Source organism: Leucopleurus acutus (genome assembly GCF_964270905.1).
Source record: "Leucopleurus acutus genome assembly, chromosome: 3".
Taxonomy (NCBI): domain Eukaryota; kingdom Metazoa; phylum Chordata; class Mammalia; order Artiodactyla; family Delphinidae; genus Leucopleurus; species Leucopleurus acutus.
In genome coordinates this window covers 117575891-117720069 of record NC_139145.1, presented here as the reverse complement: position 1 = coordinate 117720069, position 144179 = coordinate 117575891, and the positions used below count along the sequence as shown (strand labels likewise).

The window sequence follows — 144179 nt, the reverse complement described above, 5'->3', positions numbered from 1 at the left end:
CCCCTCTTCGTAGCGATAAAGCGTCAATGGCCCTCTCAGTCTGGGCCCTTTCCTGTCTTTTATCGCCGGGTCGTGTTAGTTAGGAGTTCAGCAAAGAAATGGTTCAGCACACACACGTTTGAAGCGCCCTTGTGCCACGAGAAGGGAAGGCGATTAGAAAACTAATCTCGAACGGCGATCACTATTTATGAAGCCCACTTTTGATCTCTGTACCAAGGGCTTGTCTTTCCACTGGGAGCTGAAATGCCTGTTTTTCTTTTTATTGGGTATTTGGAATAAAGTATATGAAGGAAGAGATTACCGATCCAGCTCCCTCGTTTTACAGGTTAGGAAACTGAGGCCCAGGGAGATGTGAATTGTCCAGCTAGAGGGCGCACAGCTACTTGCAGTGGCTCAGCCTTATAGCTGGAGTGGGGACCCACGACGGAGTTTTCTCTCCCCACTCCACCTCCCAGCTTTCTTTTAAATATTAGATGCAGAAATGGTTTAACAGGCAGAAGAGGCTCTGCCTGGCGCGCCCAGAGCCCAGAGACTGCCGAAACCAAGGCTCTGTCGGTCCTTTAATCCACTTTCCTTTACACGCGGTCCCTTCTGGTATTCGCGCTGAGAAATTTCGCTCCTTGCAAACAAAGAAAGACAGTGCCCTCTGAAGTCCTTTGTTAGCATTAACTCGTCAGCCTCACCACGAGCCTTTACAAATCTGCTTCGTATTTTAACGTATTATGCAGAGTCTCGGCTCGAGACTGCTTCACAAAGCCGGAGAGGCCAGATCAATTCCCGGTCAGACCCACGTGCAGGGGCCTGCCTGCTGCAAGGTAAAGACAGGGGGAGCGCCGCAAGCCGACCCGGTTCCTAAAGATGTGGATAAAATCAGCGAAGACCAGACGGATAGAAACACCGCAGACGTCAGAGATAGGTGCTGAAAAGCCGGGTGAGGGAAACGTGAAGCTATTGCACATATGTCTTTGAAAAAACATGCTTCTGTAGCCTTCGGCAAGGAGTGGGGGGGAAGGTGATCAGTGCAGCCCCCAAAGGCACCTCCTCCAAGCGCTTTGTCTGTCTGGGTTGTGGGTCAAAAACAAGCAGGTTGGTTCTGAAGACCAAATGTTAATGTCTTCCGCGGGGAGTGGGACTGGGGTGGGGTGGGGTGCTCTGTTTAAATTAAGAGATTAACATTTTTTTTCTCATTAAGAAGTATTTCCTTCTTACTTAAATTACCTAACAAATCTGCTGGGAACTGTACCTAGATGACCCTGCCTAGGAATAAAACATGTCCTCAGTTCAGCTGGTTGGCTGGGGATTTTGCCACAGAAAGCCACTGAGCTAGGAACAGGCCATTTATTTTGGTTGCATCTTTACCACCCGGAAACTGCAGTGTCCTTAACCGAGGGGCGGGGGTGGGGGGGGAGAACAAAGTTTACATGTCTTTGCAAATAGCTTTGCTAAGCAGGCAGGGCTAAGAGTGAACTCCTCTGGCCATTGTGTCATCATCCACCGATGCTAATTTCCTGTGTCTGTTCTACCTAACGTTGCCACCTTTCTACGCTTCAAGAAAAGAGAAGGAAAAAAAAGTTGTGGCCTGGAAAATCTTGAAAGTATTCAGCGACCACATACATTTGCTTCATCTGCCTTAGGGAGATAAGCAACATGGACGAAGGGAAAAGAAATTACTTCTTATATGGGTTATGAAAACTGGAAGACAAATGGCCTGCTGCAAACCGTACGCTGGTTTGCTTGAACCGATATATGAAAAGTTTTCAGGCCTATGGGCAGTGTCTAATGTTTATTCCACAGCTGAAAGTGATTTGCAAGTTAGCATATTACAATCACAGCAACTAAAACTGTTATTCCTCCGGCATCTCTCAGCCAAACCTAATTCTTATCACTTCACTTACAGGAAGAAAAGGTGAGCAAGTCTTGTATCTGTACAGGAAGAACTCTAGACAGACTTGTGATCAAAATGGATGATGATAGACGTTGTAGATATGAGTCATAAACATCTTGGGAAATACTACAGACATCCCTGTTGTACGATGGCCACCACCTCCCTCAAGATGTTAGGCCGGTCCCCTGGGCCCCTGGGAGCTGGTCTGCGCCTCTGCCTTGTGACACCAAACCAAGGTCTTGTTTTTAATGCTATTAAGAAGCTGTGCCCAAGGCTTTGGCCTTGTTATCTCCCTTAACGATGTTATTTTGTTAGGCTGAAAAATAAACAGCATGGGGTTAAATGTATTAGCTGCCTTCAAACGTAATTTATCTTCATTCCATCCTAATTTACACTCTGTCTGAATTAATGAGAATGATTTAATTAACACCGTGTGACCATAGTACCAGGGACAGGACAGCTCAGGGGATTAGACCAAACAGTGGCTAAGCAGCTGCCATCCTGCCTCCTGTGGTTCCCCGCACCCGAAGCCCCACCCGCATTTCAGACACATTCCCTGCCAGTCTTCCCAAAGTGTCCCTGTTTGTTCTTTGCTCCTCTTCCTGAATGTGTGACGAAGACGGCTCAGCTTTCCTTCCTCCTGTGACTTGCGAAATGGGCCTCAAGACTGCGGCCTGTCGTCAGTGTGGCCGAGAGCCTAACAGCCTGACAAAGACTTGTGCTCTTCCTCCCCTACTGTCAAGTTCGTGCTGCCAGTGGATACCCAGCCAGGGACGACACGCCTCACCTTCCACCCCGCCCCCCAGCCCGCCGTGGCGCACACGCGCGCATGCGTGCTTACATCTTGGGCGCAACACCTGTGGAAGGAAAGGGAGGAAAGCAGAATGGGCAGGGGAAGAAGTTGAGCTGGCGTGCGCCCTCAGTCAAGGCCTTGGTCGACCCCAGGTGGAGCTCAAGAGCGGAAATGACCCCGCGGAGTTGTCCTCAGGTAAGGCGAGAAGGCCAGGCTTTGGAGGGCTGCTGCATTACCAGTTGCTGAATGCAGGCTGCCCAGGAAGGGGGCCACGGCCACGGTCGTGTTCCTCAGAGGCAGTTCTGAGGAGGGCAGAGAGCTGTGTGCCTTCTGCTGCCAGCAGCCCCAGGGGCCAGGCCAGAAGTCCTTCATTCTCCAAGGAGATTCTGAGGTGCTCAGTGCAATGCCCGCTTTGACCCTTCACCCTAACACAGAGATACAAACCTAGGAAAATGAGGCCTCAGTCCCGCCAGCAATCCTCTTTCAAAAAGAGGGAGATTTTTTTTTTTTTTTACTCTGGCTGTTTATTAAAAAGACAAGGATAAGAAAAAAGTAAGGTAATCAATACAAGAAGTCATCAGCATTGTCTAAGTCAGTTATTTGTCTTCCTGGGGACAAACGGGTCTAAACTGGTAGTTGTCTAAATTTTGGTTTACCACCTGCTGCATTTATGTCTTTTTAACTGTATTTGTGTTAAGCACGTCATGATAAACTTTGAGAGTATTCTTAGAATTGAATCCAAATTGGCATGGTCATTTTTTTTTTTTTTTGCGGTATGCGGGCCTCTCACTGCTATGGCCTCTCCCGTTGCGGAGCACAGGCTCCGGACGTGTAGGCCCAGCGGCCATGGCTCATGGGCCCAGCCGCTCCGTGGCACGTGGGATCTTCCCGGACCGGGGCAGGAACCCGTGTCCCCTGCATCGGCAGGTGGACTCTCAACCACTGTGCCACCAGGGAAGCCCGGCATGGTCATATTTTAAAATTTTAGTTGCTTCCTAAATCCATTATATGTGCTACCACTTTATGTGTATTTTGTGAATTAAGTTGGATTATAGTGTGACTTTTTAATTTCCAATTCCAGCTGCTCATTGCTGATATATAGGAATACAGGGGACTTTTGTATAACGATGTTTAATGGAAAGTTTTCTGTGACAGTGTATTTGTGTCCTTTCAGTGCTGAGCACTGCCATCGGGCTGAGCTCCTTTATTCGGGGTTAGAGCTGGGGAATTCATTCTTCCTTTGAGACTCTGTCACTTTCCACACCCCCAAGTGACACTGCAAGTGGTAGATAGTTTATTGGCTGCTTACAGGACTGCAGAGGGGCACATTTGAGGCACTTTTCCTTGGTATTCCTCGCTAAGGTCCAGTCACTGGTAAATCAAACCATTTAGGATGCTTCTGCTATTTCTATTGCAGGGCCCTTCAAAACAATGATCTTCACAGCCTGTGGCTGGTTATATATTTTAGGGTCAGGTTTTTAAAACTGCATTTATTATTTTCTCTCTGATCACAAAAGCACTGCATGGTAGAAGTTTGGAAAAAAACAGAAAAGTAGAAGAAAAAGTTAACCATAAACCTACCACTTAGAGATAATGACACCTAGCATTTAAATTCTAGTCTTTCTGGGACTTCTCTGGTGGCGCAGTGGTTAAGAATCCGCCTGCCAACGCGGGGGACAAGGGTTTGATCCCTGGCCCGGGAAGATCCCACATGCCACAGAGCAACTAAGCCCGTGTACCACAACTACTGAGCCTGCACTCTAGAGCCCGTGAGCCACAACTACTGAGCCCACGTGCCACAACTACTGGAGCCCACGTGCCACAACTACTGAAGCCCGCGCACCTAGAGCCCATGCTTCACAACAAGAGAAGCCACCGCAATGAGAAGCCTGCGCACCACAACGAAGGGTAGCCCCTGCTCGCCACAACTAGAGAAAGACCGCACGCAGCAACAAAGACCCAATGCAGCCAATAAATAAATAAATAAATGTTCCTTTAAAAAACTAATAAATAAATAAATTCTAGTCTTTCTGTATCCACATAGTATTTTATTTTTAGCAGTTAAGTGGTTAAGGACAGAGACTCTAGAACCAAGCTGGAATTCCTGCTTTGACATTCACTAGCAAGGCTCCTTAATAAGCATATGTAAAGCGCGTAGAACAGAGCCCTGCTAGTGGTAAGTGCTATATAATGGCTCCTTTTATGATTGCGGTAGACTGTTTAAGGAGAATGATATTCCTGCAACCCCATAGCTATTTCCTAGGAACTCTCCTAAATAAAAGTGACTTGAATCATTATTAAAGTTGCTGTTTCCACAATCTGCCCAATAGCACTGGATTAAAGGACACTTCTGGTCTTGAATGAATTTACATAGTCTTTTTTTTTTTTTTTAAATATTTACTTATTTGTTTTTGGCTGTGTTGGGTCTTCGTTTCCGTGCGAGGGCTTTCTCTAGTTGCGGCGAGCGGGGGCCACTCTTCATCGCGGTGCGCGGGCCTCTCACTGTCGCAGCCTCTCCTGTTGCGGAGCACAGGCTCCAGACGCGCAGACTCAGTAGTTGTGGCTCACGGACCTAGTTGCTCCGTGGCATGTGGGATCCTCCCAGACCAGGGCTCGAACCCGTGTCCCCTGCCTTGGCAGGCAGACTCCCAACCACTGCGCCACCAGGGAAGCCCGAATTTATATACTCTTTTGGAGTGTTTATCTGAGGCTCTGCTTCTCTCAAACCGAGCTTGTGCAGTGAAAGCTCATATTCACGGGAATCACCTTTGCTTCCTTCCACCTCTCACAGACACTGTCTTCTTTTTGTCCTGGGACCATCGTTCTTCAGTTGATGCTGGAGAAACAATTCTTCTTTTTTTTTTTTTTTTGTGGTACGTGGGCCTCTCACTGCTGTGGCCTCTCCCGTTGCGGAGCACAGGCTCCGGACGCGCAGGCTGAGCGGCCATGACTCACGGGCCTAGCTGCTCCACGGCATGTGGGATCTTCCCGGACCGGGGCACGAATCCATGTCCCCTGCATCGGCAGGCGGACTCCCAACCACTGCGCCACCAGGGAAGCCCTGGAGAAACAATTCTTAATTCTCCATTACCTTAAAAACTAAGCTGCTGAAAGGGAAAAGTATTTAGGAAAGCACATTTTTAAAAAGCAGCTAGCTGTATTTGGAAGGCAGCAGGCCAAAACAGAGCATACGTGAAATACAGGTCCCTGCTTTTTCCTGCCCTGAAGAGCTGGTAGAGGGCACTGGGTAAAGCTTACTCATATCTGTCAGAATCATACCAGGTCTCTGCGGGGTGTGGCCTTTCACAGCCCAGGGGCATCTGAACCATTTTCCTTCTCTTTTCCATAATCTTTGAGTGCACCAAGCCCCTGGATCTAAACTCTTAATTTGTTCTCAGTAATTACATTGAAGAATTGACCGTTGTTCCGAGCGGTGAAAATGAAGGTTTTGTTTGGCCTATAGGCTTTGCTTGCAGGGCAAGATGCCAAGTCTGAGCATGTCTGGGCATGAAGAAGGGCCCAGAAGAAGGGACCTTTGTGGCCCAAGAGCTCGTACCTTTGAATGAATGAATATTCAGAGGATTTTATGGCACTCTGTGAGCACACACTTCACTCAGACAGGAGTCTGAAATCAGGAAGCTGCAAGTCAATGTGACGAGAATGAAGGAAGACTGAAAAAGGAGAGACATGCTGGTGAGGGTATTATCTTTATTTTTTAATTTTTATTATTTTTGCGGTACGCGGGCCTCTCACTGTTGTGGCCTCTCCCATTGCGGAGCACAGGCTCCGGACGCGCAGCCTCAGCGGCCGTGGTTCACGGGCCCAGCCGCTCCGTGGCAGGTGGGATCTTCCCGGACCGGGGCCCGAACCTGCGTCCCCTGCATCGGCAGGCGGACTCTCAACCACTGCGCCACCAGGGAAGCCCGAGGGTATTGTCTTTAAGTTCTCATAACTGTTCCTCCTTGTGATTTTGAAAATACAACCTGAGCAAGGATATGAAGTCACGTGCATTTTACGGTCTCAAGTTTCCCTTAGCCACGTAAGTCATTTTTGACAACAGTTGCTATAAAATCCCAAATAAAGTTGGAAGACTTGCTATTTCTTTATCTGAGGATATTTGGAAATATTGAACTATCAGGAGGAAATGATAACTTTAAAAAATTATGTATATTCACATAGTACTAAATCTATTTTCATACCCACAATTATCTGAGAAGTTGTGGTTCCATTCATTCATTCGTTATTCAATCTGTCATTCATCCAGCGAATATTTATTTACAGGCGTCGTATTAATACTGAAGGCTGGGGTATTCCCCAGTCCCATCAGGGTTTTTCCAGCCTTCCACTGTGATTTCACATCCTGTAGGCTTGGCTTGCCATCAGTGTTCTCATATTTGCATTTTGAATGTCTCCTCCCAACTCTGAAACCCCGGAAAGAAGTCATATAGGGAAACTTGAGAGGAATGAGGGGGAAAAGAAGAAAAGCACAGGCGGAAAAGGAGCTCAAGTTCTGTCACCCTTATTAGACCGTTAGTCTAGAAGAGAACCAGAAGAATGCAGAGTGCCTGGGTTGTGAAATGGTGGTCTCCAATTGCCATTTTCACCCAAGAATTATAAATAAAGCCATTATTGCCTCATTAAAACCTGGCCTGTTAAAAATGGTAACGTGGCTCAGAATGGCACCAGCCAGGAAAGGAAAAGGGAAACATCATAGGCAGGAGGTGAGAGTCAACATTGCACCTCCTTGCTTTTCACAAAGGCTTTTGTTTTCGAGAGGCTCCGAGTTTTGCCACAGTGTGAGGAAACATCCCAGGGGTTCCCAAAACTGTGCATCAATTTCTTCTGCACCTTTTCTGGGTCACTTGTGATGCCCCCAATGAGCAAAAGTGAGCAAGGTACACTCTGATTTTTCTGATGGTGGTGGGGCTCCAGGCAGATCCTTGATCAGTTTCATCTGCATGCCTTTTCTCTGTCTCACTTGTGTATTTTTAAAATGCCATATACAATGTTACCTAACTTAAACAAGTTAAAACTTTAAAAAGTGTCTCAATATTGTTTATATATATTTTCCTGCTACAGACAAAAGGTTGGGTTTTTTTCACCCCTTGCTGGTTACATAAGAAAGGAAATTATCATCCCGGACAAAGCCAGGAATGGGACACTAGTGCGGGACAAAGATGCAGGGCCACAGTGCACAATTTGAGTGAAGCAACAGTGCCCTCTCCTGGCTACAATGAAGAATCAGCCAAAATTCAAGACGATTAAGGCTTAGCGATTCTACTGTACAGCCTAGTGCCCATAGGTAACAATACTGTATTGTGTCCTTGAAATTTTGCCAGGGGGTTAGGTCTTACGTTAAGTGTTCGTATCACAAAATTATAATAATAAATAAAGAGGGCGGAAAAAAAAAGAGGGCGGGAGGAAACTTGGAAGTGATGGATATGTCCATGACCTAGATGGCAGTGATGGTTTCATGGATATATACTTACTCCCAAACTCATCAAGTTGTATATATTCAAAATGTACAGCTTTTTGTACGTTAATAATACCTCAATAAAGTGCTTTTTTAAGAAAACAAACAAACAAACACCAAGATATTGGAAAAGAGTGAACACAGTGTGGAGCCTTTGAGCAGCTGCATAGCCCTGAAGGTTATGACTCGAATGAGCACGGCCAAGTGTAATTTGGAGGCCAGTCTGTCTGCAACAATGTGATGCCACTCTTGTGCTCGACAGACTGGCAAACAGAGGGCACAGCTGGGCCATCTGTGTCCCCAGCACAGACTGGGCAATTCCCACTGTCCAGTCCAGTGCCATTGCCCCTTCTGCACACAATGCTAATATAAGTTGTCCTCAAGGCTACTGGACAGGGACCGTTTGTCCACGGGGATGGTCTTGGAGCTAATAAGAATGACGAGAATGCCTAGCATTTATTTTTGTCTTATCGTGTGCTAAACACTACACGTGCCTGTCTCATTTAATCCCTGCAGCAACCCAAAAAGACTGAAAGTCTCAGTGGGTGAAGCCAGAACCCAAGGTGGGTTTTATCTCACTAGAGTTGCGCTCCTAACCACTGACCTACCCTGTCTCCTCTACTTACCTGATTAGCTAGGGCCCCTGCTTTTCCAACCCCTGGAAGGCCAGGTTTGGACCCCTGGCACATATGCAGAGAATTTACAAGAGGAGGAGAAAAAGTGACTTGTTTGGTTTTCTTTGCTTCACGTTGACAGGTCTGATGAGGAGGTGACAAATGAGAAGCTGGAATCAACTGACTAAAATTACATGTTTTTTTAAAATTCATTTTTACCCTTTAACCATAGTTGATTAAACGTCTTACCAGATCATTCTTTCATTCTGGCACACTGTACCCACTAGAAATGGGTACATCAATTCACAAGCAAAATAATGTCCTAATCAAGTTGCTTTTAAAAATGTAGTTCAGGCATAGTTTCTTAACTATGGAACGAAGCACTATTTCCCCAGCTATGATTAAACACCGAATATTGAGGGTCACATCTCTGCTCACTTCAGTGTCTGCAGTCCAAATATCTAGGGAAGCTCTGTGTGTGTTCCTGGAAGGATTTGCAGAGAACATGCAATGGAAAATGAAGGAAGCACTGAACTTCTTGGCTATATCCAACAACTGTGAGATTATAGTTAAAAACCTAAGATATGGGGCTTCCCTGGTGGCGCAGTGGTTAAGAATCCGCCTGCCAATGCGGGGGACACGTGTTCGAGCCCTGGTCTCCCTGGAAGAACACGTGTTCGAGCCCTGGAAGATCCCACATGACGCAGAGCAACTAAACCTGTGCGCCACAACTACTGAGCCTGTGCTCTGGAGCCCACGTGCCACAACTACTGGAGCCCGCGCACCTAGAGCCTGAGCTCCGCAACAAGAGAAGCCACCGCAACGAGAAGCCCACGCACCACAACGAAGAATAGCTCCTGCTCGACGCAACTAGAGAAAGCCGCGCGCAGCAGCAAAGACCCAATGCAGCCAAAGATAAATAATTAATTAATTTTAAAAAAAAAACCTAAGATATACAGATTATGCTAAAGTTTGAAATCCTTAGATTGGACAGTGGTTTACAGATGGGAAGGATGTTGTCAGTGAGGAGACATGGATCCTCCTTGAGAATGTCACGGTGCTTTTCACTCCCTGAAGAAGCCAAACACAATAAACCTCAATTGTCTAGAAGCCAACTAGACATTAATAAAACTAGATGACTAATAAAACATCTAGAATGATTAATAAAACATTTTCCTGTGCTGAACTTTTAGACGAAAGATGCTAAACACAAGAAAATATGTCCCTGTTGGAGCTTTTTTTATTATTTATTTATTTTGGGTGGGGGGGAGCTTTTAAAATTTTCTTCTTATTTTTTTTTTTAGCCGCACCATGCAGCATGTGGGATCATGTGGGATCTTAGTTCCCCCCACCAGGGATCAAACCTGGGCCCTCTGTATTGGGAGCGTGGAGTCTTAACCACTGGACCACCAGGGAAGTCCCTGTTGGAGCTTTTTTTAAAAAGCAAGTAACATCTCCCCAAGAAACAAATCAGTAAGAAATATCTCAAATTGAGAAATAAAAATGAACAGTATGAAGGCAATATTGACAGATGTGGGAAACAGCTGAAGAACAGAAAACAGAAACCATCCCACATGGCCACCTCTGCAGAGCGGGCTGGAGCTTGTGGGGTGGGGACCGGAGACACTGCCGTTCCTGTTGTCCTTCTGTGCTGATTATGCATCCACTAGTTTGGTTAATGTTAGGAATTTTTTTTTTTTTTTTTTTGCGGTACGCGGGCCTCTCACTGTTGTGGCCTCTCCCGTTGCGGAGCACAGGCTCTGGACGCGCAGGCTCAGCGGCCATGGCTCACGGGCCCAGCCGCTCCGCGGCATGTGGGATCTTCCCGGACCGGGGCACGAACCCGTGTCCCCTGCATCGGCAGGCGGACTCTCAACCACTGCGCCACCAGGGAGGCCCAATGTTAGGAATTTTTTAAAGTCAACAACAAAAATTAAAATGTTATTTTAAAAAAATACCCATTTATTATCTCACAGTGGGTCAGAAGTGCCAGCACAGAATGGCTCAACTGTTTCCTCTGCTCAGAGCCTCCCATGGCTGAAGCTGTGGTTCAGCCAGCCTGAGCTCTTATCTAGAGGCTCTGAGGAAGATTCTCCTCCCAAACTCATTTCAGTTTGTTGACAGAACTCAGTTCCTTGAGGTTGTGGGACTGTGGTCTCTGTTTCTTTGACTCACAAACCCCTTCATCTTCAAGCCAATGATGGTACATCGAATCCTTCTCCTGCATCTATCTGTTTTCCTTTTCTGTCTGCCTTTTCTACTTTTAAGGACTCATGTAATTACATTGGGTCCACATGGATGATACAAGATAATCTACCTATCTCAAGGCCAGTTGATTAGTAACCTTGATTATATCCACAGTGTCCCTTTTGCTACATAATACAACATAACCACAGGCATGACAATGGAGGGCATAGACTGTGGGGGCCAAGCTACTATAGAAGCTTAAATATCGAGATAAAATCAACAGTTCTTGGAAATGGATGAAGAAACAATAATTATATTTTTCTTCCTTGAAGACAGATGCAAGTGGAGAGAAGTTATAGCCCAATATCAGGTAACAGGCTACTGTTCTTTGTCAGCTAGTATCATCAGATGCTTTGTAGGTCTGGCACGTAACTGTAAGTGATGGGAACTGGATCAGAGCAAGAGTGGCCTGAGCTGTAGTCTCAGCCCTGTGGGTTGTTAAATACAAGACAACAGGCCCAATATGGAATCACTTATGCTAAGCCCCACATCACCAAACTGAGTCTTAATTACAGTTTTGGCTCTCCCAGAAATGGAATTTTAAACCAGTCAATCAGGAATGGCCCGATCAGCACTAGTTAGGTCACCTGCCTGATAGCCCTGTCATCCCCTAAAGGTTGCTATAACCAACCTGCTTGTTGCCTACTATAACTTGCTTGTCCTGCTGCCTTCTGCCTGTAAGGCTCTTCCATTCTGTACAGCTCCTTAGAGCTCCTTTCTATCTGCTAACTTGGATGCTGCTCAATTCAAATAGATTTTCGCTCAACTAAACTCTTAAATGTTTAAATATGCCTCAGTTTATCCTTTAACAGCGTCCTTGGGCTTCCCTGGTGGTGCAGTGGTTGAGAGTCCGCCTGCCGATGCAGGGGACGCGGGTTCATGCCCCGGTCCGGGAGCATCCCACATGCCGCGGAGCGGCTGGGCCCGTGAGCCATGGCCGCTGAGCCTGCGCATCCGGAGCCTGTGCTCCGCAATGGGAGAGGCCACGACAGTGAGAGGCCCCTGTACCGCAAAAAAAAAAACAAAAAACAAAAAAAACAGCGTCCTTGAGCAAGTCATTCCATCTCTTGAGGCCCTGGTTTCTTAATTTGTAAAAGGAAGGAATTGAACCAGATAGTTTCTTCTAAAGAAATTCTTTTTTTTTTTTAACATCTTTATTGGGGTATAATTGTTTTACAATGGTGTGTTAGTTTCTGCTTTATAACAAAGTGAATCAGTTATACACATACATGTGTTCCCATATCTCTTCCCTCTTGCATCTTCCTCCCTCCAACCCTCCCTATCCCACCCCTCCAGGCGGTCACAAAGCACCGAGCTGATATCCCTGTGCTATGCGGCTGCTTCCCACCAGCTATCTATCTTTCGTTTGGTAGTGTATATATGTCCATGCCTCTCTCTCACTTTGTCACAGCTCACCCTTCCCCCTCCCCATATCCTCAAGTCCGTTCTCCAGTAGGTCTGTGTCTTTATTCCTGTCTTACCCCTAGGTTCTTCATGACATTTTTTTTTCTTAAATTCCATATATATGTGTTAGCATACGGTATTTGTCTTTTTCTTTCTGACTTACTTCACTCTGTATGACAGACTCTAGGTCTATCCACCTCATTACAAATAGCTCAATTTCGTCTCTTTTTATGGCTGAGTAATATTCCATTGTATATATGTGCCACATCTTCTTTATCCATTCATCCGATGATGGGCACTTAGGTTGTTTCCATCTCCAGGCTATTGTAAATAGAGCTGCAATGAACATTTTGGTACATGACTCTTTTTGAATTATGGTTTTCTCAGGGTATATGCCCAGTAGTGGGATTGCTGGGTCATATGGTAGTTCTATTTGTAGTTTTTTAAGGAACCTCCATACTGTTCTCCATAGTGGCTGTACCAATTCACATTCCCACCAGCAGTGCAGGAGGGTTCCCTTTTCTCCACACCCTCTCCAGCATTTATTGTTTCTAGATTTTTTGATGATGGCCATTCTGACTGGTGTGAGATGATATCTCATTGTAGTTTTGATTTGCATTTCTCTAATGATTAATGATGTTGAGCATCCTTTCATGTGTTTGTTGGCAGTCTGTATATCTTCTTTGGAGAAATGTCTATTTAGGTCTTCTGCCCATTTTTGGATTGGGTTGTTTGTTTTTTTGTTATTGAGCTGCATGAGCTGCTTGTAAATTTTGGAGATCAATCCTTTGTCAGTTGCTTCATTTGCAAATATTTTCTCCCATTCTGAGGGTTGTCTTTTGGTCTTGTTTATGGTTTCCTTTGCTGTGCAAAAGCTTTGAAGTTTCATTAGGTCCCATTTGTTTATTTTTGTTTTTAAGAAATGCTATTTTTAATAAAATATAGAGTCAAAATAGAAATGGCTTTCCTTTTTAAATGTCCTAATGTTTGGACCATTTAGAATGATTTTCATAGAGCAATGCAAGATTCTCAGGCATCAAATAATATGACCATTCACAGAGAACTGCAATTTTTAGAGTGTTTTGTGCTTTATAATCCTCAAATGTCCTTGGCAACTAGACATTATGGTTATTGAGGCCCATTTTCCTGATGAGAAACTGAGTCCGAGAGAATATATACCTAGCCCAGGATCACATAGTTGTGAAGTGGTGGTGTTACAGCCGGCACATGGGTTCTTTTGACCTCCGTTAGACTACCTTTGTCTTTTTTCCACCATGTGTCTAGCCCCTAGCCCAGCACACGGTAGTAAAGCAATAAACATTTGTGGCATGAACAAATGAATGGTTTAACAAATGAATGACTCTCCCAACTACCTCACAGAGAAATAACCGAAGTATGCTCATTGCTCTGTACTTGCTAAGTCAAGAAATCTAACAAAACTTTTAAAATAGATGTTCAACTTGGACTAAGCCCAGATGATTTGTCTGACATGATCTGGAAAACCCCATTTCCAGAATATTTTGCCTAATCAGAGTTTCACTGGATGCCTCAAGAAATAGGACCACATTCAGAGCCATGAATTAGAGGAAAGTTCCCCCAAACCTCCAAAGAAGAACCGTCATCAGCATGTGATGAATGGACCTTTGCAAACAACTTGGGTTTCCTTGGAAGCATGGACCATTCCAACTGTTAACTAACCAGCATCTCTGTGCTTTTCCTCTCGAGATAAGAAGTGTTAAATCACCCAAAGAGCAAGCCACCCAAAGGGGAGGTAATTTATTTCTGCTCCTTGGTGATTAATTGGTCTGTACTCCTTGGTGCAAGAAATGATAAGACTTAGGTAATGGAAAACCAGAGCGTATCTCCCGGTGGGAAAGCCTCACAGTAAGTCGTGGGTTGTTAATTCTAACATGCCAGCACAAATCCTCCTGGCCTGTGCTCTGGTAGGTAAGTCTATTCACCAGCTCTATGTAACAGTACCTTTATGTCAGACAAACTAGGAATTCCCTTAAAAGTCTAACCCTAATGTTTTTTGCTGGGTCTAATACTTAAGTCTGGAGTGAGGAGCCTACACAGAAATTAGTTTGAAGTCCACAGGTAATACAATACACATGGATCACCTATCAATAATAATTCACGTCCACTTACAGTCACACCATGGCTTACAGAGTGTTTTGAACGCTTAGTCATCCTGGGAGGTAGGTACTATCACTATCCCTGTTTTGTTAATGAGGAAACAGGGGTAACAATGTATTTTAATTTGCCCAAGAGCCCGCAATTAGTAAATGGCAAACCCCAGACCCCAGACTTTTTTACTCAGAACCTGTGTTCTTCCTAATCTGTGTGTCTACTGGTCAGCGAAGCCGCTCGTGCAACCAGCAGGCAGCTCGTGAATACAGAGTGGCTTCTTACCTTCCTGTGTTTTCTCAATCGGTGGATACAAAAATCACAGCACCTCTCATACTTGGGGACATTCTGCAAAATTTTTTACATTGAAAGGGGTCCTTATACTTGGGTGGTAATTATGACCCTTAGGACACAAACTTAGAAGTATGAGAAATATATTTTTCTCTTTCTAGAATAGAATTTGATTTTTATTATAAGTCCCTAATCTGCTGGTTTGGTGAAAACTTAATCTGAGTCATTTCAGGGATTCCCTCCCTCACCACCCACCCTCCCACTTTTCCCCTAGGGCTGTGTCCAAGTTCCAAAGTGCTCTATAAGAGCCAGAAGGTCAAGGATAGAGGCCCATCTGGTGCCCTCCACCATCTGCCCATGGTACCACTGCCAGAACAGCCAGCCCCCCTTTTGATCTTCATTAGGTGGCCACTGAGTCAGCCCAGCTTCCCTGACCCTGTGTCATCTTGCTGCCCTGTTCACACTGGAAACGCTGCCCTTTCAGCCCCAACACGCCACACAGCTCGCTTCCTCTGAGGTCATGTCACAGCCCCAGGCCTATCCCATCAGGAGTAAGGGAGAAATGCCTCCTTCTCAGGGAAGTACCCCCACCTACACCAGTGACGGTCTCTTTTTATGTCAATTATTTTTAATGCCCCCTTTGCCTTCCTAAAACAGAATTTGTAGACAATATAATCTATCAAATATAACGTCACAAAAACTCAATAAAATTCCTTAACTGTAATGTGGAGGAGAAACAAATGGAAAATTATAGTGAAATCATATACACTTAAATATGTAAGTGCCCTAGCATGACTACACTAAGAGACATCAAAAGAAGTCAGGCGGCCGAACACGTATGCAGAATCCTTGTGAATATGGGTCTCCAGAGGTAGCCTGACAATGGGCCTTATATTGGCCATTCAAGTACCGTGACTCACGTCAGCAACGTGATTTAACAAAATGATGATCAGCTCTTGCTAAAGTCCCAAACAGAACAAAGAGCTGTCTCTCAGTCTTCACAGTAGTCCCCCTCCTGAATAATCTGGTGGGTATTAAAACACTGCAAAGGTACTATGTGTTTATAAGTAAAGTAGGTAACATCCACTTCTGGCCAAAATGGAATCACAGGGACCAGATTTACCTTCCCACTTGAAACAGGTAAAACCAGACAAAGCATACAAAACAAGGGCCTTCAAGACCTCGGGTCATCAGGCAATGAAGGCCACAGGACCTCCAAGTACCTCCTCTGCCTTTGCTTGAGTGAACAGACACACATTTACAGTTTACTGAGTGAGGCTTCCACAGGAACTGTGGTGAGGTGGATGGTGGCGTCGATGTAGACCGTTTTGGCTAAAAGTGATAGCTTTAAACCCTGATAAAGTCCCTGGAATTCCATCATGATTGACTCATTTCTGTTAATGACTGATTTCTGTTCATCACAGTGGGATTGTGCACTGTGCTGGCCTGAGAGGCATGAGAAGACACAACGTTCATCACTTAAGCCAAAATCCACCCATCAGTGTTTATGGAGCCCCTGCTATGTGTCTGGTTCTGGGGGGGGTCGGAGGATACACCTCCAGGGAGCTCAGAGACTAGCCTAAGCGTTCTAAATCAGCCATAAGGCCACCTCGTGCCAAATACCTCAGTGTCCTATGCAACAAAAGATAAAGATGTCGCATATCCCGTGGACGCCTGCCTGGGCGGCTCCAGGGTGTAGGCGGCGAGCCCGCCCAGCTCTCTCCTGGTGAAGCGGCCTTTGCTCCCTGTGCCCCACTCAGACGCGTGCCTCTGGAGCCAGGTGTGGCCAGCCATGCTAGGGCCCAGTGTGAAGAGCCAACACATCTTTGGAATCTGGCCAACTTGAAACATCCGCGCCCAGGAATTAGCAGGTATCGTGCACCTTCTATTTAATCCTCACACCAGCGCTTCTCAAACTTTAATGTGTGTACAAATCACTCATGGATCTTGTTCAACGGCAGATTCTGATTCAGAAGGTCTGGGGTAGGTGCAGAGATTCTGCTTTTCTAACAAGCTCCCAGGTGATGCCCATGATGCTGGGCTGCAGGCCACACCTGAGTAGCGAGGCCTCACAAGATACAGCATCATGGAAGCCATCTGTAACCACAGAATCACGCAAAGACATTCCCGTGAGTTTTACAGACAGCTCTTCAATCCCCTGGGACTATGACTCCTTGGAGGTGAGGTTAGCCTTCATTCCTTAGTTAAGGGGATCCGACACATAAATAAATACATTACATAGAATGTAAGGAGAATGATGGACTCTCCGGGGAGGTGAGGGAAGGCTTCTGGGAGGAGGTGATTTCTGAGCTGGGTGTGTAAAGATAGGAGTTCAGCGGGTGGAGAGGAGGGACAGCCATGGAGGGGTGAGTGCCTGCAAGGCACGCACAGCCACACTGAAAGGTTAAACTGGAAAGACTCCATGGATCATGTATTTCAGAGACAGCACACTGACTTCTGTGTAGGGAACCAGCTAGAGAGGAAGCAGACCAGGGAGATAGCTCTGCCCAGTACAAGAGACAGCACAAGTCTGGACTAAGTAGAGAGAGCAGGGAAGCAGGAAGCGGGATCTTCATAACCTGTGGATGGGTGCCTGGTGCCTTTTACTGGGACAGTTGTGGATGTGGAAGGTAAGGGCACAGCTGTGCAGGTGCTGAGGCTGGGTGGGGTAGAATGTCCAGGAGATGGACACCAGCTATCTGACCTTGATCCCATGAGCACAGGAGCAGTGGTGGAGTCGGGGCACTAGTCCTCCCAGGGAGGGTGCAGGTGTGGTGAGGCGCTGGGAAAGCCACACGAAGTGGTTCTTTGGCTCAGGGTGACCTTTCCCATTTCAACAATACCGAGTATCTATTAACATGAGGATATAAAATGATATGTTTGCTTCTGCCGGGCACTAATAAGGGCTGTGATGGGAATATCAATGTTATTTTAAGAATGTTCTAACCAATATCCAGGTAAGCATGGTGATACTAACCCTTAAAGTGTTGAACCTTTTTTTAAAAATTTTTGGATAGAATTTTAGACTACTGACTGTTGATCTCTCAGCATCTATAAGAATCACCATTCATTATTGTGTGGCAAAGCCAGTTAGTTAGAACCAGTCGGCAATCAGTCTCTATGCTAATTCACACAATTAGGTGCTGCACTATTATTAAATGCAAATGACTTGCAGCAATGAAAAAAATCAGTTTATTTTTAAGGGAGTCAAATCCAATTTTCACAGCAAAGCCAGTCTTCTACCAATGATTATTCTTGCTACTTTATGTGTTATTTGTCAGAACTTCTACATAATAGGTTCCCCCCCCCGCAATGGATATGCATATCTTACTGGTGTTTATTTTTTTAAGTTATACTTTCAATATCTATTATGCAACTTGAGATATACAAGTTACAGTTTGGAAGAATTTATTTTGATTATTAGTAAAGAAAATTTATTCACAGGATTGCATACTCTGAAATATGAGAGAAGCAACGTTTTCTATGTCTTTCTTGACTTATGGAGGATAAAAAAGAGATTCCAGCAATTTGATAAAATTTACTGTACTCTGATACACACATTTTTCTCTCTTCTGACCAAATCAGTCTACTACTGACATTTATGCACAGCTAAGCTGACAGTGTACAGAATCATTCATTTTAATTATTTCTTAAATTTATTTCACATATATTTAGTGAGCACACAGTAGTATCCAAATTGGTAATTAAAGGAAAAGCGATCAGTTAAAATGATGACTGTCATTTGCATTATTTTTTACATGCACAGTAGCATTTAATTCTCAAGATTCTGGGTAGAAATTTTTAAAAATTATCTTCATTTATGGATAAGACTACTGGCACTCAGAAAGATCAGTTGACTCATCTGAGATAACATGGCCTCCCCCAATAAAGCCTTGCCTGAAACAAAAACAAAAACGAAACCCAACAAAAAACATGGCCTCAATAGCAAATTTGAGACTCCAACTGAAGTTACTTGTTGCGTGATGACAATTGCATAAATATTCTAAAGTGACACAGAGTGTTTTTTTCAATTGTTCAAGGAAAAAGACAATATTTAGAGTTGACTAGAAAAGGCTGTAGAACAGCTAGGTCATTGATCTCGTCATGGACACTATAAATAGAAATGAAACCTGAATAAAGCTGGGCCACGTTGGGGCTGGTCTTGGCACAGTGTCGTGTCCAAAAGAAACACGAATCCAGCTGCAAAAAAGCCTTGCAACGTAATGTAAGGAGTCTCTTGGAGAAGCAGCATGACACTGGGGAGTTTCCCTCATCTCGGTAGCTGCTCCCCCTAAAATGGCTCTTCCCCAAAAGACCAACCTCCATACCCCCTCTCTGCCGCTGTGCTGCCCCTTTGCCGGCCACCCTTACCTCTCATGCCTTCCGGAGTTCATTTCTTTCCATGGTCATTCCACAGCCTTTCTAATATAAATCAGTGTAACACTTCAGCTCCCTCTAAGGCTCTTCTGCAGTTACCTCTGGTCAAGATGATGACCATGGGACCAGAAGACAACACAGAACTCAGGCTGAGGATGGAGACACGGAGATGGCCGTGTGTGTGTGTGTGTGTGTGTGTGTGTGTGTGTGTGTGTTACGCGAACCTTTGTTGTCCCTGTCACACAAACTTACAGTTGACATCTTTCAGTGGTTCCCATCTCCTTTCTACAACCACGAGGCCCAGTTTATCTGGCTTCATCTCCGCTCCAGCCACACTGCTGCTTCATGTTCACACTGCTACTTCATAGTTCACCACCAGCCACTCCCCAGCCTCAGGACCTTTGCACTTTACTGTCCTGCCGAGAACACTTTTCCACAGATACCCACATGACCAGGTACCTCCCTTTACTCAAATCTCTGCTCAGATCTCTCCTGATCAGTGGGGCTGTCCATAGGCTCCTGATCAAAGATAACAAGCTCTTGTCTCTCCATCTCTTCGCCCTGCTTATTTTTCTTCAGCACACTTATCACCACTTCAGGGCGTATATTTATTTATTATTTGTATCTCCCACTAGAAAGCAAGCTCCGTGAGGGAAGGGACTTTGTTTTGTTCTCTGCCGAATCCTCAGCACCTAGAATGTTGCATGGAAATAGTAAATGCTCAATAAATATTTGTTAAATAAATATAGAATGTTGCATGGAAATAGTAAATGCTCAATAAATATTTGTTAAATGAATATAGAATGTTGCGTGGAAATAGTAAATGCTCAATAAATATTTGTTAAATGAATATAGAACGTTGCATGGAAATAGTAAATGCTCAATAAATATTTGTTAAATGAATAGATGGCAATTATTCATCAAGATCTTATGAGAAGGCTAATAAATCCTTCACTTAAGGAAGAATATATTTTCCTTCTGAAACTTGACACTAATTGTGTAGTCACAAGTTTCCTAACGAATCTCTGTGTTCTATTTGCCCCCTTTGGCTTCTTTAGTTCCTGACTCTGTGCCTCACGTGTTGTGTGGTGCCTTCCACCCCCAGCCTGCCCCTCTCACCTGTTGTATATAAGGTCCAAGTTTTCCTGTCCAGTTTCCAAGTCAAGCCGCTTGGTCTCGTTGAATCCCCGAAGGCTTCGTGCCCCCAGATCTCCAGTTCAGGTGTTCACAGACTCTGAACTAGTTAGAGCTGGTCATTTGCCTCCAGAAGCGTCAACTATCTTTGAGTCCCCAGGGCAATGGTGTCTTGAAACACAGTAGACTCAGGAGCCCTGGCTTCTCAGCATCTCTGATGTCTGTGAGCGAGCCGCGGGGAGTGGTAGCTGGGGGCTCTGGTATGTGTGGCCCCCAGCGTCATTAGGGCGTTTCTGGTGAGAAAGAAAATGGTTCAAAGCAACTGTGTGTGATCACCAGCACTGCTAACAAACTGCTGCTTCCAGGATGGCCCCATGCCTCTCTCACTTCACACTTTCCTGGAGACAGCACCATGATGTCAACGACCAGCAAGAAGCAAAGCATCCTGCTAGTAAAGAATTTGGCTTTGCCCAAAGAGAGGTCTGGCCCTTGCCCCCTGCTTCTGGAAGGCAGTCTGTGTCATTCCTGATAGAAGTGTCTTTGTTTAGGGCAGAGCCTGGACACAGCAGATCTTGTGGGGTGGGGGTGGGGCAGCCACACCCCATAGTTTTAGGGTGGGAGCTGGCCAGGCCGGAAAGACCAACCTTGTGACTTAGGATAGGAGCTTTAGGTCACACGGTATCAGTGGACCTGGAAGCTGGGATCAACTCATGGGCAGTTGGTCAGTCAACCATGCCTACAGAATAGGGCCTCCATGAAACCTCCAAACATCGAGGCTCAGGGGAGCTTCCCTGGTTGGTAATATTCCTTGTGTTTTGTTGCACATCGATGTCAGGGTGGTAATGTGTCCTAAAGACAGAAACTTTGCTCTCGGCACCCTCTCAGACTCTGCTTTCTGTGTCTCTTCCTTCAGCTAATTTTAATCTGTATCCTTTTCCTGTGGTGTTCCATAACTGTGAGTATAATAGCTTTCAGTGGAGTCTGTAAGTCCTTCCTTCTAGTGAATTACCAAAACTAAGGGTGGTTTGGGGAACCTCCTCCCACAAACTGCAGTTGGTGTCAAAAGTGAGGGCAGGGCTTCCCTGGTGGCGCAGTGGTTGAGAGTCCTCCTGCCAATGCAGGGGACACGGGTTTGTGCCCCGATCCGGGAGGATCCCACATGCCGCGGAGCGGCTAGGCCCGTGAGCCATGGCCGCTGAGCCTGCGCGTCCAGAGCCTGTGCTCCGCAGCGGGAGAGGCCACAACAGTGAGAGGCCCGCATACCGCAAAAAATAAAATAAAAAAAAAAAAGTGAGGACAGTCTTGAGGACTGTGCCTCCAAACCTTGCAGTTAGGCTAACTCTGGGTCCGTCTCCGTGCCATAAGGAGACTGACGCTTCTGCTGCAAGGTGTTTCAATTCAATACAACATGCATCCTCTCTTTTTCCATTTAGCTGTAACTTTTATATTTCTTTATATCATGTTTCAAAGCTTTCATAGAGGAAAGGGACTTCTAAAACAGGAGAGAAACATGTCTGGTCTTTTTTTTTTTTTTTTTGTGGTACGCGGGCCTCTCACTGTTGTGGTCCCCCCCATTGCGGAGCACAGGCTCCGGGCGCACAGGCTCAGCGGCCATGGCTCACGGGCCCAGCCGCTCCGCGGCACGTGGGATCTTCCCAGACCGGGGCACGAACCCGTGTCCCCTGCATCGGCAGGCGGACTCTCAACCACTGCGCCACCAGGGAAGCCCCATGTCTGGTCTTTATATAATATTCGCATCAGTAAGTCCCAAGATACTCTAAAAATATAAAATTTCAAAATGATTTCCCAGCACAGTATTACTTTTTCAGCATAATTCAATCACCTGCCTAAGGCCTCATAACACTCAGAGCAAAACTGAGAATGGAACGTGAAATGCCTGATTTCCCTCTGCCCAGCAGACCATGGTCAAGACCAGGGACACACTAACCTTAGAACACACTGGAAAGGACACGAGCCCCAGTGCAGAGCAGGTGAAGGGGCCGAGCCAGCAAGAGATGAGGGACAAATACAGAAATGCTGAAGTGGGAGCCGCAGGCAGTTCTGAACTCAAAGGGATCACAAGGTGATACATGAAGTTCCCACCAGCAGACGATAAGAAAGCAGAAGGAAAAAAGGAGGGGGTGAAGAAAGACCCAGAGACACTTAGTAGATGTGAACACAGAGAGAAAGTGGGGAGGAGATCATAGAACTGAGGAATAAGCCCAGCTCATCCCTGTTCTAGGAAAAAGCAAGGATTGCGCTCAATGCTTTCTCCCTTTATCTTTTCAGTCAGCCAACATGTAACACTAGGGGCTTTTAGCAGAACCTAGCATTGCCTTATTGTCAGCTGAACATGAGTGTTCTTCCTCAACCCAGGAAATTGCATTTTGATGAGAATAAATGGAATTCAAACCTTAAAATCCTGACCAATAGCTGGAATTTAGCACCATACCTCAGAAGTCAAAGAAGGCGCTTGCCTTAGAAATCACGTGCTTTTCCACCCTGAGGGTGAAGGGCAGAGGGGAATAACCCTCTCTACACCCCGTCTATAACTGATGGAGTGGAGAAGAAGGGGAAGAGCCCAAAGGCGGAGAGGCAGTTGCCACATTACCTGAACAAGAAGCAAAGGGAGAAGGAGGCTCTGACCTTCGTCGAGGAACAAAGGGTCACTTAGGAAAGAAGCAAGAGGATAGGGCATGTGTGGTACAGAGACCCTCAGCCTGACAGAGCCCACTATCAGGTCCGACTGCAACCCCAAACACGAATGTTATGCCACTCAGTGTGCCCAGCTGTAAGTAATGAATGCTGATTGGTCTAAGCCAATCATAGCAACCCTCTTCCTCTTACCAAGTGCTGGTTGCCCAGCCTCCCTCTTCAGCTAGGGTAGCTGTGTGACTCAGTTGGTGCCAATAAAATACAAAAGGAAGCCTGCTATGAAGTTTCTGGGAAATGTTTTGCTTTTTTGTTAAAACAAATCAATATGGCTGGTTGGATATGCAATATGGAAGCTGCAGCGGCCAACATGCAGCCGCAACGGACGGGACAGGAGAGTCACAGAGACTCCAGCCCTGACGACGTTAAGCCACTGAATTGAGCCAGCAGCTGCCCACCTGCGGACGTCATGGGAGGTAAGAAAAACCAGAACTTGTTTGCTTAAGCTACCCTCGCTTGCGTCTGCTCTTCCCAGCAGCCGCTGAGTGCAGCCTCGATACACAAGTCTTATTCCAAGAAAACATCTTTCAATCTTGATAGCCTTTATAACTGGTAAAACCACAGTTTAGGGCTTCCCTGGTGGCACAGTGGTTGAGAGTGTGCCTGCCGATGCAGGGGACACGGGTTCGTGCCTCGGTCCCGGAGGATCCCACATGCCGCGGAGCGGCTGGGCCCGTGAGCCATGGCCGCTGAGTCTGCGCGTCCCGAGCCTGTGCTCCGCAACGGGAGAGGCCACAACAGTGAGAGGCCCACGTACCGGAAAAAAACCCCACCACAGTTTAGATGATCATAGGCGAAATCCTGCAAAAGAAATAAAAGGAAAAAAGAAATTTGTCTTGGAGCTCATGGAATCCACCAAAGAGGCCTCTGATTCTCAGGGCTTCACACACTCCAGTTTGAGAACTGAACTAGGCCAGAGACGCCATTACAGCGAGGGTAAGAAAGACAGGGCATTGACTGGAAGAAAAGGGTCAGCTCAGGAAAGTGAGAACATGGGTACTGGAACATGGGCCGGCCCAGCATCCCTCCGGCAGAAGGAAGATGACAGTAAGAAATCCCTTTTGTCTCGGCCTCTACCCTTCAGGCCAAACAGCAGTGGACTGAACCGCCAGGAGCCAGGGAGCCTTGTCTGTTGGTGTTGACTGGAGGTCGAGGCGCAATCAGCCCGCCTCTGGCTCCCAGCACAACAAGCCCAGAGCTGGAGCAGAGGCCAATTGCGTTTGTACTGAGCATTCATTAGATCCCCAGAGCATTCTGGAAACTGAACATAAATTGAAGTTTACAGCCCTTGACCCCCAAGAGTTATCCTCTGAAGGAGCATGAGAATAAGAGAAAACCAACAGGGAGACAGAGCGGTGGAAAAGAAAAGCCAGAAAAGGAGCAGATGCGGTACGCGGGCCTCTCAGTGTTGTGGCCCCTCCCGTTGCGGAGCACAGGCTCCGGACGCGCAGGCTCAGTGGCCATGGCTCACGGGCCCAGCCGCTCCGCGGCATGTGGGATCTTCCCGGACCGGGGCACGAACCCGTGTCCCCTGCATCGGCAGGTGGGCTCGCAACCAGGGAAGCCCAAGAAGGCTTTTCTTTTTGAGTTCTGACTATATTTTGAAACTGACATATTTTAAAACTGAGTTCTACTTAAAGGAAATTCAATACATAAAAAAATGTTGAAATAAGATCATTCACATTGTGGATGGAGAGTTCATTTTACATACTGCAGAGGTTGTTCATAAAATGCACTCTCATAATACCTTTACTGCAAGATCTGAATTCAGCAGAATTCTTCAGTATCGTGTCCATGTACAATCATAACATCTTACCTGTGTGTAAAGCACTTCATACTTTACAGAACGTGTCCACAACTTGTTTGCCCTCATGACAATTCCATTTAAAACTTATGATAACCCTATGATTATGAAAGGAACATATTTTTCCTTTCATAATTATGTTTTAGTTCAAAGAGGACATATTCATTTTAAAAGTGGGTTTACTTTTAGCTGAGTATAAAACTTATATGTGTTCATTGCACGAAATTGGAAAATACAGAAAAGTAGAAGGGGAAAAATTTACCATACCCCAAAGAAAACCTCCATGATTTTAAACTTTTCTTTCTTTTTAAATAATTTTTTAATTAAAATTTTTTTTTTTTTTTTTTTTTTGGTGTAGAACATTTATTTATTTATTCCATGAAACACTTAAAGTTTAGGTCAGTGGGAAATAATTTTAATCAAAGAATTGTACATTTTCTTCCCACATATCTTGCTTTGTATTAGGAAATGACATTGTGACCCATTTCACTACAATATTACAAAATATTTACAAGAAAGCATTAAAAATAACTCAAACATGAAAGGCAAGATGGGGTGAAATAAACTGGTTTTTTAGAAATCTCTACTCCAGTGCCCACAGCACACGAGAATCAAAACAAATAAGTAACAAAGATCCCCTTGATGACAAGTTTCCAAGGAACTGGAGTAGGGGAAGAAGTGGGAGGAAAATGGTGGTATGAAAGGGGATGGATGTTAGCAGCACTGCTTCAATAACCAATCTATTTTGAATGAAATACCCTCTTTTATATGCAGTAAATTCTGAACAAGGCTAAACTTTAGGATATTCCTTGAACTGAAATTAAAAATACCCTGACAGTGAAAGTGGCTCTTTCACCTAAGTTGAATAAGGGCCTCTCTCTCCATGAACCACTGATGTGAACAGAAGCCTGTTCTAGCATCAAAAGCTGTCACAGCAGCCCTTCCATCTCTTTCATGAATGCTTCATAAACATCATCCTTAGTTTGTACTGAGACGGGAACAGATGGACCGGATTTGGGGGCTGCTTTGGCAAGAGGCACAGCAGAATCATCCTCTGACTTTCTCTGGGGAGTAGCAGTAGCCCCTTTATTCTCCCGACGTACCCTCAGTGCGGTGGGCACAAATCGAGTAATCTCTGCCTTGGGATTAGTGATCTGTGGCTTGGCACTGATGGTTGCTGTGGCTTTCTTCTCAATGGTGGCTGCGCTTGTATCATCCGCCTTGGGTCGCTGAATCAAGTTGGGTGGAGCACTTAAAACCCCCGGGTTCGGCAAAGGAGCTGGTGGGAAAAGCCCAGGTGGGGCAGGTCCAAGTGGAGGCACCAAAGGTGGGCGCATCATGCCAGGACGAGGTGGAGGGATACCTGGAGGTGCAGGGGGAGGTAGCCTGGGTGGGGGTCCCCGAGGAGGAGGGCCAGGAGGCAGACCTGGAGGTGGACCAGGGGGAGGGCCAGGGGGTCGACCTGGTGGTGGTCCTGGAGGTAAAAGTCGGGGTAAAGGCCCTCGGAGCCCTGGCATTCCAGGAGGTCTCAGGAATGGAGGAGCTCCTGGAGGTGGTCCAGGAGGAAGGCCTGTAGGAGGTCCAGGTGGCCGTAAAGGTGGAGCAGGTGGTGGTCCAAGAGGAGGTGGTCCTGGCATGGGAGGTGCTTGTATCTGAGAAGGAGGAACAGACTGTGGAGGAGCCTGCTGCTGTGAAGCAGCAGCAGATGTGCCATCAGACAGAGATTCCTCCTTATGCTGTTTCTGTGACTGCTTTTCTGCTTCAGAATCATCAGAATCTTCATCATCGTCTTCTGAAAATTCCTCTACTTCTCGTCCCTCCTCAGGGATTTCCTGACCTGCCATTCGAAGCATCATGGCTTGAAGAGGAGTCAGCTCCTTCATCTTCTTCTTCTTCTTCCTCCTTGATTTCCCAGGCATATCTGCAAATCGCACACTCAGACCTGACTTCTTTTCTTCATTGTTTTCTCTCTCATTATCATCACGGTGCACAAATTCATCCCCTTCACTTTCTCCATCTGATCTGTCAGTGTCACTGTCATCAGTACTGTCGTCATGCTTATCCTGATCCATGTCTTCAGGATAGCCGTCATCTTCACTGGTGCTGGAAACATCATCATCATGACCCCGTTGACCAAGTTCGGGACTATATAACATGTCTTCATCTCGCCTACAAGGGGGAAGATCTAGGGCAAAGCCCACTTTATGGCCATACATTTGCAACACTTGAGGAGGAGGTGGACCAGGGGGAGGACCAGGAGGCTTCCTGCCAGGGGGCAAACGTGGAACACCATGTCCAAGAAGAGGAAGTATAGAAACTGCCCGAGTTGGAGGTCCATAGGCTGAAGTCTTCTTAAGGATGGAGGGCGGCTGGGCGCCAGGAAGTGGAATGTCCTGGATCAGGATGTTGGAAGGAGCATGCGGCATATCTGGCAAAGGAATGCTCTCCACCTCCACATGCTGCGCATTCTTGACAGCATCAAAATATTGGCTAAGTTGAGCCCTCTTCTGTTCATATTCTACTTCTAGCTTTCTCAATTCTTTGTAAATATCTGGATTCTCTTTCTCATAGAGTCGTAAAATACGTTCAAAGGTTTCACGTAGCTTTTTACGCTTGTCTTTCAGCACTTTCTCATTTAACTGTGGCTGTTGCACTGGGTTAAACTCCATTTCATCCAATTTTTCCATGTCCCGGATAATTTGTTTGGGATCCTTCATCTTTAAAACTGCAGCTCGTACCATCATGCGCTGTTTTTTGTTCTTCTTTAATTCTCTCTTCCGAGCTTCTTTCCTGGCTTGGTCTGTGGGGTTCATAAATTTTCCACTCTTGGTGGATGATGTAGATCTCCGTCCCATGTTGCCAATTTGTGTGGTTTACTTGCTTGTTTAAAAAACAAAACAAAAACAAAACCTAAAAACACTTCTGCTGGGCTCCTGGGGCTATGAGAAGCGGGGAGGGGACGATTCTCGGCCTCTTTGACTTCGTAGGGCCCTTCACCTCTGCTTCTCAATCAGCCCACCAGCCCCCGCCATCTTGAAACCTCGCGCCCCTCCCTAAAATATTATTGACAGATAACATCATATTAGTTTCAGGTGTACAACATAATGATTCAGTACTTGTATGTATTGCAAAATGATCGCCACACTAAGTCTAGTTAAACTCCATCGCCATACATTGTTACAATTTTTTTCCTTGTGATACAAACTTTTAAGGTCTACTCTCTTAGCAACTTTCAAATATACAATACAGTATTGTAAACCACTGTTACCATGCTGCACATTATATCCCCATAAGTTTTTCTTTTAGTCTTTGTGCTGTGTGTGGTATTTTTCCATAGGCATGATAATATTGATTAGACCATTTTATTTTCTGCTTTTCTTTCACCTAACATTATAACATGAACATTTTCTCAGGATATTGTTACTCTTACTAAGTATCATTTTTTAATGATTGCACACTATAATTTACTTACGTATTTCTGATAGTGAAATACTTTACTAAAATAAATACTTGCTTTGTTTTGAATTACCCTATCAGTGTCATTTAAGCAAAAATCTAAATGAATTATGTCATTATAAGATCTTCCAAGCTAATCGTTCTCCCTACTATTGAGATTTTTCTGGTTTCACTCGCTCTCCAACGAACATCATTATGTGCAAATCTTTTTTTTTTTTTTGTGGTAAGCAGGCCTCTCACTGTTGTGGCCTCTCCCGTTGCAGAGCACAGGCTCCGGACGCGCAGGCTCAGCGGCCATGGCTCACGGGCCTAGCCGCTCCGCGGCATGTGGGACCCTCCCGGACCAGGGCACGAACCCGTATCCCCTGCATCGGCAGGCGGACTCTCAACCACTGCGCCACCAGGGAAGCGCTGTGCAAATCTTTTTATATACTTAGATGAATTTCTTTTAGGCTAAATTACTAGAAATGGAACTACTGGTCCCAAAGGAAAAAAATGTCTTAAGGTGCTTGATTGTAAAAATTGCTTCCCAAAAGTACAATAGCCATCTATACGCCAAAGTTTCCATTTAACCACACCCTCACAGCACTAAGCAGGTGTTTAAAAAAAAATTTCTTTATCAGTAAAAAATCATATCTCATTATTATATTAATTTACCTCATCTTTGATTACCACTGAAGTTGGTACATCTTTCCAGAAATTTATTAACTAGCTCTATTTTCTCTTTTGTGAAGGATTTGGTCCTAGGTCAGAAACGGGGAAAAAAATGCTAGCAGAAGTTAAACCATTCCCCCAAGACTACACAGTTATTAAAATGATTAAGTGAGGGATCCAGTTCAAGCATTTAGAGGCCTACTTAAGTAATTGCCCCTCCCACCACCACCAGGGTTTTTTTTTAATACCTCAAACCTAGTTGCAAATATTAGCAAGATAAGTACATTTTAAAGCACACACTTCGGGACTTCCCTGGTGGCGCAGTGGTTAAGAATCTGCCTGTCAGTGCAGGGGACACGGGTTCGAGCCCTGGTCCGGGAAGATCCCACATGCCGCGGAGCAACTACACCCATGCGCCACAACTACTGAGCCTATGCTCTAGAGCCCGTGAGCCACAACTACTGAGCCCACGTGCCGCAACTACTGAAGCCCGCGCGCCTAGAGCCCGTGCTCCGCAACAGGAGAAGCCACTGCAATGAGAAGCCCGTGCACCGCAACGAAGAGTAGCCCCCGCTGGCCACAACTAGAGAAAAGCCCACGCGCAGCAACGAAGACCTAACGCAGCCAAAAATAAATAAATATATATTTAAAAATTAGTTCCTTTAAAGCACACACTTCAAGCTTGTAGCATCTCTGCAGGTTTATCATTGAGTAAACCGAAGCCCACAGACTCACGTGGGCATCTGTTGCAGACCTAGAGTCGGCTCTTCAACTGGAAAGAGGACCTGTTTCTAGTTGTGTGCTGTGTGACTTCTCTTAGGCTTAAGGCTTTAGGTGCTTACACAACAGAGATGTATATATTATGGTGAAATGTAATGGGCAAGCTAGGAGCAAACTGAGAAGAATTCATTTCTAAACAAAACTCTTAGGAGTCAAGGATTTCAGAGTCAGGCAGAGTTGTGGTTTGCCATCAGTGAAAATAGGTAAATCCTATTTTCAGGCAGAGCGATTGCCTAAGGGAAAAATTAAATATTGGTGAATTATCTGTGAGAGTAAATACATTTAAGAAAGACCCAGATAGAGAAATAACACAACTTCTGCTTTTAATTTTTAAAAAATGGATTGTTTTTAAATGGAATATTGAATCAGTGGTGCTGATACAATCCGTTAACCACTTAGAAAAGAATAAATTATTCCCTACTTCATGTAATATGCCCATTAGTTCTGGATAGATTGGTGTTACATATGAAAATGAAGCCATTAAAGAACTAGAAAAGCACAAATTTAAGAAACGCCTAAATCTAGGTTCTGATTTCAAGGTGGGAAAGCTTAAAAGCCAAGGAAGCCTCCAGAAAGGAAGAGACAGAGGAAAGAAGTTTCAAACTTCTAAACAAGGGAGAGGAAGGGAAGAAGACTTGGCAAAACAAATAAAAATTTTCCAGCTCACCATCCAAGTTAAAAGGCAAATATCAAACTAGGGAAACAGTAGCAACTTAAACAGCAATCACAGGGTTAATATCTTTACTATGGAACTGTTACTAATGGGAGGACCCAGAGAGCATGGAAAGTAGAACACCCTTATTCTCATAGTGGGCGTGTATGACATACATCATTACACCCTTTCTGAAGAACACTTGGGACAGTATGTCTCAAATAAAGTCTTAAAAATAAAAGCTCATACCCTTTGATCCAGCAATTCTACTTCTAGGAAAGAATCAGAGATCTGTGAAAAGATTTTTATATAAAGATATTTATCATAGACTTTTTTTTAAATTGAAGTTGAGTTGATTTACAATGCTGTGGCAATCTCTGCTGTACAGCAAAGTGACTCAGTTACACACACTTTCTTTTTTCATATTCTTTTCCATGATGGCTTATCACAGGATACTGAATATAGTTCCCTGTGCTGTACATTAGGACCTTGTTTATCCATTTTACATGTAATAGTTTGCATCTACCAACCCCAGACTCCCAGTCCATCCCTCTCCCTCCCCCTGCTCCTCCTTGGCAACCACAATATCATAGACTGTTTATAGTAGTGAACATTTCTAAAAATTCTAAATGTCCCCAAGTAAACTAGTTCAATAAGAATGGTCTGGGCTTCCCTGGTGGCACAGTGGTTGAGAGTCTGCCTGCCGATGCAGGGGACACAGGTTCGTGCCCCAGTCCGGGAGGATCCCACATGCCATGGAGCGGCTGGGCCCCTGAGCCATGGCCGCTGGGCCTGTGCTCCGCAATGGGAGAGGCCACAGTGGTGAGAGGCCCGCGTACCACAAAAAAAAAAAAAAAAAAAAAGAATGGTCTTTCCATCAAGATTCATATTTTAAAAGAACATTTAATACAAGGAAAAATGTTTGTGGTATTTGAAGTGACAAAACTATATAGAGCATCATTGTAATTTTATAAAATGAAAAATACTACCTATACACACTGTGGTGATAACTGGATACGGTTACAGATGATTTTTTAGTTTTCTTCTTGTACTTTTTAAAAATTTTAATTTTTTTAAATTGAGGTGTAGTTGATTTACAATGTTGTGTTAGTTTCAGGTGTGCAGCAAAATGTCTTGTCGTACTTTTCTGTGTTTTCCAAACCGTCTAAAATAAGTCTGTGTGTGTGTTTCTGTCTGTGTGTGTCTTTGGTGGTGTGGTGTACAGTAGATCTTTGGAATAGTAGCCCGGTGGACAGTGCTCTAAATATCTTCGTTTCCCTCCCCCCATACACACACACATGTTAAAAACATCTTGTTGGAACCCCACAAAGGCCTATAAAATGGAGACTACACAGGTGGGTTACCAGATAAGCTTTCTTAATGAGAAACTGGAAAGAAGTGAACAGCAAGTTTGATGAAATCATTTTTTTCATAAAGCTGTAAATATTCCAGAATACAGATAAGAACATAAACGACGGCAAGATCAAAGACCCTCTGGAACAAATCCACTAGGAGAGAAGGTAAACTTTATAGACTGAATTCTTCTTCTTAAGCCAGTTCCCCGTGAGTGTCCAGTTTAATGACGGTTTAAATGATATCTGCAATTTTCTTAGCGATTGGCTTACTTTTCAAGTTTGTAAACCAACACATCAACAATTCCCAATCAATGGGATAGCATTTCTCCAGGGAGCTATGAAAATATACCTTGCATTTAAAGGTAATAAAAAGCATGACTAAACATGCCTCTGTTCTTCATAACACAAAAGTACCACATCTGGTCATTAAAAAAAAAAAACATGCATTATACAGAGTTGCAAGGATGCCAGATACTTATTACAGAGAACTGTTTTATCCATTTAGCCCAATTTTCCAGATGTTTTATTACTTGGACACAGGACAATTGTTGAAACTGGTTATTGAAGCCCATTTATTTCAAGGGGTTCGTCTGCAAGCCATAGGAAGTGTTTGAGGGACAAATAATTTATGACAGGCCACAAGGCAATGCTTGAGGAGGACTGCTGTCTCACTGGGTCACAAATAATCACAACAAAGGACAAACTACCCTATTTTGTTAACAACCAGCTTCATTTGCAAAATTTGCCTCTTAGGCCAGCACTTAGTTGTCATTTCACATGCAAATGTGATGCACATAATTGGAGCAATTTCCATAATAGTAGGTCAAGTTGGCTGTGACAGTTTAGCTGTGATTGGAGGCCTGGTTCTCATTGTCTACCAGCAACAAAATACTCACTTGGACCAGTTGGAAGTCTTGTCCTCATAAAGACAACAGGATCAGGTTCCACTGGAGCAGGTGTGGCTTCCCCCAGCCCTTCAGCAGCGGGGTGTCCCTACTCCCGCCTCCCCCATCCCTCCCCAACACCCCACACAATCAGAACCTGCAGAGTACTAGCCTTGGGACATCCGTGGAGCTGGTCCTGGCAGCCACAGTCATTGCAGCTAATTAGAAGGCATCTCACTGTGGTCAATTCTCTCCACATGTCTATCAGCGTAGGGATTTGAGCAGGGAGCAAAATCTTTTTTAGCTTTGCATCTCTGAAATCACAGCCAGACACAGTCACTCTGTGTCTTTGCTTCACATACAGATGTAGGAGACCTCAGGGCATCTTGTAGGTATGTTTTCAGGCTAAAAGGGCCGTGTTGCAAATTACCCTAAGCCAAAGCATTCACGAGCAAGTAAGTATTGGGCAATTTATTTGTTGTTGTTTTTGGTATTATTGTAAATGCTGGTCACCTCTGGCATTCGAGAGAGTGGAGACTGTACGTCTTCTCCTTGACAATTTTGCTGCCAGGTTGTTTATTGCAATGAAATGGAATCTGAGACCAAATTCTGCTAAGTATGTCAGTGTTTATTAACAAGCAGGTATAAAAATGATCATATAGTGCTCTCTTGTGAGTGGGGGAAATGTCCCCTCTCTCTTCAGGCATTCCAACTAGCTCTTTCCTTGAGAAGATTCACTCCAAGGAGGAACATATTTTTTAGAGCAGGATTAGCCAACTTACTGGTTGGGTCAGGGGATGTGGTCACAGTGTGGGACTCGAGGGACATTGTTCCAGCTAATGATTAAGAACTCTCCAGACAATAGGGGCTTCTTAGACAATGGGTGAATTTCCAGGATGTCCGGCCCCCTTCCGAGAAGGAGGGAGATAACAAAATGTAAAAAAGGTGTCTGTCAAAGACCAATCAGGCAGCTGGGGAGAAGGAGGGAGATAACAAAATGTAAAAAAGGTGTCTGTCAAAGACCAATCAGGCAGCTGGGGACAAGTTCCCTCTCTGGTCCGAGCCTAAGCCGGGACCAATCAGCAGGAGAACACAACCAAATCTATAATTTACATACGGGGAAGTGGGAACCTATAAAACTGACATATTCGCGCCCAAAAGGGTTCCTTCTTGGACCTCCTACATGAGGACCAAGGAACCCCGGTGCACCGGCCTTCAATAAACCTCTTGCGTTTTGCATCGGCTTCCGACTCTTGTTGTTTCCTGGGCGAGTCGAAACTCCTAGGAGACCGCGCAGGTCTAACAACAGGGATGAGGAAAAGCGCAGAGTCACGCAAACGTCTGCGGGTCAAGTACTGCTCCAAAGGCTTGGGCTGGGCTGGCCAGATCCTCATGTTACCCAGTCCAAGCTCACTCTGCTTGCCGCGTGACAGGCCAATAAATCGGGAGACAAGGTGTTGAGGCAAAAAATACGACTTTATTTGGCTTTAAGCCAGCAGACTGAGACGATGGCATACTAATGTCTCCAAAAGAACCATCTTATGGGGTCTGGATGCCAGTTTCTTTTCTAGAACAGAGAGGGGGAGGAGGTGAGGAAGTAAAGTGAAAAGGCCATTTATCTTGCAAAACATCTCACAGGGCCTGCATCAGGGAGGGGATGTGTTAATTTCTTCTTTTCTGCCCATTCACAGGTGGGCAGGGTTCCCTGAGGCAGGCCATTATGTATGATTACAATAACAAAAGCAACAAAAGCAAAGGTTAAAGTCAAAGAAACAGATGCAACGTGGAGTCAAATTGGCTCTTCCCTGTTACTCACACTTGCTCAGGTGAGGGCAGTAGGGCCCAGGACAGTCTTTCTAGCCAGCCACAGATCTCAACTCTGCGTTTCAATGGGGAATCATTCCAGTCATTACTTCCACTAGTTAACCAACCCTCTACTGCTAGATTTCAAAAGCAACATTCAAATCCATAATTCTGGAGTGTATCTTCTTGATTAGGGTGCTTTAGATGCCCACTAATCATCCCCGAAGTGCGGATTCCTGATTAGGGGGCTTCAAATGCTAACTGGCCCCTCATGCATCACACTGTTTACAGGGGATAATATTAAACTGAATGATCTCAGGTTATATGACATCCACAATCCATAAGGAGTGGGTTGGGAAGGGACGAAGCCTCCCAGAGAATGGACAACTTGTTCTGTTGCTCCACAAAGGGACGGAGCCTGGCTCTTTGATATTCAGCCATAAAATGCCTTGATTGTGATCTATTAGGAGGCTGGACCCAGCCCAGGCAGGGTTACCTGATGGAGATAGGGAACAGGTGCAGGGGTGGGGGAAGGGAAATCCCAAGAGCTGTAGCAGTGTGCCTCATCCAGCAGCTTGTCTTTTTGGTTTGTTTGTTTTTTGTTGTTGTTTTTGTTTTGTTTTTACTTCTTACGTGGTGTATCTTTTTTTTTTAAATTGGGGTATTGCTGTTTTACAATGTTGTGTTAGTTTCTACTGTACAGCTAAGTGGAGTTCCCTGTGCTATACAGCAGGTTCTCATTAGTTATCTATTTGATACATATTAGTGTATATATGTTAATCCCAATCTCCCAGTTCATCCCACTCCCCCTTCCTCCCTTGGTGTCCATACATTTGTTCTCTACATCTGTGTCTCTATTTCTGCATTGCAAACCGGTTCAGCTCTACCATTTCTCTAGATTCCACAAATATGCATTAATATACGATATTTGTTTTTCTGTTTCTGACTCATTTCACTCTGTATAACGGTCTCTAGGTCCATCCACGTCTCTACAAATGACCCAATTTCATTCCTTTTAATGGCTGAGTAATATTCCATTGTATATATGTATCACATCTTCTTTATCCATTCATCTGCTGATGGGCATTTAGGTTGCTTCCACACCCTAGCTATTGTAAATAGTGCTGCAATGAACATTGGGGTGCATGTGTCTTTTTGAATTATGGCTTTCTCTGGGTATATGCCCAGTAGTGGGATTGCTGGGTCATAGGGTAGTTCTATTTTTAGTTTTTTAAGGAACCTCCATACTGTTCTCCATAGTGGCTGTATCAGTTTACATTCCCACCAACAGTGCAAGAGGATTCCCTTTTCTCCACACCCTCTCCAGCATTTATTGTTTGTAGATTTTCTGATGATGCCCATTCTAACCAGTGTGAGGGATACCTCATTGTAGTTTTGATTTGCATTTCTCTAATAATTAGTGATGTTGAGCAGCTTTTCATGTGCTTCTTGGCCATCTGTATGTCTTCTTTGGAGAAATGTCTATTTAGGTCTTATGGCCATTTTTGGATTGGGTTGTTTGTTTTCTTGATATTGAGCTGCATGGGCTGTTTGTATATTTTGGAGATTAATCCTTTGTCCATTGATTCGTTTGCAAATATTTTCTCGCATTCTGAGGGTTGTCTTTTCGTCTTGTTTATGGTTTCCTTTGCTGTGCAAAAGCTTTTAAGTTTCATTAGGTACCATTTGTTATTTTGGTTTTATTTCCATTTCTCTAGGAGGTGGGTCAAAAAAGATCTTGCTGCGATTTATGTCCAAGAGTGTTCTTCCTATGTTTTCCTCTAAGAGTTTTATAGTGTCCGGTCTTACATTTAGGTCTTTAATCCATTTTTGTTTTTTTTTAAACATCCGTGCCCATGAGCTTTTTTTTTTTAATTAATTAATTTATGTTTATTTTTGGCTGTATTGAGTCTTCATTGCTGCGTGCAGGCTTTTCTCTGGTTGTGTCGAGCGGGGGCTACTCTTCGTTGTGGTGCACGGGCTTCTCATTGTGGTGGCTTCTATTGTCGCAGAGCACAGGCTCTAGGCGCGCGGGCTTCAGTAATTGTTGCTCGCGGGCTCTAGAGTATAGGCTCAGTAGTTGTGGCACATGGGCTCAGTAGTTGTGGCTTGTGGGCTCTAGAGTATAGGCTCAGTAGTTGTGGCACATGGGCTTAGTTGCTCCGCAGCATGTGGGATCTTCCTGGACCAGGGCTTGAACCTGTGTCCCCTGCATTGGCAGGTGGATTCTTAACCATTGTGCCACCAGGGAAGCCCAAGAAGGGCTTTTAAAATGATAGCTTCTCTGAGCCTCCAGGAGCCTCCTGCTGTGAGAAATACTGAAATGAAGCAGGACCCTATGAGGCCTTCCCGGGACAGACACTTCCCCCTCATATCCTCTGCTGTAGCTCCTCTCTGAATTACTTAGATAATAGTATCTGATGCACATTTCCTGAGTTGTTTTACAGATACAAAACCTCCCACCAAATGGAAGATGTTAACTATTTAATGACCGTGAGCACATAGCCCCTAGACCTACTGGAGCCTGAGGATTCATAATGTTAACCCCTGTGACATTGCCCTGTTACCTCACCATCATCCAATCAAAGAACTGTGCAAGAGTTGATAACATACCCTGAGACCCTCCCTCAGCTTGCCTTTAAAAATGCTTTGCTGAGGGCTTCCCTGGTGGCGCAGTGGTTGAGAGTCCGCCTGCTGATGCAGGGAACACGGGTTCGGGCCCTGGTCCGGGAAGATCCCACATGCCGCGGAGCGGCTAGGCCCGTGAGCCATGGCTGCTGAGTCTGTGCGTCCGGAGCCTGTGCTCTGCAATGGGAGAGGCCACAACAGTGAGAGGCCCGCGTACCGCATAAAATAAATAAAATAATAAAATAAAAATGCTTTGCTGAAACCCTTTGGGGAGCTCAGGTTTTTTGAGCACTAGCTGTCCTGGACTTTTTGCTTGGTGCCCTGCAATAAATGCTGCACTTTCCTTCACCACAGTCCAGTGTCAGTAGATTGGCTTTACTGTGGGAGGGCGAGTGAACCCACATTTGGTTTGGTACCAATACTATAACATGTATGAATCTTAAAAAAATTATGCTGAGTAAAAAAACAGGACCAAAGAAGAGAACATACTGTATGGTTCTATTTCTTTAAAATTTTAGAGAACACAAACTAATTTTTGTTTACAAAAGCAGATCAGCAGTTGTGTGGACAGGAGGTGAGGTGGGAGTGGGGTGAGGGTAGAGAGGGCAGGGGCAGGGGGCAGGGACTGCAGAAGGCAGGAAGAAACTTTCGGGGGTGATGGATATGTCCATTATCTTGATTGGGGCGGTGGCTCCACTGTGACATACCTAAAACTTACCAAACTGTACACTTTGAATATATGCAGTCTATTGGATGTCAGTTATACACAAGAAAGTTGTAGAAGAAAAAAAAAGAAAAAGAATCGCCCTCATCTTCTACCTGCTGATTCTTAATGAATAGATCTGGGCCTGAACTCCAGCATCAGTGTTTTTCCTAAGCTCCTAGGCGAGCCTGAGGCATAGTGAGGTTCAGGACCGCTGGATATCTGAGCCGCTTCCTGGTTCTCAGATTCTGTCTCTTTGGAAAGGGAGAACTCCTTGGTGGATACTAGGAAAGTATTTGCCCGTGTGGAGTCTGGCACCTTGGTAAAACCAGCAAGGAACCCCTCCTTTGCTGTTGGTTACTCCTGCCTCTCTTCTCATGCTGGGACTCGGGGCTGATGAGGTCTATGTGGTTTGTTCTCCTGGAGGTCCCTGTCTGAGTTCCTTCTGCTGTCCTAACGTATGTGACGCTTATTCTCAGGCCGTATACTCTACCCCAACCCACTCTGGTCCCATGACACGATGAAGTGTCAAAAGGGGTCACCATGTGTCCCCTCATCCCCATGTCTGTGCAGGCCATTTCAGGTACATGCCCCCTTGCTCAGATGGGGCAGTTCTCCAGGGGAGCCCATGGTTCCTTCTTCTAACCAGCACATTTGCAACAAAAGGAAGCAGTTCCTGTTTAGCGCTCTTCTGAAGGCTTCTAGCTGAATTTTCTGGTCTTCCACACACCACACCACACTTCCCAGAGCATTTCCATGCGCGCCAGCTGCCTGCAAGTCCTAGTGAGAAGTGAAGCCTCACTCAGTGTCAGCTTCACATTTCGTGTGTGGTTCTCTTGCAATCTCTCAGCCTCCGAAGCTGCAGACCAGACTGGATGACTCTGGCAGGGAACAAACCAAATGCTAGTCCGTAACTCCCAAGAACTTGGCTCTTCCCTAGAAAACAAACTCCTCAGCTCTCTCTAGACCTCTTCCTGTGGAGAGCAGGGCAGGTTAACATTCAGGTGTGGCGGCAGTGCCCTCCTAGTAAACCCTGCCCCGGGTAGCTAGTGCCATCTCTTCTCACGTAAGAGATGTTCTCTGACAGGCCCTGGTTCATCTCCACACATCAAATCAAGTCCTTCGGTCATTACATTTCTCATTTCCCCCCAGTTCAGATTCCTCCATCATAGCATCTCACATTCCATGACAAATTGGGGGTGGTGGGAGGAGGGTAAGAAGGAGGCATAGGTGGGCTTCCCTGGTGGCGCAGTGGTTGAGAGTCCGCCTGCCGATGCAGGGGACACGGGTTTGCGCCCCTGTCCGGGAAGATCCCAGATGCCGCGGAGCAGCTGGGCCCGTGAGCCATGGCCGCTGAGCCTGCGCGTCCGGAGCCTGTGCTCCGCAACGGGAGGGGCCGCGACAGTGAGAGTCCCGCGTACCGCAAAAAAAAAAAAAAAAAAAAAAAAAGTAGGGGTAGGAGATTAATTTTATTCTAGGGACAATGGGAAACAAGCCATTGACATGTATTGAGTAAAGAAGTGACATGACTTAGTTTACCTTTTACAAGGAAGACTTCGGCCGCTAGCTGTGTTTCCACACTGGTTGAGGTAAGGGTGAGGTCAGTGGTATAAGCAGCAGGTGGAAAGATCTTTCCAGGCCAATATCTAAAGGTCTGCCTCATTCTTTTTTAATTTCTGGGGGGAAACTAGGGGTCAGGAGGGATTATATTAACACCAGCGACAAAGGAATGAAAGGTCTAGGAACATGCCTAACGAGAAATAAGAAAGCCCAGGTAAAGTAGACTATGGGACTTTGGCGACAAGCATAAAACAACTTTATAAATTCAGAGATTATGTCTAAGTGGGAAGATTCAGTATTGCACATTCTCTCACGGAATATCTTCGGCCTAACTTTTTTTTTAACTATTTATTTATTTATTTGGCTGCACCAGGTCTTAAGTTGCGGCGTGCGCGATCTTAGTTGCCGGGTGTGCGATCTAGTTCCCCTACCAGAGATATAACCGGGCCCCCTGCATTGGGAGCAGGGAGTCTTAACCACTGGACCACCAGGGAAGTCCCTATCTTCTGCCTAACTTTTAACCTCCCATCTGTTCAAAACTCTGTCCTGAGGGGTTCTGATGGGAGGCTTTAATAATTAAAGGTTTATTGCAGTTATAGAAAAGTCCAGACTGAGGGGCAAATAAGCACCCGGTTATCTGGTGTTAGGGGTGGGGGAAGTTAGGTGTTCGTGGCGTGCGTCGTGCAGTTTCTCTAAGTCCAGAGGCCGGGAGGAGACCGCGAGCGCTGCAGGCACGAAGCCAGCGTCCCGCTCGCCGCCTGGAAGAGTCCGGGGTTGGGCTGGGCGGGGAGGGCAGCTGGGGCGGGGCGGGGCGGTGGTCGCTCTGGAGGCGGAGCCGGGGCGGAACACACAGTCAGCTGACTCTGACTCACGCGCGCGCGCGCGCCGCGCTGCCTGCTTCCCAGCCGGGGAAGAGAAGTCCGGTACCGGGGCAGCAGCTCGGGCATACCTGGCCGACCGCGGAAGAGAGCAGCTGAGCAGCCATGGAACGTCGCGGGGTGGGGTGGCCGAGGCTCCCCAGGCTGCTGGAGCTGCTGGCAGCGCTGGCGGTGCAGGCAGTGCGCGCCTCCGCCATCGCCGCCGCCTCGCCGGACCTGAGTCTTTGGCCCATGCCTCTTTCCGTGCAGACCACCCCTCGCGTGCTGCACCTCTCTCCCGACAACTTCTTCTTCGGCCACAGCTCCACTTCCAAGGCCGGCCCCTCCTGCTCACTGCTGCAGGAAGCGTTTCGGCGGTGAGTGCTCCCGACGGGCGGCCGGGCGGGAAGGGGACCCGCAGACCCCGGGCCGGGGCGGGACAGACCACCCTGGGACGCAGTGCAGGAGCGGGGGGGGGGGGCGAGAGGAGGAACACCTGAGCGCTTCTTACCACCTGCACAGCCATCCAGCCGCGCTGGCGCTCTAATCTCCATTCGACAGGGGAGGAAACAGTCTCCGAGTCGGCCAGTGACCCCACCAGTCACAGGTCTAGAAGATGGCAGAGCCGGCTCGAACCAACACGAACTGAAACCCAAGCTCTTCCCCTTCCCCTCCTGTCTCCTGAGGAGCTTCCTGGGTGCTCTGGAACCCTGCTTTGAGTGCGGGATACTGAGTGGACGGAGTACGTTGCTCAGGGTCAGTGGCCGTGTTCGCCTCGGAGAGGAGAATGGGGTAGACGAAGAGGAGGGAGGGAAACGGCAGTTTATTTGAAGGGAGTTCAGAGAGGAAGATGAGTGCTTAAAGCTTGGGGACCAGGGGTTCCCCAAAGTTGCTTGTCATTTATAGGCCATCTCTCCCCCTCCCCAAATCTGGCTACAATTCAGATGGCAGAAAGTCCGTAGGTTGGAGCACCGCCCAAACCTCCCCTTCCCTTCCCAAATCTCTATTCCATGCAAAATGCTGGATATTTTCACCTAACTACTTTGATATGGTCGCTGCGCTGCAGTATCTCCTTCTCCTTTTGTTTCCCAGAAACACTTATGTGCTTAACTCTCCCAGCATCTTGTTTAGATCTTTATCATCTCACATTTCCACAGCCCTCATGTCTGTAAACCCGTTGGCCACAGGGTGAATTGTGTAGTGAGGAGGGAGCCCACGGTGCTAGCTTTTGGGGTTTTTTTTGCCTTTTTAAATTGATGTAAAGTTGATTTACAGTGTAGTGTCACAACGCTAGCTTTGCTAACTACACCATGTACAAGACAGATTGCACTTGGGGAGATGTTTCAGTAAGGCTCACTCTGCGACCTGTGTGGGCAGGACTGTCCTGAAGGTGTTCAGTGCCCCGAAGGATTGTAATTTGGTGCTGACAGTACTACCCCTTTTCTCCCTCAGATTTTGGCCGCCTCTGTTCCTAGAGGTCATTATAGTTGAATTGTGCCTGCAGGACACCAAGCGGCTGGTGGAAAGATGCAAAACTAGTTTAATAACACCTGCTGGCCCCAGGTAGGCCTGGAGCTTAGGCGGAAGAGGCTCAAGAAGTTGATGGCAGAGATGTTTTCTTCTCCTTCGGTTGTGTACAATTAAAGGGCGATCGTTACCCTCAGTTTAGATGCAGACTCCAATGAGCCTTTGATGTGGAATCTGCTAACAGGTCAGAATGGCTAGAGCCTGGATGAAGAAGTAAAATCAGGGTGGTTGGTTGCCTTGGGGTATCGAGAAGGAAAAAGTACCCGCAGGCCATGTAATGGAAGATCATGCCTAGGAAATCTTTTAAGAACAAACACACCATATTTGCTTCGGGACTCAGTTCATAAAATTGGATTTTCCTTCTGTGCCATCGTGCTAGTAAAGTAAGGACTCGGTAATAAGCTGAAGTGATAGGAGTATGGCAAGAAAGCGTGGAAGACTTAAGTTAACCACGGTTAGATAACCAGAACTTGAATCAGCTGTGAGACGGTTTAAAAACAAATCTTGGCATCTCAAGGCAGTGCGGGTACTTACCTGAGGATTGCCTAACTAATTCATGCCATGTGTGTGAAGCAGCTATTAATTATACCCTGCATGGTTAGGAAGCAGGTTATAAAACATTAGGCCTGTATGGGGATATATGTATACGTGTAGCTGATTCACTTTGTTATAAAGCAGAAACTAACACACCATTGTAAAGCAATTATACCCCAATAAAGATGTTAAAAAAAAAAACATTAGCCCTAATGGCTAAGACTTGAAAGCATTCAGGTGAGCATTCTAGGAACTCAGGAGGGGCAGTATCTCCTTCAGGGTAAAAGCATGATGGGGTTGTTCCAGAAGCTCTAGGCCGTGGGGAACACACAAGTTTGTTCAGATTCTCTGTCTCCTGTCTCCTGAAGAGCCCAGTTTCTATCTCAAACCCTGCTTTGAAACACTGTGCATTTTGCAGGCAGAGTTCTGTCTGTTTGGTACGTGGCTGCTTCCTCAGCTTCTAGAACAAGATATATCACATGCTAGTTACTCTTTTTTTGTTGTTGTTACTCATTTTTTTTTAATGAACAAATAGCTTTGCTCCCTCAGTTCCTGAAAAGCTAAATTAACCCACAGACCTTGCACACCGCTGCGCCAGAACCCTTTGAGTTTTCTGTTAGAGTTTTAATATGCAGAGCCAAGATTTTCCTTATGTGGGACAAGCCAGCACCTAACTCAGATCTCAAAGCCGCTGGCAGCTGTAATTTCCCTTAAAAATTGTTTTTAAAAATTGTGGTAAAATATAAGATCCCTGTCTTAACCATTTCTAAGTATACAGTTTAGTGATCTTGATTTCCTTTTCAATCTGTCAAGGTTTTCCTACGAAAAAGGTCCTCAGCACCTTCATCTGTTCCACTGTCTCACTGGTTAACTTCCATACACTCACTTCCAAGTTCATCAGAACTCTCCCAGCTCTCCTTACGTCCCTGGAAAAACACAAGATGGTCTTACATATAAGTAGCATATACAACCTTCTGGCTTATCAAAATCTATTAAATATCATAGGCTTTGAGGCCTGTGTGATCTTGTATCTTCTAGCACCTTCAAATGTTTATTTAATATCCTCTTTCCTCTGCCATTCGGGTACCAGCAGAAGGTAAATTTTCAAGGCCCTAGTGAGAATTCTGTGGTGTTTGTGTATTAGCTAGGATACTTTTGTTGGAAGGTAACAGGAACCCTGACTCAGTCTGGCTTGAGCAAAAAGAAAACCTATTATCTCATGCATTATGGAAATATAAAAGCAGGCAGGATTTCAGGGCTGGTTGGCTAAGTGGCTCAACAGTATGATTAGGAAATCCGTATTCCTTCCACCTCTGCTCTGCCGTCTTTGGTGTGGCTGCAGCTGGTCTAAGTATCACGTACAGAGAAGTTTTCTTCTTGGGGCTCACTTAGGAGAGGAAGCATCCTCCCCACGTCCTCCCACCCCTGCCCCATCACTGGTCAGAATTGACTTGCACACCCAGGATTATTAGTTTGGTTATTGGTCCTTAATGGGGACTTCATAGGAGTCACTTGGGATTGTGGCAGGGGGACTTTTAAAATCTTTGTGCCTGGATCATGCGCTCGGAGATTCTGATTCTGAAGGTCTGGACATCAGTACTTGTTTGCAAAAGGCCCTCCATGTGATTCTAATGTGCAGCTTGGGGTGAGAGCCTCTAGTTGGACTGATATGGGGTAGCAGGGGTTTGCGGAGTCAACGACAGTGTCTGCTACCACATATGTATTTAAAACTTGGCTACAGTGCTTTAAAATTTTGTTTGAATTTCTCTCTCACACAGATATTACGACTATATTTTTGGTTTCTACAAGCGGCATCATGGCTCTGCTGATCTTCGTGTTGGAGTGGAGTTGCAGCAACTTCAAGTCTCGGTTGTCCTGGACCCAGAGTGTGACACTTTCCCCAAGATCTCTTCGGATGAGTCCTGTGAGTACCTATGTCATGTGAACGTATTGTAAACAAAGCTGCTTGTCACAGGCTCGAGTGCCAGAAGCTGGCTCCATGCCGTGAACTATTGTGAGCTCTTGACCAGTGAGTTTATAATTCCTATTTTTAAAATTACCATTAGGGGACTTCCCTGGCGGTCCAGTGGTTAAGACTGTGCCTCCACTGCAGGGGGCACGGGTTGGATCCCTGGTCGGCCGAACTAAGATCCCACATGCTGTGAGGTGTGGCGCAAAAAAAAAAGAAAATTACCATTAAAGTCTGATGGCAAAACGAATACATAGTTGTTGTAGGAAATCTTTAAGTACAGTAAGTGAAGAGGAGGAAATAACTTACTCATAACCCCAGCACTCAGAGTTAACCACTGTTATTTCAGATTTTTTTTGCAGTGATACATTTAAATATTTTACATAGATATAAATAGAAACATGGTAAACAATGGCATGAAAAAGGGGTAGTTCTGTACCTGTGGTTTTTCTGTTCTGCATAACAATCCATTACAAACATGTATTTCACTAAATATTTTTCTATGACAGCATTTTTAGCCTCTGAATAATGTTCTACCAACTGTACGGATGTGTCAAAACTTACCTGGCTTATCCCTGATTTTTGGGCATCTATGTAGTTTACTTTGAAGACAAGTCTGTGCTGATAGGCATGCTCTCTTTTTTTTTTTTTGGCTGTGCTGCACGGCATGCGGGATCTTAGTTCCCCGACCAGGAGCCGAACCTCTGCCCCCTGTAGTGGCAGCACGGAGTCTTAACCACTGGACCGCCAGGGCAGTCCTGGCATGATCTCTATTTATAATTTAACTTGACACAAAGATAATGCAGAACTGGGAGGGGTGAAGTGTTGCATTTTCTTTTATATTTATGTTGTATTATATATGTTTCATCTTCATTTATATTGATTGACAATGTAATCAACATTTAGCTACATGATTCTTCTTGTTTGCCTAAAACATTATTCTCTAAGGCTTTTCCTAAATTGTTCTAGAAGGAATAAACAAATGGGCAGCCCTTTTCCATAGAGTGTACTGACTGGGAATAATGTGGAATTGTATCAAGGAATCAAAGAGCAATCAATGGGTGATATAAGATTAGTGCAGAAAGAGCAGACTGGTGAGTCAGGTGTAAAAACAGAAAGGAAAATGCATATCTTAGAGAAAAGAGTGACTCCTTTGTTCTCAGACTGCCTCACAGACAATTAAGTACATCGCTTCATCCTCTCAATAGAGATGAGATTTCTTAATACATCTCTGAAAAATAACTTAATTTCTCTTCAATTCTGTAGCTGTTCTTAGAAGAGAAACAGGATGATTTGCCAACATCAGCCATGGGATTTTACTTGACAGTCAGCACTCGGACACTTTATTAATTAGGTTTTGCAATCTGAATTGAGAAATGGTCATTAAATTACCAAGGAATCTTTGCTGACAGGCAATACAATGACATATTGTAAATTCCAAAAAATGGAACATATCGAGGCTGGGGAGTTATAGCCTATCTTCCATTCAGCTTTTCAAACCCTCTTTTTTCTGAAAGGGAAGCTTCTGGAGACAAGCTGCCTGTGAAATTTTCTGGTTAAAGGATAAACTAGTTTCAAACTAGTTGATGATGATGATGATAAAAGTAACACACACAAATGGAAATAACAAGATATCAACCGTTGTCCAAGAGTATGAGGAAATTTGGAGAAAGTGACAAGTGTTACAGCATCATCAATTAAAATAAAAATATGTATACCCTCAGAACCAGAAATAGACTAATTTCTACCTTAGAGAAATAATTACATACATCAAGAATGTTCCATGCAGTTTGCCTGCAATGATGAAGATCTATAAGCAAAACTAAATGTTCATCACTAGAAGAATGGCTAAATATATCTTGTCAGTTGACACTAGAGAATACTATACCACAATTAAGAATAAAGAACTGGAGTTACGAAGAACAGATGTGGAGAACTTGCGAAGATAAATTGCTGAGTTGGACAAAGAAATTTAAATAATGTGTACAGGAGGATACCATTTATAAACCAACATACAAAAGAAGGCACACATAAAGCAGTACTGTATTTTCTTGTTACATGTATGTGTATGAAAATGCCTAAGAAAAGGCCTGATACTTCCTCTGAGGAAAATAGGGGGAGTTGAGTGGGCACCTCAAAGGGGATTTTAGCCTTATCTATAACATTTTATTATTATTATTTTTTTGCGGTACGCGGGTCTCTCACTGTTGTGGCCTCTCCTGTTGCGGAGCACAGGCTCTGGACGCGCACGCTCAGCGGCCGTGGCTCACGGGCCCAGCCTCTCCGTGGCATGTGGGATCTTCCCGGACCGGGGCACGAACCCGCGTCCCCTGCATCGGCAGGTGGACTCTCAACCACTGCGCCACCAGGGAAGCCCACATTTTATTATTTTAAAAAGAGGAACCCATTACTGTTATTTGTATGTACATCCTTCAAAACCACAGTGTGGTGCAAAAAGTACAGAAAGGGATAACTGAAAAAAAAGATGTCTCCTATCCCCTGTCAGGGAGATAATCACTGTTAACACTAAGAATTTGGCTTTGAAATAAAAATTGAAATTCTATAGCTTATTTGTCCATATATTTAGAAACCAAAGTCTCCTTCTAACTGCTCTATATCTGCGGTTTTTGCGTTGAGTTGAATCAGAATCCTTTTAAATATCAGCCTGTCCTCAGCTATTGGAAAATAATTGGCTTGAGGTACATGCCACATGTTAATGTTTTTAGATAACTCTTTAGGCTGACTAATTCCAGGCTATCTCAAAACTGTAATGTGGCAAAAACTGGCTTTTAAACAGTGACCGGTGGAACGGTAAGCTCTATCTAGGTAGCTAACTAAGAATTGGGTATAGAGGGGGAGAATTGTGGTTAGATTGTGGTCATAATAGCTATAGCATTCTTAGCCTGGCCTTTAGCTAACTCATGACTCTGTTCTTCTGATGGCAAAGGCTACCTTGTCAGAAGACTGTTACCTGATTACTGGCTGTTGATAGAACGGTTTTCCCTACCTGTAGCCAATTATCGTGGGGCAGCCTGGGGTGGTCAGGGTGGTGGAGGAGGAGGATGCAGCCCAAATACGCTATTAAATCATTAACCTGCAGCCCTTGAGTGTCTCTACCGTGGCAAAGTCTGCATCTGTCACACCCCTTTAGCTTTCGATCTCTCTGTGCTTTCTGGTGCTTTCCTTTATCTGTGGATGATTCCATCCCAAACCTCTCCAAAGACTAAGATGACTATTGGGGTAACCTCAGGCAGAGTATGATTTCGAGGACTGAGAGATTAGTGCCCCCTTTGCCCAGAAGCAGCCAACTGGAGCCCCATTTTAGATGGATGTGAACTTTTTATTGAGTGGGACAAAGCTGAATTAAGCTATAATGAGTTAAGAAGTGAGTCTTGGGGCTTCCCTGGTGGCACAGTGGTTAAGAATCCGCCTGCCAATGCAGGGGACGCGGGTTTGAGCCCTGGTCCAGGAAGATACCACATGCCTCAGAGCAACTAAGCCCGTGCGTCACAACTACTGAGCCTGCGCTCTAGAGCCCGTGAGCCACAACTACTGAGCCCGCATGCCACAACTACTGAAGCCCGTGCGCCTAGAGCCCGTGCTCCACAACAAGAGAAGCCACCACAATGAGAAGCCCGTGCACCACAGCGGAAGAGTAGCCCCCGCTCCCCGTAACTAGAGAAAGTCTGCACGCAGCAACGAAGACCCAAAGCAGCCAAAAATAAATAAATTAAAAAAATAAATATTTGAAAAAAAAAAGAATTGAGTCTTAAGATTTAGGATAATGTTGGGGAAGGTAGGTACAGGGCAAGTAGGGGAGCACAGGGAGGGAAGGGACAGAGTAGAGAAGACTCTCTGGCCTTAGAGGGAATGGAAGATTGAGTGATACTGGAGGCTTCACCAAGGAATTATGGGCACTGAGGAGTTTGCACTTTTGACTTAAATTCTTAGCTTAAGTAGGACCCTACTCTGTAGTGGGGTAGTTGGAGAGAATAACTCTCCTGCAGGGGAAAATGAGGAATCATGGAGGTGACACCCAAGTTCCTGACTTGAGCAAATCAGCTGGTCGGAGTGTGGTGCGCGATGAGCCCAGAGCCCGACAGGTGAAAGAGGGAAGAGTGCAGAGTGGGGCATGTGGAGTTAAAGGAACCTATAGGACTTCTAAGTGAGGATGTACAGGAGGCAGTTGGAGAAACAGGTCTGGAGCTCAGGAGAAAAGAATGATCCAGAAATAACCAATTATATGTTTAGGGAAATGTGTGTTATTGAGGGATTAAAGACAAACATTGTTTTCTTCCAGTTTTGAGATATAATCGACAGCACTGTTTAAGGTGTACAGCGTCATGATTTGACTTATATCATGAAATGATTATCACAGTAAGTTTAGTGAGCGTCCGTCACCTCATACAGATACAAAGTTAAAGAAAGAAAAAAATTGTTTTCCTTGTGATGAGAACTCTTAGGATTTACTTTCTTAACAGCTGTCATATACTGCATCCAGCCCTGTTTACTATATTCATCGTGTTGTGCATTACAGCCCTAGTACTTATTTATCTTATAACGGAGTTTGTACCTTTTGACCGCCTTCATCCAATTCCCTCTCCCACTACCACCCGCCTCTGGTAACCACAAACCTCATCTCTTTTTCTATGAGTTTGTTTGCTTTTGAAGTATAATTGACTTACAACACCATGTTAGCTCCTGTTACACAACATGGTGATTCGATATTTCTACACATTTCGAAATGATCACCATGGTAAGTCTAGTTACCATCTGTCACCATACAAGAAACATTTTGTTTTTTTTTCCAATACAGATACTTTACTTGTGAAAGGACCAGTGGCCTCGCTCACTGCCAACAGAGTTTGGGGAGTATTACGAGGTAAGTTCTATGTCATTGTTATTTTCTAGTAAGGAAATGTTTTCAGTTGCCACTTTGGGAAATGAAACACAGCAAAACTTTGCTTCCTTGGGCCCTTTATAGAATGATTTGTTGGGTATTTCCAAAACAATGCCATTAAATATATACCACTTAAAGCATGGGAGGAAGATCATTTGACTTTTTAAAAATGCTTGAAGGTTATTACATTCATAATGCTATAATTCATTGATGTTCTTGGGACTATAATTTTTTTTTTTTTTTTTTGCGGTACACGGGCCTCTCACCGCTGTGGCCTCTCCCGTTGAGGAGCACAGGCTCCAGACGCGCAGGCTCAGCGGCCATGGCTCACGGGCCCAGCCGCTCCGCTGCATGTGGGATCTTCCCGGACCGGGGCACGAACCCGTGTCCCCTGCATCAGCAGGCGGACTCTCAACCACTGCGCCACCAGGGAAGCCCTATAATTTTTTTTTAAATTTATTTATTTTATTCATTTATTTTTGGCTGTGTTGGGTCTTCGTTGCTACACGTGGGCTTTCTCTAGTTGCGGTGAGTGGGGACTATTCATTGCGGTACGTGGGCTTCTCATTGTGGTGGCTTCTCTTGTTGCGGAGCACGGGCTCTAGGTGTGCGGGCTTCAGTGGTTGTGGCACACAGGCTCAGTAGTTGTGGCTCGTGGGCTCTAGAGTGCAGGCTCTGTAGTTGTGGCGCACGGGCTTAGTTGCTCCACGGCATGTGGGATCTTCCCGGACCAGGGCTGGTAGGCGGATTCTTAACCACTGTGCCACCAGGGAAGCCCCAGGACTATAATGTTTATAGAGTTATAAACGGCTCTGACCTCCTCTGATTCAGGAATTTTGTTTCATCATTTCTTGCTGCCTTCAGTAGCAAGCATTTCCCTTCTGCATTTGTTTATACATTCAAACAAAAATATACTCACGTATTTTTTTCTGAACCAACCTATTAGTGCAGAAGCATGAAAACAAAGAGAATAATCATTTCCCCAGTAAAACATGTCCAACTGTCCATGTGGTGGTGATGTTTTCAGCTTGATACGGTAAGATGCTAGTGATGTAGATGCAGCGTAAATGCATGTGCCATCGCATGTGAGAGTCCTTCAGCTCAACTCGGTTCTTCTCCACCGTCTCCTCATGGGAGTTGTACTTGATCTCATCACCAGCTTTCATCTGAATGCACTGGGGAATGGGACGATTCTGCTTCTGTTTCTTGGCCAGGAATCATTTGATCCTAGGAGTGTTGTGAGAAGACAAGGTCAGGAACACGGTCAACCATACACACCATGATGGCTGAGAAAAGAAGAGAACCCTTCCCCCATTTTAAATTCCTGTGGATTTAGAAATATAACAAAGTTTGCAGGAATAGCATGAAAAGATAAAAATATACTCTAGAGTGATTGGAGGTAGTGGGCAGAGAGGAACCTTAAAAGCTTTTCCAGTGACTTTCAGTCTGAACTTCAAAGTTCGGGCATGGGACGTTTATTTTTGCTGTTCAAAAGCTGCTATTACCTCTTCTTTCAAGTAGATAAGATTTTGTTGTACTGGCTTCCAAATTAGTATAGTTTTGAGAAAGGAGAGTAATTTTCTTTAATGTGAGCAAGCCAACCAAAGTTATTAAAAATAAAGAAGAAAAAACAAATAAAGAAGGCTTTGGATTCGACTCAGGTGAGTGTTATCTAGAATAAAATGATCAATGTTACTGCTATATGTTTTGTAGTCATAATAATAATGGTATGATTATAATCATTGTTACTGCTATATGTATTATAGTCATAATAATCGTATGATTATGATCTTATTTCAAAATATGACATGAAAATAGCTATAGATGTTTACCGCAAATGTAACTGCAAACATTATCATGTAGATCATTTATATATAATGTTATGTGATTTTAAGCTTTTGTCGGTCTGATGTACCTGTCTTGTCGGGGGCCTGTTAGGGAAAACGGCTTTATTGATGTTTGCCCTGATCCACATCAAAATAATAGAACTTTTGAGAGCATTTTGTGAATCTAGTCCAGGAAGGCCTAATTTTCTGCTTACTGTCAGACTTTGAAAGTAACAAACGTGCTCTAAATGATAATTGAGTGTATTGCCACTTAACAGAAAATTCCAAAGTTATTCCTCCTGGTATGGGCCTGTATTGGGGGTGGGAGGGAGGCGTAGCAAAAATGACTTTGAACTTTTTATTCTTTCCTATTTCCTATTTTTTTTTGAGGTATAATTGACATAACATTATATTAATTTCAGGTATACAGCACAATGACTTGATATTTGTATATAATGCAAAATTATCACCACAGTAAGTTCACATCGTCACCACACATAGTTAGAAAAATACTGTTTTTCTTACGATGAGAACTTCTAAGATTTTACTCTTTTTAGCAACTTGCAAATAGGCAACACAGTATTTATTAACTATAGTCACCATGCTGTACCTTACATCCCTAGGATTTATTTATAAACGAAGATTGTACCTTTTGACCCCCATCACCCATTTTGCCTACCCCCTACCCCTGTCTCTAGTAACCACAAAGCTATTCTTTATATTTATGAGCTTGGTTTTTGTGTGTGTTTGTTTAAGATTCCACATCTAAGTGAGATCATTCAGTGTTTGTCTTTCTCTGACTTATTTCATTTAGCATAATGCCCTCAAGTTCCATCCATGTTGCCCCAAATAGCAGGATTTCCTTCTTTCTATGGCTGAATAATATTCCGTTGTGTGTATATATATATATGTATATATATATATATATATACCACATCTTTATCCATACATCCATTGATGGACAGGTTGTTTCCATATCTCGGCTATGGTAATGCGGCAATGAACATAGAGGTACATATATTTGGGGGGTTAGAGTTTTGTTTTCTTTGGATAAATACCCAGAAGTAGAATTGCTGGATCATGTGGTAGTTCTAGTTTTAGTTTTTTGAGGAACCTCCATACTGTTTTCTGTAGTGGCTGCACCAATTTACATTCCCGTGAACAGTGCATGAGGGATCCTTTTACTCCACGTCCTCAGCAACCCTTGTTATTTCTTGTGTTTTTGAGAACAGTCATTCTAGCAGGTGTGAGGTGATATGTTACTGTGGTTTTTTGTTTTTGTTTTTGTTTTTGTTTTTGCGGTACGCGGGCCTCTCACTGTCGCGGCCCCTTCCGTTGCGGAGCACAGGCTCCGGATGCGCAGGCTCAGCAGCCATGGCTCACGGGCCCAGCCGCTCCGCGGCATGTGGGATCTTCCCAGACCGGGGCACGAACCCGTGTCCCCTGCATCGGCAGGCGGACTCTGAACCACTGCGCCACCAGGGAAGCCCTACTGTGGCTTTGATTTGCATTTCCCTGGTGGTTAGTGGTGTGGAACACCTTTTCATATATCTGTTGGCTATTTGTAGGTCTTCCTTGAAAAAATATCTGTTCACATCTTCTACCCATTTTTTAATTGGATTGTTTGTTTTGCTATTGAGTTGTATGAGTTCTTTATATATGAACCCCTTAACAGATATATGATTTGCAAGTATCTTCATCCTTTGGTAGATTGCCTTTTCATTTTTCTTGGAGGGGGGAGATAAAGGGCTGTCATTCATTCATTCATTCTGCACTGGGTCTTAGTTGCAGCATGTGGGATCCTCTTTTTGGCATGCGGGATCCTTAGTTGCAGCATGCAAACTCTTAGTTGCAGCATGCATGTGGGATCTAGTGCCCCGACCAGGGATCAAACCTGGGCCCCCTGCATTGGGAGCGTGGAGTGTTACCCACTGGACTACCAGGGAAGTCCCAGATTGCCTTTTCATTTTGTTGATGATTTCCTTTGCTGTGCAGAAGCTTTTTACTTTGGTGTAGTCCCACTTGTTTATTTTTGCTTTTGTTTCCTTTTGGTGTCACATCCAAAAAATTAAATCTTTTTTTTTTTTTTTTTTTTTGCGGTCCGCGGGCCTCTCATTGTTGTGGCCTCTCCCGTTGCGGAGCACAGGCTCTGGACGCGCAGGCTCAGCGGCCATGGCTCACGGCCCCAGCCGCTCCGTGGCATGTGGGATCTTCCCGGACCGGGGCACAAACCCGTGTCCCCTGCATCGGCAGGCGGACTCTCAACCACTGCACCACCAGGGAAGCCCAAATCTTTTTTAAATGTTTGGTAGAATTCACCAGTGAAGCCTTCTGGTCCTAGACTTTTGTTTGTTGGGATATTTTTGATTACTGATACAATCTCCTAGTAATTGGTTTGCTCAGATTTTCTGTTTCTTCATAATTCAGTCTTGGTAAGTTTTCTCTCTCAGAATATATTCATTTCTTCTAAGCTGTCAGATTTGTTGGCATATAGTTTGTCGTAGTAGTCTCCTGTGATCTTTCGTATTTCTGTGGTATGTTGTCACATCTTCTCTTTCATTTGACTTTGAACTGCAGGCAAACCTTGGAGATATTGTGGGTTTGGTTCCAGACCACTGCAGTAAAGTGTCTATCTCAATAAAGGGAGTCACACAAATTTTTTGGTTTCCCAGTGGATATCAAGGTTATGTTTACACTATACTGTAGTCTTTTAAGTGTGCAATAGTATTATATGTAAAAAAAACAAGGTACATACCTTAATTTAAAAATACTTTATTGCTAAAAAATATTGATCATCATCTGACAATGCAGAGTTGCCACAAACCTTTGATTTGTAAAAAATGCAGTATCTGTGAAGTGCAGTAAAATGAGGTATCCCTGTATTCTTTTTTTTTTAATTTATGTATATATTTTTAAATTTATGGCTGCATCGGATCTTAGTTGTGGCACGCGGGATCTTCGTTGCGGCATGCGGGATCTTTCGTTGCGGCTCATGGGTTTCTCTCTAGTTGTGGCGTGTAGGTTTTCTCTCTCTAGTTGAGGCACGCAGGCTCAGTAGTTGTGGCACACGGGCTTAGTTGCCCCGCAGCATGTGGGATCTTAGTTCCATGACCAGGCATTGAACCCGCATCCCCTGCATTGGTCCAGTGGGTTCTTTACCACTGGACCACCGTGCAAGTCCCTATGCCTGTATTCTTAGGTTAAAATTTTCCTTGGCAATATAGTTGTCAGCTAGAATGATGAATTTTGGTAAAGTCAAGGCCAGATAGAGGAGTTGGCCTGTAATATAGAGAGCAATCCACTTGAGTAAAAAATGGTCAGGAGATAGTCTTTGCAGGTATAAATAAAACACTGTAAGTTGGGCCTTTATCTATAGTTTCATGGTGTTTTCTGAGCCTCTTTGCCCTCTGTTAAGTTTAGGTACTTCTAAAGTGCCTATACTATTTTACGATAAAAGTTCTTTCTTACAGTGCTATAAATTTATTAAGGAACTGGCATTTTGTTTTATTAAATCACTATTTTGTGTTTATTCAGACAAAACCAAGGGTATGGGTACAATGAAGTAAAGCATTTTTATTAGATGGCACAGGGATTTTTTTAAATTGAACTTTGATTTTAGAAAATATGTTACAGGGTATATGTATAACATATTTAATTTTATTTGCCTTTTCTGCTTATGGTTCTATGTACGGATAATACATCTTTTATTGTCTCTTTTATAAATTAATGCAATAAATTATAAATTTTACTTTCCCTAGGTTTAGAGACCTTTAGCCAGTTAATTTATCAAGATTTTTATGGGACTGTAAGTATGATTATTTTATGTTCCTAACATTATTGGGTAGATATAATACTATAGGAAAAATACAAACTTTTTGGCTATTTATTACTTCTTGAATGTTTTTTCTCCCCTAGTGTGTATCTTATCTGGTAAATGTATATTTCACACTTTTTGTTGGTTTTAAATTAATCTTTTATCCAATACTTGCATAGATAGGTATAATTTATTTATTACATAAATAAAATGAGTACAGATTTTATCTAAGACAAAATAAATAAAAATTTTCTTTTGTCTTTTAGTTCACTGTCAATGAATCCAACATTGTAGATTCTCCAAGGTTTCCTCATAGAGGAATTTTAATTGATACATCCAGACACTTTCTGTCCATTAAGAGTATTTTTAAAACTCTGGTAGGTAATTATTTTATTTTAATCCACTGTCTATTCTGAAGATGTGTCCTTTAATGTTGTTACTTTACGTTGGTTACATATGCTGTTGTGCAGGTTGGAACAGGGGATTCATTTTCCATATACTAAGTATAAGCACTGGGCTTTCTTCCCTCCCTCCCCTGGGAAGTATATTTCCTCTACGGAGAAGTGGAGGCTCCCTTAGGGAATCACTCTCTTGTTTTCATTGGGGTGGGAGAGGGGCTTAACCAGTATTCAGTCAGCATTGTTAAGAGAAAGACTCAGTTTTAATAGTGCCCACTGGCCCTCTGTGAATCATTTGCCAAATCATGGGTCTAGACTTCTGGTTAGGAATATATGGTCATTGTACCTCTAGTTGTTTTTAATTTTGTGATCTCCACTTGCTTTTTTTAAAGTGGCCTAGAAAGGAATCTGAGAGCAGCTTCATACCTAAGGAAGTGTTGCAAAGGAATATGGAACTTCAGGTGGTGGGAGCTTGGGGGCAAGGTAGACATTAACTATTTTCTCTTTTCATTGGTTCATCCCCACCATCACTGCCAGTTTGTAGGGATCGGGAGGTTTTCTGGCCATGTTTTTCTGCACCTTCACCTGATCATTTATGAACACACTATGTTATAAAAAAAATTATTTTTATGTTTACATTAAAACCCTGAATTTCTTTCTCCAAAAGACATTATTGTAATTTTTATGAAAGAAATATATGCTTAGTGTAAAGAGTTTGAATATAGATATGCATAAAATAAGTAGCGATCCCATAATTTCATTTACCAAAGATTGACATAAATTTTTATGTCCCATTTATCTCATTTTAAACTTAAAAAATGAATACCTTAACGTATAATATGACTTCTTTTTTTTACGGAAATATAGTTGACATACAACATTATGTTAGTTTCAGGTGTACTAAATCATGATTTGACATTAGCATACATTATGAAACGATCATCATAAGTCTAGTATCCATCTCTCCCCATACAGAGTTATTACAATATTATTACATCCCCTTGACTTATTTATTGTATAGCTGGAGGTTTGTTCCTCTTAATCCCCTTCACCCATTTTCCCCCACCCCCTTACCCTCCTCCCTCTTGCCAACCACTGTATTTATGAATCTACTTTTGTTTCATTTTGTTTTGTTTTTTAGATTTCACATATAAGTGAGATCATTGATATTTGTCTTTCTCTGTCTGATGTATTTCACTTAACATAATATCCTCTAGATTTATCCATGTTGTCACAAAGGCAAGATTTCATTTTTTTATGGCTGAGTCGTCTCTGTGTGTTTTGATTGGAGAATTTAGTCCAATTACATTTTTTTTAAGAGCCAATCATCTTTTAAATTTTTAAAAAATATTTATTTGTTTGGTTGCACCGGTCTTAGTTGCAGCAGGTGGGCTCCTTTAGTTGCATCTCGCAGGCTCCTTAGTTGCGGCGCGGGACTTCTTAGTTGTGGCATGAGAACTCTTATTTGTGGCACGCATGTGGGAATCTAGTTCCCTGACCAGGGATTGAACCCGGGCCCCCTGCATTGGGAACTCAGAGTCCTAACCACTGTGCCACCAGGGAAGCCCCAGTCCAATTACATTTAAAGTAATTATTGATGGATATGTACTTACTGCCATTTTGTTAATTGTTTTGGGATTGTTTTCATAGTTCTTTTTTGTTCCTTTCATCATCTTTTGCTCTGTTCCCTTGCCATGTGATGACTGTCTTTAGCGTTACGTTCGGATTCCTTTCTTTGTGTGTGTACCTATTAATAGGTTTTTGGTTTGTAGTTAACTGTGTGTGTGTGTGTATCTATATATATAGAGAGATACACATATACATACATATATATGTATAGTTTTATATACATGATTAGGTTATATATACATGATTATTGTAAGTTGACGATCTCTTAAGTTCAAACATTCTAACAACCCTACATCTTTACTCCACCTCTCACATTTAATGTTTTTGACATCATATTTTACATCTTTTTGTTTTCTGTATCCCTATGCTACTTATTGTGGACATAGATGATTTTTATTACTTTTGTTTTTTAACCTTCCTACTAGCTTTTTAGATGATTGACCTACTACTACCTTTACTGTATGTTTGCCTTCAGCAATGATATTTTTCCTTCTGTAATTTTCATATTTCTAGTGGTGGTCTTTTTTTTTTTTAACATCTTTATTGCGGTATAATTGCTTTACAATGATGTGTTAATTTCTGCTTTTTAACAAAGTGAATCAGTTACACATATACGTATGTTCCCATATCTCTTCCCTCTTGCGTCTCCCTCCCTCCCACCCTCCCTATCCCACCCCTCCAGGCGGTTACAAAGCACCGAGCCAATATCCCTGTGCCATGCGATATCCCTGTGCCATGCGGCTGCTTCCCACTAGCTATCTACCTTACGTTTGTTAGTGTGTATATGTCCATGCCTCTCTCGCGCTTTGTCACAGCTCACCCTTCCCCCTCCCCATATCCTCAAGTCCGTTCTCCAGTAGGTCTGTGTCTTTATTCCTGTCTTACCCCTAGGTTCTTCATGACATTTTTTTTTCCTTAAATTCCATATATATGTGTTAGCATACGGTATTTGTCTTTCTCTTTCTGACTTACTTCACTCTGTATGACAGACTCTAGGTCTATCCACCTCATTACAAATAGCTCAATTTCGTTTCTTTTTATGGCTGAGTAATATTCCATTGTATATATGTACCACATCTTCTTCATCCATTCATCCGATGATGGGCACTTAGGTTGTTTCATCTCCGGGCTATTGTAAATAGTGCTGCAATGAACATTTTGGTACATGACTCTTTCTGAATTTTGGTTTTTCTCAGGGTATATGCCCAGTAGTGGGATTGCTGGGTCATATGGTAGTTCTATTTGTAGTTTTTTAAGGAACCTCCATACTGTTCTCCATAGTGGCTGAACCAATTCACATTCCCACCAGCAGTGCAAGAGTGTTCCCTTTTCTCCACCCCCTCTCCAGCATTTATTGTTTCTAGATTTTTTGGTGATGGCCATTCTGACTGGTGTGAGACGATATCTCATTGTAGTTTTGATTTGCATTTCTCTAATGATTAATGATGTTGAGCATTCTTTCATGTGTTTGTTGGCAGTCTCTATATCTTCTTTGGAGAAATGTCTATTTAGGTCTTCTGCCCACTTTTGGATTGGGTTTGTTTTTTTGTTACTGAGCTGCATGAGCTGCTTGTAAATTTTGGAGATTAATCCTTTGTCAGTTGCTTCATTTGCAAATATTTTCTCCCATTCTGAGGGTTGTCTTTTGGTCTTTTTTCTGGTTTCCTTTGCTGTGCAAAAGCTTTGAAGTTTCATTAGGTCCCATTTGTTTATTTTTGTTTTTATTTCCATTACTCTAGGAGGTGGGTCAGAAAGGATATTGCTGTGATTTATGTCATAGAGTGTTCTGCCTATGTTTTCCTCTAAGAGTTTGAAAGTGTCTGGCCTTACATTTAGGTCTTTAATCCATTTTGAGTTTATTTTTGTGTATGGTGTTAGGGAGTGATCAAATCTCATACTTTTACATGTACCTGTCCAGTTTTCCCAGCACCACTTATTGAAGAGGCTGTCCTTTCTCCACTATACATTCCTGCCTCCTTTATCAAAGATAAGATGTCCATATGTGCATGGGTTTATCTCTGGGCTTTCTATCCTGTTCCATTGATCTATCTTTCTGTTTTTGTGCCAGTACCATACTGTCTTGATTACTGTAGCTTTGTAGTATAGTCTGAAGTCAGGGAGCCTGATTCCTCCAGCTCCTTTTTTCGTTCTCAAGATTGCTTTGGCTATTCGGGGTCTTGTGTTTCCATACAAATTGTGAAATTTTTTGTTCTAGTTCTGTGAAAAATGCCAGTGGTAGTTTGATAGGGATTACATTGAATCTATAGATTGCTTTGGGTAGTAGAGTCATTTTCACAGTGTTGATTCTTGCAATCCAAGAACATGGTATATCTCTCCATCTATTTGTATCATCTTTAATTTCTTTCATCAGTGTCTTATAATTTTCTGCATACAGGTCTTTTGTCTCCTTAGGTAGGTTTATTCCTAGATATTTTATTCTTTTTGTTGCAGTGGTAAATGGGAGTGTTTTCTTGATTTCACTTCCAGATTTTTCATCATTAGTGTATAGGAATGCCGGAGATTTCTGTGCATTAATTTTCTATCCTGCTACTTTACCAAATTCATTGATTAGGTCTAGTAGTTTTCTGGTAGCATCTTTAGGATTCTCTATAGTATCATGTCATCTGCAAACAGTGACAGCTTTACTTCATCTTTTCCAATTTGGATTCCTTTTATTTCCTTTTCTTCTCTGATTGCTGTGGCTAAGACTTCCAAAACTATATTGAATAAGAGTGGTGAGAGTGGGCAACCTTGTCTTGTTCCTGATCTTAGTGGAAATGCTTTCAGTTTTTCACCATTGAGGATGATGTTTGCTGTGGGCTTGTCATATATGGCCTTTATTATGTTGAGGAAATTTCCCTCTATGCCTACTTTCTGCAGGGTTTTTATCATAAATGGGTGTTGAATTTTGTCAAAAGCTTTCTCTGCATCTATTGAGATGATCATATGGTTTTTCTCCTTCAATTTGTTAATATGGTTTATCACATTTGCGTATATTGAAGAATCCTTGCATTCCCGGAATAAACCACACTTGATCATGGTGTATGATCCTTTTAATGTGCTGTTGGATTCTGTTTGCTAGTATTTTGTTGAGGATTTTTGCATCTATGTTCATCAGTGATATTGGCCTGTAGTTTTCTTTCATTGTGACATCCTTGTCTGGTTTTGGTATCAAGGTGATGGTGGCCTCTTAGAAGGAATTTGGGAGTGTTCCTCCCTCTGCTATATTTTGGAAGAGTTTGAGAAGGATAGGTGTTAGCTCTTCTCTAAATGTTTGATAGAATTCGCCTGTGAAGCCATCTGGTCCTGGGCTTTTGTTTGTTGGAAGTTTTTAATCACAGTTTCAATTTCAGTGCTTGTGATTGGTCTGTTCATATTTTCTATTTCTTCCTGATTCAGTCTTGGCAGGTTGTGCATTTCTAAGAATTTGTCCATATCTTCCAGATTGTCCATTTTATTGGCATAGAGTTGCTTGTAGTAATCTCTCATGATCTTTTGTATTTCTGCAGTGTCAGTTGTTACTTCTCCTTTTTCATTTCTAATTCTATTGATTTGAGTCTTCTCCCTTTTTTTCCTGATGAGTCTGGCTAGTGGTTTATCTATTTAGTTTATCTTCTCAAAGAACCAGCTTTTAGTTTTATTGATCTGTGCTATTGTTTCCTTCATTTCTTTTTCATTTATTTCTGATCTTATTTTTATGTTTTCTTTCCTTCTGCTAACTTTGGGGTTTTTTTGTTCTTCTTTCTCTAATTGCTTGAGGTGCAAGGTTAGGTTGTTTATTCGGGATGTTTCCTGCTTCTTAAGGTGGGCTTGTATTGCTATAAACTTCCCCCTTAGAACTGCTTTTGCTGCATCCCATAGGTTTTGGGTCGTCGTGTCTCCATTGTCATTTGTTTCTAGGTATTTTTTTATTTTCTCTTTGATTTCTTCAGTGATCACTTCATTATTAAGTAGTGTATTGTTTAGCCTCCATGTGTTTATATTTTTTACAGATCTTCTCCTGTAATTGATATCTAGTCTCATGGTGTTGTGGTCGGAAAAGATACTTGATACAATTTCAATTTTCTTAAATTTACCAAGGCTTGATACGTGACACAAGATATGATCTATCCTGGAGAATGTTCCATGAGCACTTGAGAAAAATGTGTATTCTGTTGTTTTTGGATGGAGTGTCCTATAAATATCAATTAAGTCCATCTCGTTTAATGTATCATTTAAAGCTTGTGTTTCCTTATTTATTTTCATTTTGGATGATCTGTCCATGGGTGAAAGTGGGGTGTTAAAGTCCCCTACTATGAATGTGTTACTGTTGATTTCCCCTTTTATGGCTGTTAGTATTTGCCTTATGTATTGAGGTGCTCCTATGTTGGGTGCATAAATATTTATAATTGTTATATCTTCTTCTTGGATTGATCCCTTGATCATTATGTAGTGTCCTTCTTTGTCTCTTCTAATAGTCCTTATTTTAAAGTCTATTTTGTCTGATATGAGAATTGCTACTCCAGCTTTCTTTTGGTTTCCATTTGCATGGAATATCTTTTTCCATCCCCTCACTTTCAGTCTGTATGTGTCTCTAGGTCTGAAGTGGGTCTCTTGTAGACAGCATATATAAGGGTCTTGTTTTTGTATCCATTCAGCCAATCTGTGTCTTTTGGTGGGAGCATTTAGTCCATTTACATTTAAGGTAATTATCGATATGTATGTTCCTATTCCCATTTTCTAAATTGTTTTGGGTTCATTAGTATAGGTCTTTTCCTTCTCTTGTGTTTCTTGTCTAGAGAAGTTCCTTTAGCAGTTGTTGTAAAGGTGGTTTGGTTGTGCTGAACTCTCTCAGCTTTTGTTTGTCTGTAAAGGTTTTAATTTCTCCATCAAATCTGAATGAGATCCTTGCTGGATAGAGTAGTCTTGGTTGCAGGTTTTTCTCCTTCATCACTTTCAGTATGTCCTGCCACTCCCTTCTGGCTTGTAGGGTTTCTGCTGAAAGATCAGCTGTTAACCTTATGGGGATTCCCTTGTGTGTTATTTGTTGTTTTTCCCTTGCTGCTTTTAATATGCTTTCTTTGTATTTAATTTTTACAGTTTGATTAATATGTGTCTTGGCGTATTTCTCCTTGTATTTATTCTGTATGGGACTCTGTGCTTCCTGGACTTGATTAACTATTTCCTTTCCCATATTAGGGAAGTTTTCAACTATAATCTCTTCAAATATTTTCTCAGTCCCTTTCTTTTTCTCTTCTTCTGGAACCCCTATAATTCGAATGTTGGTGCGTTTAATGTTGTCCCAGAGGTCTCTGAGACTGTCCTCAGTTCTTTTCATTCTTTTTTCTTTATTCTGCTCTGCAGTAGTTATTTCCACTATTTTATCTTCCAGGTCACTTATCTGTTCTTCTGCCTCAGTTATTCTGCTATTGATCCCATCTAGAGTACTTTTAATTTCATTTATTGTGTTGTTCATCGTTGCTTGTTTCATCTTTATTTCTTCTAGGTCCTTGTTAACTGTTTCTTGCATTTTGTCCATTCTATTTTCAAGATTTTGGATCATCTTTACTATCATTATTCTGAATTCTTTTTCAGGTAGACTGCCTATTTCCTCTTCATTTGTTAGGTCTGGTGCATTTTTATCTTGCTCCTTTATCTGCTGTGTGTTTTTCTGTCTTCTCATTTTGCTTATCTTACTGTGTTTGGGGTCTCCGTTTTGCAGGCTGCAGGTTCGTAGTTCCCACTGTTTTTGATGTCTGTCTCCAGTGGCTAACGTTGGTTCAGTGGGTTGTGTAGGTTTCCTGGTGGAGGGGACTAGTGCCTGTGTTGTGGTGGATGAGGCTGGATCTTGTCTCTAGTGGGCAGGTTCACGTCTGGTGGTGTGTTTTGGGGTGTCTGTGGCCTTATTATGATTTTAGGCAGCCTCTCTGCTAATGGGTGGGGTTGTGTTCCTGTTTTGCTATTTGTTGGGCATAGGTTGTCCAGCACTGTGGCTTGCTGGTCGTTGACTGAAGCTGGGTGCTGGTGTTAAGATGGAGATCGCTGGGAGATTTTCGCCATTTGATATTATGTGGAGCTGGGAGGTCTCTTGTGGACCAGTGTCCTGAAGTTGGCTCTCCTACCTCAGAGGCAGAGCCCTGACTCCTGGCTGGAGCACCAAGAGCCTTTCATCCACACGGCTCAGAATAAAAGGGAGAAAAAGTAGAATTAGTAGAAGTATGAAGAGAGAAAGAAAGAAAGGAGGGAAGGAAGGAAGGCAGGAGGGAAGGAAGGAAGAAAGAAAGAAAAGAAAGAAGCAAAGAAGGCAAGAAGGAAAGGAGGGAGGAAGGAAGGAGGGAAGGAAGGAAAATAGAAAGAAAGAAGATACAGTAAAATAAAATAAAGTGTAATAAAGTTATTGAATTAAAAAATAATTATTTAGAAAAAAAAGGGACGGATAGAACCTTAGGACAAATGTTGGAAGCAAAGCTATACAGACAAAATCTTACACAGAAGCGTACACATACACCCTCACAAAAAGAGGTAAAGGGGAAAAAATCATAAATCTTGCTGTCAGAGACCACCTCCTCAATTTGGGATGATTCGTTGTCTAAAGGAAGGAAGGAAGGAAAGAAAGAAAGAAAGAAAAGAAGGTAAAGTATAATAAAGTTATTAAAATTATAATTAATTATTAAGAAAAAAATTTAAAAAAAAACCATGGATGGATAGAACCCTAGGACAAATGGTGGAAGCAAAACTGTACAGAGAAGATCTCACACAGAGGCATACACATACACACTCACAAAAAGAGGAAAAGTGGAAAATATCATAGATCTTGCTCTCAAAGTCCACCTCCTCAATTTGGGATGATTCGTTGTCTATACAGGTATTCCACAGATGCAGGGTACAACAAGTTGATTCCGGAGCTTTAATCCGCTGCTCCTGAGGCTGCTGGGAGAGATTTCCCTTTCTCTTCTTTGTTCTCACAGCTCCCAGGGGCTCAGCTTTGGATTTGGCCCTGCCTCTGTGTGTAGGTCGCTGGAGGGCGTCTGTTCTTTGCTCAGACAGGACGGGGTTAAAGGAGCCGCTGATTCGGGGGCTCTGGCGCACTCAGGCTGGGGGGGAGGGAGGGGCACTGCGTGCAGGGCAGGCCTGCAGCGGCAGAGGCCGGCGTGACGTTGCTCCAGCCTGAGGCCTGCCATGCATTCTCCCGGGGAAGTTGTCCCTGAATCCCGGGAACCTGGCAGTGGCGGGCTGCACAAGCTCCGCGGAAGAGGGGTGTGGAGGGTGACCTGTGCTCGCACACAGGCCCCTTGGTGGCAGCAGCAGCAGCCTTAGTGTCTCCTGCCCGTCCCTGGGGTCCATACTTTTTAGCCACGGCTCACTAGTTGTGGTCTTTTCTGCTTAGAAAAGTCTTTTTAACATTTCTTGTAAAGTTGGTTTCGTGGTGCTGAACTCTTTTAGTTTTCACTTGTCTGTAGAACTCTATCTCTCCTTCAGCTTTGAATGATAGTCTTGCTGGGTAGAATATTCTTGGTTGTAAGTTTTTTACCTTTCATCACTGAATATGTCATGCCACTCCTTCTGGCCTGCACAGCTTCTCCTGAAAAGGCAGCTGACAGTCTTATGGGAGTTCCCTGGGAAGTAACTAGCTGCTTTTCTCTGGCTGCTTTTCAGATTCTCTGTCCTTAATTTTTGCCATTTTAATTGCAGTGTATTTCAGTGTGGTTGTCTTTGGGTGACCCTGTTTGAGATTCTCTGTCTTCCTGGACTGTATGTCTGGTGTTTTTTTCCAGATTAGGGAAGTTTTCAGCTATTATTTCTGAAATACATTCTCTGCCCCTGTCTCTCTTCTCCTTCTGGGACCCCTATAGTGTGTATGTTGTTATCCTTGATGTTGTCCCAGAGGTCTCTTACACTATCCTCATTTAAAAATTTTTTCTGTTCAACTTGGCCGATTTCCACTACTCTGTCTTCTAGTTTGCTGATCTGTTCCTCTCTATCTACAAATCTATTCTTGATTCCATGTAGTGTATTTTAAATTTCATTTACTATGTTCTGCAGCTTTTTGGTTCATCTTTATTTTTCCAACTGCCTATTAAAATTCTGTGTTCATTCATTCTTAGGTGCAGCGAGCATCTTTATGATCATTACCTTGAACTCTTTTTTGGGTAGATTGCTTCTCTCTACTTCGTTTAGTTCCTTTTCTGGAGTTTTGTCTTGTTCCTTTGTTTAGAACATATTCCTCTGTATCCACATTTTGCCTAATTCTCTGTTTATTTCTGTGTATTAGGTAGGTCAGCTACATTTCTCAATATTGCAGAAGTGGCCTTATGTAGGAGATGTCCTATGGGGCCCAGCAGTGCACTCCTCTGTGGTCACCAGAGCCACCTCTAGGGGTGTCCCCTATGTGGGCTGCGTGGGCCCTTCTGTTGGGGTACAGCTGACTACTATGAGTCCACTGGTGGGTAGGGCTGGCCCCTGGACCAGCTGGCTGTCAGGCCCTGCCTCCTATGGTGGCTGCTGCCCTGTGGGTGGGCAGAGCTGGGTCTTGGGGCAGCTGGCTATGGGGACCACGGTTCCTGGGACTGGTGCTGGCCTGTTGGTGGGCAAGTAAGCCCCTGGCTGATAGTCTAGAGGGAGGACTCCAAGATAGCACTTGACAGCACCACTGTCCTCGTGGTACAACAAGCTCCCTGAAGTGGTTCTCTCCAGTGTCTTTGTTCCCAGGGGGGAGTCCCAGTTGTCTCCTGCCTCTCTGAGAGGCTAGATCAGCAAGTGGGTCTGACCCAGGCTCCTTACAAATTACTGCCTCTGACTTGGGACTCAGAGCCTGTAAGGTTTTAAATGTGTTTTGTTTTGTTTTTTAATTGGAGGATAAATGTTTTACAGTGTTGTGTTAGCTTCTGCTGTGCAACGAAGCAAATCAGCCACATGTATACCCATATCCCCTCCCTCTTGGATCTCCCTCCTGCCCTCCCCATCCCACCCATCTAGGATATCACAGAGCACCGAGCTGAGCCCTCTATGCTATACAGCAGGTTCCCACTAGCTATGTTTTACACATGGTAGTGTATTTATGTCAAACCTAATCTCCCAATTTGTCACACCGTCCCTTTCCCCTCCCTATGTCCACGTCTGTTCTCTATGTCTACGACTCTATTCCTGCCCTACAAATAGGTTCATTTGTACCATTTTTTCTAGATTCCATATATATGTGTTAATATATGATATTTGGTTTTCTCTTTCTGGCTTACTTCACTCTGTATCACAGACTCTAGGTCCATTCACGTCTCTACAAATGACCCAATTTCGTTACTTTTTATGGCTGAGTAATATTCCATTGTATATATGTACCACATCTTCTTTATCCATTCATCTGTTGTTGGACATTTAGGTTGTTTACATGTCCTGGCTATTGTAAATAGTGCTGCAGTGAACATTGGGGTACATGTGTCCTTTTGAATTATGGTTTTCTCAGGGTATATGCCCAGTAGTGGGATTGCTGGGTGGTATGGTAGTTCTAGTTTTAGTTTTTTAAGGAACCTCCATACTGTTCTCTATAGTGGCTATATCAATTTACATTCCCACCAGTGTGCAAAAGGGTTCCCTTTTCTCCACACCCTCTCCAGCATTTGATGGTGGCCATTCTGACTGGTGTGAGGTGATACCTCATTGTAGTTTTGATTTGCATTTCTCTAATAATTAGTGATGTTGAGCATCTTTTCATGTGCCTCTTGGCCATCTGTATGTCTTCTTTGGAGAAATGTCTATTTAGGTCTTCCGCCCATTTTTTAGTTTTTGCGGTATGCGGGCCTCTTACTGTTGTGGCCTCTCCTGTTGTGGAGCACAGGCTTCGGACGCGCAGGCTCAGCGGCCATGGCTCACGGGCCTAGCCGCTCTGTGGCATGTGGGATCTTCCCGGACCGGGGCACGAACCCGTGTCCCCTGCATCTGCAGGCGGACTCCCAATCATTGCGCCACCTGGGAAGCCCCGCCCATTTTTAAATTGGGTTGTTTTTTTGCTGTTGAGCTCCATGAGCTGTTTGTATATTTTGGAGATTAATCCTTTGTCAGTTGCTTTATTTGCAAATATTTTCTCCCATTCTGAGGGTTGTCTTTTCGGTTGTTTATGGTTTCCTTTGCTGTGCAAAAGCTTTTAAGTTTCATTAGGTACCATTTGTTTATTTTTGTTTTTACTTTCATTACTTTAGGAGGTGGGTCAAAAAAGATCTTGCTATGATTTATGTCAAAGAGTGTTTTCCTATGTTTTCCTCTAAGAGTTTTATAGTGTCTGGTCTTACATTTAGGTCTTTAATGCATTTTGAGTTTATTTTTGTGTATGGTGTTAGGTAGCGTTCTAATTTCATTCTTTTACATGTATCTATCCAGTTTTCCCAGCACCACTTATTCAAGAGGCTGTCTTTTCTCCATCATATGTTCTTGCCTCCTTTGTCATAAATAAGGTGGCCATATGTCTGTGGGTTTATCTCTGGGCTTTCTATCTTGTTCCATTAATCTATATGTCTCATTTTGTGCCAGTACCGCACTGTCTTGATTACTGTAGCTTTGTAGTATACTTTGAAATCGGGGCGCCTGATTCCTCCAGCTCCACTTTTCTTTCTCAAGATTGCTCTGGCTGTTTGGTGTCTTTTGTGTTTCCATACAAATTGTAAAATTTTGTTCTAGTTCTTTGAAGAATGCCATTGGTAGTTTGATAGGGATTGAATTGAATCTGCAGATTTCTTTGGGTAGTATAGTCATTTTCACAATATTGATTATTCCAGTCCAAGAACATGGTATGTTTCTCTATCTGTTTATGTCATCTTTGATTTCTTTCATCAGTGTTTTATCATTTTCTGAGTATAAGTCTTTTGCCTCCTTAGGTAGGTTTATTCCTAGGTATTTTGTTCTTTTTGTCATGATAGTAAATGGGATTGTTTCCTTAATTTCTTTTTCTGATTTTTTTGTTGTTAGTGTATAGGAATGTAAGAGATTTCTGTGCATTAATTTTGTATCCTGCAACCTTACCAAAATCATTGATTAGTTCTAGTAGTTTTCTGGTGGCATCTTTAGGATTTTCTATGTGTAGTATCATGTCATCTGCAAACAGTGAGAGTTTTACTTCTTTTCCAATTTGTATCCCTTTTATTTCTTTTTCTTCTCTGATTGCCATGGCTAGGACCTCCAAAACTACATTGAATAAGAGTGGCGAGAGTGGACATCCTTGTCTTGTTCCTGATCATAGTGGAAATGCTTTCAGTTTTTCACCATTAAGAAAGGTGTTTGCTGTGGGTTTGTCAAATATGGCTTTTATTATGTTGAGGTAGGTTGCCTCTATGCCCATTTTATGGAGAGTTTTTATCATAAATGGGTGTTAAATTTTGTCAAAAGCTTTTTCTGCATTTATTAAGATGATCATGTGGTTTTTATTCTTTAATTTACTAATATGGTGTATCACATGGATTGGTTTGTGTATATTGAAGAATCCTTGCATTCCTGGGATAAATCCCACTTGATCATGGTGTATACTTTTAATGTGTTGTTGGATTCTGTTTGCTAGTATTTTGTTGAGGATTTTTGCATCTATGTTCATCAGTGATGTTGATCGGTAATTTTTTTTTATATCTTTGTCTGGTTTTGGTATCAGGGTGATGGTGGCCTCGTAGAATGAATTTGGGAGTGTTCTTCCCTCTGCAGTTTTTTCAAGAGTTTGAGAAGGATAGGTGTTAGCTCTTCTGTAAATGTTTGATAGAATTCACCTGTGAATCCATCTGGTCCTGGACTTTGTTGGAAGATTTTTAATTATAGTTTCAATTTCATTACTTGTGATTGGTCTGTTTATATTTTCTAATTCTTCCTGGTTTAGTCTTTGGAAAATTGTACCTTTCCAAGAATTTGTCCATTTCTTCGTGGTTGTCCATTTTATTAGCATATAGTTGTTTGTAGTAATCTCTTATAATCCTTTGTATTTCTCTGGTGTCAGTTGTGATTTCTCCTTTTTCATTTCTAGTTTTATTGATTTGCATCCTCTCCTTTTTTTTCTTGATGAGCCTGGCTAAATGTTTATCAATTTTGTTTTTCTTCTCAAAGAACCAACTTTTAGTTTTATTTTTCTGTGCTATTGTTTTCTTTGTTTCTATTTCACTTATTTCTATTCTGATCTTTATGATTTCTCTCCTTCTACTGACTTTGGGTTTTCTTTGTTCTTTCTCTAGTTGCTTTAGGTGTAAGTTTAGATTGTTTATTTGGGATTTGTTTGTTTCTTGAGGTGAGATTGAATTGCTATAAACTTCCCTCTTAAAACTGCTTTTGCTGTGTCCCATAGGTTTTTGGGTTGTCGTGTTTTCATTGTCATTTGTTTCTATGTAATTTTTAATTTCTCCTTTGATTTCTTCAGTGATCTCTTGGTTATTTAGTAGTGCACTGTTTAGCCTCCTTATGTTTGTGTTTTTTACAGTTTTTTTCCTGTAATTGATTTCCAGTTTCATAGCATTGTGGTCAGAAAAGATGCTTGATATGATTTCAGTTTTCTTAAATTTCCTGAGGCTTGATTTGTGACCCAAGGTGTGATCTATCCTGGAGAATGTTCCCTGTGCACTTGAGAAGAAAGTGTATTCTGCCACTTTCAGGTGGAATGTCCTATAAATATTAATTAAATCTGTCTGGTCTATTGTGTCATTTAAACCTTGTGCTTCCTTATATATTTTGTTTGGACGATTTGTCCATTGGTGTAAGTGGGGTGTTAAAATTCACTACTCTTATTGTGTTACTGTCTCTTTCCCCTTGTATGCTTGTTAGCATTTGCCTTATGTATTGAGGTGCTCCTATGTTGGGTGCATAAATATTTATAATTGTTATATCTTCTTCTTGGATTGATCCCTTGATCATTATGTAGTGTCCTTCTTTGTCTCTTCTAATAGTCCTTATTTTAAAGTCTATTTTGTCTGATATGAGAATTGCTACTCCAGCTTTCTTTTGGTTTCCATTTGCATGGAATATCTTTTTCCATCCCCTCACTTTCAGTCTGTATGTGTCTCTAGGTCTGAAGTGGGTCTCTTGTAGACAGCATATATAAGGGTCTTGTTTTTGTATCCATTCAGCCAATCTGTGTCTTTTGGTGGGAGCATTTAGTCCATTTACATTTAAGGTAATTATCGATATGTATGTTCCTATTCCCATTTTCTAAATTGTTTTGGGTTCATTAGTATAGGTCTTTTCCTTCTCTTGTGTTTCTTGTCTAGAGAAGTTCCTTTAGCAGTTGTTGTAAAGGTGGTTTGGTTGTGCTGAACTCTCTCAGCTTTTGTTTGTCTGTAAAGGTTTTAATTTCTCCATCAAATCTGAATGAGATCCTTGCTGGATAGAGTAGTCTTGGTTGCAGGTTTTTCTCCTTCATCACTTTCAGTATGTCCTGCCACTCCCTTCTGGCTTGTAGGGTTTCTGCTGAAAGATCAGCTGTTAACCTTATGGGGATTCCCTTGTGTGTTATTTGTTGTTTTTCCCTTGCTGCTTTTAATATGCTTTCTTTGTATTTAATTTTTACAGTTTGATTAATATGTGTCTTGGCGTATTTCTCCTTGTATTTATTCTGTATGGGACTCTGTGCTTCCTGGACTTGATTAACTATTTCCTTTCCCATATTAGGGAAGTTTTCAACTATAATCTCTTCAAATATTTTCTCAGTCCCTTTCTTTTTCTCTTCTTCTGGAACCCCTATAATTCGAATGTTGGTGCGTTTAATGTTGTCCCAGAGGTCTCTGAGACTGTCCTCAGTTCTTTTCATTCTTTTTTCTTTATTCTGCTCTGCAGTAGTTATTTCCACTATTTTATCTTCCAGGTCACTTATCTGTTCTTCTGCCTCAGTTATTCTGCTATTGATCCCATCTAGAGTACTTTTAATTTCATTTATTGTGTTGTTCATCGTTGCTTGTTTCATCTTTATTTCTTCTAGGTCCTTGTTAACTGTTTCTTGCATTTTGTCCATTCTATTTTCAAGATTTTGGATCATCTTTACTATCATTATTCTGAATTCTTTTTCAGGTAGACTGCCTATTTCCTCTTCATTTGTTAGGTCTGGTGCATTTTTATCTTGCTCCTTTATCTGCTGTGTGTTTTTCTGTCTTCTCATTTTGCTTATCTTACTGTGTTTGGGGTCTCCGTTTTGCAGGCTGCAGGTTCGTAGTTCCCACTGTTTTTGATGTCTGTCTCCAGTGGCTAACGTTGGTTCAGTGGGTTGTGTAGGTTTCCTGGTGGAGGGGACTAGTGCCTGTGTTGTGGTGGATGAGGCTGGATCTTGTCTCTAGTGGGCAGGTTCACGTCTGGTGGTGTGTTTTGGGGTGTCTGTGGCCTTATTATGATTTTAGGCAGCCTCTCTGCTAATGGGTGGGGTTGTGTTCCTGTTTTGCTATTTGTTGGGCATAGGTTGTCCAGCACTGTGGCTTGCTGGTCGTTGACTGAAGCTGGGTGCTGGTGTTAAGATGGAGATCGCTGGGAGATTTTCGCCATTTGATATTATGTGGAGCTGGGAGGTCTCTTGTGGACCAGTGTCCTGAAGTTGGCTCTCCTACCTCAGAGGCAGAGCCCTGACTCCTGGCTGGAGCACCAAGAGCCTTTCATCCACACGGCTCAGAATAAAAGGGAGAAAAAGTAGAATTAGTAGAAGTATGAAGAGAGAAAGAAAGAAAGGAGGGAAGGAAGGAAGGCAGGAGGGAAGGAAGGAAGAAAGAAAGAAAAGAAAGAAGCAAAGAAGGCAAGAAGGAAAGGAGGGAGGAAGGAAGGAGGGAAGGAAGGAAAATAGAAAGAAAGAAGATACAGTAAAATAAAATAAAGTGTAATAAAGTTATTGAATTAAAAAATAATTATTTAGAAAAAAAAGGGACGGATAGAACCTTAGGACAAATGTTGGAAGCAAAGCTATACAGACAAAATCTTACACAGAAGCGTACACATACACCCTCACAAAAAGAGGTAAAGGGGAAAAAATCATAAATCTTGCTGTCAGAGACCACCTCCTCAATTTGGGATGATTCGTTGTCTAAAGGAAGGAAGGAAGGAAAGAAAGAAAGAAAGAAAAGAAGGTAAAGTATAATAAAGTTATTAAAATTATAATTAATTATTAAGAAAAAAATTTAAAAAAAAACCATGGATGGATAGAACCCTAGGACAAATGGTGGAAGCAAAACTGTACAGAGAAGATCTCACACAGAGGCATACACATACACACTCACAAAAAGAGGAAAAGTGGAAAATATCATAGATCTTGCTCTCAAAGTCCACCTCCTCAATTTGGGATGATTCGTTGTCTATACAGGTATTCCACAGATGCAGGGTACAACAAGTTGATTCCGGAGCTTTAATCCGCTGCTCCTGAGGCTGCTGGGAGAGATTTCCCTTTCTCTTCTTTGTTCTCACAGCTCCCAGGGGCTCAGCTTTGGATTTGGCCCTGCCTCTGTGTGTAGGTCGCTGGAGGGCGTCTGTTCTTTGCTCAGACAGGACGGGGTTAAAGGAGCCGCTGATTCGGGGGCTCTGGCGCACTCAGGCTGGGGGGGAGGGAGGGGCACTGCGTGCAGGGCAGGCCTGCAGCGGCAGAGGCCGGCGTGACGTTGCTCCAGCCTGAGGCCTGCCATGCATTCTCCCGGGGAAGTTGTCCCTGAATCCCGGGAACCTGGCAGTGGCGGGCTGCACAAGCTCCGCGGAAGAGGGGTGTGGAGGGTGACCTGTGCTCGCACACAGGCCCCTTGGTGGCAGCAGCAGCAGCCTTAGTGTCTCCTGCCCGTCCTTGGGGTCCATACTTTTTAGCCACGGCTCACTAGTTGTGGTCTTTTCTGCTTAGAAAAGTCTTTTTAACATTTCTTGTAAAGTTGGTTTCGTGGTGCTGAACTCTTTTAGTTTTCACTTGTCTGTAGAACTCTATCTCTCCTTCAGCTTTGAATGATAGTCTTGCTGGGTAGAATATTCTTGGTTGTAAGTTTTTTACCTTTCATCACTGAATATGTCATGCCACTCCTTCTGGCCTGCACAGCTTCTCCTGAAAAGGCAGCTGACAGTCTTATGGGAGTTCCCTGGGAAGTAACTAGCTGCTTTTCTCTGGCTGCTTTTCAGATTCTCTGTCCTTAATTTTTGCCATTTTAATTGCAGTGTATTTCAGTGTGGTTGTCTTTGGGTGACCCTGTTTGAGATTCTCTGTCTTCCTGGACTGTATGTCTGGTGTTTTTTTCCAGATTAGGGAAGTTTTCAGCTATTATTTCTGAAATACATTCTCTGCCCCTGTCTCTCTTCTCCTTCTGGGACCCCTATAGTGTGTATGTTGTTATCCTTGATGTTGTCCCAGAGGTCTCTTACACTATCCTCATTTAAAAATTTTTTCTGTTCAACTTGGCCGATTTCCACTACTCTGTCTTCTAGTTTGCTGATCTGTTCCTCTCTATCTACAAATCTATTCTTGATTCCATGTAGTGTATTTTAAATTTCATTTACTATGTTCTGCAGCTTTTTGGTTCATCTTTATTTTTCCAACTGCCTATTAAAATTCTGTGTTCATTCATTCTTAGGTGCAGCGAGCATCTTTATGATCATTACCTTGAACTCTTTTTTGGGTAGATTGCTTCTCTCTACTTCGTTTAGTTCCTTTTCTGGAGTTTTGTCTTGTTCCTTTGTTTAGAACATATTCCTCTGTATCCACATTTTGCCTAATTCTCTGTTTATTTCTGTGTATTAGGTAGGTCAGCTACATTTCTCAATATTGCAGAAGTGGCCTTATGTAGGAGATGTCCTATGGGGCCCAGCAGTGCACTCCTCTGTGGTCACCAGAGCCACCTCTAGGGGTGTCCCCTATGTGGGCTGCGTGGGCCCTTCTGTTGGGGTACAGCTGACTACTATGAGTCCACTGGTGGGTAGGGCTGGCCCCTGGACCAGCTGGCTGTCAGGCCCTGCCTCCTATGGTGGCTGCTGCCCTGTGGGTGGGCAGAGCTGGGTCTTGGGGCAGCTGGCTATGGGGACCACGGTTCCTGGGACTGGTGCTGGCCTGTTGGTGGGCAAGTAAGCCCCTGGCTGATAGTCTAGAGGGAGGACTCCAAGATAGCACTTGACAGCACCACTGTCCTCGTGGTACAACAAGCTCCCTGAAGTGGTTCTCTCCAGTGTCTTTGTTCCCAGGGGGGAGTCCCAGTTGTCTCCTGCCTCTCTGAGAGGCTAGATCAGCAAGTGGGTCTGACCCAGGCTCCTTACAAATTACTGCCTCTGACTTGGGACTCAGAGCCTGTAAGGTTTTAAATGTGTTTTGTTTTGTTTTTTAATTGGAGGATAAATGTTTTACAGTGTTGTGTTAGCTTCTGCTGTGCAACGAAGCAAATCAGCCACATGTATACCCATATCCCCTCCCTCTTGGATCTCCCTCCTGCCCTCCCCATCCCACCCATCTAGGATATCACAGAGCACCGAGCTGAGCCCTCTATGCTATACAGCAGGTTCCCACTAGCTATGTTTTACACATGGTAGTGTATTTATGTCAAACCTAATCTCCCAATTTGTCACACCGTCCCTTTCCCCTCCCTATGTCCACGTCTGTTCTCTATGTCTACGACTCTATTCCTGCCCTACAAATAGGTTCATTTGTACCATTTTTTCTAGATTCCATATATATGTGTTAATATATGATATTTGGTTTTCTCTTTCTGGCTTACTTCACTCTGTATCACAGACTCTAGGTCCATTCACGTCTCTACAAATGACCCAATTTCGTTACTTTTTATGGCTGAGTAATATTCCATTGTATATATGTACCACATCTTCTTTATCCATTCATCTGTTGTTGGACATTTAGGTTGTTTACATGTCCTGGCTATTGTAAATAGTGCTGCAGTGAACATTGGGGTACATGTGTCCTTTTGAATTATGGTTTTCTCAGGGTATATGCCCAGTAGTGGGATTGCTGGGTGGTATGGTAGTTCTAGTTTTAGTTTTTTAAGGAACCTCCATACTGTTCTCTATAGTGGCTATATCAATTTACATTCCCACCAGTGTGCAAAAGGGTTCCCTTTTCTCCACACCCTCTCCAGCATTTGATGGTGGCCATTCTGACTGGTGTGAGGTGATACCTCATTGTAGTTTTGATTTGCATTTCTCTAATAATTAGTGATGTTGAGCATCTTTTCATGTGCCTCTTGGCCATCTGTATGTCTTCTTTGGAGAAATGTCTATTTAGGTCTTCCGCCCATTTTTTAGTTTTTGCGGTATGCGGGCCTCTTACTGTTGTGGCCTCTCCTGTTGTGGAGCACAGGCTTCGGACGCGCAGGCTCAGCGGCCATGGCTCACGGGCCTAGCCGCTCTGTGGCATGTGGGATCTTCCCGGACCGGGGCACGAACCCGTGTCCCCTGCATCTGCAGGCGGACTCCCAATCATTGCGCCACCTGGGAAGCCCCGCCCATTTTTAAATTGGGTTGTTTTTTTGCTGTTGAGCTCCATGAGCTGTTTGTATATTTTGGAGATTAATCCTTTGTCAGTTGCTTTATTTGCAAATATTTTCTCCCATTCTGAGGGTTGTCTTTTCGGTTGTTTATGGTTTCCTTTGCTGTGCAAAAGCTTTTAAGTTTCATTAGGTACCATTTGTTTATTTTTGTTTTTACTTTCATTACTTTAGGAGGTGGGTCAAAAAAGATCTTGCTATGATTTATGTCAAAGAGTGTTTTCCTATGTTTTCCTCTAAGAGTTTTATAGTGTCTGGTCTTACATTTAGGTCTTTAATGCATTTTGAGTTTATTTTTGTGTATGGTGTTAGGTAGCGTTCTAATTTCATTCTTTTACATGTATCTATCCAGTTTTCCCAGCACCACTTATTCAAGGGGCTGTCTTTTCTCCATCATATGTTCTTGCCTCCTTTGTCATAAATAAGGTGGCCATATGTCTGTGGGTTTATCTCTGGGCTTTCTATCTTGTTCCATTAATCTATATGTCTCATTTTGTGCCAGTACCGCACTGTCTTGATTACTGTAGCTTTGTAGTATACTTTGAAATCGGGGCGCCTGATTCCTCCAGCTCCACTTTTCTTTCTCAAGATTGCTCTGGCTGTTTGGTGTCTTTTGTGTTTCCATACAAATTGTAAAATTTTGTTCTAGTTCTTTGAAGAATGCCATTGGTAGTTTGATAGGGATTGAATTGAATCTGCAGATTTCTTTGGGTAGTATAGTCATTTTCACAATATTGATTATTCCAGTCCAAGAACATGGTATGTTTCTCTATCTGTTTATGTCATCTTTGATTTCTTTCATCAGTGTTTTATCATTTTCTGAGTATAAGTCTTTTGCCTCCTTAGGTAGGTTTATTCCTAGGTATTTTGTTCTTTTTGTCATGATAGTAAATGGGATTGTTTCCTTAATTTCTTTTTCTGATTTTTTTGTTGTTAGTGTATAGGAATGTAAGAGATTTCTGTGCATTAATTTTGTATCCTGCAACCTTACCAAAATCATTGATTAGTTCTAGTAGTTTTCTGGTGGCATCTTTAGGATTTTCTATGTGTAGTATCATGTCATCTGCAAACAGTGAGAGTTTTACTTCTTTTCCAATTTGTATCCCTTTTATTTCTTTTTCTTCTCTGATTGCCATGGCTAGGACCTCCAAAACTACATTGAATAAGAGTGGCGAGAGTGGACATCCTTGTCTTGTTCCTGATCATAGTGGAAATGCTTTCAGTTTTTCACCATTAAGAAAGGTGTTTGCTGTGGGTTTGTCAAATATGGCTTTTATTATGTTGAGGTAGGTTGCCTCTATGCCCATTTTATGGAGAGTTTTTATCATAAATGGGTGTTAAATTTTGTCAAAAGCTTTTTCTGCATTTATTAAGATGATCATGTGGTTTTTATTCTTTAATTTACTAATATGGTGTATCACATGGATTGGTTTGTGTATATTGAAGAATCCTTGCATTCCTGGGATAAATCCCACTTGATCATGGTGTATACTTTTAATGTGTTGTTGGATTCTGTTTGCTAGTATTTTGTTGAGGATTTTTGCATCTATGTTCATCAGTGATGTTGATCGGTAATTTTTTTTTATATCTTTGTCTGGTTTTGGTATCAGGGTGATGGTGGCCTCGTAGAATGAATTTGGGAGTGTTCTTCCCTCTGCAGTTTTTTCAAGAGTTTGAGAAGGATAGGTGTTAGCTCTTCTGTAAATGTTTGATAGAATTCACCTGTGAATCCATCTGGTCCTGGACTTTGTTGGAAGATTTTTAATTATAGTTTCAATTTCATTACTTGTGATTGGTCTGTTTATATTTTCTAATTCTTCCTGGTTTAGTCTTTGGAAAATTGTACCTTTCCAAGAATTTGTCCATTTCTTCGTGGTTGTCCATTTTATTAGCATATAGTTGTTTGTAGTAATCTCTTATAATCCTTTGTATTTCTCTGGTGTCAGTTGTGATTTCTCCTTTTTCATTTCTAGTTTTATTGATTTGCATCCTCTCCTTTTTTTTCTTGATGAGCCTGGCTAAATGTTTATCAATTTTGTTTTTCTTCTCAAAGAACCAACTTTTAGTTTTATTTTTCTGTGCTATTGTTTTCTTTGTTTCTATTTCACTTATTTCTATTCTGATCTTTATGATTTCTCTCCTTCTACTGACTTTGGGTTTTCTTTGTTCTTTCTCTAGTTGCTTTAGGTGTAAGTTTAGATTGTTTATTTGGGATTTGTTTGTTTCTTGAGGTGAGATTGAATTGCTATAAACTTCCCTCTTAAAACTGCTTTTGCTGTGTCCCATAGGTTTTTGGGTTGTCGTGTTTTCATTGTCATTTGTTTCTATGTAATTTTTAATTTCTCCTTTGATTTCTTCAGTGATCTCTTGGTTATTTAGTAGTGCACTGTTTAGCCTCCTTATGTTTGTGTTTTTTACAGTTTTTTTCCTGTAATTGATTTCCAGTTTCATAGCATTGTGGTCAGAAAAGATGCTTGATATGATTTCAGTTTTCTTAAATTTCCTGAGGCTTGATTTGTGACCCAAGGTGTGATCTATCCTGGAGAATGTTCCCTGTGCACTTGAGAAGAAAGTGTATTCTGCCACTTTCAGGTGGAATGTCCTATAAATATTAATTAAATCTGTCTGGTCTATTGTGTCATTTAAACCTTGTGCTTCCTTATATATTTTGTTTGGACGATTTGTCCATTGGTGTAAGTGGGGTGTTAAAATTCACTACTCTTATTGTGTTACTGTCTCTTTCCCCTTGTATGCTTGTTAGCATTTGCCTTATGTATTGAGGTGCTCCTATGTTGGGTGCATAAATATTTATAATTGTTATATCTTCTTCTTGGATTGATCCCTTGATCATTATGTAGTGTCCTTCTTTGTCTCTTCTAATAGTCCTTATTTTAAAGTCTATTTTGTCTGATATGAGAATTGCTACTCCAGCTTTCTTTTGGTTTCCATTTGCATGGAATATCTTTTTCCATCCCCTCACTTTCAGTCTGTATGTGTCTCTAGGTCTGAAGTGGGTCTCTTGTAGACAGCATATATAAGGGTCTTGTTTTTGTATCCATTCAGCCAATCTGTGTCTTTTGGTGGGAGCATTTAGTCCATTTACATTTAAGGTAATTATCGATATGTATGTTCCTATTCCCATTTTCTAAATTGTTTTGGGTTCATTAGTATAGGTCTTTTCCTTCTCTTGTGTTTCTTGTCTAGAGAAGTTCCTTTAGCAGTTGTTGTAAAGGTGGTTTGGTTGTGCTGAACTCTCTCAGCTTTTGTTTGTCTGTAAAGGTTTTAATTTCTCCATCAAATCTGAATGAGATCCTTGCTGGATAGAGTAGTCTTGGTTGCAGGTTTTTCTCCTTCATCACTTTCAGTATGTCCTGCCACTCCCTTCTGGCTTGTAGGGTTTCTGCTGAAAGATCAGCTGTTAACCTTATGGGGATTCCCTTGTGTGTTATTTGTTGTTTTTCCCTTGCTGCTTTTAATATGCTTTCTTTGTATTTAATTTTTACAGTTTGATTAATATGTGTCTTGGCGTATTTCTCCTTGTATTTATTCTGTATGGGACTCTGTGCTTCCTGGACTTGATTAACTATTTCCTTTCCCATATTAGGGAAGTTTTCAACTATAATCTCTTCAAATATTTTCTCAGTCCCTTTCTTTTTCTCTTCTTCTGGAACCCCTATAATTCGAATGTTGGTGCGTTTAATGTTGTCCCAGAGGTCTCTGAGACTGTCCTCAGTTCTTTTCATTCTTTTTTCTTTATTCTGCTCTGCAGTAGTTATTTCCACTATTTTATCTTCCAGGTCACTTATCTGTTCTTCTGCCTCAGTTATTCTGCTATTGATCCCATCTAGAGTACTTTTAATTTCATTTATTGTGTTGTTCATCGTTGCTTGTTTCATCTTTATTTCTTCTAGGTCCTTGTTAACTGTTTCTTGCATTTTGTCCATTCTATTTTCAAGATTTTGGATCATCTTTACTATCATTATTCTGAATTCTTTTTCAGGTAGACTGCCTATTTCCTCTTCATTTGTTAGGTCTGGTGCATTTTTATCTTGCTCCTTTATCTGCTGTGTGTTTTTCTGTCTTCTCATTTTGCTTATCTTACTGTGTTTGGGGTCTCCGTTTTGCAGGCTGCAGGTTCGTAGTTCCCACTGTTTTTGATGTCTGTCTCCAGTGGCTAACGTTGGTTCAGTGGGTTGTGTAGGTTTCCTGGTGGAGGGGACTAGTGCCTGTGTTGTGGTGGATGAGGCTGGATCTTGTCTCTAGTGGGCAGGTTCACGTCTGGTGGTGTGTTTTGGGGTGTCTGTGGCCTTATTATGATTTTAGGCAGCCTCTCTGCTAATGGGTGGGGTTGTGTTCCTGTTTTGCTATTTGTTGGGCATAGGTTGTCCAGCACTGTGGCTTGCTGGTCGTTGACTGAAGCTGGGTGCTGGTGTTAAGATGGAGATCGCTGGGAGATTTTCGCCATTTGATATTATGTGGAGCTGGGAGGTCTCTTGTGGACCAGTGTCCTGAAGTTGGCTCTCCTACCTCAGAGGCAGAGCCCTGACTCCTGGCTGGAGCACCAAGAGCCTTTCATCCACACGGCTCAGAATAAAAGGGAGAAAAAGTAGAATTAGTAGAAGTATGAAGAGAGAAAGAAAGAAAGGAGGGAAGGAAGGAAGGCAGGAGGGAAGGAAGGAAGAAAGAAAGAAAAGAAAGAAGCAAAGAAGGCAAGAAGGAAAGGAGGGAGGAAGGAAGGAGGGAAGGAAGGAAAATAGAAAGAAAGAAGATACAGTAAAATAAAATAAAGTGTAATAAAGTTATTGAATTAAAAAATAATTATTTAGAAAAAAAAGGGACGGATAGAACCTTAGGACAAATGTTGGAAGCAAAGCTATACAGACAAAATCTTACACAGAAGCGTACACATACACCCTCACAAAAAGAGGTAAAGGGGAAAAATCATAAATCTTGCTGTCAGAGACCACCTCCTCAATTTGGGATGATTCGTTGTCTAAAGGAAGGAAGGAAGGAAAGAAAGAAAGAAAGAAAAGAAGGTAAAGTATAATAAAGTTATTAAAATTATAATTAATTATTAAGAAAAAAATTTAAAAAAAAACCATGGATGGATAGAACCCTAGGACAAATGGTGGAAGCAAAACTGTACAGAGAAGATCTCACACAGAGGCATACACATACACACTCACAAAAAGAGGAAAAGTGGAAAATATCATAGATCTTGCTCTCAAAGTCCACCTCCTCAATTTGGGATGATTCGTTGTCTATTCAGGTATTCCACAGATGCAGGGTACAACAAGTTGATTCTGGAGCTTTAATCCGCTGCTCCTGAGGCTGCTGGGAGAGATTTCCCTTTCTCTTCTTTGTTCTCACAGCTCCCAGGGGCTCAGCTTTGGATTTGGCCCTGCCTCTGCGTGTAGGTCGCTGGAGGGCGTCTGTTCTTTGCTCAGACAGGACGGGGTTAAAGGAGCCGCTGATTCGGGGGCTCTGGCGCACTCAGGCTGGGGGGGAGGGAGGGGCACTGCGTGCAGGGCAGGCCTGCAGCGGCAGAGGCCGGCGTGACGTTGCTCCAGCCTGAGGCCTGCCATGCATTCTCCCGGGGAAGTTGTCCCTGAATCCCGGGAACCTGGCAGTGGCGGGCTGCACAAGCTCCGCGGAAGAGGGGTGTGGAGGGTGACCTGTGCTCGCACACAGGCCCCTTGGTGGCAGCAGCAGCAGCCTTAGTGTCTCCTGCCCGTCCTTGGGGTCCATACTTTTTAGCCACGGCTCACTAGTTGTGGTCTTTTCTGCTTAGAAAAGTCTTTTTAACATTTCTTGTAAAGTTGGTTTCGTGGTGCTGAACTCTTTTAGTTTTCACTTGTCTGTAGAACTCTATCTCTCCTTCAGCTTTGAATGATAGTCTTGCTGGGTAGAATATTCTTGGTTGTAAGTTTTTTACCTTTCATCACTGAATATGTCATGCCACTCCTTCTGGCCTGCACAGCTTCTCCTGAAAAGGCAGCTGACAGTCTTATGGGAGTTCCCTGGGAAGTAACTAGCTGCTTTTCTCTGGCTGCTTTTCAGATTCTCTGTCCTTAATTTTTGCCATTTTAATTGCAGTGTATTTCAGTGTGGTTGTCTTTGGGTGACCCTGTTTGAGATTCTCTGTCTTCCTGGACTGTATGTCTGGTGTTTTTTTCCAGATTAGGGAAGTTTTCAGCTATTATTTCTGAAATACATTCTCTGCCCCTGTCTCTCTTCTCCTTCTGGGACCCCTATAGTGTGTATGTTGTTATCCTTGATGTTGTCCCAGAGGTCTCTTACACTATCCTCATTTAAAAATTTTTTCTGTTCAACTTGGCCGATTTCCACTACTCTGTCTTCTAGTTTGCTGATCTGTTCCTCTCTATCTACAAATCTATTCTTGATTCCATGTAGTGTATTTTAAATTTCATTTACTATGTTCTGCAGCTTTTTGGTTCATCTTTATTTTTCCAACTGCCTATTAAAATTCTGTGTTCATTCATTCTTAGGTGCAGCGAGCATCTTTATGATCATTACCTTGAACTCTTTTTTGGGTAGATTGCTTCTCTCTACTTCGTTTAGTTCCTTTTCTGGAGTTTTGTCTTGTTCCTTTGTTTAGAACATATTCCTCTGTATCCACATTTTGCCTAATTCTCTGTTTATTTCTGTGTATTAGGTAGGTCAGCTACATTTCTCAATATTGCAGAAGTGGCCTTATGTAGGAGATGTCCTATGGGGCCCAGCAGTGCACTCCTCTGTGGTCACCAGAGCCACCTCTAGGGGTGTCCCCTATGTGGGCTGCGTGGGCCCTTCTGTTGGGGTACAGCTGACTACTATGAGTCCACTGGTGGGTAGGGCTGGCCCCTGGACCAGCTGGCTGTCAGGCCCTGCCTCCTATGGTGGCTGCTGCCCTGTGGGTGGGCAGAGCTGGGTCTTGGGGCAGCTGGCTATGGGGACCACGGTTCCTGGGACTGGTGCTGGCCTGTTGGTGGGCAAGTAAGCCCCTGGCTGATAGTCTAGAGGGAGGACTCCAAGATAGCACTTGACAGCACCACTGTCCTCGTGGTACAACAAGCTCCCTGAAGTGGTTCTCTCCAGTGTCTTTGTTCCCAGGGGGGAGTCCCAGTTGTCTCCTGCCTCTCTGAGAGGCTAGATCAGCAAGTGGGTCTGACCCAGGCTCCTTACAAATTACTGCCTCTGACTTGGGACTCAGAGCCTGTAAGGTTTTAAATGTGTTTTGTTTTGTTTTTTAATTGGAGGATAAATGTTTTACAGTGTTGTGTTAGCTTCTGCTGTGCAACGAAGCAAATCAGCCACATGTATACCCATATCCCCTCCCTCTTGGATCTCCCTCCTGCCCTCCCCATCCCACCCATCTAGGATATCACAGAGCACCGAGCTGAGCCCTCTATGCTATACAGCAGGTTCCCACTAGCTATGTTTTACACATGGTAGTGTATTTATGTCAAACCTAATCTCCCAATTTGTCACACCGTCCCTTTCCCCTCCCTATGTCCACGTCTGTTCTCTATGTCTACGACTCTATTCCTGCCCTACAAATAGGTTCATTTGTACCATTTTTTCTAGATTCCATATATATGTGTTAATATATGATATTTGGTTTTCTCTTTCTGGCTTACTTCACTCTGTATCACAGACTCTAGGTCCATTCACGTCTCTACAAATGACCCAATTTCGTTACTTTTTATGGCTGAGTAATATTCCATTGTATATATGTACCACATCTTCTTTATCCATTCATCTGTTGTTGGACATTTAGGTTGTTTACATGTCCTGGCTATTGTAAAATAGTGCTGCAGTGAACATTGGGGTACATGTGTCCTTTTGAATTATGGTTTTTCTCAGGGTATATGCCCAGTAGTGGGATTGCTGGGGGTATGGTAGTTCTAGTTTTAGTTTTTTAAGGAACCTCCATACTGTTCTCTATAGTGGCTATATCAATTTACATTCCCACCAGTGTGCAAAAGGGTTCCCTTTTCTCCACACCCTCTCCAGCATTTGATGGTGGCCATTCTGACTGGTGTGAGGTGATACCTCATTGTAGTTTTGATTTGCATTTCTCTAATAATTAGTGATGTTGAGCATCTTTTCATGTGCCTCTTGGCCATCTGTATGTCTTCTTTGGAGAAATGTCTATTTAGGTCTTCCGCCCATTTTTTAGTTTTTGCGGTATGCGGGCCTCTTACTGTTGTGGCCTCTCCTGTTGTGGAGCACAGGCTTCGGACGCGCAGGCTCAGCGGCCATGGCTCACGGGCCTAGCCGCTCTGTGGCATGTGGGATCTTCCCGGACCGGGGCACGAACCCGTGTCCCCTGCATCTGCAGGCGGACTCCCAATCATTGCGCCACCTGGGAAGCCCCGCCCATTTTTAAATTGGGTTGTTTTTTTGCTGTTGAGCTCCATGAGCTGTTTGTATATTTTGGAGATTAATCCTTTGTCAGTTGCTTTATTTGCAAATATTTTCTCCCATTCTGAGGGTTGTCTTTTCGGTTGTTTATGGTTTCCTTTGCTGTGCAAAAGCTTTTAAGTTTCATTAGGTACCATTTGTTTATTTTTGTTTTTACTTTCATTACTTTAGGAGGTGGGTCAAAAAAGATCTTGCTATGATTTATGTCAAAGAGTGTTTTCCTATGTTTTCCTCTAAGAGTTTTATAGTGTCTGGTCTTACATTTAGGTCTTTAATGCATTTTGAGTTTATTTTTGTGTATGGTGTTAGGTAGCGTTCTAATTTCATTCTTTTACATGTATCTATCCAGTTTTCCCAGCACCACTTATTCAAGGGGCTGTCTTTTCTCCATCATATGTTCTTGCCTCCTTTGTCATAAATAAGGTGGCCATATGTCTGTGGGTTTATCTCTGGGCTTTCTATCTTGTTCCATTAATCTATATGTCTCATTTTGTGCCAGTACCGCACTGTCTTGATTACTGTAGCTTTGTAGTATACTTTGAAATCGGGGCGCCTGATTCCTCCAGCTCCACTTTTCTTTCTCAAGATTGCTCTGGCTGTTTGGTGTCTTTTGTGTTTCCATACAAATTGTAAAATTTTGTTCTAGTTCTTTGAAGAATGCCATTGGTAGTTTGATAGGGATTGAATTGAATCTGCAGATTTCTTTGGGTAGTATAGTCATTTTCACAATATTGATTATTCCAGTCCAAGAACATGGTATGTTTCTCTATCTGTTTATGTCATCTTTGATTTCTTTCATCAGTGTTTTATCATTTTCTGAGTATAAGTCTTTTGCCTCCTTAGGTAGGTTTATTCCTAGGTATTTTGTTCTTTTTGTCATGATAGTAAATGGGATTGTTTCCTTAATTTCTTTTTCTGATTTTTTTGTTGTTAGTGTATAGGAATGTAAGAGATTTCTGTGCATTAATTTTGTATCCTGCAACCTTACCAAAATCATTGATTAGTTCTAGTAGTTTTCTGGTGGCATCTTTAGGATTTTCTATGTGTAGTATCATGTCATCTGCAAACAGTGAGAGTTTTACTTCTTTTCCAATTTGTATCCCTTTTATTTCTTTTTCTTCTCTGATTGCCATGGCTAGGACCTCCAAAACTACATTGAATAAGAGTGGCGAGAGTGGACATCCTTGTCTTGTTCCTGATCATAGTGGAAATGCTTTCAGTTTTTCACCATTAAGAAAGGTGTTTGCTGTGGGTTTGTCAAATATGGCTTTTATTATGTTGAGGTAGGTTGCCTCTATGCCCATTTTATGGAGAGTTTTTATCATAAATGGGTGTTAAATTTTGTCAAAAGCTTTTTCTGCATTTATTAAGATGATCATGTGGTTTTTATTCTTTAATTTACTAATATGGTGTATCACATGGATTGGTTTGTGTATATTGAAGAATCCTTGCATTCCTGGGATAAATCCCACTTGATCATGGTGTATACTTTTAATGTGTTGTTGGATTCTGTTTGCTAGTATTTTGTTGAGGATTTTTGCATCTATGTTCATCAGTGATGTTGATCGGTAATTTTTTTTTATATCTTTGTCTGGTTTTGGTATCAGGGTGATGGTGGCCTCGTAGAATGAATTTGGGAGTGTTCTTCCCTCTGCAGTTTTTTCAAGAGTTTGAGAAGGATAGGTGTTAGCTCTTCTGTAAATGTTTGATAGAATTCACCTGTGAATCCATCTGGTCCTGGACTTTGTTGGAAGATTTTTAATTATAGTTTCAATTTCATTACTTGTGATTGGTCTGTTTATATTTTCTAATTCTTCCTGGTTTAGTCTTTGGAAAATTGTACCTTTCCAAGAATTTGTCCATTTCTTCGTGGTTGTCCATTTTATTAGCATATAGTTGTTTGTAGTAATCTCTTATAAGCCTTTGTATTTCTCTGGTGTCAGTTGTGATTTCTCCTTTTTCATTTCTAGTTTTATTGATTTGCATCCTCTCCTTTTTTTTCTTGATGAGCCTGGCTAAATGTTTATCAATTTTGTTTTTCTTCTCAAAGAACCAACTTTTAGTTTTATTTTTCTGTGCTATTGTTTTCTTTGTTTCTATTTCACTTATTTCTATTCTGATCTTTATGATTTCTCTCCTTCTACTGACTTTGGGTTTTCTTTGTTCTTTCTCTAGTTGCTTTAGGTGTAAGTTTAGATTGTTTATTTGGGATTTGTTTGTTTCTTGAGGTGAGATTGAATTGCTATAAACTTCCCTCTTAAAACTGCTTTTGCTGTGTCCCATAGGTTTTTGGGTTGTCGTGTTTTCATTGTCATTTGTTTCTATGTAATTTTTAATTTCTCCTTTGATTTCTTCAGTGATCTCTTGGTTATTTAGTAGTGCACTGTTTAGCCTCCTTATGTTTGTGTTTTTTACAGTTTTTTTCCTGTAATTGATTTCCAGTTTCATAGCATTGTGGTCAGAAAAGATGCTTGATATGATTTCAGTTTTCTTAAATTTCCTGAGGCTTGATTTGTGACCCAAGGTGTGATCTATCCTGGAGAATGTTCCCTGTGCACTTGAGAAGAAAGTGTATTCTGCCACTTTCAGGTGGAATGTCCTATAAATATTAATTAAATCTGTCTGGTCTATTGTGTCATTTAAACCTTGTGCTTCCTTATATATTTTGTTTGGACGATTTGTCCATTGGTGTAAGTGGGGTGTTAAAATTCACTACTCTTATTGTGTTACTGTCTCTTTCCCCTTGTATGCTTGTTAGCATTTGCCTTATGTATTGAGGTGCTCCTATGTTGGGTGCATAAATATTTATAATTGTTATGTCTTCTTCTTGGATTGATCCCTTGATCATTATGTAGTATCCTTTCTTATCTCTTGTAACAGTCTTTATTTTAAAGTCTGTTTTATCTGATAAGATTATTACTACTCCAGCTGTCTTGATTTCCATTTGCATGGAATATCTTTTTTCCATCCCTTCAGTTTCAACCTGTATGTGTCCCTAGGTCTGAAGTGGGTCTCTTGTAGACAGCATATATATGGGTCTTGTTTTTGTATCCATTCAGCCAATCTGTGTCTTTTGGTTGGAGCATTTAATCCATTTACATTCAAGGTTATTATTGATATGTATGTTCCTATTACCATTTTCTTAATTGTTTTGGGTTTGTTTTCTGGGTCTTTTTCTTCTCTCGTGTTTTTTGCCTAGAGAAGTTCCTTTAGCATTTGCTGTAAAGCTGGTTTGGTGGTGCTGAATTCTCTTAGTTTTTGCTTGTTTGTAAAGCTTTTGATTTCTCTGTCAAATTTGAATGAGATCCTTGCTGGGTAGAGTAATCTTGGCTGTAGGTTTTTGTCTTTCATCACTTTAAGTATATCCTGCCACTCCGTTCTGGCCTGCAGAGTTTCTCCTGAAAAATCAGCTGATAACTTTGTGGGGATTCCTTTGTATGTTATATTTTCCTTTTCCCTTGCTGCTTTTAATACTTCTTTGAATTTAATTTTTGTTTGTTTGATTACGTGTGTCTTGGTGTGTTTTTCCTAGGGTTTATCCTGTATGGGACTCTCTGTGCTTCCTGGACTTGGGTGATTATTTCCTTTCCCATGTTGGGAAAGTTTTCCACTATAATCTCTTAGGATATTTTCTCAGACCCTTTCTTTTTCTCTTCTTCTTCTGGGACCCCTGTAAATCTAATGTTGGTGTGTTCAGTGTTGTCCCAGAACTCTCTGAGATTGTCTTCAGTTCTTTTCATTCCTTTTTCTTTATTCTGCTCCTTGGCAGTTATTTCCACCATTATGTCTTCTAGTTCACTTATTCGTTCTTTTGCCTCAGTTATTTTGTTATTGATGCCTTCTAGTGTATTTTTCATTTCAGTTATTGTGTTGTTCATCTCTGTTTATTTGTTTAGTTCTTCTAGATCTTTGTGAAACATTTCTTGTAGTTTCTCAATCCATGCCTTCATTCTGTTTCCGAGATTCTGGATCATCTTTACTATCATTACTCTGAATTCTTTTTCAGGTCGGTTGCCTATTTCCTCTTCATTTATTTGGTCTTGTAGGTTTCTACCTTGCTCCTTCATCTGTGACATATTTTTTTGTCATCTCATTTTTTTTTTCCTGGGGTGGGATTGTGTTCCTATGTTACTGGTTGTTTAGCCTGAGGTTTCCAGCACTGGAGTTTGTAGGCTATTGGGTAGAGCTGAGTCCTGGTGCCAAGGTGAGGACCTCTGAGAGACCTCACTCCAGTGAGTTATTCTCTGGGGTCTGAGGTCCTCTGTTGGTCCAGTGGTTCAGACTTGGAGCTCCCGCCACAGGAGCTCAGGCACGACCCCCAGCTTGTGAACCAAGATCCTGCAAGCCATGCAGGGTGGCAAAAAAAAAAAAGGAGCTGAAGAATAACAGAGTAAAAAAGAAAATAAGATTAGAAAACTAAGAGATACGTTAGAAAAAAATAAACATATAAAAATATGGGTGAAACAACAACTGGAAAGTAAAAAAGCAAAAAAAGGGGAGGGAACAAAAAGCTGGAAAAGGCCTTGGCTGTGGGAGGCAGGGTTTAGTTGGTGGGCAGGGCCTATGCTTAGGACCCACTGGGCTGAAAAGGCCTTTCGGGGGTGAAGCTTAGGTTCTATGCAGCAGGAGGGGCCCAGGGGTGCCTCTGGCCTTGAGGGCGGTGGACCAGGTCTGGGACTCCAGCAGGCTCCCTGGGCCCAAGTGGGCAGGGGAAATGCCCGCTGGGCCTCCCCTGATCCTCTGGTCCTGGGGGTTCCCCCCGCCACCATCGGCCTCCTCTTCCCCGCTCCTCCCTCCCTCCCACACCCCTAGGACCTGCGAGGCCCAAGGAGGCCCTGGAGAACAGAGGACCAGGCCCAGGAGCCCAGCAGGCTTCCCAGGGCCTGAGTGGGTGGGGGAAACGCCTTCCGCATCTCCCCTGATCCTCCGATTCCAGAGGGCCCCTTCCCGCCTCTGTCCTACACCCCTAGGAACCTCGCGGCCTGGAGGGGGCCTCAGAGAGTGGAGGCCCTGGCCCGGGAGCCCAGCAGGCTTACCCAGACCTGATTGGGCAGGGAAACACTAGGCACGCTCCCCACTGATCCTCCAAGACCCTGAGGGTCCCTCCAGGTGTGGGAACCCCTGCCCTCTCCCATCCACCCCTCAGGGGTGCCTGTCCTGTCCGGCCTCCACTTCTCCTCCCCCCTCACTCCCCCACATGTCCTACCCGGTTGCTCGGGGGTTCCTCCCATCTCCTTGGGTATCGAGGTCCCCCACCAACATCTGCCAGGTGCCCTAGTTGTGGGGAGATGCGAACTCCTCGTCCTCCCACACTGGAGGAGCAATCTACATACGCTTTTTAAGAGCACAATCTGTTTCCTACAGCCTGCCAGCTCATCCGTATGCAAGCCCTGCTGTCCTTCAAAGCCAGATGTTTTGGGGGCTCGTTTTCCTGGTGTTGGACCCCAGGCTACAGAGCCTGATGTGGGCTCAGATTCCTCACCCCTTGGGGAGAACCTCTGCAACTGTGATATCCTCCCATTTGTGGGTCACGTAGTCTGGGGTGTGGGTCTCTCCTTGTGGTTTCTTCTTTATACTGTTAGTTGTGGAAAAATCTTTTCTGCTAGTTTTCAGGTGGTCATTCTCATCAATAATTGCTCTGTTAGTAGTTGTAATTTTGGTGTGTCTGTGGCAGGAGGTGAGCAGGAGGGTCTTCCTGCTCTGCCATCTTGGCCACATCATAAGGAGAAGGGAGGCTATAAGTTTTGATTCTCTGATAGGGCAAATCTCTCCCCTTATCATTTTTCATCTTCTTCATATAGTCTTTTATATTTTATATGCATATTGTTTATTCCTCCAGAGTGTACATAAAATCAATGTCAATTTCGCCCCAAATTTGAGAATTTTAATTAGAACTGTACTGTGTTTGTACTGAATTTCTTTCATCTGTAAGGAAGGGTTGGCACTCAAATCTCAGAATTGTGGGAATTACAAGTCCCATTTTTCCTCTGTTGCATTCCCAAACACAGTAGTAGTGGTAGCCAAGAGCTATTTTCCATTCTTGGCTAACCCCTAAATACTTACTGGAAATTTAGAAGCTCGCTCCCTTCCCATAGGGCAAAGTTATTATAGCTTATTGTTTAGAATAAATAAGAATTCTGTATAGGCTTTTTGAAAAGCAACATGCCATGTAAAGAACATAAGGAATTTATATTTCTTCCCATCAACACATATTTCTTCACCCTTGTTGAAAAAATTTTAAAAGGAAACAGACACATTGGAAATAATCCTGGATGCAGACAAGTAAATTGGATTGTGTAATGTATCTGTGGTAATTTTTTTTTCCTTCTCTCCCCACTGGGTTTGTTCTCTTTATCTGTGAATCTGCTTCCATTTTTGTTATTCACTAGTTGTATTTTTTAGATTCCACATATAAGTGATACCATACATATCTGTCTGACTTACTTTACTTAGCATAATGCCCTCCAAGTCCATCCATCTTGTTGCAGACAGCAGAATTTTTTTTTTATTGCTGAATAGTATTCCATTGTATATATATACACCACATCTTTGTCCATTCATCTGTTGATGGATACGTAGCTTGCTTCCACATCTTGGCAATTGTAAATAATGCCGCTACGAATATTGGGGTGCATGTATCTTTTCAAATTAGTGTTTTTTTCAGGTATGTATACCCAGGAGTGAGTGGGGATTGCTGGGTCATATGGTAGCTTTATTTTTAGTTTTTTGAGAAACCTCCAAACTGTTTTCCACAGTGGCTACACCAATTTATATTCCCACTAACAGTGTACAAGGGTTCCCTTTTCTCCACACCCTCACCAACATTTGTTGTGTTCTTTTTGATGATAGCCATTCTGACAGCGTGAGCTGATAATCTCATTGTGGTTTTAAGGTATATACATTTTTAACATGTTTGCTTGCAGGATGCCATGGCTTTTAATAAGTTTAATGTGCTCCACTGGCACATAGTAGATGACCCGTCCTTCCCTTATCAGAGCATCACTTTTCCTGGATTAAGCAAAAAAGTGAGTTTTTCATGTTATTGTTGTTGGTATACAAAAAAAAATTTTGGGTATACTTTCATTCGAAGTTTGCAGCTTAAATGTTTCTTCTTATGGATAGAATTTAAGTATAAAAGTTAGATATTTGGGGGACTTCCCTGGCGGTCCAGTGGTTAAGACTCCATGCTTCCACTGCAGGGGGTGTGGGTTAGATCCCTGGTCAGTGAGGCCAAAAAAAAAAAAAAGATATTTGTGGTTTTAAATGTTTTTAATAGGCTTCTGCTGAGCATTTTAGATCTACAAAACTGTTGTGGTTTTGTAATTGTTATGTTATTGTAAATGTAAACAATCTCTAGGGGCTATACAAATAAAAATGTAAAAACCTTAATGAATGTAGCAGACCTGAAGCATTCGTGATTAACATAAGGTTAAGTAATTATATTTACCAAGTAGTCCAACTGTATATTTGTTTCAAACAGAATTGTTTTGAATTCTATAAATGACAACTTCTTTTCTCTCCGAAAAACTATATGAAACAGAATCTTGCAGATAACGGCTCCTTCTTGGAAAATAGTGGTGGTCTTAGGAGTGTTCAGATTCACTGTATTACAGACCAGGGAAGCTGGGAGTGAGCCTCGATACCATCTAGTTGAATCCCCCTCTAGTACAAGGCCAGTCACTGACAGCCAAGAGAAGCTGTATGTCTCATCCAAAGTTGTAGTTAGGAAGAGGCAGAGCCAAGACCCTAAATTTTGTCCTCTGGCCACAATTCCAGAACTTTCTCCAAGGCTTTGATGTAGTTTAGGTTGAAATCCTAGCAGCACTCCTGTTGTTGTTTGCTTTTAACATGGAAAACTTCAAACATATACAGAAGTAGAATTTAATGAATTCCCATTTCCTTATCAGTTAGCCTCAGTAATCAAGTAATGGCCAGTCTTGTATCACCTATACCCCCCTCCATTATTTTGAAGGTAATCCCAGACATCATATCTTATTGGTTAAAAAGGCCTGTTTAAAAAGTTATAGTTCGTTATCACAGCTAAGAAAATAGCAGTAATCCAGATAGCCAGTCATTATTCATGTTTCCCCAAGTGCCTTTTTCAAGAAAAATTTATTTGCATTTGGATGCAAATAAGGTCCATACATTGTGGTCAGTTAATATGTCTGTTCTCTTTTTTTTTTTTTTTGCGGTACGCGGGCCTCTCACTGCCGTGGCCTCTCCCGTTGCGGAGCACAGGCTCTGGACGTGCAGGCTCAGCGTCCACGGCTCACGGGGCTTAGCCGCTCTGTGGCATGTGGGATCCTCCCAGACCGGGGCACGAACCTGCGTCCCCTGCATCGGCAGGCGGACTCTCAACCACTGCGCCACCAGGGAAGCCCTGTCTGTTCTCTTTTATATATAGCTGCCCATCCCTGCCCATCTCTTTTTTTTTCTTATAATTTATTATTTTCATTGAGGAAACTAAGCTCAGTTTGTCCTATAGTTTCCCACAGTCTGGGTTTTGCTGGTTGCATTCCCAGTGTCAATATGTTCTTCTGTCTCCTGTATTTACTGTAAACTGGTAGTTAGATCTAGTCTTGATTCAGTACAAATTTGATGTTGAGGGTGGGGGTAGGGCAAGACTACTTTTTAGAAGTTGAGCATTTATTTATATTTATATATTTATACCTTGAGAAATGTGCCATGGTAACACCTTTAATGGACCTTTTTGTTTAGTTACCACCAATATTGAGTTCTAATTTTTCAAGGACCTATAGTAGGACCAAGGGTAATCTTTAAAAACAAAAAACAGGTCACTTATCAGAGCATCTCGGGGAATTTTTAAAGCTGACAGTAATTAAAGTTACTTTGAAAGACAACAGCTATGCTTTGTAATAATGTGTGAATTTTGATTCTAAAACTGACAAGGGCAGTGTATTCAGAATTTTCACTTCAAACATTTCTGTTTTGTCATACAGTTACATGAGGTTGAAACAGCCTGACGGTAGACACTGCTGAAACGAGGTGCTGGTAGAGAGAGACAGTCCTATCAGTAAATCTGGAATTAACCCAAAGTGTGCTGAGAGCTTATTAAGATACAGTAAACAAATAATTTAAATGAGTCATCCAACATCACATAAGACTATTTTATACTTTGTAATAATTGAATAATCTGCCAGCAGATACTGAAGTACAAACAGAGCTGTAAACAGTTCATACATTTTAAGAAATATGGCTTTTACAGGGAAGCTATTCTTCATCTCATGTTTATACTCCAAACGATGTCCGTATGGTGATTGAATATGCCCGATTACGAGGGATTCGGATCTTGCCAGAATTTGATAGCCCTGGACATACGCAGTCTTGGGGAGAAGGTAAGGAGCGTGTTTTATGAGTTGCAGAAAATGAACATTTGAGGTCCTGCATCTCATGACTTGGTGTTTGCTCATTTTGTTCTTGTGATTTGCACAAAGGTTGTGCAAACTATTGATAGTTGTAATTCAGTAACTATTATGTGTCTGTTGTGAGCAAGTCACTATCTAGGCATTGCCTAAAGTATAAACACAAGGGATAAAGGAAAACAAGAAATGATTATAACAAGTAGAATGCATAAGTGAATTAAACATTACATGAATGAAGTAACACTTAAAATGCTTTTGAGAGATCAAAGAATATATTCATGTTTCTGGTAGAGGGAATAACAGGAAAGGCAATTTAGCTGGAGTACAGTGCAGCAGAGAGTAGTTGTACTGTCGGGTGCTTAAGAACTGGCTCTGGAGCTAGATTGCCTGGATTTGAATCCTGCTTCTGGCGTTTATAAACTGAGTGACCTTGGGCAAGTCAGAACATCTCATCCTCAGTTTTCCTATCTCTAAAATGGGAGTATTAGCAGTAGCTATCATGTAATTTTTTTTTTTTGAAGATTACAGAATGAATGTAAAGCACATAGCACCACACCTAGCATTTATAATTGTGCAATAAGTTTATTAGAATAGACATGGAGTACAGTGGGAAATGAGTCTGAAAAAGTAGTGTAGAGGGCTTGGGTGAGGAATGTGGGATTCATCAGGACACATGGAAGCCAGTGAAAGTTACAGAGTAGAAGAGTGACATGATGGGAGCCACACTAAAGGGAATCCTATGTGAAAGTGACAGATTTGGAAGGGGGAGGAGATTGAAGGTCCTAGACCAGAATGGTGATAGCAGGGATGGAAAATAATATACAGAACTGAGAGACATTCTGGAAATACAACGCATAGAACTTGGGTAACTGACTGACTCCAGGAGGAGAGGGACAAGAGACTTATTAGGAGGATGGTGACTCGCTTACCAGAATGTGAAAATCAGGAGAAGCTACAGAAGGAGCTTGGGGAAGACTATTTGGTTTTTGTTAGATTATATTTGAAGTGAAGCTAGGATACCTAATTGTGTCCAGCAGGGACTTTGAAATATGGTTTGAAGCTCGAGACAAAAGGATTGGGGCAAGGTTTAGATTTGGGAGTCGTTAATATTTGAGATAATATTTGAAATGGGTAAAATCTCAGAGGCTGATGGAAAGGGAAACAGAAGAGGTGTACAGGGACAGTATTCAGGAAACAGTTCTTATTTGGAAGAAATTATAATAACTCTTAGTAAACACATTTATCCTTTTCTGTATAAAATCTCTTTTGGCTTCAACAAAATAATATAATCACGTGCAAAGCCGTGTCTTTGTGACTGAAATACTTCTTTAGAAAAGATTCTCTGTGTTTCCTTCCAGGCCAGAAAGACCTCCTGACTCCATGTTATAATGGAAAAGATCCATCTGGGGCTTTTGGACCTATAAACCCTATTTGGAATACAACTTACAGCTTCCTGTCTAAATTTTTCAAAGAAATTAGTACCGTGTTTCCGGATGAATTCATTCATTTGGGAGGAGATGAAGTAGATTTTGATTGTTGGTATGAAAATTCGTTAAAACCCACCTATTTCTAAAAACTTGTATCTGAAGTAGGTGTAGAGGTCTCCACACGAAAAGGGAAGATTTGGGGTAACATCTCTGTACGGTTTTAACTTGGCAACACAACTCGTGAGATGGTGGATTTCTGCAGAATGTCCATATGGGTGGTATGACAAAGTAAAAAGCTTTTAGGAAGGAGAATTAAGATGCAGAAGGAAATGGGAATTAAAAAAAAAGACTAAAGAGTGAACAAGAATAGCTTTAGTGAAAGAGGGTAATGATTAAGTGGGAGAGATTTTTCAAGTAAAAGTCCTCTTTGCAAATAGCCTCAGATGGAGGAGAGAGGCGGGAGGTTAGGGAAAACCATTTTTCTAGGAAACCGGCTTCTAGAAAAAAATTATTTGCACTGGAAAGCTAAGATAACTTATAATTAAGTTTTTAGGTTTATTTTACTCTACAGAATTTAATAGTTTTACATGTGTATAAGATGTTAGGGATATATGCTGCTTTAAAAAGATTGGGCAGGGACTTCCCTGGCAGTCCAGGGGTTAAGACTCTGCGCTTCCAGTGAAAGGTGCGTGGGTTCAATCCCTGGTCGGGGAACTAAGATTCCATGTGCCATGCGGCCAAAAAAAAAAAAAGAAAAAGATTGGGCATATTGAACTTTTAATGAAATTTTGATCACTTTTTGCTTAAGGGCATCCAATCCAGAAATCCAGGACTTCATGAGGGACAAAGGCTTTGGCAGAAATTTTAAGAAACTAGAAACTTTCTATATGCAAGCGTAAGTTACTTTAAAGCCTACTTCTGTTTTTATTTCATCAATGCCTTTTGTAAAAGCTTAAGCTGTTATTTAGTACTACTTTATTTTTCATTTTCTCTCCACTCCTTGCCAAAGTATACACGTTATATTCTTTGTTACACAAAATATAGATGAAAAATCATAAAGGAGGGAGCAATAGCCACTATTTTCTTTAAATCAATAACATGGTGACTCTGATCCTTTTGCATTAACTGTTGAAACACAGGATAACAGTCATCTGTTCTAAGAACTCAGCTCAGCGCCCTGGCTGCCCTGCAAAGTCTTCGTCACCATCCATCCCGTGGAATTCAGTCCCTTTTGTCAACGCCGGAGCATTTCTTTTACTTTATATCTGTGCTGTCTCGTGTGGTAGCCACAGCCACATGTGGCTGTTTGTATTTAAATTAGAATTGAAGAAAATTAAAAATTCAGTTCCTCAGTCACATTAGCCACATTTCAGGTGTTCAACAGCTAGATGAGGCTAGTGGCTACCATGCTGGAAAGTGCATATATAGAACATTTCCATCACTGCATCAAGTTCCAGCAGACAGTGCTGCTCTATGCTAGGGAGCAGTAAACTTGTTCTCTGAAGGGCCAGACAGTAAATATAAGAGATTTCGTCGGGCACATGTGGTTGCATACTTTTTTTGTGTGTGCATACTCTTTTTTAAACAATGCTTTACAAGTGTAAAAACCATTCTCAGCTCAAGAGCCATACAAAAATAGGCTGCAGGCTATAGCTTGCCAACTCCTGCATTGAGCAAGCCCAGATTCTAGCCTTTTCCTGTTCAGCTTTTTGTGTGATACAGGCTAATTTTTTTATCCTGCAGAGCACCTGCCATTGTCTGAACATCAGGAAATATTTGTGAATTGATTGTCAACACTGTTGGAAGTTATTTAGGTGATGTCACAGGCTAGTTTCTTTTACTCTAAGATACCCATTAAATTACAAAGGTTGCTGTTTATACACTTCCCTAGGAGTTGTCCCATCTTCCTTTCTTTGGGGTATGCTTAGCTCATTCATTCTGCAATTGACTGTTGAACCCCTCTGCTGTGTCAGGTTCTGAGCCACGTGCTAGAAAGAAGGAACCACATGGGTCGCCACCCAGCTTTAGCTAGTTCTGCTGTAAAGCTGTGCTATACTGAGAGGCACCTCTCAGTGTTGGGAGTTCTTGGGATAAAAATGTGCATTCTTTACACATATTGGTAAGCTTGTGATCTGAAATAACTGTAATTTTTTTCAATGGTAGGGTTTTGGATATGATTTCAGCCATAAACAAGAGCTCCATAGTCTGGCAAGAAGTTTTTGATGATGCAAGCAAGGTGAGAAGTATTAAGACTGCATTTGGTTTTGATAATATGAGAGACTTAATACTTCCTTGGATGGAAGGAACCCTAATGAAGCTTCCCTGTAATGCTGGGGAAACGAGTTTACCTTTCCATTTGAGCTGTAACACTGAGACCAATGATAATGGTATTGATCTGATTTCTTCCATTTACTTCATTCTTCAGCGCCGCCACCTCCTCGTCTCCCCCATCTCCCCTCCTCCCCCGCCATCTCATTTTTAATCACAAATTGAAGTACTCTGAAGACCCTTCCTTTATTCAGAAGGGCAGAACAGATAAATAAGTCTTTACTGCTGTTAAGAGAGTTTTGTTTTAAGTAAAATTGTCAATGTACACTTTTTATTTAAAATGGCGTTTCTCTCTGACATACTCAGAATTCTTTATTTTCCTTTGGGGGCAACTGAGAATTTGCAAGTCCAGATACTAGTATTATCTTTCCAGAAGGGTTGGTGGCATCCTCAGAGTTCCAAAGTAAGTACAATAGTGTGGTAGAAATGGGATGAAAACCTTTAATTCATTGCACCTATATGGTATCATATGTAGACAAAGGTTAAATATCCAACCTTAAGGTTGATGAAACTTCTAAGTCCCTACAACAAATAGCATTTGCTATTAATTCTAAGGAGAAAGAGGGAGAAAGAAAATGCTGTTTTCAAGGATCTTAAAAGTTATTTTCTTCGCTACAGTGCCTTGGACTTTTAATTTCATCTACTGTAGTTGCGAGACCTAATAATACATATTGTGATTTGTGACTTTAATAGCTCACGCCAGGCACAGTAATTCAGGTGTGGAAAGTGGAGGACTATACTCAGGAACAAAGTAAAGTTACAGAAGCTGGCTTCCCTGTGATCCTTTCTGCTCCTTGGTACTTAGACTGGATCAGTTATGGACAAGACTGGAAAAAATACTATGCCGTGGACCCTCTTAGTTTTGAGGGTAAGTGAAGCAACCATCGTTACTTGATTTGTTAGGTTTTTTTCCCTACCCTCCCTCCAGGGAATCCTTACCTAGGTAGCATCTACCAACTATCCTCCCTTTTATGTTTGACCCTTGATTTTGTTTGTGTGTACTTAGACAGATCAACTACAATATGAAAGAAACCACATTCTTCCCTAAATGAAAGAACTTCAAAGTAGATTCCCTTAGATTTTGCTCTCCATTTTCACTGATAAGACTTGTTATCACTATGCATTTAAAGATGCCCGACTGCATTAACCTTGTATCTCCTACTCTGAGCTGCCTCTCCAATGCAAGACACCTAAGCAGGGATCCCGTCCTGTTCAGTGGCTTCCAGGTTCTGAGGAGGAGGCATCCTTGGGGGTGGGCATGTCTGAGTGGTGGGGCTCCAGACTCTCAAACCCCCTTCATTAAGAACAGTTCTACTTTGTCCATTTTTGTACACCAGACTTTAATATAAAATTTCCTTTGAGGAATAGTATTTTGCTGTTTAAAAGAGTTTCAAAACTGTAGGTCTATTAGGAATTGACATAACTGTTTCTCTAAAAATCTCTAAAAAGCATTTTCTGAGAATCAAAAAGTCATAATTACTATAGATAGTCTCTTTAATAATAAAATGGTATCTTTACTACCAGACTGCCTAACTACTACATTAGTTAACATATGCTAACAAATACTGTGTGAACCATGGGGTCAGCCGTGGCAATAAAGTTGGCCACCTTTTTTTGTGCCACAGCCATGAACATCTCCCAAGGTCCTGATTAACAGGAGAGAAATGTTGCCCTAAGATAACAATAGAAATCAGCATTGCCTCTGTATATAGGCCTCAAGTTGCAACTACCTAACTTACATCAATGATTTTAATCTAGGTTCTCAGGAACAGAAAAAACTTGTCATTGGTGGAGAAGCTTGTCTATGGGGAGAGTATGTGGATGCAACTAACCTTACTCCAAGATTATGGTATGGAATTTAAGTGATAACATTTGAATTAAGGTGCCTGAGTTTTCCTTCTGTACCCAAGTTGGAAACCACTAGGAACTTCCCCAAGCATGTGGTTTGCTTATTTAAGAAAATAGAAAAGTACATTGGGGCACATGTGGTTTAAATTTTAGGCCTCGGGCAAGTGCTGTTGGTGAGAGACTCTGGAGTCACAAAGACGTCAGAGGCCTAGAGGATGCCTACAGGAGACTAACAGTTCACCGCTGCAGAATGCTCAGGTAAGACAGATTTATTTTTCAAAAATGTATGTCACCTAAGAGGCTGTGATTTAATTAGGAGGAATTAGGAAGAATTGGGAACTATTTCCAGTACCTATAAGGAGAAGATATGCTTGGACTTTAAACTGTTTTATAGATATATTAAATTTTGCTGTAACTTAGAACTCCATTATGAATCTCTTTTTTCAATAATTAGTGGTATGGTTTAATGATTCTGATTTGAGCTGTTAAGTTCCTTAAGATGGAGATGAGTTATATCAATCTAAAACACATCTTTTGTTTGTACTTTACCTGTCGTACAGACGAGGAATAGCTGCAGAACCTGTCTTTACTGGATATTGTGACGAGGACAGAATGTAAAAATGAACTGAAACAAAAGAAAAATAGGGGAAAATGCCCACAGTCATCTGTACCACGATCAGCTTGATTTTAAAAATCATGTTTTTGAATAAAATCTTTTTATTGATTGAACCTCCATCTTATTTATACGTTATACATAGAAGACTGACATCTTTCCTGTGAGCGCAGCTTAAAACCAGCCAACCAAAAACCTCGTGATATCTATCACTCAGTATATTCCAAAAGACTGAATCTTGACTACCGACAGTAATAGATACACAATACAATTCAGGTGCATTAACCTTCAACATCAAAGCACGTTTCTCATTCTGTAAAATAGAATGGGCAGCACCAAGTGCCACTGTTTCACGTTCTACCTTTTCAGTTGTTCTTACGGAAAATGAAGTAGGTAGGTACTCCTGAGTTTCTCTCCAAGGACTTAGGACGAGCCACTTCTCTGGCTGAGCAGTGTACTTTGGTCTTGAGGATTCATGGCTTGATAATTAGACAGCTCTAAGGCAAAGGTAGCTGAGCCTGATGTTAAGGTTCGAAGCACAGTTGAATAACCCTAATTAAAATAATTTTAAGTCAGTTATCTCTGCAAAGTTAAGCCTCAAGTCTCTTCCTGCAGAACCTTTGACCATTATCAGGAAAAATTTGGTAAGTATTGTGGATGACAGAAAACCAGTAGTGTGGGTATGCTTCAGAAGTATTCCTTGGTCCCAAATGGTACAAAAGACTCTGCTGGCACTCAGGTGCCTGTTCTAGTAGGAGAGGCTGGTGGGGAGGAGAATGAAACTTGCCTCAAAGCCGGCAACAGAAGTAAGATAAGTGCTTGGGATGGAAAAATGGTCATTTAGGCTGGTGACACATTTTGGTACAGCACAGTAGACGAATGGAAAGGGATTACCCCCCCCCCCCCCCATGCTGCCATAATCCCCTGGATTTCTCCAGCAATTTACGTAAAGTATGTACATTTAGTCACAAAGTACCTACCATAATTTCTGCTAAGGGAACAAATCCAATAACAACTTTGTTGTCCTGACGAGTCTGGATTTCCTGAATGTTCCCTCTTCTTCGTGCTAGATCTGCTAGGACAGGACTGAGGTAATCTCTAGTCACTGTAACCTCAAGATTCATCAGGGGCTCCAAAATTTGCTTATCAGCTTTCTTCAGAGCCTAAAGAAATTAAAGAATATTAACTCCTCTTCCTTAAACTGCAGAGCAAATTTCTGTTACGAAGGGAAGACTCATAAAAATTTAAATACTGTTCATAATCTTAGCCTAGAGCCTCTAGCAGAGACATAAGCCTGCTTTAACACTCTATAAGAAGTCCAAAATTTCAATATTTGCTTGTACATGCATGACAGTAGCATGTCTGAGACCTCTTGTATGGTGTGTTGCAAGGGAATGCTTGGCAAAATCTCATTATGTAGAGTACCTGTGAACATATGCCCAGAGACAGAGGGAAACAAAATGGTTTTCCCCCTTCAGAGACTTATTTCTTCATATTTAAACCTCTTCTTTTGTTTTTGATACCTATAGTTATAGTCCATGCTACAAGTCAGGGCAAGCAGGAGGGAAATAAAGGAGAGAGCTAAAAACACAGTAAGTTAGTAGAAACACATTCTCTTCTATTTGAAACAGACTGAAATCTAAAATTCTGAACAGATAACAAAGGCCAAGAAGAATAAGCACATGGAAAGGAAAGAGCACGGAAACTATAAAAAGCTAAAACAGCATAGGGCAAATAGGAAGTGGACGAAAGCAGAGGTATAAAGACTTACTGGGGTCCTAGTCAGACGCTGTCTTTAGAGCATCATTCCATCAGGCCAATTGCTAAACGGATTTTGGAGGGCGTTTGCGAGCACCATAACTACTGATGGGTTTGATTTTAAAAGCTAACTCACTTACTTCTCCAGCCTGCCAGAGTTAAAAAATAACAATTTCCTATAAATTCTAAGCCTTTGTTTGGTTGTCAGGTGGGATGAGCAGTGTACTTTGGTCTTTATTACAACTTCCTCAGTTGTAATAAACTTAGACTTAGCAGCGGAAACCAGATAGAAGAGCCAGGGCTCTGGAATGTACCCCTCACCTTTATTTGGCTATGGCTGATCATCTCTCTGCTCACCTGCCACCACTCACTTACGACCAGGCAGTATCTTCGCCTATATTGTCAAGTAATGCTCTTCTGTCCCCGATACCTCACCACCTCCTCCCTCCCCCCCACCCCTGCCTCCTACTTTCACGATCATGAAAAATAGCCAGCAGTATATTCTCTTTATCACAGAAATTTCAAAAAACATAGCACACATATAGAATAAAAACATAGTCTCAGTTCTTCACAGATTAAGCCTTTAAAATCACTATCAACCGAAACAGCTCAACTATAGAAAAAGTAATAGTCCTTGAATGAAAACATTACTAAAAAATGATGACAGCCAACAGCAAACAACTAAATATATCCTCTGTATTTTTGCAATTCTTACCAAAAGCTTTGTGCCACTTCACGCAACACGTCTTTTAGAACAACATAATGGAGTGGGAAAAGGTTAAAAATTAAAGAGAAAAAAATGCTACAACTAAGGAAAGGACTGAGTTCTATGTAACTGAACAGGAAGTACTGTGCTTGTGGGTCTGTCCTTAGTCCTCTTTTCTTTTCACAGCCTTTTCCTTGGCAACACTGCCTAGTTACAGAGCATCAAGAACAGCTTCTACATAGCTTCCTCAAAAATTCTAAACTTTATCCAAGCCATGGTCTGAGTGCTCCAGCCTTGTACTCCACTGGTCTGCTCTGGGATAGTGTCTAAATATCTTATAGCAACCCAATATGCCCCAAATGGAACTCATCATTTTCTTTTCCAAACACTCCTGTCTGCTTTTTCCTCTTTCTGTTGATGGCATCACTACTCTTCAGTTCACCAGGACATGCATCTTTGATTTCCCTTTTTCTACAAGCTGTAAGATTTCCACTCCTGTTGCTGGTATCCTGGTTCAGACCTAGTCCATTCCCTGTCCTAGACTCTTTTCCCTACTCCAGTCCCTTCTGTATTCTAATGATTATACTGCTCTCTTCAAAAACTTTAAGTTATTCACCACTGTTCTCAAAACAAATCTCAAACTTCTAGATGTAGTTTTTAAAGGTTTCTCTAAAGCCTGGCCCTGCCGCCTTTAATCTCCCCTTGTCTGGAATGCTGCCCACTGTGCCCAAATCTTCCAAAACATCACAGCTCAACAATCAATGAAACCATGTACAAGCCCCTGTTGTGTTTTGAAATAAAATGCTGACTCAAGAGTTAATGATTGGGAAATGTGAAGATGCAGAAACAAAGAACAGCTGTTGGGCTAGGGAACTGGGAACAATTTAGACTGTAATGCTGCCGCATGGCAGAATCACCGAACTCCCAGTTCCCTGAAAGATATAAAGGCCTGACACACATTCCTAAGTTGTTTGTACAGGAAGCAGACCCCTGCCAGAGGAAAACTGCTGACCACAAGCACATAGACCCTAGACTGGTTGAAACCAGAAGGCTGACTGATGATGCTTGAAACTTCACCTCGATGCCAACCAATCCCAGAATTGGCCACGAGCTGATCACACCCCTGCTCCTTGAACACTATAAAACTCCTCATAACCCCTCCAGGGTGGATCACACAGTCTTGAGGGCGTTAGCCCTCTGTGGCCCCCTTTGCCTGGCAAAGCAATAAAAGCTACTCTCTTCTACTTCACCCAAAACCCTGTCTCCGCGTTTCTGTTCGGCACCGGTGAAGAGGCTGAGTTTCGGCAACATAAACTTTCCAAGAACCCTGCCCCAATTCCCCACGTCTCAGCTTTCATGGATCTCAGTCCATTCTATCTAATATTCTGGCTATTTGGCTATTTATTTCCCTTCTAAATCATAAGCTCCTTTAGGTCAAGAAAAATGTATGCATCCTATTTGTGCCCCTCTCAGTGCCTGGTGCACTATAAGCACACCACCAGTGGCTCAATAAATATATGAAGCGTCATTAACTTCTCATAGCAGAGAGAAGGAGCTTCCCCACTAGATGAAGTTTAACAAGGGCCACAGTATTTCCATTAGTAGTATTTAAAGTAATGAATTAAAACAAAAGGTTAAGTGTAAGCCCCATAAAGTTAATTCTTGTTCTCTACTATGATCTTAATAAAAAGGCTAACCAAGGCATATTAGATTTTGAAGGACTGGCCCATATACTGGGGCTTGGGGTTAATTTAGAAACGTATCATCTTTCAGGTTACCATTATTTCAAAACTAAAACCAATGTCAGGAAAAACTAAGAATTACTGGAAGGTAAATGTTCTCAACAATTTAATCATGACCACTTTACAGGTAATATTTCTAACTATATGCTTAGGCAAACAATATTTAAACAATTTTATTTTTGAAAGTGTAGTGTTTTTTCTTTTTAATCAAAAACTTTTTGTTTTCAAAAACTTTTTAAGAAGTATGAATTTGAACTTATCTGAAGGAGCCATTAAAGTTTAGCCTTCCTAAGTCAGGGGCTTAGGGTATTTAACTTTATAATTATGGATTCAAATAAGACTATAGAAAATCAGGTCTCAACCACAGTCCAAAACATTAGAAAATGATCATAAAGGCAAGCGTTTTAATGCAAAATCAGTCACCAACAAAACTATAGTATTTCCATACTGAGAAGAATGCATGGAATCAGCATTCAGCACACTAAGGCCCTTGGGGGTTAATCCAGCTCTGGTAGATTACTGGGGCAAGGCACTCAAGGACATATCCCCAGGTAAACACAGAAGACCAGACTGCTTTATGCTCTGAGAAGGAAAAATGCTTATTTGATCTGTTATTCAACAGGACTTATCTGATTTCAATGATCCTTGATTAATCTTATTAGAACAAACATGAACTCCAGCACTGGAACCAATATTAGACCTTCAATGTCCTTTAGATTATAATCCATTTTGGGCCAAGCTGACCCCAGATATGTCTTTTACTCAAACCTACCAAGCTTGCCTCTTATGGCTGTGTATCTGGGATGGGGAAAGCAGAGCCACCACTTAAAAAAACTTGCCTCTTTGCCAAAATCAGAGGATATTTAATAACTATCTGTGTCAAACAGTAATTTCTTAGATCCTCTTTTGAATAAAACCCTGATGATTAAGAAATCAAAGATTCTCCATGGTAAAAACTCTTGACTATAAGGCTCAGGATACAAAGACACAAGGTCAGGCACTGCGAGCACAGCTGTCTGTGGACTAGTGGTTTACTACTGTCCAGAGAGTCACCTTAAATTAGCAAAAAGGATTAGGACACTTCTATACCTTTTGTAGGCATCTTGAGACACAGGCAGAAATCATAGCTGTGGAGGTACCGGGATGAATTGCCAATGAATGTAAAGTAATTGCTACATCTTGAACTGGGGATCCAAGCAATGGTCCTAGGTAAGGGGGAAAAGATTTTATTAGGACTCAGTATTACAGTGAGGGGTAAATGAAATGAATAAAGAGATAGGCAGAGAACTTCTAGTTTCCAGTTCTGCATGTAAAGGAGCTTTGAAGTCATCACTTTGTTGTAAATAATAAGTAAAAAGCAACAATTCTTATTGAATTGGTAAGAGATGGGAGGACAAAGGGCAAACCACTGTCCCCAAGACTGGAGAGACAGGTGAGTGCGGGCAGTCACACCTGATCTGTAATTGATGAACTGCTTGAGGCTCGGTGTGGCCAAGTCAGAGTTAAAAACTCCAGGGGGGCCCAGTCTTGGGGATGGAGAGGGGCATAATTTTGTGAGCTCAAGCAGGTTCTCACAGTAAATATCAGAGATTCAGGGGGAGGGGAAAAGAATCCATTCTGAAATACTCCAAGGCACTCTATTCTTAACAAGGCCTGCCCTCACGGGAAACTAGTTAATTAGAGCAAAACCTGCAGGGATATTATCAGAGACTAACTGACTTGAGGGAAGTACCCAATTCCAGTCTACTCTAGCCATCCTGTCCCACCTAAGGGGGGTGAAAAAAACTGAGAAACACTTGTGCAGCTCCGAGTCCAAAGGCACAGGCTGACTAGAAGACAGACCTAATCTTGGGACTACAGATGCTTCCCCTCCCCTTTACCTCACCACCACATTACTAAAGGCCGGTTTATAGCAGTCCCTTACCCAGTACATCACTTCTGGCTATCAAGAAAAAATTATGGGATGAATTGGGAGATTGGGATTGACATATATGCACTAATATGTATAAAACAGATAACTAATAAGAACCTGCTATATAAAACATAAATAAAAGAAAAAAAGAAAAACTTATAAGGCATATTGAAAGGCAAAAAGCACAATTTGAATTCGAATACAGAGAGCAAGCATCAGAACCAGATGTGGCAGGGACACTGAACGATGAGGCTAAGAATATAAACAACTATGACTAATATGCCAAGGGCTTAAATAGGTAAAGTAAAGGGCATGCAAGAACAGGTGGGCATGACAGCAGAGAGACAGAAGTCCTAAGAAAGAACCAAAAAGAAATGCTTCAGATGAAAAACACTGTAACAGAAAGGAAGAAGCCCACTGATGGTCTTAGATGGGACACAGCTGAGGAAACAGTCTGAGTTAGAAAATATATCAGTAGAAACCTCCAAAACTGAAAAGCAAAGTGAACAAAAGACTGAAAAAAAAAAAAACCAATATCCAAGGCTGTGGGACAACTATAAAGGTATGACATATGCGTGATGGGAAGAGATAGGGAGAAAACACCATCAAAGTTAGAAGAGAAGAATGAAACAATTTCTAATATCAGGAGGGATTAAATCGTTGAGTGTGATACTAATGCGTACTCTGATTGGAGTACCTTACCTTGGAGGCACGCACTGTGAAGGCCATTTTCAATGGCCTCTCGTGAGGCCTGAGAAAGGTCTTGGGCAACACTTGCTGCATACTCGATGACTGGCAGAAGAGATGATGTTTCCAGTGATTTTGCTTCCAGTTCTACAGTCACAAGATGCCGTCTGTCTCCTAAAGTTCTATCTAAGGTATCTGTAAACAAATCGAATGTAGTACCTCAGAGATTTGTTCCAGAAAGATGTCAAGGTACCACAACTGGCAAAATTACAGTCAGCAAGTTCAAGGTCTCATGGAAGGTAAAGCGGAAGAAAATATCAACAATGACACTAAATACAGTATAAAAATGTCAGAGTAAACAGTTCTACCAAGAAAGCATCTGCTGGGACTTTCCTGGTTGTCCAGTGGTTAAGAATCCACCTTCCAATGCAGGGGATGCGTGTTCGATCCTTGGTCGGGGAACTAAGATCCCACATGTGTTGGGGCAACTAAACCCAAGCCCATGTACTGCAACTACAGAGCCCACACACTCTGGAGCCCGCATGCCACAACAAAATATCCTGGCGTGCCGCAACTAAGACCAGATGCAGCAAAAAATAAATAAATTAAAAAGAAAAAAGGAAGCATCTGCTTCTGTGTTTACTAACATTAAAAACCTGCTCTGGGGCTTCCCTGGTGGCACAGTGGTTGAGAGTCTGCCTGCCGATGCAGGAGACACGGGTTTGTGTCCCGGTCCAGGAGGATCCCACATACCACGGAGCGGCTGGGCCCGTGAGCCATGGCCGCTGAGCCTGCGCGTCTGGAGCCTGTGCTCCACAACGGGAGAGGCCACAACAGTGAGAGGCCCGTGTACCGCCAAAAAAAAAAAAAAAAAAAAAAAAACCTGCTCTGAATCACATATTAATATTGCTTTAGGACTTCCCTGGTGGTGCAGTGGTTAAAAATCTGCCTGCCCACATATATACAATGGAATATTACTCAGCCATAAAAAGAAATGCAATTGAGTTATTTGTAGTGAGGTGGATGGACCTAGAGACTGTCATACAGAGTGAAGTAAGTCAGAAAGAGAAAAACAAATACCGTATGCTAACACATATATATGGAATCTAAAAAAAATAAAATGGTTCTGAAGAACCTAGGGGCAGGAGAAGAATAAAGACGCAGACATAGAGAATGGACTTGAGGACACGGGGAGGGGGAAGGGTAAGGTGGGACGAAGGGAGACAGTAGCACTGACATATATGCACTACCAAATGTAAAACAGATAGCTAGTGGGAAGCAGCGCATAGCACAGGGAGATTAGCTCAGTGCTTTGTGACCACCTAGAGGGTTGGCAGAGTGGGAGGGAGATGCAAGAGGGAGGAGATATGGGGATATATGTATATGTATAGCTGATTCACTTTGTTTTAAAGCAGAAACTAACATGCCATTGTAAAGCAATTATACTCCAATAAAGATGTTAAAAAAAAAAAAGAATCCACCTGCCAACATGGGACATGGGTTCGATCCATAGTCTGGGAAGATCCTACATGCCGTGGAGCACTAAGCCTGTGTGCCACAACTACTGAGCCTGTGCTCTAGAGCCCGTGAGCCATAACTACTGAGCCCATGCTCCACAACTACTGAAGCCCTTGCATTCTAGGGCCCACGTGCCTCAACTACTGAGCCCACGTGCTGCAACTACTGAAGCCTGCATGCCTAGAGCCCGTGTTCTGCAACAAGAGAAGCCACTGCAATGAGAAGCCTGTGCACCACAACGAAGAGTAGCCCCTGCTCGCCACAACTAGAGAAAGCCCGCATGCAGCAATGAAGACCTAGCACAGCCAAAGAATTTTTAAAAAAAACAAAAATTACTTCAGTGTTAGGGTGTGTTGAGGCAGGTGATCGCACAAATTTTGTTATGCAGATTACACTTTTAAACATTTCTTATGTGACTGATATTCTTCTAAATAAAAAATTTTTATTTAAAAGTAAAACAGTACAAACGTTATCTAATGAAAATTAAAAGGCTTCACCCTGCCAACCAACAAACTTAAATTTCATACACTCTTCCAGCAATATTTTATGTATTGGGTTTGGCCAAAAAGTTCGTTTGGGTTTTTCCATAAGCTGGTATGGAAAAACCCAACGAACTTTTTTTTTTTTTTTTAATATTTATTTGGTTGCACTGGGTCTTAGTTGTGGCAGGCAGGCTCCTTAGCTGCGGCTCACCGGTTCCTTAGTTGTGGCATGCAAACTCTTAGTTGTGGCATGCACGTGGGATCTAGCTCCCTGACCAGGGATCAAACCTGGGTCCCCTGCATGGGGAGTACAGAGTCTTATCCACTTGCACCACCAGGGAAGTTCCCCGAATGAACTTTTTGGCCAGCCCAACATTTAATGTTTATGATTCTTCCCCCAAAACTAGTTATCTATTTGTAAAAATGAAAATAGACTCCCTCATTAGCTAACAACCAATAGCTGTCAGTGAAACCGAGTGGGGCCCTGTGGGGCTCCGAGGCATGGAGGCCCTTTTGTCCCCCATTTCTTGAAGGCAAGACTCCAGCCTCCATGACTTTCCTTAGTTCCAAAGGGCAGATTCGAACAGTTGCTAATCAAGGGAGGAAGCAGCCAAGAAACCACCTGAGGCAAGATTAAAGGGAACAGAGAAGCTCCTCAAGATTAGGAGACCACCTGAGATGAGATGAAGGGAGTGAAAGCCCTGTGTACACCCTGATGTTGTCAGAGACCCCACCTTTGAACCACTGTTACAAAACCTTCATCAAATCCTCCCAGGTTGGGACACAGTTTTTCGAGGCAGGAGCCTGCTGTGTCCCCCTTTGCCTGGCAAAGTAATAAGGCTATCCTTTTCTACTTCACCCAAAACTGTGTCTCTGAGATTTAATTTGGCACCAGTATACAGAGAAGTTGAGCTTTCGGCAACATCACCAATCTCCAAGATTTTACTAAGACAAAACTATGCTGTATTTATGTGAGTGACCATGGAGCACAGTGACTCATGGCCCAAGTTCAAAACTAAGAACTAATTATGCTCTATAATTCCTCTTCATAATTCCTTTTATATTATGAAATATAAAACTTTTATATTATGAAATATTTTATACTTAAAAATACATGCATAACCTAAAACCAAAATGAACATTCATAACCTAAAAACAAAATGAACATTCATGAAACCTAATACTACTAAAGAAACAGAACATTACCAGTAACCTAGAAGCCTTCTGAAGAAACAACCACTATCATGATGTTGTATTTAAACATTCATATGATTTTCTTTAGAGTTGTATCACAGATGCAGGTATCCCTAAACAATATAGTTTACTTCTGCTTTGTTTTGAATATGTTATTATACTGCATGTATTCAGCAACTTGCTTTTTTCTGCGTCATCTGGGCTGACACCTGGTGATGTAGTACATTCTTTTTCACTGTTATATAGTATTCTGTTATATGAACAGAGTACAATTTATCCACTATGTCCACAAATATTTGGATTTTTTTCACCTAAAGTTTTGTTTTATTACAATGCTATTATGAAGGTTCTTGTATCTGTCTCTCGATGTACATGTGTAAGATTTTCTCTAGGGCATATACCTACTAGTGGAACTGCTGAGTAGTAAGGTCTGCACATTGTCAACTTCATAAGAAAGTTGCCAAACTGTTTTCATAGTGTTCATATAATTTACACTCCCACCAGAAGTTTTTGTAAAACTTTCCATTGCAACTTTCCATTGCAACTTTCCATAAAACATCTCACCAACACTTGGCATTGTCAGATTTGCATTCTTGCCAATTTTGTTGGTATAAAATGCCATCTTGTCCTTTTAACTTGCATGATCCTAATCATTACTGAGATTGAGAATCTTTTATGTTCACAGGCCTTTGGGGTATCCTCAATCTTTTTTGCTCACTTTTCTACTTGGTTGGTTGTCATGTTTTTAATGATCTTTTGAAGTTCTTTATATATATTCTGGATACTAATCTGTCAGTTTTATATGAAGCAAATATCTTCTCTCAGCTTTTGGCTTGTCTTTTTGCTTTCTTTATAGTATATTTGAATAAATTCTTAATTTCAATAATATCAACTTTAGTAATCTTTTAGTTCATAGTTTCAACCTTATCTGGTTAGTAAAACAATTCTATATTGTCTTCCAAAAATTCGAAGGTTTCCCTTTCATAAAGTTTTGGGGTTTTCTTTCTTTTTTTTCTTTTTTGCGTATATTAGCATTTATTCTCTTTATTCTTTTGTGCTCAAAGAGAGATTTCCAACTCTTCTTTCATATTTAGGCTTTTAAATTCACCTGGAATTGACTTTTGTATACAGTATGAGGTAGGAATCTAAATCTTTTTCCATATGAATAATTATCCCAGGCCCCTTTATTGAATATCAGTCCACCCTTTCTCACTGAGCTGCAATATCACTGACGTAAATCCAATTTCCACATAGATATGAGTCTGTTTCTAGGCTTTCTGGTTTGTTCCACTGGTATATTTGTCTATTCTTAGCTTGATTTGTGTCATAATGACTATGGCTTTATAATAAGTATTAATGTCTGATACAGTTCTTTGGGTAGAACTGGTATGTTCATGATATTTAGTCTTCTTATCTATGAATAGTATGGTTTTCCATTTAACTTAGGTCTTCTTTAATGTCTGTACATTTTGATAATTTTCTAGATGTACACAAATGTAATCTGCTCCTCCTCAGTGACATGATCATTAGTCATCTGACTGTCCAGTCAGGGTGTGGTCTGATTGCTGCAGCATCTGGTTACTAATTTTCACCTTGTAACTAATAAGCAATCTAGAGCGAGACACTTGAAGACCATGCAAATATGCTGCTCAACAATGTACTCAATATTAAGCATTCACCATATTACAAGATGACGATTTCTTATTCCAGCCCTCCTCCTCAACATCTAACAGTCAGCATTTGGCACTTCAGTGTAAGGAAGAAGAGTCTCTTCTTCTTGTTGATCTATCATCAGTATGGACTCATGAGTTCCAACTTTTTCTCAGTGGTCTATGATTATTGTTCGTAATTATTTTGGAGTTCAAATTAACCCAGATTTAGCCAGTGGAGCCTCTTCGGGTTGGTTCCTGTGTCCTTATGACACATCCCCATTATTTTTTTGAGCATTTCCTTTCTTTCTCAGATAACATGATGTTCTGTTGCTTGCTTATTTTTGATAGTCTCCTATTTCTTACTAATACTTTCTATCCCCTTTCTTATTTCTTCAAAAATAATACTTATTTTATACTCAGCATATGATAACTCTAGTATCAGAAGCCTTTGCTGGTCTGCCTATGATGTTTATTGTTTCTGCTGCCTTTTTTGCTCCTTGTGCCTTTGCTCAAGGTTTTATGATTAAAAATAAATAAATAAATATATATTTTTTTTGCGCGGGGGCTTCCCAGGTGGCAGTGGGGGTAAGAATCCGCTTGCCAATGCAGGGGACATGGGTTCAAGCCCTGGTCAGGGAAGATCCCACATGCCGCGGAGCAACTAAGCCCGTGTGCCACAACTACTGAGCCCTCGAGCCACAACTACTGAGTCCTCAAGCCACAAGTACTGAGCCCATGTGCCACAACTACTGAAGCTCATGCACCTAGAGCCCATGCTCCGCAACAAAGAGAAGCCACAGCAATGAGAAGCCCGCGCACTGCAACGAAGAGTAGCCCCCACTCGCTGCAGCTAGAGAAAGCCCGCGTGCAGCAACGAAGACCCAACAGAGCTAAAAATAAATAAATAGGTAAATTTATTAAAAAAAATTTTTTTAAATTGTGAGTTCATATTCCTTTGTGGGATTTTCTTTGAGGCCTGGATTGAGGATACATTTATCTAAAGAGGCCCTACATTTGTTTTCTCCAGGTTCCTTGGTATATTACCAATCCATAAGCACTTTACACTAAATTCTTCTCTGTTTGGAGTTTTTCAGGTCACACTGGTTCTATGAATTTAGGCTGAAAATGCTATCAGAAGCCTACAGTTACAAATTCTCAGAAATTTTGCCCCTTTGCCCCACAGTCAGTCAGACAAGTTTCCTTGTCCTCTTCTTTTATGGACAAGATTTTCCTCATTACTTCCATGAGGATGTGGCCCTCAAGTTCTAGGTTAGACATTACCACAGATTTCTCCAAGATAGCTAGTGGCTTAGGTGCTGGCTTATTTTCCAAGATTCCTGCTCCAGTTTCCTTTTTGGCCTCTAGAAATTTCCATTACATTCTAACCATCTCAGACATTAATTTAAAAGATGTTATTTATATTTTCCCAGAATTTTTGGTTTTTCCAGATATAAAGTCCAGAAAGAGAAATCATCGTGTCATTTGCCCCTATATCCAGCTTGTTTAATTTTTCAAGTTTCAATGAAAAATAACCACCTGGCCTTTTTACAAATCGCTGAGTTGCTTAAAAGTTCCTAGTTATCCTAAACATATCTTTTCTATATTTTTTCACAAACCTGCCCATGTTTTCTCCTTGGTGGGGGGCGGGTAGGAATGATTGTCAGGTTCTTTTGTTTAAGGGAACCAAATTGAAATTATCATATGTAGAAAAATCATGAATTCTTACTTTTGGGACAGAAATATAAAAAGTACACTTTCTTAAGAATACCATCAGCACAGGATTACCATACTTATTAAATAGTGGAAATTATTTTCCACTCTATTTTTGGTTTTTTTCTTTTTAAATTTTAAAATTTTATGTCTTATTTTATTGAGATATAATTGACATACAGCACTGCCGGAGTTTAAGGTATACAACATGATTTAAGTTACACAGATCATGAAACGATTACCACAGAAAGTTTAGTGAACATCCATCATCTCATCTAGACACAACATTAAAGAAATAGAAAAAAAATTTTTTCTTTGTGATAAGAACTCTTAGGATTTACTCTCTTAACTTCCATTTATAACGTACAGCAGTATTAATCATCTTTATCATGTCATATATCATATCACTAGTACTCATTTATCTTATAACTGGAAGTTTGACTACCTTCATCTAATTCTACCTTCCCCACCCAACATTTCCATTCACTTTATGGAGTAAAACTGACACACCAACTTCAAATTGTTATACTCCTTCTGGTAGTGAGGACTGGGATGAGCTGTCTACTTCAATGGCTGATCCCACTGCACACCTGCTTGATGAGTGGCTCAGCCAATATATGTAATAAATGAGTTGTAATGAAATAGAGCTGTGTCTAAAACAAACAAATGCTAAAAAACAAGAAAACACACACATAAAACCTGTCCCCACTGATGGAAGACACTAGTGACTATAAACCCTGCCTTATGCAACTAAACTGAGAGATTCAGAAAACAGGTCCTGGAGAAAAAGAGAGCAACAGAACCAGCGAATTCTAAATGCTATGAATTCGAAATGTATTTTTTACCTGTGGCACGAACTGCATTTAGGATGGTCTCTCGGTATGCCACCTGGAGGGGCCCTAGATAGGTTTCCAGTCCATATTCCCTCTTGATTCGGTCATGAATTATCTCAATATGTAACTCCCCCATGCCACAAAGGATAGTCTGGTTAAAAGAGGAAGAAAACAAAGATCAAGGAAAAAATTAAGTTTATCACAAAATACTAATAAAGGTATATCAATATATTTTATTTTTCATTACTTACAAAATGAATTTCTTCTGTAATTTTTTTTGGCTCCTACATCAAAACACTGCTTTTAACTTTTCTGATTGAAATAATAAATCAATTAAAAGTGAATCACTAGGCCAATCTTTTATTCTTTGATAGCTGAATTATCAGCTGGGTAAGTGGTATCTAACGAGAACCACACTTCCCAACCACAAAGGTAAGTTCTGGCCAGTGAAATATAAGTATAAATGATGTTGGTAACTTCTGGGTTATGTCTTTAAGGGTAAATAAAGCCCTTCTCTTAATGAAGATATAGACAACCGTCTTGAAATGTGAATGAGGGCAACATCTTGTGAATGGGGGGAATAATCCCTCCCTCAAACACTGCCAACCACATGGCTATTTCCAACCATCCTGGGCACCTTACAGTTTTGTGGGCAGTTGAAACTTCCAAAGTAGCTTGGAACTTTACATGACAGAGAAACTGACTTTTATCTTCTTTGAACCAATGTTATTTTGGGTCCTTGTTAGAACAAATTTGCATCAAAACCAATCAAAACATGTTTTTGTTTTCAGAAAGCAACAATGGTTATTCCTGAAGAAGGTCTTTGTGTATGAGAGAATATAGTGCAAGGAATCCACATTTGCCCTATTTTATTCATATACCATCTGTGTAGTAAGGCATTAACTTTACCCTAAAGAGAGATCTGGCCCCTGCCTTCAGCTACTGGGAAGTTATCTCTAGGCCAAGATGCTGCCTGATAGAAATGTCTTTGCTTGTCTGGGGCCTTTGTCCACCAGATAGTCTAACAATGTGATTTATGATGTGGCTTTGGAATAGCTGTACCCATTTACAACCTAGAGAGTAAAGGTAGTAGCCCAAACCTACAGGAGGCACTAGAGATTAAATGTCAACCACATAGACAGTATGTGATTATGCCCTAATAAAAACTCTGGGCATGGAAGGCCTGGGTGAGCTTCCCTGACTGACAATACTCTATGCCAGGAGGATGAAGAAAAGCCTTGCATTTAGAACCTCTCAGACTGCCCTAGGTGTCTCTTCCTTTGGCTGGTTCTGATTTGTTTCCTCTCACTATAATAAAACTATAATTGTAAGGAACAACAACAAAAAACTATTTGGTGTATGAGGGCTATACTTTAATATAAAGTTAAAGAAGTAATTATTTGGAAAAAAGCCAGTTGTAGAATAATACAAATAGAATGACTTCTTATATATCTGTACATATATATTTGGAAACATAAATACTGTGTTTTATAACATTGCACAGCAGAAAAATGGATGTTTGGAAAAGTGTGAAAGGCTATTCACCAAGTTTTCACAGTGATTACCTATGTAGAAAAGGATAGAGAGACTGAAAGGGAGACTTTAATTCTTTACTTTGTACACTTGAATGTTATTTGCTATTTAAAAAAAAATATGTATTGGCATTTTTTATATAAAAAGTTTCTGTTTTAATTGCTGTTGTAGCCTTCAGAATCAATTAAACTAAATTGCTACCTCATTTAGCTGGCATTTGGGAAAATAAAGTACTCCATATTTTTCAGATTAACTAAATCAGTTTATCCTTTTTAAAGGCAAATTTATAATTTTTTAAGGAAATTTTTCTAGAATTTTATATAAACTCTACCCTGCCCCCCTAAAAAGAAGATGCAGAATGAATATGTGTTCTTCTACTGTATTATATAATATACAGCACAGTCCTGTACCTACTTTAGGTCTCTATTTCCTCCCACATTGTTAGGCTGTAATCTATCACTTCTCACCCATTTTAGGTGTATTATCATCATTAAAAGTATACCTAGGGCTTCCCTGGTGGCGCAGTGGTTGGGAGTCCGCCTGCCGATGCGGGGGACGCGGGTTCGAGCCCCGGTTCGGGAGGATCCAGCGTGCTGCGGAGTGGCTGGGCCCGTGAGCCATGGCTGCTGGGCCTGCGCGTCTGGAGCCTGTGCTCTGCAGCGGGAGAGGCCGCAGCGGTGAGAGGCCCGCGTACCGCAAAAAAAAAAAAAAAAAAGTATACCTATGCATCCTCCCTTTAGAAAGCTGCTTCTGTAAGTTTTAGCATAAGAGCCTTAAGGTTTTGTCTTGGGGTTGAACTTTATTTCAAAATTTCACAAAAGGCTGTCTTCTGGAAGGTAGAAATATTGGGAAGTAGTTTATATAAGTAAGGTATAATCATACTGAGGAATTAGGAAAATTTAGCTTGACAGTCAAAATATAATCAGAAATTTATATTATGAGAACCAAAAAAGGCTTTCTCTTTTAGGGGCACAGACCAATCAATGTTTTGGATATACGCACTTAAACACTCTCTCCCACACACACAGATGTTTTCATTGAAAGATTCTGGGGATTAAATAATAATATGCATACCTGTCCAGAGTCAGGATCTAGCTTCACTTTCAAACTGGGATCTTCACGCTGAAGGCATTTCAATGCATGATCCAAATCTAGAGGATAAACAATAACTGTTATCTTTATGTTTCATTTTTTTTGATAAGGTACTATACATTCTAGTGGGAAAATAGATGAACAAGCAAATTTTGAAAAAGAAAATTTCAAACAGCCAGAAATGTTCTGTAGAGAATAAAACAAGGTGATGAGATAGTGATGGGAGGTTACTTGAGATTGAGTGATCTGGGAAGACCTGTCCAGGATGATTTAGATAAAGACACAAACCAAAAAGAATGACATCGCAAGTAAAATCCTGAAGAAAAAGAATTCCAGATAGAGGAAATGGCTGTGCAAGGAACGGCTTCTACTGGAGAAACAAGAAGGCTAGTGTAGCTGGATATTGGTGGACAAAAGGAAGAGTAGCATCAGATGAGGCGGGAGATGTGTGACAGGGAGCACACCATGTAAGGTATTGAAGGCCATGGTGAAGAGTTTGGATGTGCACTGGGAAGACACTGAAGGGTTTAAATGGGACAATAACATCATCTGATTATGTTCTGCAAAGGTTAAGGAACTGACAAAGCAAAAAAGACTTTAGAAACACATACAATAATAAGAAACTGGCAAAAGGAAGCTAAATTACATCATGAATAAAGAGATACTAATGTGATCACTCTATGATGAATTATCACACCAAGGAGGAAGTAAGAATACAGCTGACCCTTGCACAACATGGGTCTGATGTGGGTCTGCTTATACGTGGATGCAGAATCGGAGGACCTAAGTATAGGGAGGGCTGACTGTAAGTTATACTGGGATTTTCAACTGTGTGGAGGGCTGGGGCCCCAACCCTCCTCTTGTTCAAGGGTCACCTGTATGTTATTTGCATTAAATATGCCATCTAAAGTAGATACTTTGATACAATCAATTAACTGATATGCACATGCTCCCTCTTTAGACCTGCACTGTCCAAATGGTAGCCACAACCCATCTGTACAAGATATTACTAGTCTGAATTAACGTTAGCTGTAAGTGTAAAATTCATACCAGGTTTCAAAGACTTCACATGGAAAAGAAAAAAGAAAGTAAAGTACCTCAATAATTTTTATATTATGTTGAAATAATATTTTGATATACTGAGTTAAGTAAAATACATTACTAAATTAATTTTGCCATTTTAATTTTCTTTAAATGTAGCTATAAGGAAATTTTAAGAAGCGGGATGGAAAGACTGGAGCTTGGGTGCCTGATGACGTGTGGAGTCATCCTTGAACCCCTGGGATACCAATTCAAGGCATATTTGACAAGAGAAAGAAGTGAACTTTGGTCATTAAAGCAACTGCTATTTGGGGGTTTTATGCTCTATGTAAGCAAATCTAACAAGAAATGTTACAGCTGGAATCATGAGCTTTACTATATACTATACTAAGGAGTTTGGGTTTCTGCTATAAGTAATGAGAAGCCACTGAAGTATTCTGAGCCAATATGCTAAAGAACAAACTATTTATCACTCAAAAAGGTCAAATGACATTAAACATACTATATAAATATCTTCACTGAGTTCTAAAAGTTAAGCCAGAAAACAAGGGAAAGTTGATTTTTATAAATGGTGATCGGAAACTGAATCGGTTATGAATTGGTTACCATCTAATCTAATACACTGGAAGGGCAGTCCTGAGGTCAATTACTTAGAATCCCATAGATAGTACCACAAGAACAGAATAAGGAAAAATATGGTAAGAGAAAAATGGCAAAGCTGAAAGAAAAAAAATGAAAAGAGTTTGTAAAAATCAAAACAAATTAAAAAACTAGACCAATCATAAGAAATACTTATCAATAAATGCTCATAAAATTGAACTCAGTGACATAAGAAACCTTTTGAGGTTAAAATGTAACTATTTTATCTAAATTATCAGAGCACTAATTAATTGATGCACCAAGATTATTTGTACCTGGCTGCTTAGCCACTGATGGAGGTTCTATGGTACAGAAGAAAACAGGTTCTGGAATCTCCACCCCAGCCAACAAAAGCCTCTCTGCTTCATCGTTTTGTCTATGCTTCTTTTCTCCCTCCCTTTCTGCTCGACGACATGCAGCTAAAGCACTGGACTTGGATGAGACAATGGTGTCACCAGTGGCAGTCTGCAAGCAAAGAAGATGCCTTGGGACAAAACAGGCTATTGGCAAGCACTCAGCTTCCACCAAGGACCACGAAAACCAAAGAAAAATTTTAAGGTAGCACTTCCTCTTCATCAGAACTTAAAAGAGAGACAAATTCATTAAGCTCATTATAACTCTGCATTGGTAAAGCTAATTTAAGTTGTAGAAGAATTCTGTCCAAAATATTGCTGTAATAAGTTCTAACAATAAAACATTCATACACACAAAAAATACATTTAAAACTCATTTGGTAAAACAAATTCATCTTTGAACAAGAGACAAAAGAACGAAAGAGACAAAAATCCTTGACCTTACAGAGCCTTCATTGGCAAAATATCTTCACTTTTTAACCTGATCAGTTATAAAGTTAGATTTATAAAGTTAGATTTAATTGTCTGCAATAATCAAGATAGGAAAAAAACAATAAAAATAACATTATTTTACATAAACTTAAAACATAAGTATATATCCATAGTGTGTGTATTTTACTTGGATTTGAACTTTATATGAATACAATCCATTCTGTAATTTACTTTTCTTTCTATTAAATGTTTGAGATTCAACCATGTTGATGAATACACTACAATATTCATTATTCCACTACTGATAGCTTTTGGATTGTCTATGGGCTTCTGCTATTACAAAATACCTACTTTTAATTAAACATTTAATCTGTTATTTCCTAGAGAAAAGATTTGGTCACTTACGTGTTTAAGCCCAACAGTCAAAGCAATGTTACCAGCAGTCAGTGAAGGGATTTCTACATGCTGGTCAGCAAATGGCAAAAGCAGACGACTTATTCTCTCCCTGTAAAACCATGATTTATATTAGTAAAAGTATATTTAAAGAAATGAGTGAAGTTTTAGAAAATAACCTAGGCTTCTACTTACGTGCAGTTTCCATTAATATTATGGATGGCCAATTGGCGTTTTATCATGCCTGAGTAAATGCGCAAAAATACCAGTGGGCCTCGTTGCTTGTCATGGAGAACTTTAAATGCCAGGGCACATAAGTCACCCTTATACCACTGCCTATAAAATTAAGGAGAAGTTCCAGAAAAGCCACTTTAAAATACACTTCCTATATATCTATACAGATCAGATCAGAATCACTGCATAAACCTAACCTTGATGTCCTCAAAAGATTCCTCATATCTTCTAGTTTAGCTACCAAGGCCAATTAAATAATGTATTATGTACCTCTCTTCCTCCACCGGACTAAATTATTCATTGGAGATCTTACCATTAATTCCTCAAAACCAAAAACAATGGATTCTCTTCCAAATATTACCTCTATTAGCAAATAATTCTTGCCTAGATTTCCCTCCTCAAAAAATATACCTAGGAACATCACACCACTTCTTAAAACCCCATACAGGGTAAACAAATAGGTACTTTCCAATTATTGCTTTCACTCTCTCCTCCCACTCTTCTTCAGCTGCATAGCCATATAAATCTACACTATAAACTTGAACTTGTTTACACAGCGAACACTTACAGAATGATGTCCTTAAATTGGAGTTCATTACTAGGTTTCAGAAAGTTTGAATCCCTCTCAAATTGCCAAACTTTGCACATAGGTTCATTTTTCTGAGGAAATATGGAAATATTTCTCCATATTTTCATCAGTTTCAAAGGAGTTCATGATTCAAAGTAGGTTAGACACTTCTATTATTGAATTTCTCTAATCTTATTCCTGCTTCCTCCAAATTTTAATTTTATTTAACAAATCCTTATATAGAGAGTTGATCATATACTAGGCACTGTTTTATGTGCTTTATCAATATTAGCTCATTTGATTCTTGTAACAATCCTATGAGATAAGTCCTATTCTCTGCATCTTATAGATGAGAGGTTAAAGCAACTTGGAAGACCTGAGATTTAAATCCAGGCAGTACACAGTCTATGCTCATCTCACATCACCATAATGCCTCTCCACTTGAGAGATATGGAAAGTGACTCAGGTCCTAGTTAATAGGATCAAAGTTCACCTCTGTTTGCCATTTGGCACAAAACTCACTGAGATTTTAGAGGATTTATTACGAAGGACAAAGCTGTTAGTGACAAGAGGAAGAAAACAATGGACCTTTCCTTACAGTTACAAAATATTATGAAAAATCTTGAAATCCAGAATAAATATAAATGTATCTATAGAATATTTATCAAACATCCCCAGTATACTTTTTTTTTAACTAAGATGGCAGAGTCAACATTTATACTTTTACACAGCAAAAAAGCCATAAATTCTTATTTAGCTCCATCTGTAAACACAGCAGGTTACAAGAGATGATGACAAATATCCCTTTCAAGTAAAAATTACTATGGCTCTATATTATATTATTTAGAATAATATTCTTCACCAATGTTATTCAAAAACTGTGATTCAACTACTCTCTGTGAAACATGACCTATCTGTCTACCTGTCTTTTCAAGGCTATACGATTTTAATCTATGCACTTGCATACTTACAGAAATTCATAGTTGCGTTCTTCAGGTGAAGGCAAGTACATAGTAATAGCATCTAACAAGGGCTGGACCCCTTTGTTTTTCAGGGCACTTCCACAAAGCACAGGCACTGCTGTCTGAGCCAGTGTTACTCTGTGTACTGCAGTTTGTAGCTGTAAAGCAGAGATATAAATGTTTTATGTGTAGTATTCTGGTCTCGACCAAAATATCCCAGAATTAGATGCCTCCCCTAACCAACCACGTAAAATATCACTCCTCAGCACACTTCCATCATTCTTTATGGCCTCATTCTTCTTTATTTTTCATTGTAAATAACATTAATCACTACCTGGTATATTAGATATATATTTATTACTTTATTATCTGTGTCCCCAGTCACTAGAATGTAAAATCTATATAAGCATTACAGTAAGTCCCATAAAGATACTGTAAATCACAAGAAACTGGAAAAGTGCTTAAAATAAAGTAGATGCATAAAAATATTTCTTGAATAAGTGAATTAATATACTTGTGATTTAACCTCGATAGTCTACTAGAGGAACTGGTTAGAAATTAGAAATATAAATGAGTTACAATTTCTTCAAATAAATTAAATCCACATTAAATAAAATCCAAAGGAAAATGAGGTATCAAAGTAGAAACAATTTTTAAGAGACCTCAAAAACCAAGAAAAGCTTAGGTGTGCTTGCAAGCTATTGATAAGAGAAACGGTGGGTTAATTTTAGATTGTAAGCTCTTTGAAAACAGAAATCATGTTATGTGACTATAGGGCACAATAAACATCACATTTAAGCATTCAAATACTAAACAAGAAAAAAATTCAAACTTACAGCTTTTCATTCAAAAGAAAAGTAATAATTTTTTCCACCTCTAACTTCAAATGGCTCAAAATTAATCTACAGATCTTGTGTTTTTCTTTACTTCTTTTCATGAAAAATAACCAAGTGAATTTGCTGGGCTCATCTTGGAGCCCACTTAAAACACTACCACTTAAAAAACTTTTCATGGGGGAAGGTTCCTGGCAGAAAAAATAAAAAACGCCTTGAATAAATCTGTCATAATTCAAATACTACCAGTATTTTACTGGCCTATTCTCTGGTTTAATATATTTCAAAAGAAAACCAAAAAAAGGGAAGACCTGGAATAAGTTTCCACTAACAATTGAAACAGATTCAGAAAAAATGTTCTGAGAAAAATGACCATTATAGTATCCAAAAGACCAGTAGATCAAAAAAAAAATTCTATCTGTGATTTCCCTAATACTACTTAGTGAAATGATCACAATGAAGGGAAAAGGCTGCAGTAAATGAACAATGTCTTCTAATTTTTAACAGTGTTCTCCTAATTTTTAAGTCTGCATTTTCTAATGATATGCAAAGTTGAAAAAAAAACCCACCTACAATACAGTAATCAAACCACATCCAATTAGTAAAACTTGGTCAAAGTAAATAAATAAAATTTACCTTTTCAGCCGGTAGCAAATCAAAATTCTCACTAAATTCTCCTAAAACCAAGTCAGCAAATTCATCATCCAAATCTGCAACCTACAAAGAAAGGCTTTAGTTCTGTAACTTGCATTCATCATCACAACTATTATCTTAAGTCTATACACCATAAATATTCATTAGCCAAATATTTCAAGACAGCTACATGATCTAACTTATCCAGACCAAGGAACTCTTCACATCTTCTAAAGAGATAAAGAGTTTTTCTTTCAAAGGAAACGGGATTGAAAATTGAAGATACGCTCTCATAAGTTTCCTAAACTCATGGGAAGCCAGAGCCAGACAGAGCACCTCAATGAAGTGTGCTACCTACTCAGTGCTCAAAAGAAATAAAAAGTCCACAGCTGATAGCCAATGATAATATATACAATGAATTGCTGTTTTTAAATACATTTGGGGGGGGGTCTTAGTTCATAAAAAAAAGTTTCATTTGGTAATCCTCTTAATATTTTGAATGTTCACCAGATCTCCAAGACATTCAAAGTAAAATGACTGAACTTGTTTATAATCCTTCACTGAGGGAATAAATTTAAGTTGAGGAGGTAGTGGTATAATTTCAATAATAAAAATGTAATTATCTAATTCATGTTCATTTCCTAATCATCTGTGCTTATATGACAGGAGAATTCAACTGACAATAAAATTAACAAAAGAGTTTCAAAAGTTTATAATAGTAAAAGGGAGCAAAACATTCAACCTTGGTGAGAAAAACACATTTTTAACAGCTAACTATAGTAGAAATGTACCCAACCATCTTTCCAAAAAGCAGCAAATATGATGATTAAGCATAGCTTCTGGAATCAAACTGTCTGGAAATGGCTCCACTACTTACAAACTTGTTCAAAAAAACTTTAGTCAAGTTACATCACCTCTCTTTGTCTTGGTTACTCATGGAGATAATACTAGTACTTATCCTATGGTGATACTGGGAAGTTTAAATAACCAATTCCAATTATGCTTCCAGAATATATAGTAAGTATATAATAAGCATTGTTTTCATCGCTGTTCACCTTTAGAACACAGGAAGTTGATTCTAGTCCACACTAATCTTATTCTCTAATTCAAAAAAATTTTTTAACTTTGATAAAATATAACAAACATAAAAGTACCACCTTAACCATTTCTAAGTGAATAGTTAGGAAGTAGTAAGTATATTCCACACCGTTGTAAAACTAATCTCTAGAACTTTTTCATGTCACAAAACTAAAACTATACCCATGAAACAACTCTTCATCATTCTCCCCTCCCCACAGCTCCTGGTAACTACCATTCTACTTCCTGTCTCTATAAAGTTGAGGACTCTAAATACTTCATGTATCTGTAAACTATGAAGTAAAGCAAATGAAAGATAAACACTGCAGTCAAGATAGTGGTGATGGTGGGGTAGATGATTAGTGGAAGGGAGAGAGAAGAGCAGGGAGTAGCACAGGGAGATTCAAGAGTATTGCTGATATTCTATCTCTTAAGCTGGGTGGTGATTACACTGGTGTGCACTGTATTATACTTTACATATTCCATATGTAATTTTAGATGAAATTTCACAATAAATATTTTTTAAAGTTTCTAAATATTTATGCAATTTTAAGCTCAAAGTATTTATTTTACTTGTTCAATTAAGGCATTCCTTGCTTCCGTTATCTCCTTCAGCAATTCAGGATCACTCATTTCCAAGAGGGGTTTTCTCTCAAAGTCTTTTCCATCATCTGAATTGGGATTCCAAAGAAGTTTTTCTTTACTTACTACATCCACCACTCCTTTGAAAGTTTTGCCTTCACCAATTGGTAACTATAAGTCAGAGTGAGATTAACATTTTATTAAATGATCATTAGAACTCAATTAGAATTGCACTGGTGATAGAATTTATCTCTCCCCACTCCCCCCCCAAATGTCTCTTATCATTATTGCCATAATCTATACTTATTTTTATTTATATCCTAACTTCTTCCAAAAGGATTTGCAAAAGCTTCAAAAATGTATATAATATGCCACAATAAAATACGTTGATGAGGAAACTGAGAAGGACCTCTTCATATTAATAAACCAAATATTAATCAACCAACCTGTAAAAGCAAAGGCTTTGCCTTCAACTTCTCTCTGATGCTTTCAACTGCATAGTTAAAACTGTAGAAAGTAAAATCATTTAAAATGTTAAGATACTTAAAACAGGATTTAAGAATGTACTCTAAAATTATAACCCTCAATTGTTCCTAACGTTTACCATTTAACAGTTTTCCACAGGACAACATCTTGTCTAATCTTTTAACATTAACTTCAGATAATAGTGACTGAGTATCTACCATAATTCTGCCACACAGGTATTTAGGGTATCATTATTGTGAGCTTCATTTAACTAAAGTTTGAGGTTAAGTGACTTGATCAAGGTCACACATAATAAACTGGAGTTAAGATTCAAATGCAAGATTTGTGATTACAAGTCAAAGATTCTTTCTTCTAACAACTATATTTGTTATCACACGACTACCCACTTTCTTCCAAGAGCCAGCCTAATTTTTCTACACTTTTATCTTAGGCATTGTTCGTATCATATGCTATGCTGTTCACTTCTGTGCTAACACTAGGGTTGGCTACCTATGGAACACATGACACATCTTTGGCACGTGGGCTGATTCATACACACATGCAGATCATTCTGGTCCCAATTCTTTAAGAAGCAGCCTAGTATCCAGTCATCTCCCTCCCCATCATCACAGGTGCTGTCAGTCAGTATAGGCAGTATTTCCCTCAACCTCAAGGAACTCCAAACAGAAAAGGGTCAGAACTTAAGCCTAGCACATTTTGAAGGTTGCTGTGCTTTTACTAATCAAGACAAAAGTCCTCTAAACCAGCAGCTTTAGAATTACTGTAGAGTTACAGAAATACAAAGCATACTGTGTGATATCAGGAGAGACACGGTTTATGTTTTTTTTATTGCCGCTCTCATACCACAGATCAGGATCTCTCCCTTTCACATTTCCCCAGTATCCTTTGATGCTTAATTCTTGCCCTTTCACATTTTCTCCAAATCCTTCATCGTTCTTGATTGTCTGGATTCTGTTCTCAGAACAACGTATCCATTTTGGATTACCACTCTGTAAGTCTGCAGTATTACCACTACATCTCAGCATTAACTCTTTTGCCCTATATGCAGGTCTCAAAACATCTACATTCTCCTCTCCTAGTTTCCTTTCATTGAGAGCATTTTACCCATTAGCTAAAGAAAATCAGGGACAAGGAAGAACATCATTCTCTGAAGCAACTACAAGAAACAATTCTCTTCCCTCCCCCATTAGCAATGACAGGGAGCACCGTAACATTCAGCAATACACGGACTCGACCATACAGCTCTAAATAGAAGCAATGGATTCAGCAAGACATCACTCTGTCAGGAGCCTAGAAATCAGGATAAAGCCTCTCTACATTAGAATCAGAATGATTCATCATCTATCAGCTCTCTATTAATCCCACATTGTTACTTTACCTATGAATCAACTGCTCCAAAATTTTTTTAAATGGGATTGAATTGGGATTCTATGGAATATTTATACCTTATAGGGAACAGCTGTTTATAAATTTAAGTTATAGTGCATTAAAAGCTCAAATCATATTCTTACTTTGATAAGCCAAAGAAACACACGTTAAATACCTTGCTCCAATTTTGTCCATCTTGTTTAAAAAACAGATTCGAGGTATCTTGTGTTTATCAGCTTGCCTCCATACTGTAAGAGTTTGTGCCTAGAGCAAAGATAAGGAAAAAAACCCATATTTGACAAAAATAACTATGTTACTACACATGGAATAAGCATACCTAAGACTCTATTATAACATAGAATAGGGCCCTATTCTAGCATAGAATTAGCGCCATTGCACACATACCTCTGGACCCACTCTTATGCTATCAGGTTAAAACAGTTAAGAAAATGATCAAGCATGACTGAAGATTATGCTTCAAACTGAGAATACTTTGGGTGAACTAGGTTGCAACACAAAGGGAATTAACAACTGGGAAGTACTGGGAGTCACAGAAAGAGGACTTAACCAAGAATTACAAGACCTACTTTTTGTTTGGCTTCACCTTACTTAGTAACGTCACACAATACTGAACTCATCAGTTTTCTGATCTGTGAAATATGGACTTTTGCCTTAATTAATTCAGACAGTTGTGATGTAAAAAGAATAGGAATGTACTATAAAATGCTAGTATGATAAAAATCATGTATTTTTACTGTGAATGTTTGAACGTTCATATAAACTGAAAAGGATTTAAGGAGGGGAAAGGAAGCCAACACCTGTATTTCTAAGTTACAATTCTCATATGCTTTTCTATTTAGCTTTCTGGTTATTGTTAAACAAGTAATTTTTAATATTTGGCTTCTTTTAATTCCACTTTCTGTACATGTTAAATATAAACAGTTTGCCTAGTACAGTCTAATAGCCCTGAAGCAGAGCATTAAAAGCCTAATGTGCTGACACTGTTAAAAACAGAAGCCAGTTTGTCATTTGTTTTATTAGGTAAAATTGATATACAATAAAATACAGTTGACCCTTGAACAATATAGGGATTAGGGGCACCAACCTCTGCAAAGTCAAAAACCACTTACAACTTTACAGTTGGCCCTTCCTATGTGCTATTCCGCAACTGCGGATTCAACCAACCACGGATTATATAGTTCTGAAGCCCGTATTTAGAGGAAAAAATCCACATATAAGTGAACCCATGAAGTTTAAACCCATGTTGTTCGAGGGTCAATACAGATTTTCAGTTTATAGTTCAATGAATTTTAATAAATGCATATACTTGTATAACTATTACCCCAATAAAGAGAAAGAACATATAGAACATTAGAGATTTTTATGTCCCTCTCCCCATAGCAACCTGTTCTGATTTCTGCCACCATAGATTCATTCTGCCTATTATTGAACCTCATATAAATAGCATAGCTTCTTTCACCCAACATAATGTTTCTGACATTCATTCATGTTGTTGGGCATACTGGTTCAGTTTTACTGCTAAATTCCTTTGTATAAATGTACCAGTTTTTCTATCCACATGTGGATGTGCACTTGTGTTGTTTCTAATTTGGGAATATTATGAATTTAGCTGCTATAAACATTCTGAACAAATCTTTGGTGAACAAATGTTTTCATTCCCTTGGATAAAGATGGAGGAGTAGAACTGCTGGGTTATAGGACAAGTGTATATTTACCTTTAAAAGAAACTGCCAAATAGTCTTCCAAAATGGTTATAATATTTTACAGTCCACCAACAATGTATAAGAGTTCCAGTTACTCCACATCCTCAACCACGATTTGCTATCATTCTTTTTAATTGTAGCCATTCTTGTGGGTATGAAATGGTCTCTTCGTAATTTTAATTTGTATTTCCCTAATGACCAATGAGACTGAGCATCTTTTCATGTGCTCACTGGTCATTCACATGTCTTCTTTGGTAAAGTACCCATTCAAGTCCTTTGTCTTTTTTTTTAATTGGGTTGTTAGTTTTTATTATTGATATGCAGTTCTTCATATATTCTGGATACAAGTGTTTGGTCATACACATGTACTGTGAAAATTTCAGCACATACTCCCTACGACAATAATATTCTCTACATAATCGACTATTATTGCACTCTGGAAGTTTAACATTCATATAATATTTTATCTAACATTATAAATTTTCTCACAGTCTAAGGTTTGCCTTTTTTTTTAAGTTTCATGCACATAATTTTGAAGAGGTCCAATTAATCAACTTGTTTTTGTTTTATGCTTCTTGTGTCTTCTCCAAGAAATTGTTACCTACCACTCCCTCCACCCATGCCAAAGTTGTTAAGATAATACTTTATTTTCCCTCTAGAAGGTATATGGATTTAGCTTAACACTATGATCCACTCCAAACTAATTTTTATGTGGGGGTGGGGGGATATATACTATAAATTTCCCAAGAACTAAACATATTAAAAAATAAAACAACAATTCCCATCACCCCACCTGCCAGCTAAAAGTCCATCTACTGTTTTAGCAAACAGTAGCCTCCTGTATCACAAATTCAGAAACTTCCTATTACAGCATATTTTAATCTTGTAAATAATGCAATCTGAATGATTAAGTGTCGAATTTATGTAAAGAAGTTATAATGACAGGAAGGATGCAACCATTAGGAAATGAAATGACTCTAAGAAATAGAAATAATAGGTGTATAATCAACCTCAGACATCAGTGTCAGGCTTTATATCAAGCAAATATCACTGTCTGTCAGGGGTCCTCAATAACTGTATTATTTCCCCTCGAACTAGTACAATAAGTATCCACTTAGTCTTCACCTAGATTCACCAAATATTAACATGTTACACTTGCCTTTTTTCTCTCTCTATAAAACATTATGTGTCTGGTGGCTGGGAAAATGTGCCACTTGGAACTACTATAAAGAGCATGATTAACTGATGGTTCCAACTGTTACCCTTCTAGATCTACCACCATGTATTCTCAAGGCGCACCTTCTTGGGGGCTGTTTCCAGCTAATGACTGAGCTCAGCAGAAGGACAAATGGAGGCCCATTCCCGCAAGACATGGGTTCCTCTAACAGGTAACATTAGCTTGAGGACTCCCCATGAGCGAAGCCAAACGCTTTTGGAACTGTACTATGGCCTGAGACTCTTCCTGCCTAATCCCCCATCCTTCCCCCTCTCCTTCAAAGGTGTCAGCCTGCCCTGTGGTCTGAACGCCCTCTCCCACTTCCCTCTTTTCTCCCTTATTCTTCGCAGGTACTTCCCCCCCGATGAATCTCCTATACATCTAATCCCATCTTGGCATCTACTGATCAAAGTACCCAAACTAACACCATGTGTGTATGTGTGGGTGGATGGGAGCTGAACCATGAGAGCAAGTTGTAGACACCATGAGACTTTAATCCTAAATACTTCAGCATGCATTTCCTAAGAATAAGGACATTTTCCTACATAATCAATTTCAAAGACCACATTCAGGAAAATTTAAGTTGACACAATACTTTAATATATATATATTACATATTCAAATTTCTGATTTTCCCAGTGATGTGCTTTGTAACTTTTTCTTTTTGATCCAGGATTCAGCCAAAAAGGATATATTACGTTTAGCTTTCTTGTCTCTTTAGAATCCTTTAATCTAGAACAATTCCACAGCTTCCCCCCAACCCCAATTGTTCATTTTCCTTATGTTAAAACATTTTTTTTTTGAATTTCTGAAAAGTCTTGGCCAGTTGTTTTGCAGAATGTCTTTCAATTTAGATTTGTTTGTTTTCTCATGATTTGGGCCAAACATTTTTGCCAGGAATACAACATAGGTAATGTTGTATCCTTCTTAGTGCATCATATCAGGAGGCCCATGGTGTCAATTTGTCCCATTTTGGGGGATATTGATTTTGATCCCTTAATTAAGGTATCGCTTTTAGTAATTTTAAGATTAGAAGAACTAATGTGGGTTCTATATTCAAGATAAAGCCAATCTTGAGATTATAAAACAAATGGAGTACCAGCTAAAGAGAGCATAACTGACCCCAGTAGCAACAATTTTATTATAAACCCACTTCCAGGATTTATTCACAGAGTTATATATTAAGTTTTGGGAGAAAATCCTTCATGGGTCGCTCACATTTCTGCATGTTTTGTCAGGAGAGGCACTGACTGACTGCCTTTATTCTGGACTATCTTTTCAAAAATGTTTGTATAGCGAACAGTTTAGAAAGATATTGTACTTCCCTTCAGAGCAAAAGGTAGGTTGGCTTACAACCCTGGAAGATAATGTATTCCTTCAGAGCAAAGAGCAGGCACTTTTACTGCCCATTATAAAATACTTGCATTCTCTAAGCACAGGGTTCCACTGCAGCTGTCACCTGACTTCCCTTTGTCACCCTATGGGAATTAGGGCTTGAGGAACCAACACAAGGAAATGCTGATACTCTGGATATTGCTATTTTGGAGATTAATAAAGTCCTTCATCCCTGACTCAGAAATCTTGTGTCTTCTGCCAGAATCCATAAAACTATGGCAGACGAACTTGTTAGCTTTAAAGTAAGAATCTCAGCCTCTTCACAGTTCTCAAAACTTTCATATTTCCTACAGAAAAGCAAACTTTACTTTCCCTTTTACTATGAAGTATATTATATGAGATCATATATAGATCATATCTCAATATTCAATTCCAAATTCCTTTAACCATAATTGGATTTATATGAGCTTACCAAATAAAGGGTTATAGTTAAATCAATCTGATGCATTCTACTTTTTTAAAAAATCATGCTGTTCTATCTTCACTTTACTTTGACAATATTTTTTACCTCTACACCAGCAGAGGCATCAAACACAGCCACTGCACCATCTAACACTCTTAGGCAGCGCTCAACTTCCAAGGTAAAGTCCACATGACCTAAGAAAAGGATGAGAAATGTAACACCTAAAATCTTTAAACCATCACCACCACCACCACCACGTGATCCAGCAATCCCAGTTTGGGTACATACCCAGAATAATTGAAAGGATAATCTCAAAGAGATATTTATGCCCCCATGTTCAGAACAGCACTATTCACAATAGCCAAGAGGCAGAAGCAACCCAAATACCCATCAATGGATGAATGGTGTGTGTGTGTGTGTGTGTGTGTGTGTGCGTGTGCGTGTGTGTGTGTGTAAAATTTTGTATATATACAAAATGTGTTACTTATGGGCAATGGAATACTATGCAACCTTAAAAAGGAAGGAAATCCTGTCACAGGCTACAACATGGATGAATCCTGAAAAATTTTGCTAAGTGAAATAAGGCAGTCACAAAAGGACAAATAGAGTACGATTCTACTTATAAGAGGTATCTAAAGAAGTCAATCTCATAGATCTACAAAGTAGAATGGTGGTTACCAGGATTCAGGGGAGAGGACAAAGAAGAAAAGTCATTTTATGGGTATAGAGTTTCAATTCAACAAAATGAAAAAGTTCTGGAGATCTATTTCACAATAATGCGAACATACTTAACACTACTGAACTGTACACTTAAAAATGGTTAAGACAGTAAATTTTATGATATATATATATATTTTTACCACAATTAAAAAAAACCCACACATACACAAACAGAAAAGCCTCAAAATAATGCAGCACCTCTGCATTGCTGAAACAGCACTATACCTGGTGTATCAATTAGATTGATTCTATACCCCTTCCAATCAAATGTAACAGCAGCTGACTGAATAGTTATGCCTCGTTCTCGCTCTTGAGCCATGAAATCTGTCACCGTGTCTCCGTCATCAACATCTAACCAGGAAAAAAATGACATAGTTAGGCTTAAAAGTATATTTTATAGGTCTTTGATATCTACCTGACATAGTTTCAGAAAAACTGTTCATAAATATTTGGTTTAATATTTAGAGCCCTTAATCATTCTCTAAATAAATCGTCATTCTAGAAAAAGATTTTTCAGCAGATGAGTAATTTTTCCATAAAAATAATCTTTCTGTAATAACTAAGATTAAAATCTTCTAATATTTTAATTTTACTGAACCATATACTTCTTCCATTTTTTTTCTAGTTTAACTTTCATTATCCCGTCCTTATCTGACGTTCCTCACACCTGATCCCTTGACAGGAGGCAGAGTAATGCCCTAAGAGCAGACAGACCAAATTTAAATCCCAACTTTATCACTTCTCTACAATCTTGAGCAAGATACTTAACCTAGTTTTTAAAATATGGCTAATAAAGCCAACCTTGCTGGACTGTTATAAGAATGAAATGAGACTATATATATAAAGTACCTAGCTCAGTAAATGGTAGCTACATGGAATAAGGTAGAGACAAAATTCCTCCAAAGTTAAATCATCTCTTACAAACCTTTCTCATTACTTAATTCTCCTTTTAGGATTTATTTATACAAACATAAAGTCTTCTGTAGTATAAAGTCATGGATAAAATTTATCCTGACTACCAAAAAGGTCACTCAAATTACTCTGCAGGGCTTCCCTGGTGGTGCAGTGGTTGAGAGTCCGCCTGCCGATGCAGGGGACACGGGTTCATGCCCCGGTCTGGGAAGATCCCACATGCCACGGAGCGGCTGGGCCTGTGAGCCATGGCCGCTGAGCCTGTGTTTCCGGAGCCTGTGCTCCGCAACGGGAGAGGCCACACAGTGAGAGGCCCGTGTACCGCAAAAAAAAAAAAAATTACTCTGCAGTAAAATTCTTGGATTATGCATTTTACTCTTACTCTTATTCAGTAAAAGAAATGACAAAGAGCTGATCTTTACCAATCAAAATTCAAGTTATCATGGCCTTATACTACCACTGCTTATGTCAGCATTAAACCTCTAAAATGCTAGCTAGTTACTCCATATCATTTTTGTGTGTGTATACGTGTGTATAAATATACATACACACACAAATGCACCAACAGAGGGGAAAACAGCAAGAAAAATGTATCTGTTAGCAACTCCAAATATCAGTGTTAAAGAATTGTAGCAGTATTGCCAGTTATTCACAATATAACTAACCGAGAAAACAAACATCATTAAGAAGACAAAGACCGGGGCTTCACTGGTGGCGCAGTGGTTGAGGGTCCGCCTGCCGATGCAGGGGACACGGGTTCGTGCCCCGGTCCGGGAAGACCCCACATGCCGCGGAGCGGCTGGGCCTGTGAGCCATGGCCGCTGAGCCTGCGCATCCGGAGCCTGTGCTCCGCAACGGGAGAGGCCACAACAGTGAGAGGCCCGCGTACCACCAAAAAAAAAAAAAAAGAAGACAAAGACCAAATAACTAACCAGAGGTTCTAAATAAGGCAGTAAGTTTCTAAGACACTCAAAAAATAAAAATTTGCACAAAGATAAAGATCTTTATTTCCTATTATTATTATTTTTTAAAAATATAAATTTTTTATTTATTTATTGGCTGTGTTGGGTCTTCGTAGCTGCGCGTGGGCTTTCTCTAGTTGCGGTGAGCGGGGGCTACTCTTTGTTGTGGTGCATAGACTTCTAATAGAAGTCCTCCTATTATTTCTTTATGATGACACATATGGCTAATAAAATCAACCTTGGATCAACAAATTCTGCCACAATTTGGATAGTTTCTAGGCCTCTGGCCTGAACCAGAAAAGAACTTCAAAACATATCTAGTCAGAAAAGAACTTCAAAACATATCTAGTTTATGTGTGTGTGTGTGTGTGTGTGTGTGTGTGTGTGTGTGTGTGTACATGTGCGTATATATATGTATCTAATATATATATATATATATATTCCTAGAGTAGTCAGATTCATAGAAAAAGAAAGTATAAGGGTGGTTTCCAGGGGCTGGGCAGAGGGGGCAATGGGGAGTTGTTGTTTGATGGGCATATAGTTTGGGCTTTGCAAGATGAAAAAGTTCTGTAGAATAGTTGCAAACAATGTGAATATACTCAACACTATTGAACTGTACACTTAGAAATGGTTAAGATGGTAAATTTTATGTTATGTGTTTTTTTACCACAATTAAAAAATAACTGTTTACTTGAAAATTGCCTGCGTCCACCTCATCTGGACCCTCGACTCAAGGATACACTCGGGGGGCTTCCCTGGTGGTGCAGTGGTTGACAGTCCGCCTGCCGATGCAGGGGACGCGGGTTCGTGCCCCAGTCCGGGAAGATCCCACATGCCGCGGAGGGGCTGGGCCCGTGAGCCATGGCCGCTGGGCCTGCGCGTCCGGAGCCTGTGCTCTGCAGCGGGAGAGGCCACAACAGTGAGAGGCCCGCGTACCTCAAAAAATAAAAATAAAAAAAAATAAAAATAAAATAAAAAAATAAAAAGGATACACTCAGGGAATATGAGGGAAGGATTCTAATCAGACTCATGATACAAAAGAGGAAGCCTAACAATGTTCAGTGTTTTGCTGTCTGTTATTTCCCCATTTACACAGCAATAAATTCTATGAGAAATTCATGTGCTTATACATTTAGGAACCTATCATCATGAAGATTCTAATCGTGAGTGGTTTTCTCCTCTATAAACATTAATCAGCCAATTCCAAGGGTCTAGAGAAATAGGTCTCAATAGAGCACATTTCAAAATCACTGTGGAGCGTTTGAAAAAGACATTAATTTCCACTTCTGGTATTCTGGACCTGATGACCTCCATGTCACATTTCAAAACAAACTGTTTCACCAGAGATAAAGAAAGGCACTTCATAATGATAAAAGGGTTGATTCATCAGAGAAATATAACAATCATAAGTGTATGTGAATCAAATACAAGTTTCAAAATACGTGATGCAAAAATACAGACATCCAGGCCATACCCAGACATGTTGAATTTTAATTTTCAGAGTGGAGCTAGGGCACTGTTATTTAAAAACAAAACAAAACAAAACAAAATCTTTAAAAGATACATGGGCATTAAATGTGCATGCCTGGTCAAGAACCACAGTTTTGGGACTTCCCTGGTGGTGCAGTGGTTAAGACTCCATGCTCCCAATGCAAGGGGCCCGGGTTCAAACCCTGGTCAGGGAACTAGATCCCACATGCATGCTGCAACTAAGAGTTTGCATGCCACAACTAAAGGAGCCGGTGAGCCGCAACTAAGGAGCCCTCAAGCTTCAACTAAGGAGCTCGTCTACCGCAACTAAGACCCAGCACAACCAAATAAATAATAAATAAAATTTTAAAAAAAAAGAACCACACTTTTTGACATACTATAATAAAAAAGTAAATTCAAAACTTAGGTAAATTATACTACTACTGGGGGTTAAGGATTAACGAAATCCTTTCTTGTTCTGCATGGGAATTTGACCTCTGGTTAACTTTCTGGCTCTCTTCTCCTAGAGCCCAGAAAACAAGTATGCCAACTGCATTGCTAGGCAACACACTTATGGAAAAAATAATTTCCAATTGGTAAACTACATCTGACCTGGGAAGAATAAATAATGAATTATAAATACCTGCTGAAGATACATAGCTTTAGGCTTCCCTGAGTGGGGTATGGCATGCCCCTTGTGGGAAACCAGGAAGATGACCCACGGAGCTGTAACAAGAGATGCTCGTTCCTACGGGGCATGAGTCTTCTAAGCTAGGGTGGCTCCTGTGAATCTTGTTACCTTGCAACTAAGCTATCGCTTTTGGGTGGCCAAAGAAGACAGTTCCCACACAGCTATGTGGACTGCTATAAGAACTTCTATAGAAAGAAACATCTATTGCTGGCAAGCTATGTTTCCTGTCTCACAGCCTTCTGAGTAGACCAGTGCCAACTATAGCCCAAGACAGTCTTGTGAGTCTGATTGTTTAATTGAACCTAAAAAGACCCTTTGGAGTACTGTAACTACCTTAACTTTATGCTGTGGTTTAGACAGCAGTGCCTCCATGCCATACTCAAGGTCTCTAGGTTGACTTCTTAATCAAAATATTTTCCATTGATGTTTTTTTCTAATGGGGGGGGCAGGGTGAGAGGAGGAATCCATTCTAACCTCCCAGTGATCTTGTGTATCCAGAATAATACAATATTCTTTCTGTGGTGGTAGTTTTTCCTGCATCGATATGAGCCATAATTCCAATATTACGGATTCTGTTTAAAAGGGGAAAAATTAAAAAAAGACATGTATTATAAGGTGGACATTACTAAAATTGTAAAACCAAAATATGCTGCACAAATTTCAAAGCTGGTTGGTATTTCAACAATTTATATAATGGTGTAAAAACTAGAAAAATGGAAAACATATCACTATCACATTACTCTGACAAAACAGCTAAGTAACAAAAGAGCTAACTACAATTTTGTGACTACCTTATATTAATTTCTATGAAAAGTGTGCTGTTGCTACATTAAAAATTTTTAGCATCGAACTGAGACAAGAAAATAGCTTTTAAGATACATACCAATATCTATTTATAGTTAATTAGCTAGGGCAGGAAGTTACAGAAATTAGAGCATTCACTAAATGCTGAATTAAGCCTATGTGAAAAACCTGTAACTCTTCCTGGCAGCCTATGGAAAAGACAATATCAATGACAGTACTTACTTAGCAATAGGAGGATTGATGATGGAATGAAGGGACTTGATATCATTTCCTATTAAACCTAATGGAAAGAGTGTTAAAACTCAACTGTTAAATTTAAAGAAAATTTCCTTTAATTTATAAATGAAAGAAATTAAAAGAATTTTAAGCAAATAGTCAAATTACTATTAAAGTAAATCCAATTAAAGTAAAATTCAAGCTAAATATAACACTCATTTACCTAAAGTTTATTTTCTTGCAATCTCTAAAAAAACCTGTGGATGACAATAAAACAAGATAAAGTTTTTAAACATCAATTTCTAGATTATATCCTTAGAAAAATATAGATTTACCCCAATCTCTGCCACCTGCTACAATTCTATAATAGAATTCTATAATAAATAGAATTTCAAAAGTAGAATGTTCATAACAATAATCTTCAGACACTAGTAGATCTTGAACCAAAAAAAAAAAAAAATAAGCACAGTCCTGTAAACCTACATTGTCAAGGCTTGAAGAGCAAAGAGTGATACTCATATCAGCTAATAATGAGTTTTTGTACAGCTTGAAACCTACCTTCCCTCAGCAATTCCAAGGACATGATACCTATAAAGATAGCCTGGGAGGTAACACTGAATAGAAGCTATAATAATCTAATACTTGTAAAGGGCCAACTTGTAAAAACTAACAGTATTTCTGAAAAAAAAAAGTCCATAATGACTTACTCCATGCTTACCATTTATTCTATTAATACTAAAGAAACAATGAAGTTACATTTATAAATTTAATTTATACCTTCCTGCTATTTAAACCAGTTCTCCCAAACTTCTATAATAAATTATGATGACTTCTATTACATTTTTAAAACCTGATAGCAGTTTGAAGACTGAAAGATAATCTGTACTGCTATAGATAAATTTGTACGGGCAAAATATAGAAACCCAGATATACACCAATAATGCAGAACAGTAAATTCACATGCCTTTAACAAGTCACACAGCCAACTGGTATTTTTACTCCATTATTCTCACATGACAAAGATGGTAATGAGAACAGCTACAGAATGAAGCTACAGGTGACCCCTGAACAACACAGGTTTGAAGTGTGTGGGCCCACTTATCCAAGGATCTTTTTCAATACATGCATGCTACAGCACACGATTTGCAGCTGGTTGAATCTGCACACGGAACTGCAGATGCGGTGGGCTGACTACAGTTATATGTGATTTTCAACTGTTTGAGGGGTCAGCACCTGTAACCCCCTCATTGTTCAAGGGTCAACTGTAGTTTCACTAAGTCTCCCACATGCTTGCTTACTTCAAACACAAGAAGCACATTCAGAATTACAGTACAAATGACCTTTGAACAACCTGAAGGTTAGAAGGGCCAACCGCTGTGCAGTCAAAAATCCAAGTATAACTTCACAGCCTGCCCTGTGCACACATCGTTCCTCTGTATCCTCAGTTCCGCATGGGCAGATTCAACCAACCGTGGATCATGTAGTACTGCAGTACCCATTTAGTGAAAAAATTCTGCATATAAGTGGACTCTTACATGGTTGAACTTATATCGAAGCTCAAATCTGTGTTCAAGGGGCAACTGCAGCCAGTTCCTCAGCCTTCAGGCTTTTAATAGCCATATTACCTAACCTAATCTATCCCAGATAAATATTAAACCAAACTACTCTTAAGAACCCTCAAAATAAATTATCCTGTTAAACCTCTATTAACAGAAAATACTTCTGTATAAAAACCAGAAATGAACTAGGAAAATCAACATTTTACAGCAAGAGCACTCTACAAGTAGACTCACTGTTAAACCTCTGAGCCGACCCTTCCCTTTGCTCAGCTCATGAGGATGGACAGCAGATGAGGAACATAAGTCTACTGGTACTACCTCCTAGCATCTATCAGAATACTCCAACTCCTAATAATCTCAAGGAAAGAGCCAAGAAGTAAAAGGGAGTCACTGTTTTCAAAATGGTTGGAGACCCCTAATAAGGGAGAAGATTGCAAATGAGAGAGAGAGACAGAGAGAAAAGGGAGAAAGCAAGCAAGCAGTTTAAGTAAAATGAGAAGAACCTAACATTTGTACCTGGTAGGGAACTGTAATTTCTTCCAAGAAGCACATGTAGCCTTAATCTTTTTAGACTTGCCCTTATTTTTGAGGAACACATATTCTAGTGAGGAGAAAAAGAAACGACGTTAATTTTATTTTAGCATAACTCACTACTGTAGTTTTTTTTTTTTTTTTTTTTTTTTGCATTACGCGGGCCTCTCACTGTTGTGGCCTCTCCCGTTGCAGAGCACAGGCTCCGGACGCGCAGGCTTAGCGGCCATGGCTCACGGGCCCAGCCACTCCGCAGCATGTGGGATCTTCCCAGACCGGGGTACGAACCCGTGTCCCCTGCATCGACAGGCAGACTCTCAACCACTGCGCCACCAGGGAAGCCCACTACTGTAGTTTTAACATTCATAATTATGCTTTGAATCTCCATATAGTAGTCTCAATTTATTAACTCCAATTCTTTTAAAAAGTGACAACACAAAATTACATTACAATAAAAAATAAGGATAAAATTAATACTGCTTGCTCTTTTGAGCTGACCTTCGATGATGGCTCTCCTAGACATGCAGCATTAGCATCACAGGGATCTTATTTGAAGACAAATTCTCAGGACCCACTCCAGAGAAGAGAATCAGAAACTCTAGGGATAGCGTCCAACAATGTGTTTTAACAAGCCCTCCAGGTGATTCTGACAGCTGCCGTTTGAGAACGACCCTAAAGTTTCCAGAGAGCCAGAAAGGTTAAATAAGGTTGCTAACCCTGGATACCCCTTGGTTCTCCTTTAAGCCTATTAAGAGCTGGTGCGAGTCATGAACTCTGAAACCATTAGGTGTTTTCACCTAGATTTATAACAGTGGCTACATATTAGAATCACCTGGAGAGCTTTTAAAAAGGAAGGGAAGTTGGAGGAACTATAGCATTTTTAAAAGCTCCCCAGGTATCTTCTCCTAATATTCCCACATAGAGGTTGAATGTTCTCCATCGATTTATCCCTGGACCACTAAATACACATTTAATGGCTGTCAATATATTTGGAATTGTAGTTAGTGTATGTAGTGATTTTGAGCTGCCACAATCTGCCTTTCATGATGTCACAGAATGCATACCTGTGCCTTCTGTATTATTTCTACGTTAGTTACCAAGTTTCTGGCAATAAAACACTATTATTCTAAGCAAGTATATTAAGAGTAGAGAAGAGACTCAAACTATTTAAATTTCTACTTCATAATGGCCAGGGTAAGACAGCATCACCTATCACAGGGTGTACAGTCTGAAAGCATCAGAAATGAAAACACTGAAGAAAAACCGTGCAACATCTTGGGCTGCTAATGACCTCAAAAATGGAATACAGATAGTCTCAAAATGCTGCACAGGTGATTTTAAAGTAGCAAAATGAATTTATAGACTAATGATAAGGCATACTTCTTGTTGATTACAGGTTCCCCTATACCCCCTGTTAAGAAACTGTTGATATACTAGTATATGAGATACACTAGACCTTTGGGGAAGTCAAGTAACTGAAGCTGTCGAAGTACATTTAATTTTACAAGAAAAACTTACGTTAATGTGCAAGCTGGATATTTTCTTATGATTCACTGCAAATATCCTCAGATTGGACATCTTGGACCTCTAAGCTGTTATTCTCTGAAAAAGAAATATACAAAATTACAAAACTAAATTTATGTATTACATGTAAGACATATGTAAGTAAGGCAAATGTAATATATTAGGTAAAAATGTATTACTTTTAAAAAGTAGGAATAATATTTGTAGCTATCAAAAAGAAAATGTGCAATTCAGAAAATGAAAGCTCAAACTAAACATGAGAATATGGTCCCTTATGTTTTCAACATCCTTTAACTCTTCAAGAAAGATATGAAGAGGGACCTCCCTGGCGGTCCAGTGGTTAAGACTTCGCCTTCCAATGCAGGGGGTGCAGGTTTGAACCCTGGTTGGGGAGCTAAGGTCCCACATGCCTCGAGGCCAAAAAACCAAAACATAAAACAGAAGCAACATCTTAACAAATTCAATAAAGACTTTAAAAATGGTCCACATCAGGGCTTCCCTGGTGGCGCAGTGGTTGAGAGTCCACCTGCCGATGCAGGGGACACGGGTTCGTGTCCCGGTCCGGGAAGATTCCACATGCCGCGGAGCGGCTAGGCCCGCGAGCCATGGCCGCTGAGCCTGTGCTCCGCAACGGGAAAGGCCACAACAGTGAGAGGCCCGCGTACCCCCCCGCCCCAAAAAAAAGGCCCACGTCAAAAAAACTTTAAAAAAAAAAAAGAAAGATATGAAGATACTGTAGGAAAAGATATACTGAAATTACAAAAATATATCATACCAACCAAAAAGCACTTTTATGTAAAAATAAAAAACAGAATTAAGTATAGAAAGGTAAGCATCTACATGTTAACTTGGTAATTTCTCACTGATAGTATAAGTTTTTGGTTTATTTGTATATTGATTTTCCTAATATATTGATTTACCATATCTGTATATTGATTTACCATAAATATGTAAATATGTATTTCTACCATGTAAAAAATATACAGAAGTAAATCCTCTTCTTCTATAATCACGGAAACTAAGCATCTTTAGTTTAAAAACGTTTACTAAATATTCACGATGCATCAAGTACACTGTCAAAGCTATGAGAAATGCATGGAAGTATATGAGACTGAGGAAGGTGGGCAACAACAGAAAAGGTTAAACCACTGTGCACCATGTTATGTAAGAAGGCATGTCAAAACTTATTATTATTCCTCCTAAATCTGCTCCTTTCTGTATCTTAATACAGAAACATTCACTACCCTTATTTAGGAAGTCACCAAGTCCTTTTATTTCCTAAATATATCTTGAATCTATTCCCCCTTCTTCATTTCCAATGCCAAAGTTCAGAATGTTTGCAAAATCATGCATGTTAGATCCATTCTAAAACAGAACAATGGATTCTACCAAAACAGAATACAAAAAGCTCACTAATATGGTTTGATCCCACATTGCACCTAACCTTTAAGAAACCATCACTTGTCAAAACCTGGTATAACATTGAAGACAGTCCACAATTTTCTGAAAAGACTATTAAAATACTCCTCCTTTTCCCAACCACATATATGTATGCTGCTAGATTTTCTTCAGACACTTCAACCAAACATTTTACAAATATATATACAGTAATATAATAAATACAGAAGCAGATGTAAACTGTTTTCTGTTAAGCCAGGCATTAAAAAGACTTGCAAAATTGTAAAGCAATATAAAACACTCTTCAAACAAAATCATTTTTGTTTTTGAAAATATATTTTTCATAAAAGTATATTAATTACATTAATATTTAATGGTTTATTATTTTTAATGAATTATTAAAACATTTTAAAGATTTGTTTTCATTTCTGGTATTTGAATATCAATTACAACCCACACAAACAAAACTGTTCATTCGGACTCATTTTTAAGTGTGAAGGGTTCCTATAGACCAAAAATTTTTTAAACTTATTCCAGCACTGTGTTTCTTGAAGTGACTGCCCATGATTATTTTACGTTATAAGTAAAAAAAACAAACAAAAAAACTGAACAAATGTTAGAAACAACAGCCAACAAAATCTGTGATCTTGTAGTGTTGCTTATGATGAAATTATTTACATAAAAGTGTGAATTTAAGGAAAAATATTAAGTAATTAATAGCACAGGTAATTCAGTTGTCAGTCTTAATTAAAAAAGTAGTACTCAGATCACTTAAGTGGGAAACACTTTTTGAAGCCATTCTTGACACATACCTTTGAAGTAAACAACCTCATCTTGTCAATTCCCTACTTAAAAACCTGTAAAAGTTCTTAATACAACAAATTCTGTCCCTAACTACCTTCACAGCCTTGTACTTGCCTACTCCCTACTCTATTCCAGGAGCTCTAGCCAAAATTCCTCTAAAACACTGCGCTCTAACACCTTTGCATGTAATGGTGCCACTGTCTGAAAGCAGTCCTCAAATTCCCAAAGTCACACACCTGGCAAATTTCTATTCAGTATTCAAGCCCCAATTTGGAAGCCTTTCTTAATCTCCTACAAAGTTTTAATACTACCTTGTCTGTGTTTTCATAACACTTGGAACTTATATTTACTCATGACAAATATGGTATTTCCACGTTATCGCCACCACTGGGAGCTGCCCAAAAGGTGGGATTTTCTACCAGCAGCCTAGCACAATTCCTCAAACATTTTTTTGACCTATAAAGTCATTTAGGGCCCGCCACTGATTTTCTTCTTCCCCATGGCTCAATGATTTTCAACAAAAATGGTTTCCTACTGGTACTATCAAGTGAGTTATTCTACAAGGCCCAGACCTCCTTAGGCCTTGGACAACACATAAGTGTAACAAAGCAGGGCCCTATGGGCCCTTCCCAGAACAGACTCCTCTCCCAAGTCCTCTGTCTGCCCCTTGTCTGTAGAAAAACTTTAGCCTCCTAGGGCTTCCCCAAGTTCCAAAGAATAAATTTAATAAGAGAAGTGAGAAAGTGCAGAAATAAAACAGTCAAACAAGACAAAATAGTAATAGTTTAGCCATTAAACAAAGTCAAGGACCTTTAGTTCCTCCTAAAGGGCTACAGATAATATTCTGAGCCATGGCCTTTGAGTTATTTTGCAGATACTGAAACCCCCACCAGGTGGAAGAAGTTAACTATATGCTGCCCACAAGCATGTAGACCCCAGAACTGTTGGAACCAAAAGGTTGATGATGTTGGCTCCCGACTATCTCACCACCAACCAGTCAGAAGAGTGTCCATGAGATGATCACACACCCCACAATCCCCCTCCCTCTCCCTATCTTTAAAACCTTTCCCTGAAAGCCTCTGGGGAGTTTGGGTCTTTTAAGCACTAGCTACCTAGACTCCTTGCTTAGTGCCCTGCAATAAGTGCTGCAGTTTCCTTCACCACAACCCGGTGTCAGTAGACTGGCTTTATTGCGCTCAGGCAAGTGGACTCAAGCCTGGTTTGGTAACATAAGTACTCACTAAAAACTGTGACACCTGATGGTATAAAAACGGCAAGTAATGAGAAAAAACAGGTAAATACCCATTCTACATTAACAACAAGTTCACAACCAATAAACAAAAGAATCCATGGACTATTTTTTTAAAAAAAAAATCAGTAGACTATCACGCCTGTAAGGCTTAATACACAAAAACAGGAATCACGGGACACTAAAGTACAATCACAACATACATTAGCATAAAAGCACAAATGAAGATGATGTTGCTGATGATAAAGTAATGTAGGAAAAGAGATTCTAAAGCATCAAGTTAAAATAGTGTTTTCATATGGTATTTGTTACTGTACTTAGTAATTTTTCCTAAATTAGAAACTTCAATTTAGATTTGTGTCATATTCACTGTTTCTTAAAAAAGTATCAAATATGAATTAGGCCAATATGTTCATTATTGATTAACGTCAATCCCTAATGTCATCTTTGCTCTTTTTCTCTTTATATTGAATAGATCATCTCAAGCTATCTATCTAAACATTCATTTTCACTACCGAATTTATGTCACAAGTTCTAAAACAAGCTACTTATCTAAATTTTAAAAATTAGTTCTAGCCTTTAACTTCATTCAAGAAAAAAGCTTGGCAAATCAACTTTTACTTGCTAAAAAAAAATGCTCAGTAAAGATACTCTTAAATTTAAGTCACCTGGACTGAAAAAGCCCCTTACAATTCCCTGTTCATCTAACATTCATTGGAGCAACACAAGGAGTTGATTATTGGAAACATAAAAATGAGTAACACATGATCCCTATCCTCAAGAAAAATATTAGGTTTAACAATCTTGCATATCACAATAACAAACATTTCATTCATAATACTTTCTGCATGGCTCTTACTACTGTACCTGTTCTTCCTCCTTAACACAAGTAAGCTTCATTTTTTAACACCATGCAATTTATAAAGTGGTTCTCACATCTCCT

General features: G+C 40.9%; 3 protein-coding genes across 4 annotated transcripts; 1 reads left to right on the top strand and 2 right to left on the bottom strand.

Moving 5' to 3' along the window:
• Positions 1-25223: 25223 nt before the first annotated feature.
• On the bottom strand, positions 25224-27889 carry LOC309959184 (WW domain-binding protein 11). Its single transcript, XM_082835347.1, has one exon. It carries the CDS (start codon positions 27714-27716, stop codon positions 25791-25793), a length of 1926 nt encoding a protein of 641 aa, XP_082691473.1. The 5' UTR covers positions 27717-27889; the 3' UTR covers positions 25224-25790.
• Positions 27890-40279: 12390 nt separating this feature from the next.
• HEXB (hexosaminidase subunit beta) lies at positions 40280-99627 on the top strand. 2 transcript variants are annotated; one of them, XM_082836381.1, is made up of 14 exons: positions 40281-40570; positions 44033-44178; positions 49040-49105; positions 54708-54754; positions 55030-55140; positions 90563-90664; positions 92866-92995; positions 94381-94561; positions 95258-95344; positions 96613-96685; positions 97471-97645; positions 98536-98626; positions 98779-98883; positions 99186-99626. In XM_082836381.1, exons 1-14 carry the CDS (start codon positions 40320-40322, stop codon positions 99241-99243), a joined length of 1623 nt encoding a protein of 540 aa, XP_082692507.1. In that variant the 5' UTR covers positions 40281-40319; the 3' UTR covers positions 99244-99626. The 2 variants fall into 2 exon arrangements, with proteins under 2 accessions (XP_082692508.1, XP_082692507.1); XM_082836382.1 differs by lacking the exon at positions 90563-90664 and having other exon boundaries at positions 40280-40570; positions 99186-99627.
• Positions 99628-99656: 29 nt separating this feature from the next.
• On the bottom strand, positions 99657-139852 carry GFM2 (GTP dependent ribosome recycling factor mitochondrial 2). Its single transcript, XM_082836384.1, has 20 exons — positions 139780-139852; positions 138247-138331; positions 136178-136235; positions 135626-135723; positions 131342-131467; positions 130502-130590; positions 125834-125922; positions 124251-124311; positions 123796-123975; positions 122149-122229; positions 120689-120837; positions 119111-119251; positions 118928-119027; positions 118013-118202; positions 116040-116116; positions 113445-113583; positions 106059-106238; positions 104534-104649; positions 100219-100401; positions 99657-99790 (listed from the first exon to the last, which is right to left on the bottom strand). The coding sequence occupies exons 1-20, from the start codon at positions 139837-139839 to the stop codon at positions 99662-99664; spliced, it is 2331 nt and encodes a 776-aa protein (XP_082692510.1). The 5' UTR covers positions 139840-139852; the 3' UTR covers positions 99657-99661.
• Positions 139853-144179: the final 4327 nt, after the last annotated feature.

Excerpts from the sequence above, each read along its gene's own strand:
- LOC309959184 (XM_082835347.1), bottom strand. The coding sequence starts at position 27,716 with ATGGGACGGAGATCTACATCATCCACCAAGAGTGGAAAATTTATGAAC.
- HEXB (XM_082836381.1), top strand. The coding sequence starts at position 40,320 with ATGGAACGTCGCGGGGTGGGGTGGCCGAGGCTCCCCAGGCTGCTGGAG. Across the intron at positions 55,141-90,562 it reads AGAGTATTTTTAAAACTCTG|GATGCCATGGCTTTTAATAA; the intron begins GTAGGTAATTAT and ends GTTTGCTTGCAG. Across the intron at positions 96,686-97,470 it reads TTTTTGATGATGCAAGCAAG|CTCACGCCAGGCACAGTAAT; the intron begins GTGAGAAGTATT and ends TGACTTTAATAG.
- GFM2 (XM_082836384.1), bottom strand. The coding sequence starts at position 139,839 with ATGTCCAATCTGAGGATATTTGCAGTGAATCATAAGAAAATATCCAGC. Across the intron at positions 136,236-138,246 it reads AAATTACAGTTCCCTACCAG|GTTTAATAGGAAATGATATC; the intron begins GTACAAATGTTA and ends TCTTTCCATTAG. Across the intron at positions 131,468-135,625 it reads ATACACAAGATCACTGGGAG|ATGTTGATGACGGAGACACG; the intron begins GTTAGAATGGAT and ends TTTCCTGGTTAG.